The sequence below is a fragment of the Colossoma macropomum genome, unplaced genomic scaffold, assembly GCF_904425465.1.
Source record: "Colossoma macropomum unplaced genomic scaffold, Colossoma_macropomum, whole genome shotgun sequence".
Lineage (NCBI taxonomy): Eukaryota > Metazoa > Chordata > Actinopteri > Characiformes > Serrasalmidae > Colossoma > Colossoma macropomum.
In genome coordinates this window covers 8,972,196-9,093,700 of record NW_023494798.1, presented here as the reverse complement: position 1 = coordinate 9,093,700, position 121,505 = coordinate 8,972,196, and the positions used below count along the sequence as shown (strand labels likewise).

The window sequence follows — 121,505 nt, the reverse complement described above, 5'->3', positions numbered from 1 at the left end:
TTATGGGCGGATTGTCTGAGGTCAGACGACCTACAGATTGGTATCAGGGCTGATGCTGACGAGGTTTAGGTTGCAGCTGAAGTCATTCATTAGTTCCATTTATTTCCATTGTACTGCTTCCATTCTATCCCCACCACAGTTTCAGCCGGAACATCACGCAGGGAAATTAGTGCTTCATCTACATTAAAGTATCAGGGTGGATGTGTTTAGGCTGACATCATTATCCATAATGAGGAAATGAAAAAAATGAATAAACAACAATATGACAGATAGCTTAGTTTATGTTCCACCAGCTTCCAAATGATGCCACTTCCTGTGAGTCATTCAAATTCTTTGACAGTAACAGTGCTCACTCGTCTGAAGTATAAATGGTCAAACATTGTTCCTGAATCAAATTTTTCATTAGAAAATAGGACTAATTAGTTGCATTAAAACAGCTTTGATTAAACTGAAAATTCACATAATTAATATAAATATTAATATAATAATTTGATATATAACATTACATACATCGATCAGGCATAACATTATGACCATCTCCTTGTTTCTATGCTCATTGTCCATTTTATCAGCTCCACTTACTATATAGGTGCACTTTGTAGTTCTACAGTTACAGACTGTAGTCCATCTGTTTCTCTGCATACTTTGTTAGCCCCCTTTTACCCTGTTCTTTCAGTGGTCAGGACCCCCATGGACCCTCACAGAGCAGGTACTATTTGGGGATCAAGATCATTCTCAGCACTGCAGTAACACTGATGTGGTGGTGGTGTGTTAGTGTGTGTTGCGCTGGTGCGAGTGGATCAGACACAGCAGTGTTGCTGGAGGTTTTAAACACCTCAGTGTCACTGCTGGACTGAGAATAGTCCACCAACCAAAAATATCCAGCCAACAGCGTCCGATGGGCAGCGTCCTGTGACCACTGGTGAAGGACTAGAGGATGACCAACACAAACTGTGCAGCAGCAGATGAGCTATCATCTCTGACTTTACATCTACAAGGTGGACCAACAAGGTAATAGAGTGGACAGTGAGTGGACACAGTGTTTAAAAACTCCAGCAGCACTGCTGTGTCTGATCCACTCGTAAGTGCACCTATACAGTAAGTGGAGCTGATAAAATTTGTTGTCCTAATGTAATGGACACAAATTGTCCTGTTTTGGTAAACAGACCCGTCTACAGACTCAACACTTTTAGTTATTTAGTACCAAATTCAACACTTCTTGCACTTTATCAACAGACTCAGATGTCCTCTTTCTTTTATTGTGTTACAGTCAGTACTTTAACCATTTCAACATTTTCTCTAAATTAACAACTAACTGTCTTTTTCTCTACAGATCAATACATTATGCCCCTTTTCCTCTTTGTCACTCAGAGTGGACGGTAGAGTCAGATTTCTCTGCCTTTGTCCGTCTCTGACTCACTGGAAAAGCTGGGAAGTTCAGACACAGTGCAGGGATCCGATGCCCCCTGGTGTTGGAAGTGGCTCTTTCACACCAGGCATGTCAAACTGGGGACCTTCCGAGCCAAAGTGCTGTGGAGATCAGCGTTTACCCATCTTACGCTCTGAATTCAGTTCATGAAGTCCTTGCTGATTAGCTGATGAGCTGAATCAGATGTGTTTAATGAGGCAGTGAACTGCAGTCTGCAGAGCTTTGGCCTGCAAGGACTGGAGCCTGACACATGCTGTATGTGAAGCACAAGAAGCTGAACACATTCTGTGGAACAGCAGTGTGAGAACCAAACACACACACACACACACACACTGTGTCACAAGTAAACTGACCTTACTATGACACAACAAGCCTAGACTTGGGAAACATTAGTCGCACATACGCATTGATATACTTTCATTACGTGATCATCATGAGGAAACAGTTCTACCGCAGCGCACTCAGCGAAACAGTATCACTGACTGACATTCAGACCTCAAACGACCAGCACTAAGCTGGTTTGTGCTGGTCTAGTGCTGGTTTAGCTGGCCACCCAGCATGGTCATGCTGGTTGACCAGCATACTAGCATCCAGAACACAATCATTATCAAGACAAAAAACCATGTATCTCCATTTTTGTCACTTTTCATTTCTCTATATCATTTGAACTCAGCTGTGGTCACACAGTGTGGAAATGCTCCAAAATTACTTGGAATAAAACCTTTTCACATTAATTTACATTGAAAGTTAAGCGTTTTTTGCTCTTCCTGTAAAGTCACAATTTTGGAAATTTTCTCTGGGCAGCAATAATATGCTGGTTTTGCTGGTGATGAGGCATGCTGGTCTATTTACAGACCAGCTGGTCGTTTGGCTGAGCTAGTCAGCTTAAATAAAGAGCCAGTTTACTTCACCTTGTCATTTTTACTGTCTTGCCACAATACAGCGCTTTTTTACGCACATGGTTCATGAAGGCGGTGAGTTAACAGCCATTGAGCTTTTAGCAGAAGTGAACAGTGTTGTGCAAAATTATGGTTTTAGTTGTATATGAGCTGATTTGCATGTTATATGCTATATAATAGACTTCATTCTGTCTGCCTGTTAAAACGCGTATGTGATCTAAACTGGTTTATGCCAGCCTAGTGCTGGTCTGGTGCTGGTTTAGCTGCTCACCCACCATGGTCATGCTGGTTAACCAACATACCACCATCCAAAACACAACATATCGTTGTTGGTGGAAGAAAACCTCTCCATCATCTCCAAAATAACAACTTTACAGGAAAAGTATTTTTCGGTTGTTTGTTTTCGTCCATTCATCATGAAATTCACAAAGAATGTAAAGATCAACAGGTATTTTCAAGTTATGTCAAAAACTCAAAAACGTCAAAAACGAAGATACGAGGTTTTCTTCCGACAACAGCGATTACATAATTACATTTGTGTTGTTACACTTGTGTTATTACATGAGAGAGAATAGGCTGTTACAACTAATAAAATATGCTTGGGTAATTACATGAGGCAAAACTGAAGTTAATACACATGTGTAACTACATAAGGTGAACTTCTGTAATCCATCTGTAACAGTGACTAAATCATTAGTAGTTACGTTGTTGTTGCACATGTTGTTCACATGTAACTACACAGTTATTAGAGACACTTAATATAAAGTGGGACCTGAAACAGTTCAATTATTTGTTGTAAGTCCTTACAGATCCAAACTGCTCTGAGCAATCCAACAATACAAGAAGCCTCTTGCATCTTTTGTACAGTGATAGGAAACATGGTAGCTCTCAGAGAGCTCAGATTCTATGCACTAATATACACAGATCAGGCATAACATTATGACCACCTCCTTGTTTCTACGCTCATTGTCCATTTTATCAGCTCCACTTACTATATAGGTGCACTTTGTAGTTCTACAGTTACAGACTGTAGTCCATCTGTTTCTCTGCATACTTTGTTAGCCCCCTTTTACCCTGTTCTTCAGTGGTCAGGACCCCCATGGACCCTCACAGAGCAGGTACTATTTGGGTTGTGGATCATTCTCAGCACTGCAGTGACACTGATGTGGTGGTGGTGTTAGTGTGTGCTGCGCTGGTCTGAGTGGATCAGACACAGCAGTGCTGCTGGAGTTTTTAAACACCTCAGTGTCACTGCTGGACTGAGAATAGTCCACCAACCAAAAATATCCAGCCAACGGTGTCCTGTGGGCAGCGTCCTGTGACCACTGACGAAGGACTAGAGGATGACCAACACAAACTGTGCAGCAGCAGATGAGCTATCGTCTCTGACTTTACATCTACAAGGTGGACTGACAAGATAGGAGTGTCTAATAGAGTGGACAGTGAGTGGACACAGTGTTTAAAAACTCCAGAAGTGCTGAGAATGATCCACCACCCAAACTGTACCTGCTCTGTGAGGGTCCATGGGGGTCCTGACCACTGAAGAACAGGGTAAAAGGGGGCTAACAAAGTATCCAGAGAAACAGATGGACTACAGTCTGTAACTGTAGAACTACAAAGTGCACCTATATAGTAAGTGGAGCTGATAAAATGGACAATGAGCATAGAAACAAGGCGGTGGTCATAATGTTATGCCTGATCGGTGCACATTGAAAACTTAATAATATAAAATACTTATATTTAATCATTCTGTATAAAAATAGGTACTAAATTGGCCCTAGGTATGAGTGTGTGTGGGATTGTATATGTCTGTCTGTCTGCCCTGTGATGGACCGGCGGCCTGTCCAGGGTGTTTCCTGCCTTCTGACCAGTGGCCGCTGGGATGGGCTCCACACCCGCTGCGACCCAGAAGGATAAGCGGTTAAGAAAATGTGGAAAGACACTTTATACAAACACTGCAGCCACAAGAGCACTATGAGCACCACACTTTCCCAACTTCAAATGGTTGAAGTTGTGTGAATGTTCTGAAGTAGGAAGCTCTCAGTCTGTGAAGCTGTCATGAACACAGCTACAGCACTCACTGTGCACTTAAACCTGCATTACAATACATGCTGAGCGCAAGCGGAGCAACAGGAAACGCGTGCGAGTGAAGAACAGTACGTGCTGCATTGTGTATAAAAACCACAGTGACAACAGAAACTCAGCTTTCTTTCTCATTACACCAACATTATCCCATTGTTAGTGCACACTTTGCAGTGTGGTTGGCTGGGAGGTCTCTAACCGCATTCTCTTTTAGTATCATTCCACTTTATGCACCTGTAACCTAGCAACAGTTGCTGGTCTATACAAAACAAGTACCAAGCACTGTAACAAATGACCCTGCTAAAAATAATAATAAAAAACAGCACAGACCAGCATGCGTATCACACTGGTCTAAGCTGGTTTAAGCTGGTTTATGCTTGTCTGATACTGGTTTAGCTGGTCACCCACTAAGTTATGCGGGTTGACCAGCATACCAGCATCCAAAACACAACATGTGTGATCAGCCTTATAACTGTCGTGTCACTGGTGTTACAGCGTAACAAAAAATCTCTTATTTTGATATAAAAGTCACACTGATGACATCACTTGACTTCCTTTTACCTGTTTTCTGAGGATCTATGAAGAAAAGCACGTGGTGAGTCCACTGTGTCTTTCAGTTATCAGAGATTTTCTCATTTAGCTCATGATTTCATATGAAGCTTTTAGCTGAAGTCACTGGTGTGACCTACTTTGTTCTTAGATAATTGTAAGAAATAGAATACAAATTGATTAATTTACATATTTTAGTGGATTTTCCATGATTGACAACATGGGGTTTGATGCTCTGTAGCAGCCAGTTTGTCCCATTTCATCCCTCGCCCCTACCACTTAGCCCTCTGTTTTGCGCGTTCATGTCTAGGGGTAGGGTGTCCCAATTCTTGTTGAGATAGAGGGGTGGCTGTCCGAGGAGGTTTTTCAGAGACTCCAAACAGAGTGTTATGAGAAAAAAAGAAAAACCGGCAAGACGGCTGAACAAGAGACCAAAAAAACCCGCAAATGTGAGAATTTTCTCTGTTAAAAAATTACGATAATCACTGTTTTATCTTAGTTTAATGTCGTTTCAGTGTATTATGGTCGTTTTCTTCATAACAAGCATAAAAAAAATCTGAGCTGAAAATACTGAGCTAAAATCCAGCCTCTTTATCGGATTTCTAGGTCGGAGTATGGTGTTTACCCGACCATTTGAATAATCTGAATACTGCAGAAATCCGATTATGAACGGATTATTGAGTGCATGTATACGCACTCATGGTCATGTTGGTTAACCAACATACCACCATCCAAAACACAACATATGCTGGTTTTGCTGTTGATCGTCCTAACTTTCACTGCTGCCGATCAGCATCTAAAACACAACATACGCTGTTTTGCTGGCCACCCACTCTTGCTGGCCTATGCTGGTTTTTCTAGTAGGGTGGAGATTGATTTGACTGGCAGCTGCCACCACCTCTGTCCTAGGCTGATGTTCTGAATTGTCCTACCTTGTTAAAATGTCCCACCGTAGCACATGTTTATAGGTAGATGCCAACATAAACCTGCAACACAGTCCATTTTGTTGGCCTAAATCACTGAATGGGAAAATAGCAGCAATGCAATGTAAAGGCAGGATAGTTTGATAGCCTAAGTCTTCTTATCAGGGGGTAAATAGTAACCTGTACAACAGACTTGAAGTAGGGCTGAATTAGCATAATGAACATTTGAAGCACCAAGTAACTACGTTATAGTAATGACAGATCCATGTGTGGTAGGACCACTTATTGGGTAAGACAAATGATCAGCCTTATAACTTCCTTTACTGCTTACCAGCTGTCAAAACACAAGCTATGCTGGTTTTTCTAGTAGGGAAGCAGGGATGTGCAATAGTTACTCTATTGTAGGTTTTCCAAAAAATGCACAAAACTGTCTAAATATTACAACATAGGTTTTCACACTTGGATATGATGGATAAGCTTTACCGATTAAAGAAATGTGAACAAACAGTGATGGAAGCAGATTTTTAGTAACAATGTTGCCATTTAACACTATATCACAGACTAGTCTATGAAGATGCAGCATCTGTCAGTAGAAAATACTTTACTGACCTGCAACAGCAGCAACATTAAATTACAGGGTGATTCAAAAAGATTCATCCGATTTCAATGTGCCATATTTTTACAACCGTGAGACGTCTAGGAACCAATCACAATCCAATTGAAAGAGGGGGTCATAGAGTTTCTGACTGTCAGTGGAAGATGGCTCCCTTCAGTCTGTGAGGAGATGCGACCCCTGAGCAGAAAGCGTTCTGCATCCTCCACTACAATAAGAGTGAATCCGTCATAACTGTGCAGCGTGATTTTCGTGGGCAGTGAACTTTCAACAGCTCAGAGCGTTCGTCGTTGGTTCTACAACACTGGATGATCTCCGAAATCGCACTGAAAGAGCCGTGAGTGCAGCGACACCCGACATGCTCAATCCAGTATGGGATGAATTTGACTATGGCGTTGATGTTGTCTGTACAGCTGGAGGAGGTTCATGAGCACTTTGCTGCTGTGGGAACAAAACCCCGTATCTCAAAAATGGTAACTTTACAGGAGAAGGAAAAAACCTACTTTACTTTTAATGTAAGTCAATGGAACCAGACTTTTTTTACAAGTCATTTTGGGCCATTTTATATGGTCCAATCATCATGAAATTTATAAATAATGTAAAGAGCAATAAGTATTTTTAGATTTATGTCAAAACCTGAAAAATGACAAAAATGGAGATATGAGGTTTTCTTCTGACAGCAGCGACTTGTAAAATTACATAATAAACTTTATGCTCATTTAAACCATTTACAGTTTACTGCATTGTTCTGTAATGATTTACAAGTGAAATCAATCATTTTGAAATCAGATGAATATTTTTGAATCACGCTGTATAGCTGAATAAAGATTACAAAAAGTAGACAAAATGCAAGACAGTACATTGTGTAAAATTGGCTTTGGCAGGCTTTCATAGGTTCACACGAAGAACAATGCTGCAATATGGAGATTACATCAAAGACACTTGCAGCTCTTTTCATTCAAACAACTTGTGGTCAAAAATGTGTGAAACACAGCAGCACTAGTTCCAGCAAGAATCGACGTGAGTGTGATGTGGAGTCTGAATGGTGAGGTGAGTGTTGTGGACAGATGTAGGTCAGACTGCAGGAGACACTCCAAGACCAAGAATCTCCTCCTTCACCTGACACCCCAGCAGAGCATTTGCAGCCTGAATGCATTCAGACAGGTTCTCCACTAAAACACATTAAACACGAATCACAACCATTACTATGAGCTTCAGTTTATCAGCTGCAGCTACCATATAGACGCACTTTCTAGATGTAGGGCTGTGGTCAAGACCACCTTTGTTGAGTCCAAGACAATCCAAGACCATGACTAGTCAAGGTCGAGTCAAGAGCCCAAAGTGGGCCGAGAGCTGGTTAAGATTGAGCCCGAATGAAAATGAAACCAAGTCAAGACCAAAAACCAAAAAGATCTTGAAGACCAAGCTTAAATGTATCTTTATCTCTATGTAGTACAAAATAATGGAAGAATTTTCTTTCCGCAAAGCAAATCTATATCTACAAAACTCTATCGATGTATAACTCATCATCTATACTAGGAACTCAGTATCACTGCTGGCTGGAGTCCGCTAACCAAAAATATCCAGCCAATAGACGTCCTATGTTTAGAAATTGGAGGCCTAGCCTGATGAAACTGGTCCAAGGATGATATGTCTCTATACATCTACAAAGTTGCTTCTCAAGTTTGGATTCTAACAGGAATAATGACTAAAATATTCTATAGTATGTTTGATGATGTTTTTCTGACCTTTCTGAGAACAGATCCAGGATGCGGCTTTCATGGCGATGAACTTCCACTCTTCCTGTTCAGCAGGCTTTAAGCCATGAAGCCAGATCAGAGCAAGAAGAGTGGCCCACACTGCACTGTCCACCTGCACACCACCATCAAAAACACATATTTATCATTTCAACTCATCAGCCATGATCACTAAACAAGACAAGCACAAATATCACATGACAAGTGAAATCACACACAAAGACTATGTATTCATAACTCAATGTGACATTAGCCACGTTTACATGCAGCCTAATAATCCATTAATAATCCGACTAATAGCTCAATTGGAATAGAATGTCCATGTATACACTTCAATCTGAATACTCTAGTCCGATTGAGGCCATTTGGAATACAGTTTCTATCCGATTGATCGAGGTGGGTAATCCTGTAAATAATCTGTTAAATAGAAGAATAATATCTTTGTAAACGCCTGTATCTGATTACATTCCCTATCATAAAGATAAAGTATGTTCTGTGTCGCGTCATAGTGAAAGTTTATACCGTTCAACATGGCGGAGCAGAAACTGGAGAGCAGCCGAAGTTTATGCTCTGATCTTCAAAAGACAGCGGTGGGACAGACGTCCATCTTATGTGTCTCAGAACACGACGTCTTCCTCTCGGCCTTCTTTAATAAGGACATGTGAAGGACGTTTTCCTCAGTCTGACATCATTTTAAAGTGATTAAAAACACAAATGCTGCTCATTGCTGCTCGTGATGTTCGCTGTTATGGTAACGTTTACTCTAAGTGGTTCTCTATGCATGCGTGTCATTTTGGATCGGATTACTTGTAGTGAGCATGTAAACAGAGATTTTCATCAGAGTGTTGAGCAGAGTGAGCAAATAAACACCTCAGTCTTAATCTGTAATCAGAATGTATTCAATCAGATTGGCAAAAATTTTTGCATGTAAACACAAACATTGTCTCCGACAGACCTGTGCAGGCATCTGCTCAGTCACTTCCTCATCTGTCTTGCCAAACACTTCAAGAAGTTTACTTTCCATATCCCAGTTTCCTGCAGCTTTCTGAAGTGAGACAAGCTCCAAGTAGGGATCCTTCTGGGCAGGGCTTGAGGCAGATCCACCTATTAAATACATTCATGCAATGATCTGTAGAGATGTATGAAAAAAAATCATAATAATATTTCCTACAAACAACTCAATATATAAAACAAAACAAAATCTGTAAAAAACTTGTTGAACAAAACCGCCGCTAAAACTATCAGTCGCAAATGCACCCAATACTGCTGTGAGCAATGCTACTCTTAGTAATGTAGGCCTGTGATATGCATTAAGAACTTTGTTAGTCATAAGAGCCAACATTACGGGGAAACTTCACGCATCCTTGGAGAATTTTTTCCCACTCTTATTATTCTCATCACTGTGCAAGTGATAACATGACAGAGGGTTAGGAACACAATCCACTAGACTGAGTGCACTTCAACCTTTCCCTCAAAATGAAACAAACAGGCACTAAAAATGCATTTTAACAGATAAATAACCATAAATATTATTGTAAAATTAATAATACTTAGCTGTCTTTCTATTTATATTGATTTTGAGTACTGAAAACAGCTGATTGTAAACATGCAACTCAATTTGAAATTAAACATCAAGCCCGTCTTGCTGCGTATCAGTTTTAGCGCTCAGCATGAATCTAAGAGGACAGAAAATCAATAAAAATATGGCCGCCTTATGCTGATTGTTTTTTTTATTCAATTATAAGCAATAACATGAACCACCATCAAAACTCTAGATTTCTGAAAAAGCATCCAAGGTGATTTATTGAAAGCAAAAATGTACAAAATTTTGCAGGCGCAAGATATCAAAATTCTGATAGCATTTATATGTCAAATAATGGCATTTTTGAGTAGCCCAGGGTCTTTATAATTGTATATTATAATGCATAATTATAATACTTTATTAACTGTATTTTTGACTAAAATACCAAAAAATCATGCATATATCCAGGTTAGACTGGCTAAATTTACTCCAAGTGTTGACCCAACACACGATAGGTGTAAATCAGATCTCGCCACTCTCTCACACGTTTATGCTCAAAATTAACCATGTTTTGGCATCAATACTTGTTTTTCTCTCAGATGTTGATGTTGCATACAGTTTCCCCGTGATGTTGGCTCTTATGACTAACAAAGTTCTTAAATTCTTAATTATTACTACTGATTTTATTATTGTTTATTTACTGTGAAATAGACATATTAATTGAAATTATTTGATATTTATTTGTTTATTTGTTTATTTATTTATTTTACTTTCTTTCTTCTGCCCTGTATCATCTTAAACAATAAAAATGACCTTAATTTAAAAAAAAAAAAAGTAAATAGGATGCAAGATGCAGGTACCGGTAATAAGTTATCAATCAATTCAGTTGGTGGGAGTGGTCTGTGCTCTTGAGAACGCTGATCTAAGCGTTTGGAGGCTAGGTGGAGGCAAATCACAGCAATCGAATGACCCGAATGACCTGAAGAGAAGAAAAGGAAGAAAAAAGGCTGGTGACCACTGACCAATTATTATCAGAGTTTACACAGCCAAAAATAAACATGCATCACTAATGAAAGATAGTTGACACTTTTTGTGTTGTGTTTTTCTCAGGTTTTTTCTTTTTTTAGTTGGATGTTTCAGTGTTGTATTGCATGGCAATTATTAAGTGTAAGTGTGTGTGTTTAACTTACCCTATGAACATCAAATCCATATCATATTGTGAAGAAAAAGAAGACTTAGTTAGAGAAAGTATGATACACATTAGCTTTCATAAACATAAAGCCATAAACAAAAGTTTTAGTTTTGTCTTAACTTAATTTCATAAATAAATTTACACAATTAACAACAGAAAAAACGTACTTGCGCATCTGTAATCAAAATCGTCAAATGATCTGTCACTCTCTAAAAGTAATGCGCACAATAGAAATTCATAATCATAGTGGAAACACTTTGGCACATATTAGATAATCTTGCATGGGAATTAAGGCTGTGTTCACACAGCAGGTAAAAATGGCCCAAATCTGATCTTTTTCTCCATGTGTGACACAGATGTGTGTCTGTGTGTCAGTGTGAACTGATAAACACACTGAATCTGACATTTTCAACTTCGATTTGAGATGCTTTCATATGTGGTACTGAAATCCGATACGAATCTGATCTGCAGCAGTGTGACTCAGTCTGAACAGCCAGATCGGAATTCATGCGACTTTTACGTCAAATCCTGTTTGCCATAATTTTGAGCTGCTGAGATTCATAAACACTTGGGGTGATGTTTCTGTACAAAAAAAAAAAGAAAAATAGAAAAGACTCATCCAAAACCCTCCGTTTTGAAGAGAAAAGAACAGTTAAAAGTCTGAAAGCAAAGTTCAAAGATTCCGAGGACATGAACCAAAGAAGTGACCGCACCCGGTTTACGGCGAGCTCGAACACATTCTGGGTGATGAGCCCACCTGTCAGTCAGTGAAGGTTCTTGATGCTGGTGAAGATGAAGCTGATCCTCCGGGAGCGACTGGCGTTCGTTGGTAGTCACAATTGTTTACCTGAAGCAACGTGACGCATTGTTCTTTTGTGCATGCGGGCCAGTTTAGGAGCTGATCTGTTCAGACTGATGTCGCATACAGATCACATTTAAAAGAACAGCCAAACAAAAAAATCTGAAACTCAGATTTGGGCCACTTTTACCTGCTGTGTGAAAGTAGCTTTAGAGACATGTAAGTGGCAAAAACGCACTCAAAGTCTCCTCCGAATGTACTGGAACGGCAAGGCCGATTTTGCTATACATGAAGCCATTTGGGTTTAAGATCACAAGATTCCACATTTTTCCCCCGATAAGTCCGTTGTTTCGTTGCCAGTGTGGATTTCTCTGTTAAATAACTTCTGAATTCATTCTGCTGCTACAGGCATACGTTACATTACCAATAAAGATTAATATATTGGCTTGTATGTTTTGGATCATAATCAGATTCTTCCTTTCTCCACACTTACCATCATTTTGGTAGATGTCTCATAAATTCAGAATAAAATGCCAATAAAATTCCGTTACAGAACTTGTGGCTTATATCTGAATTTCTCTTCACACTCTAGCCAGTTGCACCAGCTGAACCTAAGTTTGATCGTAGCCTAGTTTGAATGTGAACTGCCACTATGTTCAAGTTTATGAACTACTAGAATTTAACTGGTTGCACCAAGTAACATAGCTTCAACATAGCTTTAAGCTATAACTTAAAATTTACACATACCCTACAGTCGGTGTGAGTTCTGCCGTGAAAAATCTGTCAAAAAGTGCTACTTTGTGTCTGGCACAGAGATATTTTGCTACAGGGTTGCTCCAAAACCTGATGGGCGAAACTATTCAAGTGCACAAGTCAACTGCTACAATAAGAGCAGCTCCATCAGTGCTCAGGTTGTGTGTGACGCTGACCTTATTACCTTATTACTGATGGGCTGCAGAGTGAAAGCGTCATTCTGTGCAACAGTGTTTTGATCTACAATCACTTTGCGCACTACTAGTTAAGATGTACTGTACGTGTCTGTGGTGCAACTGAAATTCTATGTGACGCTAGTTTCAAGCTAACCACTCTCAACCAGAGAGCTTGTGGAGAGGAGAGTTTCCACTCTGTAATGTTTTCCAGGTTTCTCAAACGCTAGAGGGCGCTCCTGAGCGAGTCCAAAATGAATGAGTTAAGATGGAGCATTTGAACAAAATCATAGTTTATGAATGCTTAAATGCTTTTAATGTAAAAGAATGAAATTTCCTCAACACGTAATAGCATAATATATTTTTAAGAGTTTTTGAACTCAAGTTGACGTCAGTGAGTGCAAACAGCCAATGAGCTGCTCCGCTCACCAACCAACTAGCGCTCACTAGCAGTGATGTTAGCATCCTGCTGCCCAAAATCTGTTTGCTATATGAAAAAGAAAACATGCAGGTGAGATTTCTTTGCTTTTGCAGTGAAACACATTGTTCTACTTTCTAAAATTAAAGAGAAGTTCTGGACGAGCGATTAAAAACTATTTTAACGTTTAGCTCCATTTACTCCCATTCATTCAGGACTCCCTCGCTGGCTCCTTCTGGTGTTTCATGTTTTTGATATGATGGGGGAAATAGGAAGTGGCCAGGCTCCTCATAAACCGGCTCTACTCAACATAAGGTTTAGGATGGACTTTACACCCCAACTTATGGTTGAACGTACGTTCAGCTGGTGCAACTGGCTGCAGATTCTTATGAGTGGTCTGCACCTTGTAGTCTGGCCTCAATATTTCTTCTATAAGCTGTTACTGTTCTCCTTGGCTGACCTGTTTGATGGTTGTTAATACATCAGTGGTTTCTTTCTTTTTAAAGACTTTCCAAATTATTGTATTGGCTCTGCCCAATGCTTGAACAATGGCTCTGTTGAATTTCTCACCTTTCTCAGCTTCAAAATACCTTGCTTTTCTCCCATACACAGCTCTCTGGTCTTGATGTGAGTTTATTTTTTTATTTTACCAATGAATGCAGTCTTCACAGGCAAAACCCAGAGATCAGGATAAGTGTAGACATTTAGAGTTTTTCACTGTTTAAACAATGAATTTAACAGGGCACACCTGGGCAACAAGAACCGTGTCAGTTATGCGTGCCAATAATTTTGCTCAAACAAAAGGTACCAAGTTGTTCAACACATCTAGATGAAAATTTCAGGATATAAAAGCTGAAATTCTGATCTGATGTCCCATATTTATCTTTTGATCTCAAACCCAAATGTCTTTGGTGTATTACAAAAACAAAATAATTGGCATTGCTGTTCCAATACATTCAGATGAGACTGTAAATATAAAATAAAATACCATCAGGAGATCTAAATAAAACCACAAAAACAAATGCAGATAATACATTTAATAAAAAAAAATCATTTCATTAACTCAGCAATGCAACTTAGCGCAAAGTGGCTCCACCCTAATGACTGACAGAAGGTAGACTGTGAAAATCAAAGTGCCCAGAAAATAATTATCTAGAATTTTGTCAAGAAAAAGCAAGGTCAGTTAGAGATAGTAAGATACACCTAAGTGCCTGCTTAAGCTTGTACTTTGGGAACAAAACAAACATAAAGCCAGAAAAAGTTTTTATTTTCATAATTAATTTATATTTCATGTCATAAAACATTTTTTTTATTTTCATAAATAAATTAAACATCCAACAGTAGTAATCAACCCTACCTGAAAAAGCCTGGCTGAGAACTAAAAGAAAGCAGAGTAGAGACATTCAGAAACATATCATCAAAGCTGCTTACTGTGACATCTAATGGCAAAATGACAAATTCAATTGACATTTTGGTAAAAAAAAACCAGTATATATATACACAGTACTGTGCGAAAGTCTTAGATACCTAAGTATATTATTTAAAACACAATCCTGTTCGTGATAGTCAACTTTTGGGGCAGTCGTGGGCTGGAGGTTAGGGAACCAGCCTTGTGACTGGAAGGTTGCAGTTTCAATCCCCTGAGCCGACAGTAACGTGACTGAGGTGCCCTTGAGCAAGACACCTAACCCCCAACTGCTCCCCAGGCGCTGTGGATGGGGCTGCCCACCGCTCTGGGCAAGGGTGCTCACTGCCCCCTAGTGTGTGTGTTCACTAGTGTGTATGTGGTGTTTCACTGCACAGATGGGTTAAATGCGAGGTGAAATTTCCCGGTTGTGGGACTAATAAGGGTCACTGAACTAATATGTCATTAGCATAGTTGGAAACAACGTAAATAGAGTCAAAGTAAGTACTGTAAGAAAAGTAGTTGATATCTTGTGAGCTAGTCTGAAGAACAAAGAACAAAGTTTGGCTCCAGCCTCATGTAAAGCACTATGTAAGGTTTTGTTTCGTGAAAATTAAAATAAGTACTATTACTGAGTCACGAGAAAATAATAAATAATTACAATAAAGATATACTATATTAGTAGATAATTCACACACATGATCAAGTTTTTATTTGAATACTCCTTCAATGTGTTTGCAAACACCAGATTCATCAGGGAAGGGGTCAGAAGCACATCCTGCATGTTGCGTCCAGTTACACATTTCGACCAGAGAGGTCTCCATATCCCCAAATCTTACATAGTGGAGCTTTAATATAAGATAGGATTCAAAGAATGTTACAGGAAGAGGTTTGGAACTGGTTAAATAAACACAATGACATAAAAAATGTCTGCATACTAATTAATGTTATTTGTGTTTATTGTAATATGAGTGTTTCTCTGAGCAAATAGATGCTGACTAAATAATCAGCATTCAATATGTAATTTTCTCACATGCCTTAAAACTTTTGCACAGTACTATCCAATTAAAGCTCACAATGAGATCCACCTAATGCCACAAAAACAATGAGTGTGTTTACATGCGCTCAATAATCCGATAACTGCAGAAAATCAGATTTTGTCAGTAATCCGATCAACATGTTTACATGCACTTGAGTAATCAGATAATGGGAAACTCTGGGTCCACATGAGACAGACAGTAATCAGATTTCTGCTTTGCAACCAGCCAATAAACTCACAGAAGAAGACGCGACGTAACCGTAACGGAAAACTCAAACTTCATACTGTGGCTTCTTAAAAACATCACACCACTTTACCTGGAAATATGAACATACATCATCGAGAAGATGAAGAATATTTAACTCCTTCATTTCGTGTTTGGTTTCAGTGCCGCTCCAACAGTGTTTTGCTGCACCTCACGACATCCATCGTCTGATCTCGCGCACACAAGAGAAATCCGAGTATGAGTTGCTGATTAGCTCTGATCACTGAGCTAAAATCCAGCCTCTTTATCAGATTTCTTAATCTGATTTCTAGACCAGAGTATGATGTTTACATGATCATTTGAATAATCGGGTAACTGCAGAAATCCGATCATGTTCGGATTATTGAGTGCATGTATACACATTCAATGTTTTTTTAAACAAATCAAAGCCAAAGTGCTTTTTTTGGTTGTGGGGGTTTATATTTTCAGTCACAAACAAAAGTGCTTGCACAATATCATATAATCTGACCTGCAGAAGTCTATGTTTTTTTTTGTTTTGTTTTGTTTTTTTTACAGTGTCAACATTTTCCCTCCGTTTTATTAACCTACATGTGTTCAACTGTGTAGATTGGTGGTTGTGAGTGTGTGTTTGTGGTCTGTGAGCCACTTTGAGAACTCAGTTAATGAAATCTGCTCAAATAGCAAGACAACCGACCAAAACGTGTGATGTCAGAAAGCCATCTGATTGTCTGACCACTCAATCAGAGATCTTTTGGGCAGTTAATCGAACATTTCTTCGCACCCCCCATACACTGCATGACAACCAATGAGGCTGAAATTTATTCCGATCCTGAAATAAAGTTGGCTGCAACCAAGTCGGGCTTAAAAACAGGCTAAAATTACACGCGTATGCATGGCTTTACCCCACATGAGGTGGCAGCTCTCAGTGTTCACATACAACCATGAACAAATGTTGCCTTTTTTCTTCTGTTTTGTTACTGTGTTCACCTGTGTAGAGCAGTGGCTGTGAGTGTGTGTTTGTGGTTTGTGAGCCACTTTGAGAAATCGGTTTGGGAAATCTGCTCAAACTGCAAAACAACTTACCAAAGTTTGTGATGTCAGAAATCTATCTGTTTGTCCAACTGCTCAATTGGAGCTCATTTGAGATATAACGTTTCTTTGAAAGATATCAATTTGAAATCATGCGTAGGAAAACAATATAACAAAGACGAAATAACACAAATAACTGAAAAATAACACACACAGTTCCTCTGCCAGAAAGGCTTGATATGTATTAAACTTATAATTAATCATTTTTATTTATAATAATAATCATATAAAAAATCTCCACAACTCACATGGCATTCGACTCTCATCACCCCGACTGTTGTATCCCATCCTAAGAAGGAAAGAAGGAGGACAGTTAGGCTGTTGACCCCTATCTGATAAGTACTGAGACACACAGTGTGCACTGCCAAAATAAACAAGCATCACAAATGAAAGACGCCTGGCACTTTGTCTAATGTATGCACCTTCTTTTTACATGAACTTGTTTCCAGGCGTCTATGTTGCTCCTCAGGGAGTCTCAGAGAGAAGTGGGCCGGGGAGGCAAGGCCCAAGTCGCTGCTGTCGGGAGAAAACCTTGTATCTCCACTTTTGACGTTTTTCAGTTTTTGTCCTTTACATTGTGTGTAAATTTCATGATGAATGGACCAAAAGAAATGACCCAAAATGACTTGGAAAAAAGTCTGGTTCCACTGACTTACATTAAAGGTAAAGTAGGTTTTGGCCTTCTCCTGTAAAGTTACCATTATGATGATACGAGGTTTTCTTCCGACAACAGCGAAGTACAACACTTCCAGCTTCCTTTCCAAAGAAGTACATATTCCTCTCTTGCACTGTGATGCATAGATCTTTTAGTACTGTGCTGAACTATGGCTCCTTCCGCTTATGAAGTTTAAGTGTAGGTTTTAGACTTACCTAATGCTCCTACAGGCCATTCGATATCCTAGAGGGACACAGTTAGAGAGTTAGTTATAGAAAATGAGAAATACTTGAAGTGCTACAGCTGATTCTATAAACCTTGTTGTTTTGGAACAGAAACAAAAACATACACCAATAATGTCTTATGTCACCTTAGCTAAATGAGTATAAGCAAATTACATAGACAATTTAATATCAATTTTATCTTTGGTGTACTACATGATCATTCAGAACCAGAAAACCATTTATTTGTGGATAAATAATTAATGTCATAATCAATAACATCAATGCCAACAAAAACAGAAAATATTTATGAACATAAAATGGCAGCTAAGACCTTAAATGTGAATCAGAATTTGTAGACTTGAATTTTCATGATTTTTTCCCATTGTTTATCATTTAGATCATTATTCCTTTAGTTGAGTAGTAAGTATAAACAGGCAAACGCTTGAGGTTCAGAGAGGCAATCCTGGCAAACTTATGAGTCTTAAAGCTTCAAATAATTCAGGCTACTGCAGAACTGCTGAGACTGCTGAGCATCTCATATCCTGTCATGTTCGTTAAGTTTTGTCCAGATGTTTTTTTCCTCATCAGTTTTTGTCACATTTCCTCCGTTGCTGAAGACAGGGTTCGTGCGCTTTTTTAACAGTGGAATTCTATGACTTTTCCATGACATGGCAAATATTTAGCAAAGTGCTGGGCGACACATCATATATACTGTGTACTGGCATACCATTTCCTGTTTTAGTGATATTTTTAGTGAATTTTGTGCACTTTACTCATGGTATGCAGTCCTTGATGGTTTACATTTAACTCATTTGCTTCAAAACCATAAAAATAAGGAAACTAAGAGAGCACGAGTTCATTAACTTTACTAATGTTAAACTTCAGTATAACCTGATAGCATGATACTGTGATATGTTTGAAAATATCATGACATTGAATTTTATCAGTAACTGCCCAGCACTAATTTAACACACAGACAGGGAAAAAAGACCTATAATAGTAATAACAATTCTAAATATTAATTTAATATTTAAATGTTGTTAACTGGGCGGCATGGTGGCGCAGTGGGTAGCGCTGTTGCCTCACAGCAAGAATGCCTGGGTTCGATTCCCGGCTGGGCGACCAGCGTAATTTCTGTGTGGAGTTTGCATGTTCTCCCCGTGTCTGCGTGGGTTTCCTCCCACAGTCCAAAAACATGCAGTCAGGCTGATTGGACACGCTAAATTGCCCCTAGGTGTGACTGTGTATGTCTGCCCTGCGATGGACTGGCGACCTGTTCAGGGTCTATCCTGCTTTCTGCCCAATGACAGCTGGGATAGGCTCCAGCACCCCACCGTGACCCAGAAGGATAAGCGGTTTAGATGATGGATGGATGGATGTTGTTAACTATTAAGTATATAAACGTAATGACTGCAAGTGAAACTGAAATCTGACCCATGTACGGATAACTGCACCAGGTTTAAGACTCTGACCTCAGAGAACGGATTTGTCATTTTTCTCAATAAATGAATCTTCCATAATTTCAGAACCTATAGATTTTGCTCTGACTCCTCCATCACCCCAAAGTCTCACATACAAACATATCCATTGGTGTCATTTGTAAAGAGAGGTTTAACGTCTTGTCATAACACATAAATGTTTAACCTCCTCCTATCCAGGAGGAGTTATAGAAGCATTCAGACCAGAACCAGGTTCTTTCCCTCCACCATCACCCTGCTGAACTCCACACCACTCCACTAATCTTGTAATATTGTATGTTGCATACAGTATTTATTTATTATTTATTATCCCTTGCATTTCCATACAACAGACTGTTCACTGTATATAGAATACAACACATAACTGCTTACTCTAACAGTACGTAACATACTGTATATATTGTATTTATAGTATTATGCATATATATACATGTATATGTCATTAACAGATATATTCATAGATATATTAGTAATTGTGTATGTCTGTTTTGCACTATTGCAACTATTTGCACTTCTGGTCGATGCTAACTGCATTTCGTTGCGTTGTTCTTGTACTGAGCAAAGACAATAAAGAGAGCTCCATCAAAAAGGCTGCTGAATGCCAACCAGTGGAAACATTCCCTCAGTGGGACCTATACCATATACAACCCCATTTCCAAAAAAGTTGGGACACTATACAAAATGTAAATAAAAACAAAATGCAATGATGTGCAAATCATTTAAACCCTTTAAATAGTAGAAAGACAACAAATCAAAACTGAAAAATTGTATTGTTTTTTGAAAAATATTTGCCCACTAACGTTTGATGCCAGCAACACAAAAAAGTTGAGGCAGGCCAACAAAAGGCTGGTAAAGTTGTGTAATGCTAAAAAAACACCTGGTGGTTGATTGGAAACAGGTCAGTAACATGATTGAGTATAAAAGAGCATCTCAGAGAGGCTGAGTCTTTCAGAAGTAAAGATGAGGAGCGGTTCACCACTCTGTGAAAGACCGCACCATCAAATAGTGCAACAATTCAAGAATAACGTTTCTCAACGTAAAATAGCAAAGAACCTTTGCTTCTCATCATCTACGGTACATAATATCATTAAAAGATTCAGAGAATCTGGAGAAATCTCTGTATGCAAGGGACAAGACCAAAAACCAGTATTTGCTGGCCGTGATCTTTGGGCCCTCAGGCGGCACTGCTTTAAAAACAGACATGATTCTGTAGTGGAAATCACTGCAGGGTCTCAGAAACACTTCTGAAAAACACTGTCTGTGAACACAGTTCATCACTGCATCCACAAATACTAATTAAAACTCTAAAACGCAAAGAAGAAATCATAAATAAACAGGATCCAGAAAGCCAGTATTCATGATGGTGTAGGGGGGCATTAGTGCACATGGTATGGGTGACGTGCACATCTGTGAAGGCACCATTAATGCTGAATGATATATACATGTTTTGCTAAACTGACCTGCCTGCAGTCCAGATCTGTCACCACTGATAACATTTGGCACATTATGAAATGAAAAATACAACAAATGTGACCCTGAACTGATGAGCAGCTGAAATCCTGTATCAAATAAGGACAGGAAAACATTTCACTTTCTAAACTACAGCAGTGTCTCCTCAGTTCCCAAATGCTTACAGAGTGTTGTTAAAAGAAGAGCTGATGAAACACAGTGGTAAACAGGCCCCCGTCCCAAACTTTTTGGAACATCTTGCTGGCTTCAAATTTAAAATGGTAATGGTAATAATTTTTCAAAAAACAATAAAATTTCTCAGTTTGAATATTTGATAAGTTGTCTTTGTATTCTGCACATTCTGCACAGCGTCCCAACTTTTTTGGAAATGGGGTTATACTTTCATCCCTAATTGCTCGTTAGCAGCTCAACACAGTCACAACATTTCACTCACAGAGAGCCAGCAATGCCCGAGTGAAGACAGAGCTATGCAGAGAAATATTTTATGACTATGTGAATCAAAAATCCAAGTTGAGATGAATTCCACTGGCAGAACAAAACCAGGCTTCTCTGGTGTTGTAGTGCTATAATATACCTTTTCTGCCCAAAGTTATGCTGTTGTCAACAAATCAATAGATCTGTTGTCATACATGGACATCACTGCCCTCCGGCATTATATATTTAAGACTGAATCGCTTTGTTACACTGACCCACTGTTTATTTGCTTTGACAGTTGCACAGCTGGCACACACCAAAGTAGTGGTTTTCATACTAGGTCACTCAGATCATGGACTTATAAAGTAATTGGTACTCTGTGGTATTCCATTCAATTAGAGGTCATCATGGGCTGCTCTTTGAGGGGCTTTGATCTTCATCCACTTTCACAAGGTTTTATAGGATCAATGTGGCATCATCCACAAACTTGATTGTCTCAGTTCTATGAGCCACTGATCAGCAATAGGCTATGCAGCCCTCTGGTGGTCAGAAGGCATAAAACATAACTCTCATTATGAAAGTAACTGTGACTCTCTGAATGCTGGAATATCACACAGATGCTGGATGATGTGACTGCAAGAATTTTCTGATAAGATCTGGGAGACCACCAAGACTGTCACCATCAGACAAACAGTACTTTAAATTTAAATCTTTGAAAAAGAAAGTCAAGCTCCACTCTTGCTTCAAATCTGTAAAAAATCCACCACTGTTTCTGAACATCTTTTTACTGTGAGAAGACTCAACTCTATGTGTCTGAAAGGATGTGCAGCGGTCAATAAACTGTAATTGAGGAAAGGAAAGTCGAGAAAAAAGGAAGAACATTTGCAAATCAAACAGGAGCTACAGGTGTTCTCAGAAGAATGCACTGTCCAGACTTCAACATCACTGAATGCATCACTGAGAACAATTCTCCGGAAAAGAATTGAAGCAGTAATTAAGATAAAGCGTGGACACATTAAATACTGAAAACTTACTGTAAAAATAGTGATAATATATTTATTTGTTAAAGCTTGTGGGTAATTTTCTGTCAGTATGTTTACTAGGGGTGGGAATCTCTGGGCACCTCACGATTCGATTACAATTCAGAAGGCTGCGATGCGATTATAAAACGATTATTGATGCATCTTTTTTTCTATACAGGATTTCTGTTTTCTCACTGTGTGAGGACTTGGTAGTTTTAAAGCAAAGTATTTGTAATGATCCATAATGCATTTACATCCAATATCTTTTATTAATAAAACAAATGGAAGTGATGTGGCAAGTGAACTAGAAGGCTCTCATTCACTGCCTTTGGAGCACAAGAGACGCTGCTGCCACTCATCTGTGATAAAATGCGGTGACATAAGATCCAGTGGTAATGGATGACCACGCAGCACGTTACAGCCGTCCTACCCATTTTCTTTTCTCACCTGGCTAGTAGTAAATGAAAAAGGAAAAGAGAAAGACAGACGGACATTTGGAGACGAACGGACTAATTCGCATTTATAAGCAACGTAGTTGGTTTCCTTGTACGTTAAATCTGCAACGAGAGACTGTTGAACACTAAAAAGTTGAGAAGAAGTCGCTTCTCTTTCGAATTTTCCCGTTCCACCTTAAATGGTGCCGCATTTACATTTGGCGCCTCAGTCATAATTTAAGGTGGAACAGGAAAGTTCAGCATGAAGCTAGCGAATGAGAAGCGACTATTCAACTTTTGAGAAAAAAGTTTTATGGTGGAGATGGGAGGAAAGCGGCTACAGCTAAAGCTTAAAGCAGGGTAGAGTAAGTCTGCGTTTTCGTTTATATCGTTTAGTCTATACAACATTATCACATACTGACACATACTGGGCATTAAATGTTTTGGCTGCCAAGGTGGTTTGATTTTTTAACAAAATGGCTCTTCTTAACAGTTGTGTTGTGGCTCCTGATCTAACCTGGCTTTAATGCAGAGGGAGCCGGTCGGATTTCTCACTCATCCAGTTGTGTTATAGTTATGTGCCGCCACAGACTGTCCGGACGCTGCACTTACCCACTTCCAAGTTCCACCCTTTGCGTTCTGTCAACATTACGTTAGAAATTAAATATTTAGAAAAACGATTTTTGTGAATCGATTCAGAATCATTTATGTCCGCATCGCGATGCATCTAAGAATCGAGTTTTTCCCGCACCCCTAAAGTTTACCTTTCCTTGATACTGAAAAATGAATTAAAATGAATGAAAGCCACTGTGGTACAATGACACACATAAATAATCACACAGAGCAATACTCACCTTTTAATTCACGTGCCACTGGCACCGTCCTTCTCATCAGTGGTCCTTTCACAGGCTGTCCGCTGCCCTTGTGGACAGCAAGGAAGGCAGTGAAAGTGCTGTTCACTCCCGCCTGCACACTGAGCTCCACCACCTTTTCTCTTAAGCTCTTGTCCTTCGTTTCCCTCTCCTCCGTTTCCAGAGATCGGATCAAGGATCGAGCGGCCAGCCTGTGAACTCCCAGCCTTCACAGAGTATCAACAATGACAAAGCCAGCTTTTATTTTACTTCCAGATTGCTGTAATTAGTTTTACCTGAGATAAAATAACTGCTGTTACACAAAAAAGTGAATTAAAGTACACAACAGGGACGAGGGAAGTTTTCAGGATTGTTTAACTGTAACTGCTAAAAACAGAAAAAGATCTGAACTTGCATAATTTGAACATAGCGAAGTCCTATGTTTGCTTTTTTCATAGTGGAGTTTGCATTTTTATGTTATATTTATACATTTTTCAGAACTTGCAGTAGAAGTGCACTGTTTAAGTTCATTACAGCAGGCGGAATCACTTTCCTCGATAACTGTTAGCTGTTTTGGAGGGAGCGTTGCTAAAACAAAGCAAAGGGGGGATGTGTGTGCAGAGCTTATGTCATTTCTACACCAAAAAGAAGTATAATACCGGTTTTTAAACAAAAAAAAATGTACATTCATTTATTTCAACGGTTATTTATCTTGGTGTGCATTCGAGTGTTGAATCTCGGTGTGACACAATCGGTTATCATGCCACAGATCCTCAATCTGACTTGACGGCACTTCACTCTTTTTTATTTAGTTAGTCAAGAAGAAAGAACAAGGAAATCAGGCTGTGCATCAGCAGTTTGATGTCAGTTATGTGTGTATAGCTGTTTCTCACCAGCTTATCTCACGTCATGCATGTCCTGTTTGGTGTAAATTATCAAAGAACCTCAAATGGAAAAAGGCAAATAGTTTTGTATGAAGTCTCTGTTTACCGTTTTTGTAATTTAATATACTTCAAGCACATATATATCCACTTCAAATATGTTTTTTGTCTTTGTACTTAGACATATGAAGAAAAAAGCATATACTCATAAGAATAATTAAAAAAAGGTTTAATAACTACATTTATAGCACAAAAAAAAAAATATATATATATATATATGTTCAGCCACCACAAATTAATTACATTACTACTTTGTTGATTTAAGTAATTTAAAGTGATTTAAATTTGCAGCACTGTGGTTCAGTTTTGGGCCATTCCTCTTGGCACACTGTCTTCAATTCATAATTCTCTGTTAGACCTGGATTTTTAAAATTCTCCATAAATTTTCAATGAAATTCAAGTCATGAGGTTGCCTAGGCCATGGAGGCAGCTTAACCAGTTTTGGCTGTACAATTGAGCTGCAGCCTTGATAAAGTATTAGTCTTCTCCCCTTTTCTTGGCCAACTGTCACATATGAGCCTGCCATACCTTCACTATGCCACAAGAGGTCCTCCCAGTGAGTATTCTAACCTCAGCACCATGACAACTTGTAAGTGAACGCACCTGTTCCTCATCCTGGTTTCTCTCCTCCCTATTTAAGGACTGTCAAACGTTTCGGTCTTTGCGTGGTCTCACCTGTGTTTGCTATATTATCATATATTTTATTTTTGTTTTAAGATTTACAGACTTTCTGGCAGTTCGGTGGTTATGTTTGAGCTATAAACTGGCAAAACCGATTAGATGAAATTCTTTCTTAGACTGTACTGGTGCATCGGTTCATTCATGTTGCCTTTGATCATTTGTAATGCTCCAGTATCGTCTCTAGACAAGCAGCCCCATATCATGATGAGCCCACCCCCTTTCTTCCTGTGGATATGGTGTTCCTGGGATCACATGCGCAACTGTTTTCACCAAATATGATTAACTGAATTATTGCTAGAGAGTTCTTTTTTGTTTTGTCTGACTAGAGAGCGGGCAGCAGGGTGGGTAGATGGCACAGGGGGTGGCGCTGTCACCTCAAAGCAAGAAGGGCCTGGGTTCGATTCCCCAGCCGGGCGTCCAGGGTCCTTCCTGTGTGGAGTTTGCTTGTTATCCCTGTGTCCGCGTGGGTTTCCTCCCACAGTCCAAAGACATGCAGTCAGGCCAAATGGACATGCTAAATTGCCCCTAGGTGTGAATGTATATGTCTGTCTGCCCTGCAATGGACTGGTGACTATTCTGCCTTCTGCCCAATGACCACTGGGATAGGCTCCAGCTCCAACCGTGACCCGGAAGGATAAGTGGCTTAGAAGGTGTGTGTGACTAGAGAGCATTTTTCCAAAACAGGTCTTCATTACCTGGATCAGGTGTCTTCGATAAGAGTTGGAGTTACACCCTGCATGATCTACCAGCTGGTGTCCATATTTTAAATGTACATTTCTGTGCTTCTTTTTAGAAGATGACTTTAGCCTGGGGTGTAAGAGCACAGATGTGGTGCAGTTCATTGCTTACTGGTCTCTGTTTAACTGAGTTTCAAACATATCTTTGTATATCGCTGCTGTCTGAATAAAACCTTGTATCTCCAAAATGGTAACTTTACAGGAGAAGGACAAATATACTTTACCTTTAATGTAAATCAAGGGAACCAGACTTTTTTCCCAAATAATTTTAGGCCATTTCTGTTGGTCTATTCTTCATGACATTTACACACAATATAAAGGGCAACAGGGACACGACAAACATGGAGATACAAGGTTTTGTTCCGACGGCAGAGTAAAGCTTATGAATGCATACTTTTTTGTTCACATTTCTAAATACAAAGTCAATGGACGCGTGTCAACTGGAATATATGCACAAGAAGTGTATTAAATAACAAACAAAATGTGTCCCTTTACTGTATATATATGGTGTAATAAGGGGAGTAAGTAGAAAAAGCACAGAATGACGCATTTGTTGTTATTTGCAGGTATTTACACACACTGTTTGTGGCATGCGATGTGGTTAAAAAACAAGAATTCCTATATAAAAAGACTTCCGCATTGTGTGTGTGTGTGTGTGTGTGTGTGTGTGTGTGTGTGTGTTATTTACCCAGTGTCCTCAGCAGGTTTAAGGCAGAAGTTAAGCTGGTTTGTCACTGGTTGCTCCGCCAAACTGTAGTGCACGGTGACACTTCCTTCATCGGTACCAGAGCTCTGAGAAAATTAAACAGAAGATTTTTTTTTCACATACAGTGGTGCTAGAAAGTTTGTGAACCTTTTTAGAAAGATCTGAATTTCAACATAAATCTGACCTAAAACGTAATGAAGTCATAACAGATGAAAACCCAACAAAACTAACAAATATTTATGTTTCCATTCATTTATTGAACAAAGTGATCCATCTTACAGATACTGAGAAAAATAAACAGCACTAGATCTGCAGGCAGAGCTTTCTCACCTCTCCCGTGAGCTGAGCGTACAGCAGTGCCCTCTGACCCTGAAAGAGAACATTGAGGGGAGGAGACAAAGCAGTGACGGACACGCCCTCTGGAAGGGTCCATTTCACAGAGATGTCAACAACAGAGGGCTGCAGGGCGAGGCTGAGGGACTGCATCACCTGCAGAAAAGAGGAGACGGATCAGAATTACAGAGAAAGAAGGACAGATGATCTTCACTCTGCGCTTGGCTTTGTTTATATTCTACTAACAGTGTAAGCACACAGAGCCATGCCCAGTCTTACTTTGAGCTGCAGTCGGTCATTGCTTGTGATGAACTGGGCAAAGCCACGTCCTTCTTTAGCCATTCCAGTGATCAGCGCAGTGCTGGCTCCCTGACCAATGCCAAAGGTGAAGCACCTGGAAGTGAACAAGTCCAACATTAGTCCATCTCAGCAGTCAGTGGTGGCATTTACTGAATTACTGTACTGGGCTGTTTCTGTTTATTTGTAATACGTTTATATGTGTATCCACTTCTTTTTATTTCAAATCGCCACATCAGGGAAACACAATGTATTACCCACAAGTTTCGAAATGCACATGACAATTTGATTGGTCAGGTTTATATTACTTATCATTCATAAACAGGTTTGGTTTCATCTGCTTCTATGGATACTACCTCTGGTTATCACTGTGCTCAAGTCTCTAGGAGTCAGTCACATGCATGCAAAATGATCAGGTGAAAATAGGTGTTGAAAATATGACCCGTGTGAATGTTGATTATGATAAATAAAAAGTACTGAGTCACTACTGACAGTACGACTGTACCGAAAAGTTAATGTCAACATGAATCTGGCTCCCTGTGTATACAGCATACCCCTTTTTTGTCTTAAAACTACACCACTGCACTGTGGTGTCATGTGTGCATGAGTGAATAAACTGACCTGTGGGATCTAGAGTGGGTTCTGACCAGATCCAGGATGTTGTTGGTGTTCCAGACTTCTCCATCAGTGAAAACAAAAACCTTGTAAAAAAGAAAGAAACTTCATGTGGTGAACAGACAACAAGCCTCCAACAAACACAAGCCAATCTTCCCAGCCTCCACCCTTTTTCTTGGGGATCAAGATCATTCTCAGCACTGCAGTAACACTGACATGGTGGTGGTGTGTTAGTGTGTGTTGTGCTAGTACGAGTGGATCAGACACAACAGTGCTGCTGGAGTTTTTAAACACCTCAGTGTCACTGCTGGACTGAGAATAGTCCACCAACCAAGAATATCCAGCCAACAGCATCCTGTGGGCAGCGTCCTGTGACCACTGATGAAGGACCAGAGGATGACCAACACAAACTGTGCAGCAGCAGATGAGCTATCGTCTCTGACTTTACATCTACAAGGTGGACTGACAAGGTAGGAGTGTCTAATAGAGTGGACAGTGAGTGGACACAGTGTTTAAAAACTCCAGCAGCACCACTATGTCTGATCCACTTGTACCAGCACAACACACACTAACACACCACCACCACGTCAGTGTTACTGCAGTGCTGAGAATGATCCACCACCTAAATAGTACCTGCTCTGTGAGGGTCTATGGGGTCCTGACCACTGAAGAACAGGGTAAAAGGGGGCTAACAAAGTATGCAGAGAAACAGATGGACTACAGTCTGTAACTGTAGAACTACAAAGTGCACCTATATAGTAAGTGGAGCTGATAAAATGGACAATGAGCGTAGAAACAAGGAGGTGGTCATAATGTTATGCCTGATAGGTGTATGTCTGTGTGTCTGCCCTGCGAAGGACCGGTGACCTTTCCAGGGTGTTTCCTGCCTTCTGCCCAACTACCACTGGGATAGGCTCCCATGACCCAGAAGGATAAGCGGGTTTAGAAAATGTGAGTGTGTGTGTTTGTGTGTAGATTTTCGTGATGATACAACATTCAATTAGTTAACATAATTAAAAGAAGGGGGTGTAGCAGGAGCCCGTTTACAACTTTGAGTTCCCACAGAACAACAAACACCGCACACACATACATTAGTCTCGGGTCTTGTGGTGTTTTTTGTAGTCTAGACTCTTCAGTGTTTTAAATGTGATGAGATAATAAAGAGTACAGGGAATAGTTCTAGGACTCTTCCAGCACTTTTTATTTAGCATAACCAGTGGTGGACGAAGTACACAAATCATGTACTTGAGTTAAAGTAGACATATCCAATGTAAATTATTACTCCAGTAAAAGTAGAAGTTCCTCCCTTTAGACCTCCACTTGAGTAAAAGTACAAAAGTATTTGCCTTCAAATGTACTTAAGTATCAAAAGTAAAAGTACTAAAAGATTAATTAACTTAATGCAACGTAGTTACAAGTTTAAGTTTAATAAAAGCTTTAAACTCAGGTTCACAAATGAGTTTCCTTCACTAAACTGCATCTGTAGGTCTCTGTTCATAAACATAAACTAGCCACAACTAATTTACAATAAAATGAAAAAGTGTTTGTATAAATTCATAAATTTTACACTGCTGCACTGATGTTGAACCGTGTGCTGCATTGGGTCGGTATGACCAACAGGTCAAAACAAGCTCAAAACAAAGTGCGCGCTGTGCCCTGATTGGTGTTTTTGCTTCGCACTTCTTTCGTTTTGACATGTTACGTTTTTATACACACATAAACCAAAAGGAACGACAGATTTCTCATAATGTAGTGGAGTAAAAAGTGAGATATTTGACTTTGAAATGTAGTGGAGTGAAAGTAAAAAGTCGCCCAAAATGGAAAAACTTCAGTAAAGTACAGATACACGAAAAACTACTTAAGTACAGTAATGAATTATATTTACTTTGTTACTGTCCACCACTGAGCGTAACTTTTCCAGGCCTGGAAAAACAAATTTTTATGTTCCATGACTTTTCCAGGATTCTTTATCTTCTTGGAGTGAGGAGCACCGTACCTGTCTGGGGTGATCTGGAAGGTAATCCTGACCATAGATGTGCTGCAGTGGTTTCAGAATCTCTGTCCCACCCATGTCCGCCTCCATAGCCTCCACTTTCTTCATCGCCTCCTCCATCGTCTGCTGAGTGTATTCCACACTCTTACTGGAACGAACACAAAGAGTTAAATAAGAAAAGGAATTAGTAACAATGTCCTGAACCAAACAGATAATGAAAGCAGCTCAGAGGTGACCCCATGCAAGAACAGTCAAATTGAGGTTCTTTTCAGGAACACAATGACCACAGAGCACTTACGGAAAAAAGGACCGGAAGTCGGAGCCAAAGCCGTAGATGTTGAAGTAGCAGCCCAGTGGAAGACTCTTCAGCAGCAGGAGAAGAGTTTCCTGCAGAATGGCACGAGACATTACGTTTCAAGACACAAATACGATACAAAGTCGATATCTAGCATCTAGAATTCCTCTTCAATAAAATGTTTTACATGAATGCAAAGCTTTACCTGGGCACTTTTGATCGAGGACCCCCTCATACTGCCTGACTGATCCATTAGGAAAATAAACTCTCCACGTTTCCCAAAAGAAGATGCCACCTCTGGAGGGAATTCTGGGTACAGACTAACCATGACCACCGAGTCGCTCATCAGAGAACCTGCAAAAGGGAGAGTTTTTGAAGGCTCTGTATTGATCAGGTATCTATTTGGGCATAAAGCATGAACAAGTAATTATATTTATCTGTCAATCCGTTTTCCTTTGTTTTCTTTTAACATGTAATGTTCACATTAAAGTCCATGTCCTAAACCAGCCCTGATATGTTGTCTGACTTCTGCGGAGTCCAGCTGGTGTAAATAAAAATAATGCATGGACTTAGTAAGGCGTGGGAATGAGATGATTAAGTCGTGGCCATGACTTAGTAAGGTAGGGGAACAAGATCACGGCTTACTAAGTCGTGGCCATGTATCAGGATCTCATTCCCACGCCTTACTTACTCATTATTTTTATTTATACAGGATGTCACCAGTGGGGCTCCATAGGCTTCAGAACATTCTGTAGGAGAGCAGCTTTCTTCCTCCACCCACGGTCGTGCTTGAAAAACTGATAAAGCCGTTCAGCAGCCTTCCAGACGTGGAATGGCTTCCCTAGCGAAACACGAACGGAAGCTTACACGAGTTTTACTTCACATGGTTAAGCTTTAGTTAGTTAGTCCTGACAGAACAATCTGATTGGTTAGTAATTGTTCTGGTTTTTTCACAACTGTATCACTCTGCCAGTTGCTAAGTAACTGCTTGGCACCTAACTGTTAGTATGTAGGAAAATCAATACATTGGGTCATTTCTATAAAATTTGAGATGCAGCCCATTTGGTCAGATTCTGAGGCCTCTGGCTCGTACCTGCGACCAAATCACATTTGTGATGTTATTCGCGATAATAACACTGTTACTGATACACTCATTGGTCTCTTCCGAGCATCTCTCATTTATTGTCTTTTGTTGAAACCACTGTCAATGTCCAAAACTAGGCAGGCGTACAGCCCGTCAGAGTAAAGTGGGTGGGCTTATGTCCTCCACTCACCCATACTCAAATGACTATAAATCAATTACATATTCTAGGGGTTGTGATTTTTGGGGGTTTATTTTGTTCTATGGGAGAACATGTATTTATCTGAGCCAAAAAATCTCTAAAGTTTATAATTAAAGTATTTTTAACAAACGAAATATCGAAGATTGGATTGAATCTTTAACTGTTAATCTGCTGATGTGCGTGCAAACAACATATTAACATGAGCACAGAGCACATTCAGATACTCCTTATTTTTTGCTATATCGAAAAATGTATCACATCAACGCACCACTGTCTCAAATGAAATAAAAATATTACATTTGTGTATCAATGCATCCCCAGGATATACTGAGAGATAAGGAAACCTAAGTTTTTTTTTTACACATGCACTTGTTTAACTTAAATTTTAGGCTCATTATGCAGTCATTATATTTTTCAACATTAACTTGTTAAAATGTAAACAGTCATTCAGAGTGGTTTCACGTGAAATATGTTGTTCTAGGAAAACAGAATTGTCAGAATGAAAAGTGAAAATTGTTCACAATGGTGATAGGAACCAGACGTCTGAAGAGTTTAATGCCTAAAACTGACTCACAGAAAGTTATTTTATAAAGAAGAGACACTGTTTTACAATAGTTTTCAGAAGATTTGGACCTAAAATGTATATATTTTTAAATACATTCATTATGAAGAGGTACATGCGGGAAGTTGTAAGGAATACAATCACCAAAGAAATCCAATTTTCCATTATTTTACCACTATCAACGTTATATACAAAAACTCAAAAGACCATATTGCATAGACCCTAGCTTTCAATCACCACCATTATATAGTGATGTATATAGTATATAGTGTACTATTTCATGCCAAACACTTTTGAATGAGACCTTAGTGATTAAATTTTGCAGATGTGTAAAAAATGGTGGAATTCCTCTTTAAGACTAAGTGTAATACCAAAAAATTGTGATAATACTGCTGAACTTCTATGAAACGAGCATGTCATGCAGATAAATAAAGTGTGGAAAAACATCCCTTAAAAATGAGGGAGTTGTATGCCACCTTAAAATGTGATTTGCTTTTCACTTTGAGCATTTATAGTTTTGACACTGAAATATATTTAAGGGTTAAAATGTGCTGAAGCCTGTTGAACTTGTGTCCCGGAGAGAGACTCACCTGCATTCAGATAATGGGAGAGAAAATCAGTCACATCTGCTAACCTGAACAATGTGAGTGTTAGGCCAGCAGTTCCTAACTGCCTAACTGTGGCCCTTGAGTATCATGCTGCACATTAATCACTCACCTTTGCCTGAGTCTGAGCTGTGTCAAGGTAAGTCAGTGGCTCCAGAGAGCAGCTGGACTCCACTTTGGAAATGGGGGTGGGAGAGATGATGTGGACACTAAGGGACAAAGTATAAGGTACCATACTTGCAGGAACAGCTGTTACCTCGGGCACATTACTTGCATCTGAGAGAGAGAGAGATAAAGCAACTGCATTAAACATCCAGCAAAGAGAACTGGAAAACGAGAAAGACTAGAATGGTCTCCTTCATTTTAACATGACAAAAAACTGGTCACGGCCCTGAAGGTCACAAATGGCCACAATTATAACCATTACTGTCCATAACGATTATTATTAGCTTGCCGATGTTGCTGGGTGCATATCGTGGGTTGAGCACTGCTGGCAGACAGAAGCGCAGGCCATCATCCGCCTGCACAGCCAGCTCAATGACGTAGATGAGAGTCACAGCAGCGCTTTCTTTAGGAGGCAGGTTCCCCACAGCCAGCCGGAAAACATCTGGGCTCGCATCGCTCTCCTCCAATAGAAATGCCTGTTGCCCCGAACTTATCGCATCATCATAGTCCTCATGTGCCTGAGAAAGAGAGGGCAAAGCGCATCATCAGTCTGCAGAACCAACCTGCAGTGTCTAGGGAGAATGGAAAGCCAGCTAATTTATTCATTAATCAAATTCACTTACTGAATTATTCAGTTACTTAATTATTATAAAAATACTATGAACAAATTGAACCTTAAGCAGGTTTATGTGGTTTAAATTAACATACAATGTGGAACTGTGTGCATCATGAAGGCCTATGGACATTTAAACATATATGTAAAATTATACAACAGTTAGTTCCGGCCATACAAGCTGATTGGTTAGATTGGTAGGCGTTCTAACCATGCAGATATTTCGGCATAACATCACGTTTTTTTTTACGAACGCTGTATCACTCCGCTGAGATGCCGTTGCTCAGCAACGACTTTGACAGCTGTAGGAGACGCTCAAGCCGTTTGACATTTTTTACTTCTTACTTTGCCACAAACAGAAAATGGATACTTTTAAGATCACGTTTGACCGACAACCGATTTGGTCAGACTCTGAAGATGAGGCGACACTAAATTCCCAAACTGTCATCACCACTGAGCAGCTTTTCAGTCGGCAGCTGAGACAGAAGAACAGCTAAACAACCTGGAATCAGCCAGAAATGAACCCAACACCATTCGCCAAACTAAATGGGCTGTAAGATGCTTTACAGACTGGCTGGAACAAAACAACATTAATATTGATCTGGCAAAAACTGACAAAACTGAGCTAAACTTGAAATTGCGGCAGTTTTATGGCTCAGTCTGATTTGGTCAGACTCTGAAGATCAGACTACACGTTTGGCAAATGGTCTTTGGTTCATTTCTGGCTGATTCCAGGTTGTTTAGCTGTTCTTCTGTCACAGCTGCCGACTGAAAAGCTGCTCAGTGGTGATGACAGTTTGGGAATTTAGTGTAAGGAGCTGGAGAATGAACTGCCGGCTTGTGCAGCGAGTGGGCGGAGTTCGTTACTCTGATGTAGCAACAAGCTGCTTGTTAAGGAACTATAATTTGGTAAAGGAACTGCGAACATTAAAACATTAAATACCATGTGATGTTATTTCACGATAACACACTCCTGACCAAAACATGTCCTCCTCTTCATTCTACTTTCTACAAAGTCTCTTTAGTTCCTTTACTTTCCTGTGAAGAAAATTTCCCAAACCACTACAACCTCTTCCCCTTTTTTGTTCCATCTGTTGACACATTCACCTTCTGTTTCTCCTGCACCTCGGCCACCACCTCCTGGTCGGCGATCTTGGCACTGAAATGACAGAGAGCTGCTTCTGCAGGTAACGGGAACACAAACAGGGCCTCCACTGGAAGCTCCTCCTCATTCACATACTGCAGGGTAGACGTTACCGTGGCAACATGCCCCTTCACCTGCACCTCCACCTCCACACTCTTCAGAGGAACTTAAACAAAAAAAGAGAAAGAATGTGAAAGGGTGATGCAGCTTTCTCAGTTGCGGAAAGTACCAAACCACACATGCCGCTTTCCCACCACGACCACCTGCAAGTATGAGAATACAGGAAATCTGGGTACCACAACCTACTTTACTCTGACCAACATGAGGGGCCAGTTTATTAGGTACAGACATATTGTGTTTAGGTACAAGAACTTTGTTTGTTTGTATGATGCAATGTGTCTGTGTGCATATATACACACACACACATATATATATATATATATGTATGTAATGTTTAGCTCAGTTTTGTCATATATATATATATATATATATATATATATATATATATATATATATATATATATATACATACATGACAAAACTGAGCTAAACCTGACGGTCAGAACGAAACCTTGTATCTTCATTTTTTGATTGATTTTTGATTGATTGATTTTCAGTTTTTGACATATTTTGAAAATGCCTGTTGTCCTTTACATTGTATGTAAATTTCATGACAAATGAACCAAAAGAAACGACAAAGAATGACTTGTAAAAAAAGTCTGTTTCCATTGACTTACATTAAAAGCAAAGTAGGTTTCTTCCTTCTCCTGTAAACTTACCATTTTGGAGATACAAGGTTTTCTTCCGACAATATATACCTACATCTATATATATATATATATATATATATATATATATATATATATATATATATATATGTGTGTGTGTGTGTGTGTGTGTGTGTGTGTGTGTGTGTGTGTATGTATATTTGCGTGTGTGTGTGTAAGTAATATATTAATGGATTAAGTCATGTGAACCTGCACAAGTTCAATTATATACACATTATGAATGGGAATAGTGAGCATAATAAGGTCTAACAGTAATTTTATGCAAAGGAAAATAAAAAAATGAATACCTTGTTTTCTTTTCTCGGTTATTAGGCCACAGCAGTTCATGTTTACGTGAGCCTGTTGAGCAACAGAGCTGTTTTAATGCATGTCACAATGAAACATGTTGACAGACATCACTGGGTTAAGTAATAACATTCAGCAGCAACTTTTACCTTTGGGATTAATTCAGTTGTGACCGTGATTACAGTGCCAGCAAATAGTCAGCGGCATTTCCAGTGACACTTCAAATGCTTTGGAGAGTTTAAACAGGGGAATTCAACTAAAACTGGCATCACATTAGTTGCTTGCAAAGGTCCACATAAAGGGTTTACTTTAAATGATTAGTTCTAATAATTAGTCCAGGCAACTAACAATAAGACACATCAAATATATTTGATGAACTGTTTTATTTTGAACAGATTTTTATATTCTAATTAGCACCTTCAGTTCGTGCTGGCGTCCAAATCACAGCCGATGTTATTGTGTGATAACAAACTGCGTCTCATGTTCTATTGCTTAACTGTCACACCTCCATGATGCCCACTGTCACAGTATTGCGCTGCGATATCACAATGAATGAATTATCACAATGTCACACCCCTAATTATGCTATTTTTTACTCTCTTGTGCTTTCAGGTCTTGTCAAGCTTTCAAGTTGTGTAAAGAAATCTCACAGAAGTGAAAGGCCAAACAACTTGCACACAAACTTTCAAGTGGTCATTTTTATTCCTTCTGCTTCCAGACATCCAGCTGGGTCATAGCAAAAGCTACTGAGTAGACATTTGCTGTATTTCCCACAACATCGCCTCCATCTGCTGTGATTTAAACTGTAACATCAGGTGAAAAATATGTTTTCAGGGAAAGTCATTTAGTTTAGAGCAAGGCTGTCCAAAGTCTTCAGCATATGGTCAGATTTTAACTGACCCCTGGATTCTGTTTTACAGTGTATTATAAGCGGCCCGCCAGCCAGTACGCTGCGGTCCTTCCTTTCACCTGATGGTGGCGGCTGACCAGACCTGCAGCTTCATTTACTGTACTACATTTAGTCAAGACTACAGACACAAAGCTCAAACTAAAAACTGAAAACTGCTGATTTTGGCGAGATGGAAAACTTCTTATCAGAGCAAATTCAGTAGATCAGTAAATATTAACCCTTTAAGGTCAAACAAAAACACAGCTATGCTATTTGATATGTAAAGAACATTACCTAATAAAACCAAACATTCATAGATTTTTGTTTAGTTTGTTTCACAAATTATATTAACTGTTTAATTATCTATTATAAGCACTTATCGATCCAAACTGCTCTGAATGAACAATCAAACAATAAAATAAGCCTTGTGCATCTTTTATACAGTGATAGGAAACATGGGTGCATCTTTTATACAGTGATAGGAAACACGGGTTCGTACAGAAAGCCTTGATTCTATGCACTAATATTTTGAAAACTTAATATTTTAAAACATTTGTCAATAATATTTCGTCCCCCGGGTATTTTGACATGGTACGATCTGGCCCTCTTTGAAAAAAGTTTGAACACCACTGGTTTAGAGCTTTCATGTTGACTGTAGACTTCGGTCACTATGCACACAGCAAAAATCTAGTTCAAGTACAATATTAGTTTAAGGTGCAGACAAAGTAATTAACATTGGTTTATAACAAGTACATATCATCATATTCAGAACAGCATAACATGGTTATTTCACACAGATAATGCATAAAAAACAAGACAGACTGAGTTTAGATTTGATTATATTCTACACAAAGGCTTGGCAGCCCAAGTATAAAACAGCAGCTGTATCACTGTCACTGTACTGTCACCAAGTAAGATAGTCATACACTTTTATAATAAAGTAAGTAATAAAAGTGGCTTTTTTACCTGAGTTTTTTTGCAGTGAAAGTTTTTACCTCTGGCTTTTTGTGGTCAAGAACATTTAGCAGTTAAGCCACTATGCCTTCCTTTCGCTGGTGTAAGGTAAGGGGGAGGTGCTGCTAGGACTGGTGCTCACAAAGCAATTCTGAGTTCAAGAGCTGATCTCAGTTCAGACTGCACTGTGTTTATGATGGTAAAGTGGGTGAAGAAACCTAAAACCTTATTCAAGTCTTGTTATACCAGTGAAATAATAACAGAAAGTGAAACTACTTGTCCTAAATAAAAATCTCAAGCACTGAAGTCCCCATGGAACCGCACAGACCAGTTTTTAAAGCAGTTTCTTTTGACCTTGAGTAAGTGGTATGCAGCTGAGAATGTGTTTTCAGTCAGGTGATAGGAGTGCTGTTCATTTTTCAATGCTTTTTTGACTTTTTTAGCTGTACGAGTGACACCACATTTCTCTTTTGTACACAGCCAAAGGGTAACAGAGATAACTGCCTAACCCAGGGTTTCAGTCATGTGATTTCTCTGTTGTGGCCACCATATTTGGGACCGTATTTCCGGCTTTGAACGTAACTAGAGGCAAAATATGGCTAAAATTACTCTCCTTACTTTGGAAAAGAAAAAACGTTACCTCGTAACGAGTCGATAAAATAGTCTGTGATCCTTATATAGTTTCCTTTGAACTCCTGATCCCACTTACACTGGCAGAAAAGCTACCAAATTATTGTTTTCCTGACATTTATATTTATCTCCCTATAGAGTCTCTCAAAACATTTAACAGCACAGAAGCCCACCGGCTCTTCACGTCAGGGGGGGTAAATGACCCCGTGATGTTCATAAAGTTGAAAAAACTGTCATCATAGGAGGGTAACGACATCAGCTAATTAACACAGATGTGAACAACTCTACTAATGTTAACAGCCGAGAGATGAACAGTCGTCCCCCTAACGGAGCTGCAGACAGCCGGTATAACTTTACTCTCTGTTTCTGGAGATTTAAATGAGGTTTGAATGGAGAAACATAAACGTTAAATATCAGACTGAACGTTGTGGGTCTGAAAACGACGTCGTGTTTCGACAGACGTGATTCTGTAAGTTTTCTAGTGCAGTTCGTTCAGAGTTCAGCTCCAGTCCTGAAACCACTGCACTGCATAACTGTGGTTTCCTGGTTAAAATACCTGATATTATTAGCTATTTAATCCCTTCTTGAGCTGAACGAGGTGTGAACAGGAGAGAGAAACACTGAATTGTACAGTGCAGCGGCTCCAAGCCTGGAGTGAAAACACTGAATTAAAGGTCTGTGTGTCTCTCGTCTCTTGGCTTCTGTCGTGTCTTGCAGGTGAATCCTTCACAAAGCCCTGCATAATGAAGGCATCGCGCAGCACAGTCACTCCCTGATTCCGTTGCCAAAATGGCGGCGACTATACAGTGATGTCATGTGAAATGTGAGAACAGTCCAGCCAAATTTTATGGTTCAATTTTAGAGAGGAAAACACTGTTTGTTTTGCTAAATGGTTGACTAAATGCCGGTTCCTATAACAGTGAAATATACATTTAATGTGATGAATTTACTTTCACAGACTGTTTAATCAACCAATAAATACTTGAAATGAAGGCATTTTCTGCCGTTCTTCCATGACAGCTACTCTTCATTTTATCAATGACAATTTATGTTCAGCTTCTGAAAATACATTCTCCTTTAACGTCTTAATCACCAGGGTATGTTTTGCTTGTTCCATCTGAATTTACATGACCAAATCGTAAGGCAAATTATTCAGTAACTGCATGAAATAAATATACATTTTTATTTTATTTATTTTTTTTGTAAAAGTTCCCCTCAGAACATGTGTTTTATGATCACACATATTAATATATGCCTACAATTTACTGCTGAAAGCCAAAAATCTTAGACGCTCTTTGTATTATTTTATAAAAATAATTTTTACAGAGCAGATCACTGAAGAGACGCCATCTGTTTATAGTTTATAGCCCAGATTTGTGGAAAAATGGGTCGACTGATTTCAGCTTCTTTTATTATAAGAGTTTAAAATTACATCACCCATCTATTTGACTGGAAAGAAGACAGTTACAGCTCTCATACAGCTCTCCCCACCTTTTGAGTGTAGCTTATGAAATATGAAAGTTGTGAAGAATATGACGAAGCGCGTTTTGGAACCACCGGTGGTCTCAAGGAGTTGAAAAGGTTAGGTCTATTCTCCTACCTTTTTCTCCCCCTCCACTCCTCTTGTTCTCCTCTCCTTGTCCTCCTCGAACCACTCCTCTTTCTCCTCTCTTTCACTTTGCTGTTAAAGCTGAAAGAACAAAACACTCAAATTGAGCATGTTGCCAGAAACTGTGCTTTTTGGCTGACGGATGCAAATATATGTAAGTTTCACAGTCATTAAAGTCTTACAATCAATCAGAAAAGTTTGCTCACTTAAAAACGTCAACAGTCAATGAATTAAACTTCTTTATTTCTCTTACAGAGAGATAATGCCATTCCTGTGGAAAGGTTGTTGAGAACATGGAAACATTAAAGAAACACCTGAATCAGTTCATTAACTTAGAGATTCAATGAGGTGTAGATATTTTCTAAAACTAGTTATCTAGCTAGCTAGGTATCAGTTGTTACCTTTTAAAATGAGCTTACTGGCTGATAAACGTAACTATAAACACCAAAAAACGCCAAAAAACTACTAATGACACTGAGACAATGTATTCAAAGGATCCTACTGATGTTTAATGAAGTAAGAGACCAAACAAGCACTTCCTATCAGTTGTGTGGAGAAATACAGCACGCTAGGGCTGCGAGTCGATTCCAGGCAGGACTGGGAGTCGATTGCAAAAAGAATCGGTTGCTTGATTCAAGGCATTTGGGAATTGGGAGTCAACTCCAAAGCTTTCCACACTGTGACACTCAGGTAGTGATGAACGACTCAGGGTTTTTAGAGTCGACTCCTCGAGTCCACTGAATTTTAACCAGCGCCAAAGCCTATAATAAAGGGGTACAGCAGATATTTAACTATTCTAAACGTAGTTAAGCCAATTTCTGAGTAGCTAAGGTTTACATGATGAAAATTTGTAATTAAACCAAGCAATATCATGTAGGTTACCACAAGATTACAGCTTGTGTTAAGCTGAGAAAAAAACATTAATGTAGTTAATTCTTTGAGAAAGTACCATTATCAAATTATTTTCCAATTCTCTGAAATGGTGTTTTCATTCTGCAGCAACTGGATGTTATTGTGTTCTTCTCTTCATGAAGCTAGTTGATTATGTGTTTATCAGCTTCCTATTAGACTTGACTCCTGCACCGTTTAAGGCTGAATGGGAAAATTTCGAACAAGAATAGGAAGCTGATTTCAGCCTTGTAGTTTAAAGGCTGGTAGTATTTTTGATAAGGAGATTTAGGCTATCAAAATATCTTACCTCGAGCTGTATGTACTATCTATAAAAATGCACTATGGTAGGACATTTGGACAAGGTAGCATAATTAGTTAGAATCATATATATACGTACCTAGATGCTGCGTTGTATCCAGTCAGACACGTCAACAGCGCCGCCATTTTAGGGCGGTCAACATCGCTGCTGGACTGCATTCAGTACCATTACAGAGCGGCAGTTTAAGAAAGATACTGTCCAAAATTACACTATTTCAAGAATATTACACTCAGAAAGTGGGATAGGATTATATAACAGAGGGAACGCAGTGATCCACACTCACGTTTGTGTGATGCAGATTGTTTGTGTGATGTTTATGTGTAGATATGGTCGTGTGGTTAATGAGGCACAGAGAACCTGATGTGGTTTATTTAATAGCCTATTGAGGGGATCTTAACTATATCTAGTAGTTATTTATTTACAATGATAGTTAAAGCTTTGTAGTTAGGTAAATTATAGCATTCCTTAATCTGTGTAGATATTCACAATAGATTAATGTTGGCACCTTCTTACACAAACCTGAAGTCAGCTTCTTATTTGCCAGCATCTTGTTCGAATTTTCCTGTTCCACCTTAAATGGTGCAGCTTCAGGGACCAAAAAGTGACTGCTGCACCATTTAAAGTGGAACGGGAAAACTCTAAGAAGCTGGTGAATAGGAATTAATTGGAAACATATTACTATGTTAGATGTTGCTATGTAATGGCAATGCTGTATGGTTTTTGTCTTGTACTTGACTTTCAGTGCGAACACAATTAAAGAGATACAAGAGAGATACAAGTTTTTGAGGTTTTGTTCAGACAGTTGCTATCGTCAGATCCAAAAGACAGTCAGTACTATTGTTCATCCCAACTTATTGTGGCTTTTACTTGTTTCGCGAGGCTGACACATGTCGCTGAGTGGAGTGATACTTAAAGAGGCTTTAGAATAGCGATAAGAGGCTTCTCAGCGCATCGTGTTGCAAATCGGGAACTAACTGTGGTAGAATTTTCTGGGGTAACGAGAAACAGAGCTGAGTTTCTGCCATCTCTAGTGGTTTAAACACACAACATACATTTCCTGTTTCTCACGGTGCAGATTTAGATGCAGAATTTTACATTTGCAGGCTCCCTGACAGGTGCACTGCATAATACAGCTAAACATGCTCTGTGGCCTGTATACAAAGGCCAGGCAGTTAGCCAGTATTAGCAAGAGCTGATGCTAGAACAGTTTTCAATGCTTCACCCTATCACATAATCTCATAACACTCTACCTTAAGGGTTGCAAAATAAGTAGTTATGCTGTTAATGTCATTAACAACTCATTGTTTATATATTAATAGTGTTCATTAGCCATTAGTTATTAGTTATGTACTTTATTAGTAATTAGTAGCTGACTACACTGTTCAGTGATAGTTTAGCTTGTTGTTAGTTCATAGCTTATTTACTCATTGTGCACTAACTGCAATTTATTACACAGCACTAGGGGGAGCAAGTCGAGGCGTTTTTGCTACTGAATGATCCACAGATGTGGGATTTTGGTTTCATTTTCAGTTTTGCTTGTGAAATGTGTAGCAGTTCTACTTCCACATTTGAGTGCATTTACAACATATTTATATTTATTTATATTTATTGTTGCCTGACAATGGTGGCGCTGTTGCCTCACAGCAAGAAGGGCCTGGGTTCAATTCCCAGGCCGGATGAGCAGGGTCCTTTCTGTGTGGAGATTGCATGTTCTCCCTGTGTCTGTGTTGGTTTCCTCCCACAGTCCAAAGAATGCAGACAGGCTAATTGGACACGCTAATGAATGTGTATGTCTGTGTATCTGCCCTGTGATGGACTGGCAACCTGTCCAGGGTGTTTCCTGCCTTCTGCCCTGTGACTGCTTGGATAGGCTCCAGCCCCCCCCCCGCCGGATAAAGTGGCTTAGATTGTGTGTGTGTGTGTGTGTGTGTGTGTCTGTGTGTGTGTTCTTGTATTGCTATACTTGTGAGGACCCCATGTCCTCGCTATGATAGGACTACATGAAATTTTTGCTCAAGTGAGGACATTTTGCTGGTCCTTACTTGAGCATGTGTTGTTTTCACCCCAGTTACTTTTTTATTTGAAAACTAAAAGAGCAGAAAAGTTGCCTTTTGGATACTGAGGTTAGGGTTAGGTTTACGTGTAGTATTATTTAGTAACAGTAGCACAAAAATCAATAGAAACCTTTTGACATCCTCATATGTATAGACAAACGTGTGTGTGTGTGTGTGTGGTGTGTACCAAATATTTGGTAGATGGATGTACTTTATTGATCTGCAATAGCAGCAAAATAAAACATTGACTGCACAGCACAAAAACAGCATATACTCTTTTTAATCTGTTGCACAGATTACAAAGTGTGGTACAAATAGCAAAAGCAGAAAGCTTTGGCTCAATTAGATTCGCATGGCTACTAAGTGAAATGCGAGCAGTCATGCTGTCAACATCAACAAAGAAACCTGCAGCTTTTTATAATTTGGTGAAGCAATTATGGATACATTTTATTTGAAACAACCAGTTCCAGCAAGAATGGATCTTTGTGTGGTTATGAGTCCAGGAATGGAGAGGTAAGTGTGGTGGACAGCCATACGTCAGAATGCAGGAGGAGCTCAAAGTCCAAGACTCTCTTCCTTCACCTGACAACCCAGCAAAGCATTTCCAGCCTGGACGCATTCAGACAGGTTCCCCACTGAAACACATCATCATGAAACACGAATCACAACCATTACACTGAGTTCTCCAGTTTAATACACATACCTACCTTGCACTTAGATAATCATATCAGGGTGCCAGAATTCGAATACTGAAAATCAATGACATCAATCAGATATTCATTACATTCCAATACAAGAAGTCCGAGAAAGTCCGCAGGCTGTAAAGTCCAGTAATTCTGGTCAAATTCGTGAGTAATAATGATGCATTCCACCAGACAAGCTCTCTCTGCTTACCACTAGTGAGCATTCAATGCTGTTTCTGTTATGGAAATTGAGATTTGGAGCACAAACCATATCAAACATATCTAAGCCACCTGTCCAGGATTTCCCTGGATTGTCCAGGTTTTTGGTTGTCTGTCCAGGAAATTCATAATGTGAAAATGTGAGAAGAAACGGCCCAAAATGACTTGGAAAAACGTCTGACGTCCATTGATTTAAAAGTAAAGTAGGTTTTTTCCTTCTCCTGTACAGTTACTATTTTGGAGATACGAGGTTTTCTTCTGACAACAGCGCTATGTTAACATTTCTTTTGACATTTCATTTGTTCAGTCAAATCATCTGTATATAAAGAATAGTTTGATTAGTTCAGATTACCCTCAATGTTCGGACAAACGTTTGGGAAAAGTGCACTGCTGTTGACATGTATAGACATTTGGCAGTATTTTTTACTGATCAAGTGTCCAGGGTTGAGGTGACAACACTAGGCAGCAAACAGTTTGAAATACTGTTTGCTTTTTCAACAGTTAAAAACAAATGCCTGGAAATAAAATGTTTGACCTTTAAAATCTCTGGCTTATTACATACCAAGACTTATTGTTCAGTAACGACAGGGACCTAATAAAACGTACCTAATAAAATGGCTAGCAAGCGTGGCTGCAAGGGAGGTATCTAATAAACTGGCATCTCTGTATATAATCATGTGATTCCAGTAAACTTCACCAGACAGAAATAAGACCCAGCACACATGTGACGTGAATTGTGGCTAAAACAGTGTTTCTTCTCAGGTTTGCTTAGTTTGCTGTTTTATGTTGAATGTAAGAGGAATAATGATTGAAATATTCTACACTGTGTTTGTTGGTGATGTTCTGTGTGACCTTTCTGAGAACGGATCCAGGATGTGGCCTTCAAGGCAATGAACTTCCACTCTTCCTGTTTATCTGCGCTGAAGCCGTGGAGCCAAATCAGAGCCAGAACAGTGGCCCACACTGCACTGTCCACCTGCACACAACCATTAAAAAATACATAGAATTCCACATGATTAAAACATTTGCTTGTATAAATATCCCATATGCCGTTCATCATTGGTCAGTTTCTAACCTCAAGAGCACTGTTGGCCAGTTATTATTTAGGCAGTGGACTATGAATGTATCAAGCACTGTGGTTTTTACACGTCAGCGTAACTGGTAGGTGAGGAGTGATCCTGGACCCAGAAATGTCCAGGCAAGAGTGACTTACTCTGACCACAGATAAAGAGCTACACGTTTAACTCAATGAAGCTAATTGCCTATAGTAGGACGCAGCGTCTAGCTACAAACCAAGCTGTAATAAACCTTTATAACAAGCACCAATAACAAATTTAGAAAAGCTGAAATAACCTACTCACTGGAAGTTTTGTCTGGGACTCGGGGCAGCAGGACAGCAGTGACTTTACATAAGGAAAAGCATCATAAATAGCTGATAAATACATATAGTTAAATCTGATTGGTACTGTGGCAGATTTCACATCATCTGCACCAAATAAAGCTCCTCCTAGTTCAAATCATACAGAAGAAAACAGCAAAAAAAGTCATTTAAAAAATCTTTTGAAAGAAGAAAGCAACATCATTCCTTCTCCTCTATGTGTAGCTCCTTGGGATCTACATGTTTTGCACATATACCAGCCCATATTTTCCCCCTACACCACATCCCTCAGTCCACCCTTCCATGGTTTTCAGATACCCCACTTATGGCGCACTTATAAGCAAGTTTCTATTACAGTGACGCATGGTGGAGGCAGCATCATGCTAAGGGGACATTTTTCAGCAGCAGAATGGGGGGGGGAAACACAGATTACAGCATCATGCTAAGGGAATACTTTTCAGCAACAGGGACTGAGAGGTTTGTCAGAATGGAGGGAAAAATCACGAGCATGATGAAAAATCAGTGAAGCATGGTGGTGGCAGCATCATGCTAAGGGAAAATTTTTCAGCAACACAGACCAAGAAGTTTGTCAGAACAGAGGGAAAAATCACAGATGACAGCAGACAGTACCTTAGAAAGAAAACTCTATGGAAAAAACTGCTAAGGAATACTCGGGTTGGTTTTAAAGTTCACCTTCCAGCACATGAATGATCTCAAATACACAGCTAAGGCAACAAAATAGTGGTTCCGGTCTGAGAATGTCATTAAGTGGCCCAGCTAGAGCTCAGAGCTTTCAGGACAGACCTGAAAACTACTACAGCACTGCAGTATCCCCATTCAACCTGACAGAGCTTGATAGGTTCTGCAGAAAGAAATAGTAGAAGATCCCCAAATCCAGTGTAGCATCATTATTCAAGAATACTTGAAACAGCAATTACTGTGAAGGGTGCTTAGAGAAAACACTGATTAAAGGGTCTGAATACTTGTGTAAATGTATTTTGTTTTTATTTTTTTTAATTTGAATAAACTTTTTGAAAACCTGTTTCTTTTTTTCTTTTTTTGAGATAAAAAAATGAATTAATTTTATAGTAAGACTGTAACATAGCAAGATGGGGACAGTGAAGGGTTCTGAATACAAAATATATAAAAATATATAAAAGCTACATTATCATAACTCAGCATGACAAACCTGGGCCGGCATCTGCTTGTCCAGATTCTGCTCTGCCTTGCCAAACAGATCCAGAAGTCGAGTCTCCAACTCCCAGAACCCTGCAGCTTTCTGGAGAGAGAGCAGCTCCAAGTAGGGGTCCTTCTGGGCTGGTGGGACTGATGCAAAAGTATGTTCAAAAGTATTTATTTTAATTACAAAATCATATGCAGTACTGTGTAAAAACCAGACACTTCCCATATTAGTTACATTTCTTGTGTTCAGCCTGACTGCTGGTAGTAGACAACGGATGGGTAAGTAGTATCAACAGCAGAAAGGTAAGTGCTTTTTATGATATAGACAACATCTCCTTAGTTTCTACCATTCCCCTCTCTCTCTGCTGTCCTAATACAAAAGCCTCTGCTAGCTGTGTTGGTAGAGGGCACAGAAACTCTACTTGAAGCTGCTCCTGAAAACTACAGATTTATGGATAGAGCAAGACAGGCAGACGATGAGGAGGAGTGGCCTGCATTTATAATAGTGACTTTAACTGCAAAAGTTACATAAATAGATGCACAGAATGGTAATTTCTAATCAGACTGGCCCTCATTCATCAAAGTTGCATACAGTCAAATACAGCTGTAGGTAGAGGACACTCCTCTTTGTGTTCCTGTTTAAAGAAATCCTTACCTGGTGGATATTTGCTTGGGAAAAGTAAACCATCACAAAAGTCATCTTCAGGTGGACTTTCCCTGGATCATTTTCAAGTAGTGGGAGAAACAAGAGGAGGAGGCTGATGAGCACTGTATGCTGAGTACTGAGAAACAACACAATAGCTATGGCCAAAATAAACCCCTGTAACTGGCTGCTGAATGGTCTGTGTGCTTGGTTAACTGAACTTAAACTTTACTGAAAGACAGTTAGTAGTGCATTTTGGTCATTTCAGGGGTTAATTATTCTAGTCCAGCTCGCATCTTCAGTTTTGACCTATGTTTGACCCCTTTTGCCAGAAATTATGGATTCTTCTGTCAGTCATAAACACTTTAGTTCATGGTAATTCTCCTGCCAGAGTATATAAAAACATTCATATATAAACAGCATATAAAAACAGCCATATATAAACAGCGTATAAAAACAGCCATATATAAACAGTGTATAAAAACAGCCATATATAAACAGTATATAAAAACAGCCATATATAAACAGCGTATAAAAACAGCCATATATAAACAGCGTATAAAAACAGCCATATATAAACAGTATATAAAAACAGCCGTATATAAACAGCATATAAAAACAGCCGTATATAAACAGCATATAAAAACAGCCATATATAAACAGCATATAAAAACAGCCATATATAAACAGTATATAAAGACAACTGGTGGGCTGTAGTGCAAAAAATCTCAGAAACGGATCTATATTGTCAATTTTTTAGAGCACTAACAACAATGCCAGGTTAAAACTGAAGCAGACAGCAGGTCAGACCACTTGTTTATATATATATTTGAAAGACTTTCACAGTGAAACACTGCATCCCTCACACTCAGAAAAGGCATGAAGACATAAATTAAGCATGTAAATGAAAAAAAAAAAAAAAGAACCTCTTAAAGGTGCAGTGTGTAAGATTTAGTGCCATCTATTGGTGAGGTTGCAGATTGAACTGAATACCCCTTGCTCACCACTCCCCTTCCAAGTGTTTAGTAGAACCTATGGTGGCTGTTGGGTGCATAACATCTACAACAAAATCACTGATTATTGGTACATTATCAATGATATTTTTGTTGATACCATTAAATCTGTGGGTGTTATTCAATATATTTTCCATTTTTTATGGATTTTTACAGATATACTTTATAGGCTGTGTTACTTTGATGTGGTTGGATGTTTTCAGTGTTGTAATGAATTGCATGTAATATACAAAGCTGTGTGTAAAAGTTTGCTTTTTAAACTTACCCTAGAACATCTTGGTATTTACCTCCTACACAGACAAAGAAAAGCAATTGAGAGAAATAACTTATTTTGGGGGGAAATATATGAAGCCACAAAAAGCCACTGTCTACCCTGGTGTCTGGGAGGAGCACAAATTGATTTCCCAATGTCTAAAATACATTAATAAATATGCACAGAATGGTAATTTCTAATCAGACTGGCCCTCATTCATCAAAGTTGCATACAGTCAAATACAGCTGTAGGTAGAGGACACTCCTCTTTGTGTTCCTGTTTAAAAAGAAATCCTTACCTGGTGGAAATTTGCTTGGGAAAAGTATACCATCACAATAGCCATCTTCAGGTGGACTTTCCCTGGATCATTTTCAAGTAGTGGGAGAAACAAGAGGAGGAGGCTGATGAGCACTGTATGCTGAGTACTGAGAAACAACACAATAGCTATGGCCAAAATAAACCCCTGTAACTGGCTGCTGAATGGTCTGTGTGCTTGGTTAACTGAACTTAAACTTTACTGAAAAACAGTTAGTAGTGCATTTTGGTCATTTCAGGGGTTGATTATTCTAGTCCAGCTCGCATCTTCAGTTTTGACCTATGTTTGACCCCTTTTGCCAGAAATTATGGATTCTTCTGTCAGTCATAAACACTTTAGTTCATGGTAATTCTCCTGCCAGAGTATATAAAAACATTCATATATAAACAGCATATAAAAACATTCATATATAAACAGCATATAAAGACAGCCATAAATAAACAGCGTATAAAAACAGCCATATATAAACAGCGTATAAAAACAGCCATATATAAACAGCGTATAAAAACAGCCGTATATAAACAGCGTATAAAAACAGCCGTATATAAACAGCGTATAAAAACAGCCGTATATAAACAGCGTATAAAAACAGCCGTATATAAACAGCGTATAAAAACAGCCGTATATAAACAGCGTATAAAAACAGCCGTATATAAACAGCGTATAAAAACAGCCGTATATAAACAGCGTATAAAAACAGCCGTATATAAACAGCGTATAAAAACAGCCGTATATAAACAGCGTATAAAAACAGCCGTATATAAACAGCATATAAAAACAGCCGTATATAAACAGTATATAAAAACAGCCGTATATAAACAGCATATAAAAACAGCCGTATATAAACAGTATATAAAGACAGCCATATTTAAACAGCATATAAAAACAGCCATATATAAACAGCATGTAAAAACAGCCATATATAAACAGCATATAAAAACAGCCATATATAAACAGCATATAAAAACAGCCATATATAAACAGCATATAAAAACAGCCATATATAAACAGTATATAAAAACAGCCGTATATAAAAACAGCTGGTGGGCTGTAGTGCAAAAAATCTCAGAAACGGATCTATATTGTCAATTTTTTAGAGCACTAACAACAATGCCAGGTTAAAACTGAAGCAGACAGCAGGTCAGACCACTTGTTTATATATATATTTGAAAGACTTTCACAGTGAAACACTGCATCCCTCACACTCAGAAAAGGCATGAAGACATAAATTAAGCATGTAAATGAAACCTCTTAAAGGTGCAGTGTGTAAGATTTAGTGCCATCTATTGGTGAGGTTGCAGATTGAACTGAATACCCCTTGCTCACCACTCCCCTTCCAAGTGTTTAGTAGAACCTATGGTGGCTGTTGGGTGCATAACATCTACAACAAAATCACTGATTATTGGTACATTATCAATGATATTTTTGTTGATACCACTAAATCTGTGGGTGTTATTCAATATATTTTCCATTTTTTATGGATTTTTACAGATATACTTTATAGGCTGTGTTACTTTGATGTGGTTGGATGTTTTCAGTGTTGTAATGAATTGCATGTAATATACAAAGCTGTGTGTAAAAGTTTGCTTTTTAAACTTACCCTAGAACATCTTGGTATTTACCTCCTACACAGACAAAGAAAAGCAATTGAGAGAAATAACTTATTTTGGGGGGAAATATATGAAGCCACAAAAAGCCACTGTCTACCCTGGTGTCTGGGAGGAGCACAAATTGATTTCCCAATGTCTAAAATACATTAATAAATATGCACAGAATGGTAATTTCTAATCAGACTGGCCCTCATTCATCAAAGTTGCATACAGTCAAATACAGCTGTAGGTAGAGGACACTCCTCTTTGTGTTCCTGTTTAAAGAAATCCTTACCTGGTGGAGAGTCACTCCCACAACATATATAATCCGGATAGTCATCTTCAGTTGGACTTTAGTGGGAGAAACAAGAGGAGGAGGCTGATGAGCACTGTATGCTGAGTACTGAGAAAGAATACAAGAGCTATGGCCAAAATAAACCCCTGTAACTGGCTGCTGAATGGTCTGTGTGCTTGGCCGTGAAATTAACTTAAACCTTCTGAAAAACAGTTAGTAGTGCATTTTGGTCATTTCAGGGGTTGATTATTCTAGTCTAGCTTGCGTCTTCATTTTGACTTATGTTTAACCCCTTTTCCCAGCAATTATGGATTCTTCTGTCAGTCATAAACACTTTAGTTCACTGTAATTCTCCTGCCAGAGTACATAAAAACAGCCATATATAACCAGTATATAAAAACAGCTGGTGGGCTGTAGTGCAAAAAAGTCTCAGAAACGGATCTATATTGTCAATTTTTACAGCACTAACAAAAATGCCAGGTTAAAACTGAGGCAGACAGCAGGTCAGACCACTTGTTTTTATATATATTTGAGTGACCGGGTATAGTTTCACAGTGAAACAATGCATCCCTCACAAAAAAATACATACATTAAGCCTGTAAATAAAAAAAAAGTTTTAAAAGTGCAGTGTGTAAGGTTTAGTGCCATCTACTGGTGAGGTTGCAGATTAAACTGAATACCCCTACCTCACCACTCCCCCCTTCCAAGTGTGTAGTAGAGACTATGACATGTTTGAATCCTGATCAGGCCACAGCCCAACAAAATCACTGCTTATTGGCAAATTTTGAATGATATGTTTGTTAATAACGCTAAATCTGTGGATCATCAATAATGGCTGATATTCTCAGCCAACCAATGTACTGGCTGGATTTTAGTGGAGGATACAGAAGATTTTTCTCTTTTGAGCTGAAGGAAACCTACATGATTTTTTACAGATGAAACAGTAAAAGTATGGAATGTTTTGTATATGAATACGAAACATTCGTATGTACTGTAATTTGTACTGTAATTTAACAGAATTTCCATTAAAGGAGTGATGGGATTGTCTGTTAATCTTACAGATATTTTCTGTATTTCCAGTATTTTCTTCAGTGTATTTTCCATTTTTTACAGTTCTTTAACAGTGCACCTGATAGGCTGGGTTACTTTGATTGATTGGATGTTTTCAGTGTTGTACCAAACTGCATGTAATGCTTTATATAACGCTTTAAACCGTGTGTAAAAGTGTGCATTTTAAACTTACCCTAGACCAGTTTCATAGTCACTTCCTGCACAGAAAAAGAAAAGTAATTAAGAGAAATAACTCATTTTGGGGGTGGGCAATATATGAAGCCAAATAACGGTATTTTCTAATCAGACTGGCCCTCATTCATCAAAGTTGCATACAGTCAAGTACAACTGTATTTAGAGGACACTCCTCTCTGTGTTCCTGTTTAAAAAAAATCCTTACCTGCTAGTGATGCCCATTCATCTGGGGGTAATGCACCACGCCAGGGCTCAGTTTGACTTCCCCTGGGTCATTTTCAAGAAGTGGGAGGAACAAGAGGAGGAGGCTGATGAGCACTGTATGCTGAGTACTGAGAAAGAATACAAGAGCTACGGCCAAAAGAAACCCCTATAACTGGCTGCTGAATGATCTGGGTGGTTGGCCATTAAATTAACTTAACTTAAATTAAATTAACTGAATACCCCTCCCTCACCCATCACTTCCAAGTGTGTAGTAGAGACTTTGGTGGCTGTTGGGTACATAGCATATAGACTGGTGCTCTAAATTACCTGTCCAGCAGCAAACAGGCAACTTTGACATCATTTTGAAAACAATTGTCCCTCATCAGCAATTTTCATCTAAGAAAGTCCAATGTTTATCCTTGTTTTCTGCTGTCACTAAATGGTTACCAGCACCGGCACCAACCACTGATTCTTCCTTTCTACGTCTTCCAAACGGTGCTATAGCTTGCTGGTGCGGGAGCTGAGGCTCCTGTAACACCTGCCAGACGGGAGGAGGGTAAAAAGTCCATGGTTAGGATGAGAAATGTCCTTGATGATGTTCCTCGCCCTGCCCAGGCAGCGCTTATGTTAAATGTTCTCAACGGATGGTAACTGGGCACCTGTGACGCGTTGGGCAGTTTTCATCACCCACTGGAGCTCTTTGTGGTCAGATGTGGAGTAGTTGCCGAACCACACTGAGATGCAGTTTGTGCTTATACACTAATAAAAACCATTCCATCTCTCCTAATAGACCCCCTAAATCTTACACACTGCACCTTTAATACCTGCCCTGATGAATTTTCAAAAAGAGAAGCAGAAGGAGGCTGATGACCCCTGTCTAAAGTGCTGAGACACAGGAAGGACACAGTAACTATGGTAATTAAATCTACACATAGGTTTCCTACAGGTTTCCTAGGTTTTGCTTTGGCGGTGCACCAAAGTATATCAATACCCATCTATGTATTTTTCAACCGTTTACATTTTTTTTCATCAATCCATTTTGGAAAATGTGCTTTGAATTCGACCACTACATGAACATAGCTCAGGTCGGGGGGGGGACAGTAATGAGAAAGAGCATCACTCGCAGGATGTTAGCCGGTACTGAGAAATATTTTGAGAAGAAGCTGCCAAAAGAGGAGGAGGAGGAGGAAGAGGAGTAGAGTCTCGTACCTCAGGTACTCTGATGTGTGCAGATTGATGGTGTCAGAGGAGCACTTTGAGATTATGACCCTTAAACTTAAACCTTACTGAAGCGCAGTCAGAAGAAACAGCTACACCTTTGAGAAGTGCAGTTTGGTCATTTCAGGGGTTGATTATTCATGTTTATGTTTTGCCCGTAAACTATACATGAAAGCAGTTCAGGTGTGTGACAGGCAGCTAGATACACTGGCTAATTTTGACTAACAGTTAGCTTTACTAATAAATATTGTATTTTTCTTGTTTTCACTGTACCACTGAAGACAGGGTTACTCTTAATTTCCTTAGTTTCTCTTAATTTCCGTATCAGTTTTCTTCATAGAAAATGTTTTGTTCTGCTCTGTTATTTTGATTTGGTTGATTGTTTTCAGTGTTGTACTCTATACAATGCTTTAAACAATGTGTGGATTTTAAACTTACCGTCTAGCCATTTGGAATCCACCTCCTACACAGACAAAGAACATTTATTAAGAAAATTAACTCATTTTGGGGGAAAAATGCATAAACCCACAAAACCATTTCATGTGCTCTTCTGAAAAGAGAGATAAGAGTTAGTAATACAGTATCAGATGTAACCCGACTGCTACTGCTGCCCACATCACCTGCCAATTTTGTGGAGGGGCTCAAATCATACAAAGACCCAAAGAAGGTTGATTTAACTGTTAACTATGTTTTATACATGAACTCAACACTTAAGGGAATCTACCCTGGTGTCTGGGAGGAGCACAGATGGCTTTCCCAATGACTAAAATACAGGAATTTTAGCTGTGCCAACCCCCACCCTGAGAAGCTATTGGAGGAGCCTGTTAACCTGTTAACTATCTGCTGATCTGGCCAACGTAGGGCTTACTTAGTATGGCTTTGAACCTTGTATTTCATATATGTGGTTGGTATAGTGTAGTGCAGAGGTCTTTAATTAAAAATCAGTAAGGTCCAGTTAAAGAAAATTTCCTCAAACAAAGGTCCAGAACATCATAATGTCTAACTTGCATCATGATTCAGTGCCATATACTGTTTACTGAAGTAGCCTAGTAGGTATATCAACATCTTATACAGTCAACAACTGAATGTCAAATCAAATAAAGTACAGTTCAGTCATATTTCAACAATATTTATTGTCAGTTTTCTCTTTTTAGATCACACCATGTGAAATAATCTGACTCACTTTCTTCTCCGACTACTGTTTCAGAGCAGCCAGATAACTCTCCATAGTTTATCGATTATAGGTCCAGGCCCACATAGGACAGCGTCTGGGTCTGGAATTGGACCGCAGTCCACCTATTTGTGACCTCTAATGTAGTGGGTAACACCTCTGCCTTCTGAGCTTTGGACTGGGGTTCAATGCCCTGCCTGGGTAAACACCCTACATTATACTAATAAGAGTCCTTGGGCAAGACTCCTGACACTACCTTCACCTACAGGAAAATGATCAAAGTGTAAATCGCTCTGGATAAGTGTGTCTGCCAAATGCAGTAAATGTAAATATATGTGAAAGTATTGACTACAAACTTTTTTCTCTCTCAATACTGGGCAGCATGTGAATTTAGAGTTCTGAAGTTTTGAAATAATAAAACAGTTAAACATACCACATGCTTGTGCCACTGGCACTGTCCTCCTCACCAGTGGTCCTCTCACTGGCTGTCCGCTGCCCTTGTGGACGGCGAGGAAAGCAGTGAAAGCGCTGCTCACTCCCGCCTGCACACTGAGCTCCACCACCTTTTCTCTTAAGCTTTCATCTTTCTTTTCCCTCTGCTCCATTTCCAGAGATCGGATCAAGGAACGAGCGGCCAGCCTATGAATCCCCAGCCTTCATAGAGTATCAACAATGACATTGTCAGCTTTTACTTCCAGCGTACTGACATTGTTAATAAAAGAGGTAAAATTACTGCTGTTATGCAAAAAACCATTATTAGTATGCAGCGCCCTCTATAAACTGCAAGGGCAAGTACACTGTGTTTATGTTACCCTGTGTCCCCAGAAGGTTTAAGGCAGAAGCTGAGCTGGTTTGTCATTGGTTGCTCTGCCAGACCATAGTGCACAGTGACACTTCCTTCATCGTTCTCAGAGCTCTACGTTAGACAGACAAAAATTGATTTTGTTATTACATAATAACTTAATCAGCTATATTATTTTATACCTCTGGTCAACTATTAGAAGTAGTTAATGTAAATGCTTATTCACATTATCTACTCATATAAGATTTTTATTTATTTTTACCATTTTCCACATTTTAAAACAAATGAAAACTTCTGTACAGGGAACACACTTAAATATGGCATTTTCTGCTAATTTTAGGGGATAATTTCTATGTATTTGCTGCAGTTAATAGCAAATATTGGGAAAACAAAACATATAATAAAAATTGCCCCATGACCTTTACACATTTATTTTGTTAAATTAAGTAAACTAAAGTAAATGAAGTGAAATAAAGAGTAACTGTGTATCTCTGTACAGGATGTGTACTTATTCTCACTTTTGGAAATGACTGTATAAAAGCCTTATGCCTAATTTTTGAGATCAGGCATTTCAGCAACACCCATTGCTATAAGTGTACTTCTATTTTATGAGTGTACAAAAACAAACAAATAGCCATGCAATCTCAACAGACAAACACTGACAGTATAATGCAGGGGTCTTTAATTAAAAAGTCAATAAGGTCCAGTTAGAGAAAATTTCCTCAAGCGAAGGTCCGGAATATCATAATGTCTAACTCCATTATGATTCAGTGCCATATACTGTTTACTGAAGTAGCCTAGTAGGTATATCAACATCTTATACAGTCAACAACTGAATGTCAAATCAAATAAAGTACAATTCAGTTATATGTCAACAACATTTAATGTCAGTTTTCTCTTTTTAGAGTGTGCCATGTGAAATAACTTCCCTCTGACTCACTTTCTGCTGTTTCTCGCCTCGTCCCTCCCCTGTGCGTGCGTCACTCACTCGAGTCTCAGTGCTCATCGTAATGCACAGATCTGATTGGCTGAGTAGCGTCACGTGTGATATTTCCATTGCATGCGTTTGGTCTGTGAGTTTCCCGGGGCGCTAAAGCTACCATAAAGGCTATTAAAGTTGCATTGATTAAAATAGGACCACCCCGCCGAAATTAAATAATTCTCCATAGTTTAACGGTTATAGGTTCAGGTCCACATAGTACAGCGTCTTGGTCCAGACTCGGGCCGCGGTCTGCCTATTAGTAACCTCTGGTATTATGGGTCGTACTGAATAGCTCAGAGACTTTAAACGCAAAATTTATGCCCTGCTAGATCTGCCCCGGTTAACTGTAGCAGCAACAACAGTAAAGCCACGAAGTGGTAGACCACGCAAACGTAGAGAGAGCGGCTGCCAAAGGTCACAGCAAACTTCTTGCAAAACAGAATTCGCACACAGGGTTGCACAAAGCCAAAAGCACCTTTGTAAGCTTACAAACTTGCATACTTTCTGCACTTTTGCACTGGCTATTGCGGATGCTCCACTAAAACAGGTGACACTATGACATTTTCCATGACTGGTGGAAAACGATTCCATCACAGTTCTAACTACGGTGACCAGTTAGAAGCTGGCAAATAGAAAGCTAACATCTGCCTTGTGCCTGTGTGAACCTAAATATAAGATAACCTGTATGTTTTGGTGCTTACTACTAGTTAGTACTACTGAATAATAGAATTAACATCTTATATTTAGGAGGCATTTATTTTTTATTTAATAAAAGCTCATTTCGCAGTGAAATATTGGTGTCTCGATAATGCTATGGGGTTGTTTTTCAGGGTTTGGGCTTGATCCCTTAGTTCCAGTGATGGGTACTGTTAATGCTACAGCGTACAAAGGCATTTTAGACAATTATATGCTTCCAACTTCCTGGCAACAGTTTGGGGAAGGACTGTGCCATTGTGCACAGAAAAACTGCACCCCTGTTTATGCATAATGCATCCATATACGCTGTTACCTGCGCCTCCTTGTACATTCATTATTGCACTGCCAACATTCCTAAAACATTTCTAAACAAAACATTGCTAAACATTCCTAAAATAAGAACAGAAAGGCTCCTAGCTGGCTACAAAAAGAGTTTGCAAACTGCCAAAGAGGTGTTTCTCAGTACTGGCCTAGTAGGATGTTCAAACTTTCGGATCTGTCATGATTACTATTTTATTTTTAATGTTTAATAATTATAACATAACTGTGCATCGATTTTAGCAGAAAATGTTATGTTTAAAATTAAAATTACTTATGTGTTTACATCTTTTCACTTCAAAAATCATAGTCTACATATTATATATTGACAGAGTTCTCTCACCTCTCCTGTGACCTGAGCGTACAGAAGTGCCCTCTGACCCTGAAGGATAACATTGAGGGGAGGAGACAAAGCAGTGACGGACACGCCCTCTGGAAGGGTCCATTGCACAGAGATGTCAACAACAGAGGGCTGCAGGGCGAGGCTGAGGGACTGCATCACCTGCAGAAAAGAGGAGACGGATCAGAATTATAGAGAAAGAAGGACAGATGATCTTCACTCTGCACTTGTCTTTGTTTATATTCTACTAACAGTGTAAGCACACAGAGCCACGCCCAGTCTTACTTTGAGCTGCAGTCGGTCATCGCTTGTGATGAACTGGGCAATGCCGCGTCCTTCTGTAGCCATTCCAGTGATCAGTGCAGTGCTGGCTCCCTGACCAATGCCGAAGGTGAAGCACCTAAAAAAAATGAACCAACATGACCATCTCCACAAAACAACAGACTGTGGTGTCATGTGTGCTTGAGTGAATAAACTGACCTGTGGGATCTAGAGTGAGTTCTGACCAGGTCCAGGATCTCTTTGGTGTTGAAGACCTCTCCGTCAGTGAAAACAAACACCTTGTAAAAGAGAAAGAAAAACTTTGTGGTGAGCAAAAAAAAAAAGACCTCTAACCCTCCTCCTCTTTTGGAGATCAAGACGTAAAATATACTTAAACTCAGACAAATAATGCAGTTCTGTGTTGTTCTTGGAGTGAGGAGCACCGTACCTGTCTGGGATGATCTGGAAGGCATTCTTGACCATAGATGTGCCGCAGTGGTTTCAGAATCTCTGTCCCACCCATATCCGCGTTCATAGCCTCCACTTTCTTCATCGCCTCCTCCATCGTCTGCTGAGTGTATTCCACACTCTTACTGGAACAAAAAAGAATTAAATGAACTCATGCATCTGTGAGTTAAAGCTTTTTTCAGTTATCAAACTAAGGCCCAATCCCATTTCACCTCTTGCCCCTACCACTCAGCCCTTAGCCCTCTGTTTTGCGCATTCACGTCTAGGGGTAGGGTGTCCCAATTCTTGTTGAGATAGAGGGGTGGGGCGAAGTGTTAGGGCTACATGACCCTCCAAACAGAGGTTTTTCAGAGACTCCAAACAGAGTGATATGAGAAAAAAAGAAAAACTGGCAAGACGGCTGAACAAGAGACCAAAGAAACCCACAAATGTGAGAATTTTGTCCATTAAAAATTACAATAACCACTGTATTATCTTAGTTTAATGTTGTTTCAGTGTATTTTGGTCGTTTTTCTTCATAACAAGCATAAAAAATTGCTAATAGTATGCCAATGTCTCGGTAGCTAGCTAGCTAACTTTCCCGTTACACCTTAAATAGTCCAGCAGTTCTGACGCCTGAAGCACCAGAATGTAGCTGCTGCACCATTTAAGGTGGAACAGGAACATTCGAACAAGAAGCTGGAGAATATCTGACTTCAGCTTCATATCTCTGAAGAATTAGGGGTGGGTGATAATAAATAATTGCCCCCCTCTTTGAAGGCATATGATGCCCTAAATGTAACTAAAGCCCAGCAGTGAGGAGCTGAACTTTACTCTGACTCTGCGGTCGTCTACAGAGCAGCACTGGTAGCTGTTAATGAAGTTAACAGTTCCAAGGGGTTAGGGTAACACTCGAAAACAAGGGGTAGGGGTATAAAGAAGAAATGGGACTGGGCCTAAATCTGCTAGTGCACTAATCATGATCATGATGACCTAAGTGACCACAGAGCACTCACTAGAAAAAGGACTTGAAGTCAGAACCAAAGCCGTAGATGTTGAAGTAGCAGCCCAGGGGAAGACTCTTCAGCAGCAGGAGAAGAGTTTCCTGCAGAATGACACGAGGAGAAACTAACATGTTAATAACAACAAGGGAAAAATTATTATGTGCTGTTGAAGAATGTGGGGTTCCAGCAGGTCTTCATTAATCTCCCTTATTTACATGTATCTTCAATGATTGTAAATATATGCAGGTAAGGGAGAAGGTAATACCTGCTCTGTGGTGGTCCCCTTTGGGGGTCTGACCACTGAAGAACAGGGTAAAAGGGGGCTAACAAAGTATCCAGAGAAACAGATGGACTACAGTCTGTAACTGTAGAACTACAAAGTGCACCTATATAGTAAGTGGAGCTGATAAAATGGACAATGATTGTAGAAACGAGGTGTACATAATGAAATGGCCAGCCAGCATATATTTAAAACAATGTTTTAGGCCAGATCTTATCCTTTTATATTTTACAACTATTGTCAAACAAAGTCTCAGACACCAGGCAATGTCATTTATCATTTAAAGGAAAACAAACTAATTTCCTAAAATTCATTATTGAATCACTGAGATGTAAACAGAGTCAGTCAGAGAGGTTCGGTTTGAAATGCACCATTCTCGATAAACTTACAGTGTTAAAAATGCAGCAGCATCCTAACAAAAACGGAACAGAGAGATCAGATCACTCCCGTTTTAAAAGAGCTGCACCGGCTGTCTGTATCATTCAGGATAGATTTTAAAGTTCTGCTGCTAGTTTTAAAGCTCAAAATGACCTTAAAGCTCCACTTACATCACAGAGTGTCTGTCTGTTTATGGTCCAGCACGTAATCTAAGATCTGCAGATACTGACCTTCTGCAACCACCTTCAGTAAAATACAGAAAATGTGGAGAGACTCTTTCAGTTATTCTGCTTCTCAACTGTGCTCAAGTCAAGCTCAGAGCTTACTTTTAATAAAAAGTGAAAAGTCTGAAAATGTGTCTCTTTAACTCAGCATTTCATTAAAACTCTTTGTCTCCTGGTTTTTATCTTCTAATTTGATTTTTATAATTTCATTTTCTTCTGATTCTAAATAAATACTTATAATTTCTTGTGTAACTGTTTATTGCCTGTCTGTAAAGCACTTTGAGAAGTGCTATATAAATAAAAATTATTATTATTATTATTATTATTATTATTATTATTATATAAATATATAAAATATAAAAATATAAAATCACAGTGGTGGTGATGGGGACCAGACATCTGAAGAGTTTAATGCATCTAAAAGCTCCCTAACAGAAAGTTATTAGATGGAATTGTTCTGAATATGTGTTTCTGAACTTAATAGTATTTTTAAAATCCATTCATGGTGGAAGGGTACATACATGGTGTTATGAGGCAAATTAGTCCCCAAAGAAACCTTCTTTTCTATTTTTGTTCCTTTATTTTTTGTACATTTACTACTGTTTAACCATTATCACCATTACATATTAAAAACTCAGAAGACACATGTAGGTTTACTGCTCGTTTTGCATGTTAAATAAAATAGCTTTATTTGTGCATTTCCTGTTTTCTATCACCCGCACTGTAAAGAAATCAGAGTTGGTAAGTTTCTCTATAGTGCACCATTTCACATTCAACCACTCTCAATGACTCCTCACATCTTGAAGATTTAATTATCTATTTTTAGTTAAAAAATCAGTTAAATTTCCTTTTAACATAAACAATTGTGAACAATTCTGGCCCAGTAGGTTTCTCTAGAATGGCAAAATTGGAAAAAAGTAAGTAAATTTCCATTAAATATTAACACATGCTTTAAAAGTAATGTAAAAACTTTACCCGGGCGCTCTTGATCGAGGACCCGCTCATACTGCCTGACTGATCCATTAGGAAAATAAACTCTCCACGTTTCCCAAAAGTATATGCCACCTCTGGAGGGAACTCTGGGTACAGACTAACCATGACGACGGAGTCGCCCATCAGAGAACCTGGAAAAGGAAGGCTCTGTAATGAAACATCCTGTTTCATTTTCATGTTTAAAGAAGATGGTAGATGAGAAAATTGTAGTTGTTTCAATAAACACTTGTTTAACTCTTTAAACTCTTGGCTTATTATGCAGATATTATGCAGATATTAATATTAAGATGTATTTTTGGTAACTATTATGCAGGGTTGGGATAGCTACTGAAAAATTTGTAGTTTGCTACTTTGTAGCTATTTTCCCAAAATGTGTAGCTGCTACAATTTAGCTACTTTTCCAGAAAAAGTAGTGGCTACTTTTTAGCTACTTTCAAAGCACGACTGTCAGAATGTTTGTGAATCTCCACCTGACTCACCAAACTGACAGTGTGAACAAGACACTGCATTTAATCATGAGCCAGAAAGAAACAAACATACAACTGAAAAGCTGCAAATATACAAAAAGATCACCAAAAAGTGAGTTTAAGTGTAACCAACAATCAAACTTACACAACAAAGGCGTGACATCCAACAAGAATTTAGACTGAAGGCAAAGTCAATCATTCAAGGTTTATTCTAACAAAAATCAACAAAAATAACCGAATACAAACCAAACAACTTTGTGCAAAGCACTGGCAACCGTTAAAACAAAACTGATCCAGTTTAAACATTTCAGTGAGATGTACAGACACAACACAGAGTCCTTTAAACTTCAGCAACACTTTAGCCTCAAAATTCTCATCAGTGACTCTGGCTCTGTGCAGTACTGTTAGTGATAGTCGGTTAGGAAAATGTTTTTCCCGCTTTAGCTAAGTCAGGGTTTGGCAACATGCGGCTCTTTTACTGCCCCGATGAGGCTCTACAGCAGAACTAGATTTTTAGATAGAATCACAAAGTCCTCCTTCGCTGTAAAATAAAGCTCTGCTGATCGTTATAACACACAGCTCTAACACAGTTTTCACAGTAAATGGTGTTAAACACTGGAGTTAATGTAGAACTGCTAATTCAGCTTTTAGCGCTGAAGATTGACGTGCAGACTGCTGGTCACAGAGCGATGCAGACAATCTCGCCTAGCTCGTAGCTAAAGAAACGGCAGAGAGAGATTTAAGACGAACAGCGATAATTTGGAGACGAATGGACTCATTTGCAGTCATAATCACTCCAGCTGGTTTCCTGATACGTTTAATATGCAATGAGAAACTCAAACACTAAGTCGCGAAGTTGAAGTCAGTTCCTCATTCACCAGCTTTTTTTTCAAATTTTCCCATTTCACCTTAAATGGCACAGCAGTACATTCTGGCCCCTCAGGCACCATTTAAGATGGAACAGGTAAATTCGAACAAGAAGCTGGTGAATGAGAAGTGACTTCAGCCTCATAAAAAGCTTAATGTTGAGAGACATTTTACAAGAAACTCTACTTTCACAGAAAAGTTTCCTGACTGTTTCCTGATATAAGAAAAAAAAAACATACTTTACTTTTAATGTAAGTCAATGGGACCAGAATTTTTTGAGTCATTTTGGGCTGATGAATTTTACCTGGTTTGGCGTTCGGAAGTCCTGCCTCTACTATGGCAGTGGGCTGATGGGCATCTTGGTAATAAAGCAACATCTCCACATCCCTGTCGAACTTGTGTCCTGGAGAGAGACTCACCTGCGTTCAGATAATTGGGGAGTCTGAAAACTCTGAAACGTCTGCTCACTCAAACAGGTCTTCCCTTTTTTTTCAGTGCACACTCACCTTTGCCTGAGTCTGAGCTGTGTTGAGGTAGATCAGTGGTTCCAGAGAGCAGCTGGACTCTACTTTAGAAACAGGGATGGGAGAGATGATGTGGACACTAAGGGACAGAGTATAAGACACCTTAATTGCAGGAACAGCTGTTACCTCGGGCACATTACTTGCATCTGAGAGAGAGAGAGATGAATGAAAACAACCACATTAAACATAAACCACAGAGAAATATGAGACTCTTCCATCGTAACATGACAAAAAACTGGTCATAAATGCCATAAATGATTATCAGCTTGCCGATGTTGCTGGGTGCATATCGTGGGTTGAGCACTGCTGGCAGACAGAAGCGCAGACCATCATCTGCCTGCACAGCCAGCTCAATGACGTAGATGAGAGTCACAGCAGCGTTTTCTTTAGGAGGCAGGTTCCCCACAGCCAGCCGAAAAATATCTGGGCTCGCATCGCTCTCCTCCAATAGAAATGCCTGCTGACCTGAACTTATCGCATCATCATAGTCCTCACGTGCCTGAGAAAGAGAGGGCAAAGCACATCATCAACCTGCAATGGAATCCCTGATGAAAATGTTAGTCAGGGGTTTAACAATGCATCATGAAACTGTGATATTGCAATGTAAGACAATGTGCATCGTGGAGAAGTGACATTGTATCTGTGAAGAATGGACAACCTATTAATTATGCCATTTAATGCAACTGCATTGTTTAAACACCAGCATTCGCAAATGAATAGCATCAGTCAACAACTCACTACAGTACTCCTTCTTAATCCCAGCTCTTTTGTCATTATTAAGCTGAAACAACATCATTGTAGTCATTTTTCTTGATTCAAATTTTGTTCAAATTTCCCAAGAATACTAAACCATGGACCCAGCATTGTGATTTGAATCGAATCATGGGATGAGTGTATCGTTACATCACCAATAAATAAGGAAATCAAATTCAGCTTCAGTTGGCCTTGTTTACTCAATTAATATACAAATATATTCATTTAAAGCATCACTGAAGTTATAAATTAGACCTCAACACTACCCAGCAGTCACTGGACAGAAGATCACAGGGCAGACACAGCATGCAAACAGGAAGAACCCTGGTTACCAGGCCAGGGAATCGAACCCAGGCCCTTCATGCAGTGAGGCGACAGCTCTACCCACTGCCACACTGTACCACCTATGAAAATGCATGATGATGCAAATTGTAAACCCCCCCTCATACTGCTGCACCCCTTCACCCACTACCCTGCATGCTGAACAGATGAGATGAGAAAGAGCAGAAATGAAAATAATCTCTCACTGTAACATTAAAAATCAGAAAGATTCTGTTTTTATGTAACCATGTCTGTGTGAGGGATGAGGCAACCAGGCAAGAGTGGTAGATGAGAAAGAAGAAAGAAGTTCTTTCTCTCTTTCTCTGCTCAGGTGCTTGCGCTGTGTGTTGTGCTGGTATGAGTGGATCAGACACAGTAGTGCTGCTGGAGTTTTTAAACACCTCAGTGCCACTGCTGGACTGAGAATAGTCCACCAACCAAAAATATCCAGCCAACAGCGTCCTGTGGGCAGCGTCCTGTGGGCAGCGTCCTGTGACCACCGATGAAGGACTAGAGGATGACCAACACAGACTGTGCAGCAGCAGATGAGCTATCGTCTCTGACTTTACATCTACAAGGTGGACTGACAAGGTAGGAGTGTCTAATAGAGTGGACAGTGAGTGGACACAGTGTTTAAAACCTCCAGCAGCACTGCTGTGTCTGATCCACTCGTACCAGCACAACACACACTAACACACCACCACCACGTCAGTGTTACTGCAGTGCTGAGAATGATCCACCACCCAAATAGTACCTGCTCTGTGAGGGTCCATAGGGGTCCTGGCCACTGAAGAACAGGGTAAAAGGGGGCTAACAAAGTATGCAGAGAAACAGATGGACTACAGTCTGTAACTGTAGAACTACAAAGTGCACCTATATAGTAAGTGGAGCTAATAAAATGGACAATGAGCGTAGAAACAAAGAGGTGGTCCTTATGTTATGCCTGACCGGTGTGTGTGTCTATATGTATTTCCATCAACCAAGGAGGAAGAGGCACCTGAAGGCCTACTCAGCTAGGCCAGTTCCAGTCTTTTGCCCTTTTGCTCTTGGATGTCATGCTCACCTTCTGTTTCTCCTGCACCTCGGCCACCACCTCCTGGTTGGCGATCTTGGCACTGAAGTGACAGAGAGCTGCTTCTGCAGGTAATGGAAACACAAACAGGGCCTCCAATGGAAGCTTCTCCTTATTCACGTACTGCAGGGTGGACGTTACCGTGGCAACATGCCCCTTCACCTGCACCTCCACCTCCACACTCTTCAGAGGAACTTGTGCAAGAGAAAGAGCAGAAATTAAGTTTAAGATGACAACGGAAAAAAACCCAGCTTTCTCCTTCAGTGCTGTGAAAAAGTGTTTACCCCCTCCCCAATTTGTCACATTTGAACATTAGACAAAGATAACTCAAGTAAACACAAAATGCTGTTATTAAATGATGATTTTGTTTTATTGAAGAAAAAATACTGTACAGCGTTACCCGGCCCTGTGTGAAAAAGTAATTACCCCTTAGCTACTAAATCAACCAGTTAACCAAATTCAATTGACTATTGGGTTCAATTTCACAGCCACACCCAGGCATGATCACTGCCAGACCTGTTGAATTTAAACATCACTTAAACAGAACCTGTCTGGCAATGTGAAGCAGCTAGAAGTTCTCAGAAAGCAACACTTGATGCCACGTTCTAAAGTGATTCAAATATAAATGCAAATCCAAGTCACTGAAATCTGCCAGTTGGAAAAAAGTTTCAAGGCCAATGCTGAGGCTCTGGGACTCCAAGGGACCACAGTGAGAACCGTTATCCACAAATGGAGAAAACATGGAACAGCGGTGAACCTTCCCAGGAGTGGCTAGCTTACCAAAATTTCACCAACAAATCAACCAGGAGGTCACAAAAGAACTCAGACGAACATTTAAAGAACTGCAGGCCTCACTTGCCTCAGTTAAGGTCAATGTACATGATTCCACAATAAGAAAGACACTGGGCAAAAAATGGCACCCATGTGGGAGTTACAAGGCACAAATCACTTCTGATCAAAACAAACACAAAGGTGGAACTTTCTGGAAGACATGGGTCCCGTTATGTTTGGCATAAAGCTAACACCGCATCCCATTCTAAAAACATCATACCAGCAGTGAGACATGGTGGTGGTAGTGTAATGGTCTGGGGATACTTTGTTTCTGCAGGACCTGGACAACTTGTTATAACTGATGGAACCATGAATTCTGCTATCCTGAATTCTCTATCAGAAAATCCTAAAGAAGAACATCTGTCTGCCGGTTTGTGACCTAAAGCTCAAGTACAGTTGCTATGTTGTTATGGAGCAGGTCAATGGACTAAAGCACACAAGCAAGTCCACCTCTGAATGGCTCAAAAGAAACAAAATTAAAGTCCTGACTTGAATCCCATTGAGATACTGGGGCAAGACCTTAAACAGGTGGAAACCCTACAGTGTCGCCGAATTAAAATAATTCTGCAAAGAAAAATGGGACAAAATTCCTCCACAGTGATGTAAAAGACTTCTCTGATTGCAGTTACTGCCAAAGGTGGCACAACCAGTTATTAGGTTTAAGGGGGCAGTTACTTTTTCACATAGATATTATAGGTTTTGTATAAGTCTTTATCTTCAATAAATGGAATGATCATTTAAAATCTGCATTTTGTGTGTACTTGTGTCCTCTTTATCTTGTATTAAAATGAGTTCTGTGATCTGAAACATTTAATGTGACAAATTAGCAGAAATAGAAGAAACTGGGGAGGGGGCACATACTTTCTCACAGCACCGAATGTGGAAAGTACCAAACCACACAGTCCTGTTTCAGATCTCTACCACCTACAAGTAAAACAATACAGGAAAGAGCCCTGCAACCTATTTTACTATGACCGTACATATGCCTGAGAAAGAGGACGTACATCAAAATGACTGAGATCGGTGGATGAATGTTATCATGTAAAGTCACGAGTTCAAGTAGGTATTCATCACAAATAAGAGTTGTAAACATAATAGGACCCAATGTCTTGTACAGAAAAATAAAATAGAAAATACCTTGCTGGCCTGTCTGGGTTATTAGGCCACAGCTGTTTGCATATATGGAAGCCTGCTGAGTAAGGAATCAGTTACAGCATGTTAGAAAAGGAATTCTAAAGGAATTCTGATATAGTTACCTTTACCCAACACTGATGATCTTTATGTGGCAGATAAATGTCAAATTATGCTTTACAGCAATTAACATGCATGAACTTGCTACCTAAAGTAATGATGCTGCGTAATATGTGATTCGAATAAGTAATTAGTGATGTACATTATTATAGTCAACAACAATATTATGATACATATAAAAGAGGAACGCTGCTAGGGTTAAAAAAAAAAAACAGTAACACTTTACAATAACAACAGTACTTAAGAGAGTAATAAGCATTACTAAATGGTAAGTAATGTTGCAATTACTCATTAACTAATGAGAGAAATAAGAACTAACTTTTAGATTTTATTCATTGGTTTATAATCATTACTAAATGGTTAAGTAACGTCTCAGTTGATCACAGTACTACAGTACTACATAACTTAGCATAGTAATGATTACTAGAATGCTGATTGTAAGTAATTTGTTAATGTGTTAGTGTAGCTCAATGATTGAGACAGTACAAATTAAGCACTAAATAAGAATTTGTTGAAGTCTAATAATGTCAAATAAAGTGTTAACTAATATTTTACCAAAAAAAAAACCTATTAGGACAACCATTAGAATTGAACCATCATGTAGCCATTAACTAAAATCTCATGATAACATTTAATAAATGATTTAAAATATTAATTAAGAATTGAAATAGTTGATAAAGATGGCAGATGGTCAGATGTAGAATTCAGTGGCTGCTATGTTTGCTCTCTATGTGCTAATACAAGTTAAGGCTTCTTGGCAAGGATGACGTTTGTGGACAGGCTCCATGGTGTGTATGCGTGTTTGTATGTATGTATGTATGTATGTATGATATATATATATATATATATATATATATATATATATATACTTATTACAATCTAAATTAATGTTAGTTCCTACTTCTCTCTTTAGTTAATGATTAAGTGCTACATTACTTCACCATTTAGTAATGCTTAGAACTCTCTTAAGTACCGTTAACAGATGAACTCTTATTGTAAAGTGTTACCAAAAAATCTTTTACCACAGAGACCTACAATAAGCCAATTTTTGGCTGATGGCTATCTAATCTGATAAAATAGCCTCAGTCTGTTTATACTCTTCTAAGAAGCTGCTCCATGAATCACTTCATAAGATGTAAGAAAGTAAACAAAGTGACACTCTTGCACTGACAAATTAAGATAACACCTTATATTAGTGATAAAGTATTAAAGTGTCTATTCTTACAGATGTTGCTTTTCTTCTGGTTTTTCTTCTTAGTTGAGAACATTTAGCCCCCATCTCTCCAGCAGCTGTGTCAGTCTGATCTGACTGCAGCTTTCTTTCCTTGCTGTAATGTAAGGGGGGGCGGTGCTTCTACCCTCACTACCAGAAACCATACAAATCAGTGGGAAGTTCAGTTGTTTGTGCTAAAAACTGCAGTAGTGTTGCAGTTTGCAGCAATATTACATTCATACTGCAGTACTACAAACTGAGAAAATGAGAGAAAAATGAGAGGAATGAGAGAAAACGTTACCCTTAAGAACAACACCCATTTACTGTAAAGCAAAATCATATCTGTGCATGTGTTTAAGCATGTAAGGGATGAGGACGATACATAAGCTGATGTACAGTAAGAAGAAATAAACTGAAACAGCAGACAATTTAGCTTTTATAGCACACAAAAGAAAATCTTGTAAAGGGGCTTGATGCCCCACCGTCAGGCCAGGGTGCCCTCCTATATGGGTAAAGAAGCCCCTGTATTTGTTAAACACTTCTACCGTGGACATTAATTCAAATACACTTCGGTTAAATTACTTAAACCCCTGCCTTGGATTTCAATTAACTAGCCACTTTATAAGACTGACAAACAGCCATATGGAAAAGTTTGGGTGCCCCTGGTCAGTTTACATGTTTTACTAAGTGAAAATAACACACACACACATTTTAATGCACAGTTAATGTTCATTTGCTGAATTTAACATTACTGAAATAACAAAAAACAACATAAAATGTGGCCGGTGCAAACCTGATGACGCATTTTATATTTCTTCAATTTGCTAAAGTCTACAAATAAATACAACCCCATTTCCAAAAACATTTGGACGCTGTGCAAAAAGTAAATAAATAACAAAATGCAATGATATGCAAAACAATTAAATCCCATATTTCATTAAAAATAGTACAAAGACAACAAATCAAATGTTGAAACTGAGAAATTTTATTATTTTTTAAAATATTTGCCCATTTTGAATTTGATGCCAAAAACACATTCCAACAATTCAAGAATAATGTTTTAGAATAAATAAATAAAATAAAGATATCAGTAACTAATCAAGTCTTAATCATGAGTCTGTAGCAGAAATGATTACCTTACTGGGAAGGAGACAAATTAGTAATTAATTAATAACAACAAATCAGTAGATCAGTAGAACAGGACTGACTCATAAGTAGTTGTTTGTTCTTATGCTACTTCTTTAAATGCATAAACACACTTATCAGTTCATTAGCAGTGTGATAAGCAGCATTTAGTACACAGTTAATGAGTACATAAGAAAAAACAGAAAAACAGTTTACGGTGTACTCAATTACTAATTACTAAGTACTTAATCAGTTACTAATGCTTAATAAGCAGTTAAGGAATAACATTTGTTGTGCATGCAAAGCATCTTATACAGATATTGAGTAATTACTAAATAATTAGTATGTAATAATTAGTAAATGAGTAACAAGCATATAACTATTAATAAATTTGTGAACCTTAATGTAAAGTGACTCCTACCATTTGAATAGAACTGAAAAACATTTTTAGAGAGTGTGCTGGAGCCAGAGAAACCTTGCTGACCATTAGAGAACTGCGCAGGACTGTTTGTTCAGTCCCTCTCCCACAAGGTTTCATCCCGCTCCCGCCGACTCCTACAGAAAATTGAAATTATTTGTCCTGCTCCTGCTAGCTACTGAAACATTTTGGCTCGTTCCCGCCCACACAGTTCTGTCAAGGCCAACTGACATTCAATATTTCACATAGTTTATTCACAAATACATTATTCTCTGCTGAAATAACATGGCAGTCATGGTCATCAGGCTCACTGTGAGTAACTTCACCAAATGCCGTTTATATCTAGTATAACAAAACAGGAATTAAACCATAGAGTGGTTATTTTGGGTATTTTGCTGGGCAGCTGTGGCCATCAGACTGAAAGCTATAAAAGCTATAAAGGCCATTTCTGTAAGCTAAAAGAATTTTCATGTTGTTCATGTGATTGGTTGTTCATTCTGTAGAGCATCAGACACAGCAGTGCTGCTGGGGTTTTTAAACACCTTGGTGTCACTGCTGGACTGAGAATAGTCCACCAACCAAAAACCACTGTGACAACTGATGAAGGACTAGAGGATGACCAACACAAACTGTGCAGCAGCAGATGAGCTATCGTCTCTGACTTTACATCTACAAGGTGGACTGACAAGGTAGGAGTGTCTAATAGAGTGGACAGTGAGTGGACACAGTGTTTAAAAACTCCAGCAGCACTGCTGTGTCTGATCCACTCGTACCAGCGCAACACACACTAACACACCACCACCACGTCAGTGTTACTGCAGTGCTGAGAATGATCCACCACCCAAATAGTACCTGCTCTGTGAGGGTCCATGGGGGTCCTGACCACTGAAGAACAGGGTAAAAGGGGGCTAACAAAGTATCAGAGAAACAGATGGACTACAGTCTGTAACTGTAGAACTACAAAGTGCACCTATATAGTAAGTGGAGCTGATAAAATGGACAATGAGCGTAGAAACAAGGAGGTGGTCATAATGTTATGATCGGTGTGTATATATATATATATATATATATATATATATATATATATATATATGTGTACTACTTGATGACCCTGGGGGTAAAGATAGTAAACCTCATTATAAAGGCTTACTTTTAGATTGGAAAGATTGTTGTAGTTTTGTAGTTGAGGGGCAACCACAAATGGTTTGGATAGAAATGCTAGATTTGAAAACGGCCTATAATTGGTGTGTTCAAGACAAGTTGTTCGAGAATTAGAGTGGCTGCTGTACACTAAAGGGTCAAGTACACAAATCTATTCTCAAGGAATTTGAGAATGACAATGGAGTCCATCCATCAACTCATTTCCACTGTGAATGATATCACATCTGTGTTACTAGTCTGTGTTACTGTGCTACTAGAGGCATTACGGTACTCTTTATATTATTTGTCAATTATCCTCTGTTTTCAAGCAGTAATATAATCTGGACAGGCAACTACAGCACTATAGATTTTAGCTCTACAGTTTTTAGTAGAAGGAGCAAGTCAAGACATTTTACTGAATGACCCACAGAGGTGGGGTTTCAGTTTCATTTTCACTTTCGCTTGTAAAATGTGTAGTAATGCTACTTCCACATTTAAGTATATTTACAACAAATTTATAATTATTGGCCTATATTGGCTGGCTCAGACAGCAAATTTTTGGTAGATGGATGTACTTTATTGACCTGCAACAGCAGCAAAATAATACTTTGACTGCACAGCACAAGAACAGCATATACAGACATAGCAAACATAGCAAAAGCAGAAAACTTTGGCTCAATTAGATGTGCATGACTTATAAGTGAAATGCATGCATAAAGTTTATTTTAAACAACTAGTTTCAACAAGAATGGATCTTTGTGTGATTACAAGTCCAGGAATGGAGAGGTAAGCGTGGTGGACAGCCATATGTCAGACTACAGGAAGAGCTTAAAGTCCAAGACTCTCTTCCTTCACCTGACAACCCAGTAAAGCATTTCCAGCCTGGACACACCTGGACAGATTCCCCACTGAAACACATCATCATAAAACACGAATTACAACCATTACACTGAGTTCTCCGGTTTAATACACATACCTGTAACATCCTTAGGTTTGCTTAGTTTGCTGTTTTATGTTGAATGTAAGAGGAATAATGATTGAAATATTCTACACTGTGTTTGTTGGTGATGTTCTGTGTCACCTTTCTGAGAACGGATCCAGGATGTGGCCTTCAGGGCAATGAACTTCCACTCTTCATGTTTATCTGCCCTGAAGCCGTGGAGCCAAATCAGAGCCAGAACAGTGGCCCACACTGCACTGTCCACCTGCACACAACCATTAAAAAATACATAGAATTCCACATGATTAAAACATTTGCTTGTATAATTATCCCATATCCCGTTCATCATTGGTCTTTCTCTCATCATCTTTCCTTCTCTCCCAGGTCCTGCACGGGTAGCTCCTTGGATCTACATATTTTGCAAATACAACCCCATTTTCAAAAAAGTTGGGACGCTGTGCAGAACGTAAATAAAAATAGAATGCAATGATATGCAAGTTATGTAAACCATACAACATATCGAATGTTGAAACTGAGAAAATATATTGTTTTTTTTTTAAATATATGCCCATTTTGAATTTGGTGCCAACACCACGTTTCAAAAGTTGGGACGGAGGCCTGTTTACCACTGTGTTTCATCACCAATCTTTTAACAACACTGTAAGCATTTGGGAACTGAGGAGACTCTGCTGTAGTTTTGGAAGTGCAATGTTTTCCCATTCTTGTTTGATATAGGATTTCAGCTGCTCAACAGTTCGGGGTCTCCTTAGTTGTATTTTTCATTTCATAATGCCCCACATTTTTCAGTGGTGACAGGTCTGGACTGCAGGCAGGTCAGTTTAACACCCGGACTCTTTTAATATGGAGCAATGCTGATATAATACGTGCAGAATGTGGTTTGACATTGTCTTGCTCAAATAAGCAAGACCTTCTCTGAAAAAGACGTTGTCTGGATGGCAGCATGTTGCCAAAACATGTATATATCATTCAGCATTAATGGTGCCTTCACAGATGTGCACGTCACCCATGCCATGTGCACTAATTCACCTCTGGACTATCATGAATACTGGCTTTTGAACTGAGCACTGATAACAAGCTGAGTGGTCTTTAGTCCGGAGGACACAGTGTCCATGATTTCCATAAAGAATTTCAAATGTTGATTCGTCGGACCACAGGACACTTTTCCACTTCCCCTCAGTCCATTTTAAATGAACTTGGGCCCAGAGATGGTGGCAGCATTTCTGGGTCCATTTTAAATATGGTTTCTTTTTTGTGTTTTAGAGTTTTAACTTGCATTTGTGGATGCAGAGACAAACTGTGTTCATAGACACTGGTTTTCAGAAGTGTTTCTGAGCCCATGCAGTGATTTCCACTACAGAATCATGTCTGTTTTTAAAGCAGTGCCGCCTGAGGGCCCAAAGATCACGGCCAGCAAATACTGGTTTTTGGTCTTGTCCCTTACATACAGAGATTTCTCCAGATTCTCTGAATCTTTTAATGATATTATGTACTGTAGATGATGAAAAGCAACAGTTCTTTGCTATTTTATGTTGAGAACATGTTATTCTTGAATTGTTGCACTATTTGCTCACGCAGTCTTTCACAGAGTGGTGAACCCCTCCTCATCTTTACTTCTGAAAGACTCAGCCTCTCTGAGATGCTCTTTTATACCCAATCGTGTTACTGACCTGTTGCCAATCAACCACCAGGTGTTTTTTTTAGCATTACACAACTTTACCAGCCTTTTGTTGCCCCCGTCCCAACTTTTTTGGAATGTGTTGTTGGCATCAAATTCAAAATGAACATAAATTTGTCTAAAAAAGAATAAAATTTCTCAGTTTCAACATCTGATATGTTGTCTTTGTACCATTTTTTTACGGTGAATTTATAAGCAAGTTTCTACTACAGTGAAGCATGGTGGTGGCAGCATCATGTTAAGGGGCCATTTTTTCAGCAACAGAGACAGAGAAGTTTGTCAGAATGGAGGAAAAAATCACAGATGACAGCAGACAGTACCTTAGAGAGAAAACTCTAAGGAAAAAACTGCTAAGGAATACTCAGGTTGGTTTTAAAGTTCACCTTCCAGCACATGAATGATCTCAAATACACAGCTAAGGCAACACAATAGTGGTTCTGGTCTGTCATTAAGTGGCCCAGCTAGAGCTCAGAGCTTTCAGGAAAGACCTGAAAACTACAACAGAACTACAGTATCCCCATTCAACCTGATAGAGCTTGAGAGGTTCTGCAGAAAGAAATAGTAGAAGATCCCCAAATCCAGTGTATTATCATTATTCAAGAATACTTGGAGGGTGCTTAGAGAAAACACTGATTAAAGGGTCTGAATACTTGTGCAAATATATTTTGTTTTAATTTTTTAATAAATTTGAATAAACTTAAAAACTGAAACCTGTTCGTTTTTCCGTTTTTTTGAGATTGATAAAAAATGTAATTCATTTTAGAGTAAGACTGTCTGAATACAAAATATATAAAAGCTACATTAACATAACTCAGCATGACAAACCTGGGCCGGCATCTGCTTGTCCAGATTCTTCTCTGCCTTGCCAAAGAGATCAAGAAGTCGAGTCTCCAAATTCCAGAACCCTGCAGCTTTCTGGAGAGAGAGCAGCTCCAAGTAGGGGTCCTTCTGGGCTGGTGGGACTGATGCAAAAGTATGTTCAAAAGTATTTATATTAATTACAAAATCATATGCAGTACTGTGTAAAAATCAGTCATATTACACCACCTGTAGTTGTAAAGTTAGTGTTTATTTAGTTCAGGTTTATGCATTACTTAATCAAAAAGGGGTCACACCACACAAACTAGTTTTAATACTGAGCTTAGTAGTTATAGTGTTTACACCTCCCCCTGAGCAGGTGTAAGTGATAGGGAAACCAATGGAAACTACATAGAAAGCCCCAAAAAACAAAAATATGACTTTTTTGGTTAATAAAGCTAAAATGCTAAATGCTATATGCTGTGATTTTACTTACATCACCCTGGTTTAGCTCCAAACATGAAGCTAACATCCTCAGCTCCAGCTCAGTGAGATGCTGCTAAAACATTCATTATGCTGCTGTTGTTTCGTTTAGCCAGAAACTCTTGTTAAAAAAGCTGCATATTTGTTTTTTGCAAGGAAATATTAAAGAATAAACAGATAGTATCAAAAAGTATTCAGTTTCATTCAGTTCAACATTGTTCTCTCCTATACTGAACATTTTTCTATGGAAAAGCTCAGCACAAGCTGCCATTGCCTTTCCATGACAGCAGGTTTAGATTGGTTCTGAACATAATATCATCATGTCAAAGCGACATACGCAACCCCTCATTTCTAACACCACCACTGTAAAGAAATCCAAATCGGTAAATTTGTCTACAATAAGGCTTTTTGTACCAAACCACCCTGCATGCCCGTCTTTACATCTTAACAACTGAATTAGCCAGAAATAAAAAAAAAAAATCAGTGGAATTCCTCATTAAGAGTTTTGATGTGGTAGCAATGATTTACACATGAATACTTTGTTTTACTACAGAGACAGAAGAGCAAGCTTGGATTGTCCCAAGGGTTTGGTGGGGCTTGATTCACTAGGGGGCCCCAGCTGGCAATTCTGAGAAAATCTAACAGCTGTTTTCACAGTGGGAACTTTACTATCAGCACAAAAAACTAAAAAGAACTAATCTCAAATTTGTCACATCCGATTGTTGCTATGGCCGATGAAAATCTGGACGCTCTCCATGCTTTCCTGAACGCCTGTTTTATTTCCCTCTCTAATCACTGCTTAGCAACCATCCAAATATCCTCCATTACTTCGGTCAAGCATTCAGGTTTTTTAGCAGTGAGCTAGTGTTTCTGTGAATGTACCTTTGGAAAAAAAAATACATCTTATAGTGGTGACGCGCATGTATGACTTACAGCCATCATGTGACCTGCTGTTGTATCATAAACATTCCCTGATTAGCCAAAAGAAGTAGCCAGTTAGTAGCCACTAAACTTTTTTGACCAGTGGCCTATAAATTAATGAGCACAATCAGCTTCCGGAAAAAAACCTGAATGAATTGCACAGCACAGGAGTCCATAATCATACTGACTCATTCATTAAAGTTGCATACTGAGTGTAAAATGAGTGTCACAATGTCTTCCCCCTTTGCCCAATTTGGAATAGCTCATTCCAGCACTCTGCACACTTGTAACTCATTCCTAGGACTGATGTATTCTCCCATTTATATCCTCACTTTGGCTTCCCTGTTTGTGAAGTCTCTGTTTTTGTTCAAAGACAACATATAAAATGTTGAAACTAAGAAATTTTGTCTTTTGAAAAATAAATACCCACTTTGAATTTGATGCTCGCAGCACATTTCAGAGGCATGTTTACCACTGTGTGGCATCACCTCTTCTTTTAACAACACTCTGTAAGCATTTCGGAACTGAGGAGACACTGCTGTAGGTTGGTAATGAAAGTTTCACAATTTTTCTTGATACAGAATTTCAGCTGCTCATCAGTTTGGGGTCTCCTTTGTCGTATTTTTCAAATCATAATGCGCCAAATGTTTTCAGTGGTGACAGGTCTGGACTGCAGGCAGGTCAGTTTAGCACTCTTTTAATACGGAGCAATGCTGCTGTAATACATGGAGAATGTGGTTTGACATTGTCTTGCTGAAATAATCGAGGCCTTCCCTGAAAAAGACGTCATCTGGATGGCAGCATATGTTGCCAAAACATGTAAATATCATTCAGCATTAATGGTGCCTTCACAGATGTGCACGTCACCCATGCCATGTGCACTAATGCCCCCCTATACCATCATGAATACTGACTTTTGAACTGTGCACTGATAACAAGCTGGATGGTCCCTCTCCTTGGCATCCATGATTTCCAAAGGAATTTCAAATTTTGATTTGTCAGATCACAGGACACTTTTCCACTTCGCCTCATTCCATCTTAAATGAACTTGGGCCCAGAGAAGGCGGTGGCGTTTCTGGATCCTGTTTATATATGGTTTCATGTTTGCGTTGTAGAGCTTTAACTTATTTGTGGATGCAGCGATGAACTGTTTTCACAGACAGTGGTTTTCGGAAGTGTTTCTGAGACCATGCAGTGCTATTTTACATTGAGAAACATGTTCTTGAATTGTTGCACTATTTGTCTGCACAGTCTTTCAGAGTGACAGACTCTTCCCCATCTTTACTATATCACTGTCCTGTTGCTAATTAACCTAATTAGTTGTGGAATACTTCTGCCAGGTGTGTTTTTTTAGCATTGCACAGCTTTATCAGTCTTTTACAACTGGTAAAGGAACTGGAATTGTATCAAACTCAAAATGGGACATTTCTCAGTTTCAACATTTGATATGTTGTCATTGTACTATTTTCAAGTAAATATAAAGTTGAATTGATTTGCCCATCATTGCATTCTGTTTTTATTTTCAATTTGCACAGCAACCTAACTTTTTTTGGAAATGAGGTTCTAATTAAAGGACACTCTCTGTGGGTTGCTGAAAAAAAAATTGTATCTTACCCCGCGATACTGATCCTTTTGGTTCATATTGATCTCGAACTCCTCTTGCCCTGGGAAATTTTCAAAAAGAGAAGCAGAGGGAGGCTTCAGAAGTGTTTGTTTTGTCCATAAACTATATATGAAAGCAATTCAGGTGTGTGACAAACAGCAAGATACATTGGCAAATTTATATATATATATATATATATATATATATATATATATATATATACATATATATATATATGCAGGGGCAAAATGAGAAAATAAATAAACATTTAACTGTAATGAATTATAGTATAATTATAGTAATTTTTTTTCATTTGTAATGATAGAGATTACTTATAGAGATACTTGATAGAGATTGTAATGATAGCATTTCATGTAATCGGCTTTTATTTTAGCACTGAGGGCATGGTTACCCAGAATTCTTTGAGGTACTTTGAGGTAATTACTTCTCATTTTCTTATCAGATCTCTTCACAGAAAATGTTTTTCTGTTGCAACATATTATCTCCATGTTAAAGTGTAGGTTTGAATACATTTAACATGTTTTTATTTTCTTCACCATGATGGTGTTTTATGTTCCAATTTACCAGTATAGCATGTCTTGCTGTTATAAAAGTAAACACCTTGTGTGTCACGACTCCTTTCGGCTCTGAGGTCTCTTTGGACTCCATCTCCCAGTACCCCCTGGGGGATCATGTGACTCCTGCCTCACTCTCGCGCTCCAATCAGTGCTCTAACTCTCCAGAGTACTGATCATGTTCACTTCGATTTTGAATCCATTTAACATGTTTTTTTGTTTCACCAGTACAGCTTGTCTTACTGTTATAAAAGTGAATAGCTGGTGACTTTAAGCTTATTAGCTGCTAACTGGTCTCTTAGTAGGCAGCCTTGTTAGGTTTACTTCTATTAGCAGTTTATCACATTTGAATTCTGGTGAGGCCACAGACCGAAAAATCACTATGAATCTGTGCATTATCAATGATATTTTTGTTGACACCGCTAAATCTGTGAAGCCAGCCGATGTACTGGCTGTGTTTTAGTGGAGGATACAGAAGACTTTTCTCTTTTGAGTTGAAGGAAACACACAATTGTTTTCGAATAAAACAGTGAAAGTATGGAAAGTTCTGAATATGAGGTGAAGAAATTGTCCTGTATTGACACAGAATATGTACTGTAATTTAACAGATTTTTTCTGTTAAAGGAGTGACAGGATTGATAATTTTATAGAAAATGTACCAGCATTTTCTTCAATATATCTTTCATTTTTTACGCATTTTTTACAGTGTAGTTTATAGGCTGTTTTATTTTGATTTGTTTGGATGTTTTCAGTGTTGGACTGAAACAAATATAATGCTCTATACAATGTATACAAAAGTATGCATTTTAAACTTACCCTCCAAGAGTTTGGTATTCAACTCCTGCACAAATAAAAAGAGAAATAACTTAAATAACTTATGGGGGGGGTTCTTGAATTGTTCTTGAATTGTTGCACTATTTATCTGCACAGTCCTTCAGAGTGACAGACTCTTCCTCATCTTTACTATATCACTGTCCTGTTGCTAATTAACCTAATTAGTTGTGGAATACTTCTGCCAGGTGTGTTTTTTTTAGCATTGCACAGCTTTATCAGTCTTTTACAACTGGTAAAGGAACTGGAATTGTATCAAACTCAAAATGGGACATTTCTCAGTTTCAACATTTGATATGTTGTCATTGTACTATTTTCAAGTAAATATAAAGTTGAATTGATTTGCCCATCATTGCATTCTGTTTTTAAGGTTCTAATTAAAGGACACTCTCTGTGGGTTGCTGAAAAAAAAAATTTGTATCTTACCCCGTGATACTGATCCTATTGATTCATATTGATCTCGAACTCCTCTTGCCCTGGGAAATTTTCAAAAAGAGAAGCAGAGGGAGGCTTCAGAAGTGTTTGTTTTGTCCATAAACTATACATGAAAGCAATTCAGGTGTGTGACAAACAGCAAGATACATCAGCAAATTTATATATATATATATATATATGCAGGGGCAAAATGAGAAAATAAATAAACATTTAACTGTAATGAATCTGTTTTTTTTTCATTTGTAATGATAGAGATTGCATTTCGTGTAATCGGCTTTTATTTTAGCACTGAGGGCATGGTTACCCAGAATTCTTTGAGGTACTTTGAGGTAATTACTTCTCATTTTCTTATCAGATCTCTTCACAGAAAATGTTTTTCTGTTGCAACATATTATCTCCATGTTAAAGTGTAGGTTTGAATACATTTAACATGTTTTTATTTTCTTCACCATGATGGTGTTTTATGTTCAAATTTACCAGTATAGCATGTCTTGCTGTTATAAAAGTAAACGCCTTGTGTGTCACGACTCCTTTCGGCTCTGAGGTCTCTTTGGACTCCATCTCCCAGTACCCCCTGGGGGATCACGTGACTCCTACTTCACTCTCACGCTCCAATCAGTGCTCTAACTCTCCAGAGTACTGATCATGTTCACTTCGACTTTGGATGGCGTTTTCATCAGTCAAGCCTCTCATTCTACTTTTACCCGTGAGCGTCTGCGTCAGTCTGCCGTGTTACATTGTGACTTTAAGCTTAGCAGTTGCTAACTGGTCTCTCAGTAGGCAGTCTTGTAAGGTTTTCCTCTATTGGCAAAGTATCACATGTTTGAATCCTGTTGAGGCCACAGCCCAAAAAATCACTATATTTTTGTTGATACCACAAAATCTGTGGGTTGTCAATAATGGCTGATATTATCAGTCAGTCAATGTATTAGTTGCATTCTAGTAAAGGAAACATACATGATTTTTGATGGATAAAATGGTATGGAATGTTTTGTATATGAAGTGAAGGAATTGTCCTGTATATACACAGAATATGTACTGTAATTTAACAGAATGTTCCATTAAAGAAGTTATGGAATTTTCAGTTAATTTTACAGAAAATGTACGGTATTTTCTTCTGTATATTTTCCATTTTTTTAAACAGTGTACTTTATAGTGTTACTTTGATTCGGTTGGATTTTTTCAGTGTTGTACTGAACTCTACGCAATTTTCTAAAATGAGAAGGAGTTGTGAAAAAATAGAATACAAATGGATTAAATTACATATTTTAGTGGATAAAAGACTGCAACCCCTCCACCTCGTCTGGTGGTCCACAGATCTGAGAACAGACTCAGATCATCAGCTTGCAGCCACGTTTCAACTAAAAATAAAAAGTCCAGCTCTTGAGATGTAAAAAAAGTCATTTAAAGTTATGGACTTATTTGATACTGACCTAACATTAGCCAAGGCCATTCTCACAGTTGAGACAGATTTACGCGATGCTTTTACGTGTTCTAGAGTCCGCAGGTTTTGGTATTCGACGGCTTTTCTCCTGCAAGCTGGCGTTCTCTGGATCACAGAGTAGTTGAGCTGTACTGATGATAGTCCAGGGTAAACAGGCACCAGGAGAGGTTTTGTGCACAAGAGTAGCTAAAGTCAGTGGGGAAAACTGTGGATAAAAATCTCCACCAGTCTTATAGGTGAGCAGATTGTATAGTGAGCAAAGCTATACATACATGCATCATCTAAACTGCTTATCCTTCTGGGTCGTGGTGCAAAGCTTCACAGTCATATTAAAATTGAGTTGCTGATACTGTAGGGAGCTGCTTGATAAGGCACACAACCACAAACACACCTAAAACAGATAGCGCTGAGGCAGGTAGAAACCGACAACATGTCATCTCCATGCTAAAGTGTAGCTTTGAATCCATTTAACATGTTTTTTTGTTTCACCAGTACAGCTTGTCTTACTGTTATAAACGTGAATAGCTGGTGACTTTAAGCTTATTAGCTGCTAACTGGTCTCTTAGTAGGCAGCCTTGTTAGGTTTACTTCTATTAGCAGTTTATCACATTTGAATTCTGGTGAGGCCACAGACCGAAAAATCACTGTGAATCTGTGCATTATCAATGATATTTTTGTTGACACCGCTAAATCTGTGAAGCCAGCCGATGTACTGGCTGTGTTTTAGTGGAGGATACAGAAGACTTTTCTCTTTTGAGTTGAAGGAAACACACAATTGTTTTCGAATAAAACAGTGAAAGTATGAAAAGTTCTGTATATGAGGTGAAGAAATTGTCCTGTATTGACACAGAATATGTACTGTAATTTAACAGATTTTTTCTGTTAAAGGAGTGACGGGATTGATCATTTTATGGAAAATGTACCAGCATTTTCTTCAATATATCTTTCATTTTTTACGCATTTTTTACAGGGTACTTTATAGGCTGTTTTATTTTGATTTGTTTGGATGTTTTCAGTGTTGGACTGAAATAAATGTAATGCTCTATACAATGTATACAAAAGTATGCATTTTAAACTTACCCTCGAAGAGATTGGTATTCAACTCCTGCACAAATTAAAAGAGAAATAACTTATTGGGGGATGGGGGATGGGGGCGGGGGATGGGGGCGGGGGGTTGGGGGGGGGATCACAGGACACTTTTCCACTTCGCCTCATTCCATCTTAAATGAACTTGGGCCCAGAGAAGGCGGTGGCGTTTCTGGATCCTGTTTATATATGGTCTCATCTTTGCATTGTAGAGCTTTAACTTATTTGTGGATGCAGCGATGAACTGTTTTCACAGACAGAGGTTTTTCGGAAGTGTTTCTGAGCCCATGCAGTGCTATTTTACATCGAGAAACATGTTCTTGAATTGTTGCACTATTTGTCTGCACAGTCTTTCAGAGTGACAGACTCTTCCCTCATCTTTACTATATCACTGTCCTGTTGCTAATTAACCTAATTAGTTGTGGAATACTTCCGCCAGGTGTGTTTTTTTAGCATTGCACAGCTTTATCAGTCTTTTACAACTGGTAAAGGAACTGGAATTGTATCAAACTCAAAATGGGACATTTCTCAGTTTCAACATTTGATATGTTGTCATTGTACTATTTTCAAGTAAATATAAAGTTTAATTGATTTGCCCATCATTGCATTCTGTTTTTATTTTCAATTTGCACAGCAACCTAACTTTTTTTGGAAATGAGGTTCTAATTAAAGGACACTCTCTGTGGGTTGCTGAAAAAAAAATTTGTATCTTACCCCATGATAATGATCCTACTGGTTCATATTGATCTCGAACTCCTCTTGCCCTGGGAAATTTTCAAAAAGAGAAGCAGAGGGAGGCTTCAGAAGTGTTTGTTTTGCCCATAAACTATACATGAAAGCAATTCAGGTGTGTGACAAACAGCAAGATACATCAGCAAATTTATATATATATATATATATATGCAGGGGCAAAATGAGAAAATAAATAAACATTTAACTGTAATGAATCTGTTTTTTTTTTTCATTTGTAATGATAGAGATTGCATTTCATGTAATCGGCTTTTATTTTAGCACTGAGGGCATGGTTACCCAGAATTCTTTGAGGTTCTTTGATGTAATAACTTCTCATTTTCTTATCAGATCTCTTCACAGAAAACGTTTTTCTGTTGCAACATATTATCTCCATGTTAAAGTGTAGGTTTGAATACATTTAACATGTTTTTATTTTCTTCACCATGATGGTGTTTTATGTTCAAATTTACCAGTATAGCATGTCTTGCTGTTATAAAAGTAAACACCTTGTGTGTCACGACTCCTTTCGGCTCTGAGGTCTCTTTGGACTCCATCTCCCAGTACCCCCTGGGGGATCACGTGATTCCTACCTCACTCTCGCGCTCCAATCAGTGCTCTAACTCTCCAGAGTACTGATCATGTTCACTTTGATTTTGGATGGCGTTTTCATCAGTCAAGGCTCTCATTCTACTTTTACCCGTGAGCGTCTGCGTCAGTCTGCCGTGTTACATTGTGACTTTAAGCTTAGCAGTTGCTAACTGGTCTCTCAGTAGGCAGTCAATTGTTTTCGAATAAAACAGTGAAAGTATGGAAAGTTCTGAATATGAGGTGAAGAAATTGTCCTGTATTGACACAGAATATGTACTGTAATTTAACAGATTTTTTTCTATTTTTACAGTGTACTTTATAGGCTGTTTTATTTTGATTTGTTTGGATGTTTTCAGTGTTGGACTGAAATAAATGTAATGCTCTGTACAATGTATACAAACGTATGCATTTTAAACTTACCCTCCAAGAGTTTGGTATTCAACTCCTGCACAAATAAGGAAAGGGTATTAGGAAAAATAGCCACAAAGAACAATATATTTCATGTACTCTTCTGGAAAGATGGAGAAAAGTTAGTAATATAGTATCAGATTTAACTGAACTGCTACCGCAGTCCCGATCACCTGCACATTTTGGGAGGATCAAAACATACAAAATATTTTATATTTTCACAAAATATTTTATATAACTTTAACTAAGTTTAATACATGAACTTACAATACTTAAGAGAATCTACCCTGGTGCCTTTATTCATCAAACTTGCATACAGTCAAATACAGCTGTATTTAGAGGACACTCCTCTCTGTGTTCCTGTTTAAAAAATCCTTACTTGGTAGTGATGCACAATCTTTTGGGGGTAATGCACCATACCAGTGCTCAGGTAGACTTCCCCTGGATCATTTTCAAGAAGTGGGAGAAACAAGAGGAGGAGGCTGATGAGCACTGTATACTGAGTACTGAGAAACAACACGACAGGTATGGACAAAATAAACCCTATAACTGGCTGCTCAATGGTACTGTCATTAGTATTGAATGGATTTGCATGTAGGCCTAATTTATCTTGTGACGTGTAAAGGTCTGAATTGTAAACTTACAATTTAAGAGGTCTGTTGCTACCTCCTGTACAGAAAAAAAAAAAACGTTATTAAAAGAATGCCATATGTAACTCCAGTGGACCCAGCTAAATTTTAGGGTAGAAAAACATAGAAAACAAACATGAACATATACCCACAAATGGTAACACTAGCGTGAAGTTTAATAAAGTAGCATTAGCTACGTTGAATTTGTACCCTATAGGTAGCAAGTCAATCGGCCTGTGTCTTTATATTTCATCATCTAAACTGTACATACTGCGCAGCCATTAATTACAAGTTATTCATTTTTTTGAGTATAGAAATAAAGTAGTATAGAAATAAACATATTTAACAGAAAATTACACAGCCGCCTCACCAAATAAATATATTATGAAATGTTTCAGTATTTTGTGTCCATCCTTTGCTTATATTACATTTCATTGATTTTTGGGAGACTTTCTCTTAGTTTTTCAACTAAATCTGTAGCGATATTTTTTCGCACCTCCAAAGCTCAGTTTTGGTTGTTTAGATATATATGGAATGAACATTGAGATTATCAACATCCATTTAATATATATCAATGTCCATTCATTATATATCAACATTTATTCAATATATATCAATGTTCATTCAATATTTCCTGTACTGTACTGTGAAAAATGTAGTTACATGCAATATGTGACTGCATTCCTGTGGATTTTGTCTGTTTCTTTATGCTGTGCAGCATGTGAGTTTTATAATAAAAAAATAATAAAACTAGAGTTATATTACCAACTTCTTGTCGCCTTGGTACTGGCACTGTCCTTCTCACCAGTGGTCCTTGTACCGGCTGTCCACTCCCCTTGTGGACGGCGAGAAAAGCAGTGAAAGAGCTGCTCACTCCTGCCTGCATGCTGAGCTCCACCACCTTTTCTCTTAAGTTCTCATTCTTCTTTTCTCTCTCCTCCATTTCCAGAGATTGGATCAAGGATCGAGCGGCCAGCCTGTGAATCCCCAGCCTTCACAAAGTATCAGCAATTAAAATGACAGTTTTTGGTCAAAAAGGCTTTGTCTTATATATCACTGCTGTCGGAAGAAAACCTTGTGTCTCCAATATCGTAACTTTACAGGAGAAAGAAAAAACTATTTTATTTTTAATGTAAGTCAGTGGAACCAGACTTTTTTTCATTTTGGTCCATTTCCTTTGGTGTGTGTGTGTGTGTGTGTGTGTGTGTGTGTGTGTGTGTGTTTGTTTATGTGTTACCCTGTGTCCTCAGCAGGTTTAAGGCAGAAGTTAAGCTGGTTTGTCACTGGTTGCTCTGCAAGACTATAATGCACAGTCACAGTTCCTTCATCATTCCCAGTGCTCTGAGAAAATTAGACAGAATAAAAAACTATTTTATTATTACACAATATTTATTTATTTATTTATTTATTTATTCATTCATTCATTCATTTATTATTTATTTTATTGTTTGTTTGGTTTGTATACCCCTGATCAATTTTCCACATCTATTTAAATTACAGACTCATACAAGTTTTTATTTTGACCATTTTCCACATTTTAAAATGTTTTGTTGATTTTATAAGTGAAAATATGTTAACACATTCCATACAGGCAACAACCTTAAATATGGAATTTTTGCACAATTTTAATTTATTTGCTGTGATTTACATACAATGCCACCCACAATTATAGGTACCCTTGGTAAACATGAGCAAAACAGACTGTAAAAACATTCTTTATTGCTGATCCTTTTTAACTTTCATTCAAAATGTTAAGAACAATGCAACCTTTATTTGAAGTGCAAAGATTAAAGGAAAAAAAAACTAAATCTTTAAATATTTTTTATTTTTAAAATCTGTGTGTGCCACAGTTGTTGGCACCCCTTCTTTGTACAGCCTCCCTTTGTAAAAATAAGAGCTCTAAGTTTTCTCCTATAATACTTAAAGACTGAAGAACACATGGTAAGAAATCTGAGACCACTCCTCCACACAGAACCTCTCCAGATCCTTCAGATTCCGAGGTCTACACTGGACTTTCCTCTTCAGCTCATCCCACAGGTTTCCTAAGTGGTTTAGGTCAGGGTCTGGGATGGCCATGGTAAAACCTTGATTCTGTGGTCAGTGAACCACTTTTGTGTTGATTTTGAGGCGTGTTTTGGATCATTATCCTGCTGGAAGTTTCAACCACAGCCCAGCTTAAGCTGCCTGGCTGAGGCAGTCAGGTTATGATTTTATTTCTGCTGGTACTTCCCTTTATCCAAACAAGTTGTTCAGGGCCTTTGGAAGAAAAACAGCCCAACAGTATCACAGATCCACCACCATAACTTCACAGTGGGGATGGGGTATTTTTCTGCATGGCTCTCTTTGTGTCTACGCCGAACTCACCTCTGGCGTTTGTTGTCAAAAAGTTTATTTTGGTCCTATCTGACCAAAGAACACTGTCCCAGTGAAAGTTACAGTAATGTCTGGCAAACTGTAGGTGCTTTAGTTTGTTGGTCCAGCACAGGTGCCACAGGACCACCAGGGAGCAGGTATTATTTGTGTTATGTGTCCGATCCACTCATACCAGCACAACACACACTTCCACATTAGTGTCACTGCAGTGCTGAGGATGACCCACCACCCAAATAAGACCTGCTCTGTGGTGGTCCTGCTGGGGTCCAAACCATAGAAAAACAGGGTAAAAGGGGGCTAACAAAGTATGCAGAGAAACAGATGGACTACAGTCTGTAACTGCAGAACTACAAAGTGCACCTATATAGTAAGTGGAGCTGATAAAATGGACAATGAGTGTAGAAACAAGGAGGTGGTCAAAATGAAGTGGCTGATCGCTTTGTAGTGATATTAATAGGCAGAGCTTTCTCACCTCTCCTGTGAGCTGGGCGTACAGCAGTGCCCTCTGACCCTGAAAGAGAACATTGAGGGGAGGAGACAAAGCAGTGACGGACACGCCCTCTGGAAGGGTCCATTTCACAGAGATGTCAACAACAGAGGGCTGCAGGGCGAGGCTGAGGGACTGCATCACCTGCAGAAAAGAGGAGACGGATCAGAATTATAGAGAAAGAAGGACAGATGATCTTCACTCTGCGCTTGTCTTTGTTTATATTCTACTAACAGTGTAAGCACACAGAGCCACGCCCAGTCTTACTTTGAGCTGCAGTCGGTCATTGCTTGTGATGAACTGGGCAAAGCCACGTCCTTCTCTGGCCATTCCAGTGATCAGTGCAGTGCTGGCTCCCTGACCAATGCCGAAGGTGAAGCACCTAAAAAAAAATGAACCAACATGACTATCTCCACAAAACAACAGACTGTGGTGTCATGTGTGCATGAGTGAATAAACTGACCTGTGGGATCTAGAGTGAGTTCTGACCAGGTCCAGGATGTCTTTGGTGTTGCAGACTCCTCCATCAGTGAAAACAAACACCTTGTAAGAGAGAATGAAAACTTTATATGGTGAGCACAAAAAAAACCTCCAACCCTCCTCCTCTTTTGGAGATCAAGACGTAAAATTCGGGTCATTCTACAGAAATGCCTGCTTTTCTATCTGTCCATAGGTGTCACTGGTGTTACTGATCCTCATTGGTGTTACACCTAGGAAAAATAACACCAGAGACATTTTTAATGAACAATGCATTTTACAAAATGGCTGCTACAGAGCATCAAACCACATGTTGTCAATCATGGAATATCTACTAAAATATGGAATTTAATCTATTTGTATTCTATTTTTTCACAGTTACCTCAGAATAAAGTCGGTCACACCAGTGACTTCAGCTAAAAGCTTCATATGAAATCATGAGCTAAATGGGAAAATCTCTGAAAGCTGAAAGACACAGTGGACTCACCATGTGCTTTTCTTCATAGATCCTCAGAAAACAGGTAAAAGGAAGTTGAGTGATGTCATCAGTGTGACTTTTATTTCAAAATAAGAGATTTTTTGTTACACAGTAACACCAGTGACACGACTCCTGGGGACCACAACTTTCATTATATATTTTATAATATTTATTTGCCATTTGTTTTCTTTATGTCATTTGATTTATACATTCCATAGTCGTGTATAGATTATTGTAGTTAAAATTGCAGAAAAATATGTTTTGTTTTTTTTTCTCAAAATATGGCCTCAGCCTTTACACATGACTGTGGGGATGAGCTCTTCTGTGGTGCTTGGAATTCTAGATAATTGATTTAAAAACCAATATTGCTAAATTGATGACTGAAGAAGATGTAATTGTTAAAGTAACATTGTTTTATTTTAAAAATGTAAATAAATTGCAACCCTAACATTTTTTCAGTGTAATATATCTGTAAACACTGGGGACACAAAAATGGACGTTTCTGTATAATGACCCATTTATTTAAGCTCAGATCATGCATTTCTGTGTTCTTCTTGGAATGAGGAGCACCGTACCTGTCTGGGATCATCTGGAAGGCAATCTTGACCATAGATGTGCTGCAGTGGTTTCAGAATCTCGGTACCACCCATGTCCGCCTCCATAGCCTCCACTTTCTTCATCGCCTCCTCCATCGTCTTCTGAGTGTATTCCACACTCTTACTGGAATGAAAACAAAGAATTGAATGAACTAATGAATCAGTGTGGTCAAGCCTCGTCAGTTATCAAAATAAATTTGTTAATGCCCTGTTCATGATCATGATGACCTATGTGATCACAGGGAACTCACAGGAAAAAGGACCGGAAGTCAGAGCCAAAGCCGTAGATGTTGAAGTAGCAGCCCAGTGGAAGACTCTTCAGCAGCAGGAGAAGAGTTTCCTGTTAAGAAACAAAGAGGTCAATAACAGCAACTTCAGCATCTCAAGGGAAGAAAATAGGCACTTAAGAAGAGTGGGTTTCCAGCAGTCGATCACTAATCTCACTTACCTACACATATCTATACTGACTGGCCACTATATTAGATATATCTACCTAATGTACACCGATCAGGCATAACATTACTTGTTTCTATGCTTATTGTCCATTTTATCAGCTCCACTTACTATATAGGTGCACTTTGTAGTTCTACAGTTACAGACTGTAGTCCATCTGTTTCTCTGCATACTTTGTTAGCCCCCTTTTACCCTGTTCTTCAGTGGTCAGGACCCCCATGGACCCTCACAGAGCAGATACTATTTGGGTGGTGGATCATTCTCAGCACTGCAGTAACACTGACGTGGTGGTGGTGTGTTAGTGTGTGTTGTGCTGGTGTGAGTGGATCAGACACAGCAGTGCTGCTGGAGTTTTTAAACACCTCAGTGTCACTGCTGGACTGAGAATAGTCCACCAACCAAAAATATCCAGCCAACAGCGTCCAGTGGCCACTGATGAAGGACTAGAGGATGACCAACACAAACTGTGCAGCAGCAGATGAGCTATCGTCTCTGACTCTACATCTACAAGATGGATCAATAAGACATATGTTTCTAAGAGAGACGTGGTGGTGGTGTGTTAGTGTGTGTTGTGCTGGTATGAGTGGATCAGACACAGCAGTGCTGCTGTGTCATTTTTTACATGTAACTATTTATAACTTATTAACAATTTATTAACTATTTACTAACTATTTAACTATTTATAAAAATATTTACTACTTAACTAATCAACATTGCAAAAAAGTACAGAAAACTGAGTTGGTAAATTTCTCTAGAATGCACTATTTCACATCAAACTACGCTGAATAACTTTGTTTACATCTCAATGACTGAATCATCTATAATTTTCCAGTTTTCCATTCCATTTGAGACTCTGAGGTTTCTCTAGATTGGCGATTTCTCAAGAATGACCCTTTAATTTTTTTTTTTTATGTTAAAAAATTTTATGTTTTATGTTTTTCATGTTTAATGCATGGTTTTAAAGTAATGGAAAGCTTTACCCGGGCGCTCCTGATGGAAGACCCGCTCATGCTACCAGACTGATCCATTACAAAAATGAACTCTCCACGTTTCCCAAACGAAGATGCCACCTCTGGAGGGAACTCTGGGTACAGACTAAGCATGGCCACCGAGTCGCCCATCAGAGAACCTGGAAAAGAGAATGTTTTTGAAGGCAGTCCATTAGGAGATTAATAGAGTATGTACAGTTGTGTCCCTATATTGCCTCTCTGTCTGCTCATTCTCCCTCCTCTCCTCTATAAGCACTGGCATCTTGGAGCTTCTTGAATGGAGGTATGGTGTGTGGATAATGGGGTAAAACCTGTATCAGATCAAACTAGTGCTTTCACTTACCTGGTTTTGTGTAAAAGAAAAAGGTTTTTGGTTTGCAGTCAAAACTAAACTTGTTAAATGGTTCAGATTTGTGCTGAACTGAAATATGGACGTAGGAGAAAAGGAAATTGGAGTCGTTTCACTAAGCACTTGTTAAACTCTTTAAAATCTAGGCTAAATCTGTAGATATCAATTTTAAGCTTTATTATTTCATAACTACTATATGATTTGTAAAACATTATGAAGTTAATTTGTGAATTATGCAGAGTTAGAAATTAAAGTTCAAAAAGACTAATTATAGACTAAATTATAATATTTTTTTCTTCTTTAGTATGAAGTATTTCCCAGTGAAACAGGATACTTGGGCAGGAAATAACTGTGGGCAGGACATATTTAATTGATTTGGTCACCGTAGATCATCACAGCTGTGATGTTATTGGCGATAACACACTTCTTGAGTGTTCTATTGCTTTTATACCACAGGTAAATAAATAAAGTAATAAATTAATAAACTGGGCCGTGAACGCGGCGTTTAATATGTTTTAATATTCACAGTTACTTCACCGAATTATAGTTCCTTAACAAGCAGCTTGTTTCTACGTCAGAGTAACGAGCTCCGCCCACTCACTGCACAGCTAGCAGTTCATTCTCCAGCTCCTTACACTAAATTCCGCAAACTGTCATCAGCACTGAGCAGCTTTTTTGGTTTTTATGGCTCAGTCTGATTTGGTCAGACTACTTGTTTGGCGAATGGTACTGGGTTCATTTCTGGCTGATTCCAGGTTGTTTAGCTGTTCTTCTGTCACAGCTGCCGACTGAAAAGCTGCTCAGTGGTGATGACAGTTTGGGAATTTAGTGTCGTCTCATCTTCAGAGTCTGACCAAATCGGCTGTCGGTCAAATGTGATCTTAAAAGTGTCCATTTTCTGTTTGTGGCAAAGTAGGTAGTAAAAACGTTCAAATGACTTGAGCGTCTCCTACAGCTGTCAATGTCATTGCTTAGCAACGGCATCTCAGCGGAGTGATACAGCGTTTGTGAAAAACCTGTGATGTTATGGTGAAATAACAGCACAGTTAGAACGCCTCTCAACCAATCAGCTTGCGTGGTCGGAACTAACTGTTGTATAGTATAGAATATAATACATGTTTTTTGCTTTTTTAAGATGTAGATGAGGCAAAGCGCTGGTTAGCAGGCTAGCATATTAGCATCCCCATTGTTCCTGCTTTCCTTACACTGTCACGACAAAGGCAACTTCAGGAAGTCTATTGTTAAAATCAACCTGTATATCAGTGTACCTACCTACAGAAAGACTCTGTGTGTGTGTGTGTGTGTGTGTGTGTGTGTGTGCGTGTGTGTGCACGTGTGTGCACGTTACTCCATCATCAGCCGACATGCCTTGTAGCCTCGCAGTGCGGCAGAAAACTTTAGAATACTGCCAGATACCTCACTGGTGCTAATATACTGCGTCAACATTTTCAGTGTAAACAAACTGAGATAACTAAAAAGCGATTATTTTACACCAGGTCCAAAACTGTCTGCTGACATTCATGTACATGCAGCCAGGAGCGAAGGTGACAAAGCTGTTTTCACTCAATGAAACATACTAAAATGATACGATTTTGGTTAGTACAATGTTTCCTGATCGCATTGGTGCACATTTTAAGGGCCCATATAACGGAAAACGGAATTTTCCACACTTTTTTTTAAATAAAAGAGTTTGATGTATATAAACATCACTAACATTTTAAAACCATTCACTCCTCAGTCCGTACAGTTCATATATGGAAGCTAAGCCCCAAAAACAGCCTGTGATGACACAAAAACCAACACATTTACATAGATGTGCTTATTCAGCCTGTGGCAGTTTAGCTTGCCAAAGGTAGCTTGCATGCTGAAGTTAGTTCAGACTAAACTGCTTTTTGCATGAGGCACAACACAAGTCAGCCCATCAGAACAAAGCTTATTTACATATATCAGTCTTAAAGGCACAGTAAGAAAAAAATGCTAAGGGATGAAGAGAGATTGGAAAATGGTTATGTAAAAATGTATTTTTTTGGACATAGAATGGCAAAAACTGTAGGATATGGGCCTATATATATATATATATATATATATATATATATATATATATATATATATATATATATATACATATATATATATATATTGTTACGACCCCTGGTCGTAATATACCTTTTATGTGCCTTCTGCTGGCATTTTGTGTTTTCCCTGTTGTGTACCCTTATGTGCAGGTACATGATTGGCCAGATGGGGGCGCACAAAGGTATAAGAGGTCGCTGAGCCACCGTCTTGACAGACGTTCAGGGCTCTTTCCCCTTTGACTCGACCTGGAAGAACACCTTGGGGAAAGTAGGGGACAGGTGCCATGTTGTTTTGGTTACCTTTTCTCCTGGTTAAGGTAGGGAGTTAGGGTAGCCTATATGTCTTTTGTTTCTTTTGATTTCAGTTGAGTTAAGAGTGAAATCATTAGTTGTTTTGTTTGTTATTTTGGTGAGTGCTCGTCCCTGAAGCCATCACCTCAACTTGTCTGAGCTTTGAAGAAGAAAAACCTGTCATTTTCTGGTTTAAATGGTGTCCGGTGTCTGTTCTGGCAGCTGGTCTGGGGAGAGAGCCCACTCTCACTCTCTGTTACAGCCTGACCCTAGACTGGGTCGTAACAATATATCTGCACTTACATCAACTAAAAGGATGAGCTAAAAACTCCTACCTGGTTTGGCGTTCGGAAGTCCTGCCTCCACTATGGCAGTGGGCTGATGGGCATCCTGGTAATAAAGCAATATCTCCACATCCCTGTCGAACTTGTGTCCTGGAGAGAGACTTACCTGCATCCAGAAAATTGGAGTGTCTTAACGCTCTGAATCATCTGCTAACCCAGATGGGTGTTTTTCCTTCCTTTTTTTCAGTGCACACTCACCTTTGCCTGAGTCTGAGCTGTGTTGAGGTAGATCAGTGGTTCCAGAGAGCAGCTGGACTCTACTTTAGAAATGGGGATGGGAGAGATGATGTGGACACTAAGGGACAGAGTATAAGACACCTTACTTGCAGGAACAGATGCCACCTCGGGCACATTACTTGCATCTGAGAGAGAGAGAGAGAGATGAATGAAAACAACCACATTAAACAGGACAAAGCAAAGAGGACTGGAAACAAAAAGATCAGAGTGGTCACTTCCATTGAAACACACAGAAAACTGGTCATAAGTATTATCAGTTTGCCGAAGTTGCTGGGTGCATATCGTGGGTTGAGCACTGCTGGCAGACAGAAGCGCAGACCATCATCCGCCTGCACAGCCAGCTCAATGACGTAGATGAGAGTCACAGCAGCACTTTCTTTAGGAGGCAGGTTCCCCACAGCCAGCCGGAAAATATCTGGGCTTGCATCGCTCTCCTCCAATAGAAATGCCCGTTGCCCCGAACTTATCGCATCATCATAGTCCTCACGTGCCTGACCAATGGAAAACGCAAAATGTATGATGTAAATATTAATATGAGAAAGCTAAGGTAGCAAGTAAGGCAAGGTAATCTGTAATCAATGCAGCTTCTGTGGGGCTTAGTACACAAACACTTACTTATGAATTTTAAATACCCCTAAAGACATAAATTAAAACACAACAGTCATTAAGGGTGTGAAGACTTATGAAAATCCATGATTCTGCAAATTGTAAACACCACCTTACTACCACCATTTCTAGTTCAGTGCGAGGTATTGCTACTTGTTCCAAGAGCTACTGAGCGTTATTATTCTGATTATTGTGATTTTTCCGGTTCAGACTCTGTTTTGTTGTTTTGACTTTTGCTGTTTTTTGCCTTTGCCCTTTGGACTTTGTTTGCCTTGTTATGTTTGTCTTTTTGTGTCTCTTATCTTTGTTGGATTCGACCTTTGCCTGTTCTCTGACCATGTTTTTGGATTACGACTCAAACATTAAAGCCTCACTCTCCTTTTTTAAACCGCGAGCGTCTGAGTTATTCTGCCTCGTTACAACTGGTTTATTTGCTCAGATTTGAGCGTTTATTCTCTCAGCTTGCGTCAGTGATGCTTCAGTGAGCCAGAATGAAACTGTGTGGTTGTGTGTAAAGCTGTTCATGCAACTTCCCACAACCTTTGTCTGCACTGGCTTCACACGGTCTCTTGCAGCTCTTACTGGCACCTGGCACACGCTGTCATCAGCATCTTTTTGTATGCTGGATCATGATCACTTCTTCCGGTTGTACCGAGAAAGCCTGTGTTTTCAACTGAATAATGTGAACTCTTCAATATTCCAGATAGCAAGAGTATTTTGGTCCACTGGCTTGGTATGGTTGGCATCCCATTGAATGTCACTACTCCACCCTCGGTCCACCCAGATTATTGTCCTGCATGCAAAATCTAGCAATCTCCAAAAAAAAAAAAACCTGATTTTAAATGTAGCCTTTCATTTTGGAAAATAAGCAAGAAAAGACTAATATTACAAACAACTGAGACAAAAATATATAAATGTCAGGAGGCAGAATAACGCAGACGCTCACGGTTAAAAAAAGAGAGTGAGTCTTTAATGTTTGAATCGTAATCCGAAGCCGTGGTCAAAAAACAGGCAATGGTCGAATCCAGCAAAGTCAAAAGACACAAAAAGACAAACATAACAAGGCAATCAAAGTCCAATGGGCAAAGATAAAAGTCAAAACAGAGTCAAAAACCGGAAGAATCACAATATAAAAACCCGCTCAGTGGCTCTTGAACAAGAAGCAATACCTCACAACGAACTAGACTAAAAGCCCGGGCCTTATACTAAACTAATTATGTCAGAACAGGTGTAACCAGTTAATACTCAGGCGACAGAGAGCAGTGATTGGAGCAAGAAGGAGGACTGAGGACCATGTGATCCCCGTGGGGATTCTGGGAATTGGAGTCCCTAGAGGCCTCTGAGCCTGAGGGATGTGTGACAATAAATCTAAAAAGATTTTGTTGAAAGTGTTTTTGCTGACAATGTGCTAAGTTGAAAGTATTTACTAAACTAATTTAAGGATAACAAAAGAAAGAAATGAAGGAAAAAATAAATAAATTAGACGATGAGTGATAAAAAAGTGTCATTATATCTCACACTCTGCTTAATCACCGCATGGGCCGCCCGTAAAATGCTGAGCAAAAACCCAGTGGGCTGCCAGCTTTGCTGCCAGTGGTCAAAACAGTGGCCCACTATCCTCTTGCTATCTGGGATGATAATACATTTTATACAAATATCACCTCTATGGCCATAACAACAAAGCAATATACAGACTTTTGTCATGTTAGCACCAGTCAAAGAATTTCACTCGCTCAGATTTGAGGTTTTATCCTCTAAACTTGATTCAGTGCAGCATCAGTGAGTGGTGGTTTAGCTCCTGTCTAAGCTAACATTAGACCCGGTGGCTAACAAGGATATTGATTAAGACTAGCTTAAGCTAACAGCTTCACAAACAAAAACACAGGTTATCTTTATTCTCTAAACCTGCATGACTGAGGCTTCACTGAGCCAAAATGAGACTGTGCGGGTGTGTGCAAAGCTGTTTAGGCCTTCTTGCTAAGCTAACACTAGCTTGTTGTGCTCATGTCTAACAGTGTGGCTGCTGAACCACACGTTTGCTGCTGCTGTAGGACATGAGGGCTGAGGCAACAGATGGAAAAGCATCAAGTTCTCTCTCATTCTCAGATCAAGTACACATGTTATCCTTCACGAAAGCCAGCTGACCCTGGTTTAGCATCAGCAGTGCAGGCTCAGGCCACTTCTCACAGCTCTCGTCAGTGCTTGTGGCTCCGGTGCTGGCCTCTTGCCACCTCCTGCAGCTCTCATCGCACATCCACTCATTAGCATATGTTAGTACATTGGTCTGTGATAGGTTCAAATTCATTTGTGACGTACAAAACTAAGGCTACGTTCACACAGCAGGTAAAAGTGGCCCAAATCTGATTTTCTCACCAAATCCGATTTTTTTGTTTGGCTGTTCACACTGTCTTTTAAACGTGATCTGTATGAGCTTGACGCTGCTTCACATGGCTCATCCAGAGGTAAACAATCACGACTGCCAACGAACGCCAGTCGCTCCTGGAGGATCAGCTTCATCTTCACCAGCATCACAGGAGCCATCATGAAGCTTCACTGACTGACAGGTGGGCTCATCACCCAGAATGTGTTCAAGCCATAAAAAGGGCGCGGACTTCTTTGCATCGCGTCCTCGGATTCTTTAAATGTTGCTTTCAGACTTTTCACTGTTCTTTGATGCTGCAGCCTCGTTCTCCTACAGCCACGTTTGGACATTTCTGAATACGGAGGGTTTTGGATGAGTCTCTAATCATTTTTTAACAGAAATATCACCTCAAATGTTTATGAGTCTCAGCAATGCGAAATGATGACGAATGTCGAGTTGGATTGACGTAAAAAACGCATGAATTCCGGTCTGGTTGTTCAGACTGAGCTGCATTGCCGCAGATCGGATACGGATCAGATTTCAGTACCACAAAAGTAAGCGTCTCAAATTGGAATTGAAAATGTCATATTCAGTGTGTTCATCTGTTCACACTGACACAAAGACACACATCTGTGTCACATATGAAGAAAAAAATCTATGCTATTCTAAGCTGCTATTTAACATTTTTTTCAGATGTACTGAGACAGCCTGTGTTTCAGTGAAAAAAATGTGAACGCTGAGCTATGCCAACACATCGGACACATATATTTATATAACAAAAATCTATATCACCATACCAGACTATACCCAAACATAACCATACCAGATAGTCTATTTAACCATACAAAACCTTTAAAGAGAAGTTAATTATTAAAACATAATTAATCTCTTAGACAAAAGAGAGGCTGATCAATGTCTTAGGAGAACAGTGGAGATTAAAATCAGCTCTCATTCTCATTGTACACTAACAGTCTGCTGAAAGAGTGTGATAGAGAGTAGAGCTGTATAAGAAAACCATGAGATCTTGCACTTTATTTATTGAAATATTATTCAGCTGAGACTGGGATGACATGAGTTAGGCACAAAAGATCGCCCACCTTCTGTTTCTCCTGCACCTCGGCCACCACCTCCTGGTCGGCGATCTTGGCACTGAAGTGACAGAGAGCTGCTTCTGCAGGTAACGGGAACACAAACAGGGCCTCCAATGGAAGTTCCTCCTCATTCACATACTGCAGGGTGGACGTTACCGTGGCAACATGCCCCTTCACCTGCACCTCCACCTCCACACTCTTCAGAGGAACTTGGGCAAAAGAAAAAAGCAGAAATAATGTAAGTAAAATAAAGTATATATATATCGCTGCTGTCGGGAAAAAACTTAGTATCTTCATTTTTGATGTTTTTCAGTTTTTGAAATAATTTGAAAACACCTGTGGTCCTTGAATGTTTCACATCACCAAACAAATTTAAATATTAGACAAAGATAACACAAGTAAACACAAAATGCAGTTTATAAATACATACATACATACATACATATCCTGCCTTCCGACCAATGACAGCTGGGATAGGCTCCAGCCCCCACCGCGACCCAGAAGGATAAGCAGTTTAGATGATGTATGTAGTTTATAAATGAAGGTCTTTATTATTAAGGGAAAAAGAAATCCACTTAAACATAAATTAACTGTGGTTTATCACATCTTTGGAAAGCTGAGTTCAATTTCCCTAGCCACACCCAGGCCTGATTACTGCCACACCTGTTCTCAATCAAGAAATCACTTAATTAGGACCTGCCTGACAAAGTGAAGTAGACCAAAAGATCCTCAAAAGCTAGACATCGTGCTGTGATCCAAAGAAATTCAGGAACAAATGAGAAACAAAGTAATTGAGATCTATCAGTCTGGAAAAGGTTATAAAGCCATTTCTAAAGCTTTGGGACTCCAGCGAACCACAGTGAGAGCCATTATCCACAAATGGCAAAAACATGGAACAGTGGTGAACCTTCCCAGGAGTGGCCGACCGACTAAAATTACCCCAAGCGCGCAGCGAAGACTCATCCAAGAGGTCACAAAAGACCCCACAACAACATCCAAAGAACTGCAGGCCTCACTTGCCTCAGTTAAGGTCAGTGTTCATGACTCCACCATAAGAAAGAGTCATGGCAGAGTTCCAAGACGAAAACCACGGCTGAGTAAAAAGAACATAAAGGCTCGTCTCAGTTTTGCCAGAAAAAATCTTGGTGATCCCCAAGACTTTTGGGAGAATACTCTGCAGACTGACGAGACAAAAGTTGAACTTTTTGGAAGGTGTATGTCCCATTACATCTGGCGTAGAAGTAACACAGCATTTCAGAAAAGGAACATCATACCAACAGTAAAATATGGTGGTGGTAGTGTGATGGTCTGGGGCTGTTTTGCTGCTTCAGGACCTGGAAGACTTGCTGTGGTAAATGGAACCATGAATTCTGCTGTCTGCCAAAAAATCCTGAAGGAGAATGTTCGGCCATGTGTTTGTGACCTCAAGCTGAAGCGCACTTGGGTTCTGCAGCAGGACCATGATCCAAAACACACCAGCAAGTCCACCTCTGAATGGCTTAAGAAAAACAAAATGAAGACTTTGGAGCGGCCTAGTCAAAGTCCTGACCTGAATCCGATTGAGATGCTGTGGCACGACCTTAAAAAGGCAGTTCATGCTTGAAAACCCTCCAATGTGGCTGAATTACAACAATTCTGCAAAGATGAGTGGCCAAAATTCCTCCACAGCGCTGTAAAAGACTCATTGCCAGTTATCACAAACGCTTGATTGCAGTTGTTGCTGCTAAGGGTGGCCCAACCAGTTATCAGGTTTAGGGGGCAATGACTTTTTCACACAGGGCCCTGTAGGTTTGGATTTCTTTTTCCCTTAATAATAAAGACCTTCATTTATAAAGTGCATTTTGTGTTTACTTGTGTTATCTTTGTCTAATATTTAAATTTGTTTGGTGATGCAAAAGAATAAGAAATCAGGAAGGGGCAAACACTTTTTCACACCACTGTATATAAATATAAGACAGAAAACAGAGGACAAAACAACTTTCTTATGTGTGGAAAGTACCAGACCACACATTCCTGTTTTTGACCACTACCACTTACAAGTAAAACAATCATGAAATCAGGGCACTGTAAACTACTTTACTGTGACAATATATACACAATATGTATGCATGAAAAAAGGACATAAATCAAAGTTACAAAATCTACAAAAGTTACAAAAGAAATCATGCAAATGTATTGCCTTGAAAAAAATAAGTAAAGCTGCTTAACAGGTTCAAGTTTAATCAACTTATATATACTGCAGCAAGTAAGGTTAACCAAAACAGCCCAGTGATTATTAATGGTTTCCACTGAGCTGGCAATACCTTACCTTGTCAATTTCTGCTTAATCTTAGATTCGTATGGTTAACGTGAATCAAATACTTTATTTGAGAGTTAAATCTTGGGAAAACTGCTAAGAATGCTGGGAAGCTTTTCGTGCACAAGACTCCTCAGTCTGTAGGACTTATCTAAATCAACTGATCTTAACTAGATTTACCTCGGTAACTAAGGATTATACAAGAAATAGTGTGTTACTAGACTTGCATTAGTAATTTTAACAAATTAGTAAACCTAAAACAACGATAGTTGTTGCAGTTATATTTTATAGTGTATCAACCTGCACAAGTTCAAGTAAGTATCCATCACAAATAGGAGTTATAAACGTAATAAGATCTTATTTGTTGTTGAAATAAAATGAGAATACCTTGCTGGCCTTTCTCAGTTATTAGTCCACAGCTGTTCGCTTTTAAGGGAGCCTGCTGAGCAAGAAAGCATGTCAGAAAGAAACAAAGACTAAATGAACTCTGATATAGATACATTTCTCCAACACTGATGTCATTAACTTGCTAGGTAAGGTTATGATGGTGGTGAACGATGGTTAACGATAACAATAATAATATAATGACCAGAAATTCTGCTATAGTTGAAAAAAAACTTAAGACAGAATTTGACTGAGCTGATCTATAGCAGAAGGTTCTTTTGTGGGCTTTGGTTAAGGAGGCTTTAATTAACATATTCATATTGTGTCATTTACAAAAATAACAAGGGTTCAAGTAAACAAAGATGAAATTACTACTCAGGTTTTACTCCATTCCTTTAATACATTTTAAGTGTAACATTTCAGAACAATGTTTTCAAGTAAAGTTGGTTTACGCTTTAATTAGCTGCTTTTAATCAAATCCTTTTAGTACTTAGCAGCGAAAGTCATTAAAACTGGTCAACAATAAATAAAATTTGATCAAGACTGTTCAGTATAAAACATCAGTAAACTGCCTACCAATTCACAGTGTATCACACACAAGCTTAAAGTATTTAAAAGGATTTTAAAGTACAAAGCATTGCGTTCTCATTTTGCATTTGGCTGAATTACCTTTTAAAATTTCAGTAAACTAAGTCATTCAGAATACAAACTATGTAAAGTAATTTAAAGTGTTATACTGTGAAATGGTACATCTCACAAATGTATCCATTCAGATACAGTGGTGATAGGAACCAAGGGTCATGATGTCTACAACACAAATAAAGCCATTTTATTTACTTTATGTACTCTTTTGAGTTTAATAGGTAATGTTGATGATGGTAAAATAGTGGTAAATCTGAAAAAAATTCCCATGCATGTACTCCTCCACCATGAATAGATTTTAAAATATGTCTTAGGACAGTAAACAATGCCTCAGACATTAGACCGCGTGTGTTTAAGCATTTAATGTAATAGCTTTTTGTAAGGGAGCTTTTAGAGGCATTAAACTCTTCAGATATTCGGTCATCTTTACCGCAACTGTGGACAAATCTGATGCTGTAAGTAAATTACTTAAATCTTAGAGTCTGTCGACGCCCTTTAAAAAGCTGCCCGTTGAATCACTCTACTGGTCACCACCATCTCACTGTTGCACTGTCACAAACGAAGATAAAAGACTAAGTTTATAATAAAGTAAATAAAGTGTCCATTCTTACATATGTTGGGTTTATTCTGGCTTTGCTTGGTTGAGAATTTTTAGCCCCCATCTCTCCAGCAGCTGTGTCAGTCTGATCTGACTGCAGCGTTCTTTCCTTGATGTAATGTGAGGGGGCGGTGCTGCTACACTCAATTCCAGTAACCATACAAATCACTGTGGGTATTCAGTCATGAATCTGAATCTTTTAATCATATTATGTACCGTAGACGATGAAAAGCAAAAGTTCTTTGCTGTTTTATGTTGAGAAACGTTATTGTTGCGCAGTCTTTCACAGAGTTTACATTCTGCACAGCGTCCCGACTTTTTTGGAAATGGGGTTGTACTTTTCACCTGGGAAAAGCACATTTAAGGTACACAATTGGACCTTAAAACCACTGTTGTACCTTTTGAGGGCACTTTTACATTGAATGAAAAGTATATCTGCACAGAACCTTTATTTCTAACAGTGCATGTACGTTTATTTAATCCTAATACAAAGGCTTTCTAATTTAGGTATTAGGATACTGTTTTTCACTGGAGAGATCACCAGGAATTAATTCCCCTAATAGTGCACACAAGAGAACCTTTAATGGTGTTTGTGTTAGGATATTAGTCTTGGTATTAATATTATCAGATCCAAAAGATAATTCGTGCTATCGTCCTCTACATTTTGGCAGCTGTTAGCTGTTGCAAAGGCTGGCACCTACTGCTAGGATGCAAGTGGAAGAATACATAAAGGGGTTTTAAAACTGGGGTTAGAGGCTTCTCAGCCAATCACGTTGGGAGCTGTGGTACAATTTTGGAGAGAAACAGAACCGAGTTTCTGTCATCTCTTGTGGTTTACACACACACGTCCTGTTTCTCGGGGAAACTAAAGAAGCTTAAGAAGAAACATAGTGATGGTTAAGTGCAGTGTGAAATGAGTTGTTACCACATGTACTTTCCACTATTCCATGCTGTTGCACTTATGAAAAAATAAAGGAAAATAACACCAGTGGTGGACAGTAATGAAGTAAATGTAATTCATTACTGTACTGAAGTAGTTTTTTGTGTATCTGTACTTTACTGAAGTATTTCCATTTTTGGTGACTTTTTACTTTCACTCCGCTACATTTCAAAGTCAAATATCTTACTTTTTACTCCACTACATTATGAGAAATCTGTCATTCCTTTTGGCTTACACTGTATTGCCAGAAGTATTCACTCACCCATCCAAATCATTGAATTCAGGTGTACCAATCACTTCCATGGCCACAGGTGTATAAACCAAGCACCTAGGCCTGCAGACTGCTTCTACAAACATTAGTGAAAGAATGGGTCGCTCTCAGGAGCTCAGTGTGAACTCCAGCGTGGTACCGTGATAGGATGCCACCTGTGCAACAAGTCCAGTCGTGAAATTTCCTCACTACTAAATATTCCACAGTCAACTGTCAGTGGTGTTATAACAAAGTGGAAGCGATTGGGAACGACAGCAACTCAACCACAAAGTGGTCGACCACGTAAAATGACAGAGTGGGGTCAGCGGATGCTGAGGTGCATAGGTCGACAACTTTCTGCAGAGTCAATCACTACAGACCTCCAAACTTCATGTGGCCTTCAGATTGGCTCAAGAACAGTGTAGAGAGCTTCATGGAATGGGTTTCCATGGCCGAGCAGCTGCATTCAAGCCTTACATCACCAAGCACAATGCAAAGCATCGAATGCAGTGGTGTAAAGCGCCACTGGACTCTAGAGCAGTGGAGACGTGTTCTCTGGATTGATGAATCACGCTTCTCCGTCTGGCAATCCGATTGATGAGTCTGGGTTTGGCGGTTGCCAGGAGAACGGTACTTGTCTGACTGCATTGTGCCAAGTGTAAAGTTTGATGGAGGGGGGATTATGGTGTGGGGTTGTTTTTCAGGAGTTGGGCTCGGCCCCTTAGTTCCAGTGAAAGGAACTCTTAATGCTTCAGCACCAAGAGATTTTGGACAATTTCATGCTCCCAACATTGTGGGAACAGTTTGGGGAGTTTGGCCCCTTCCTGTTCCAACATGACTGCGCACCAGTGCACAAAGCAAGGTCTATAAAGACATGGATGAGCGAGTTTGGTGTGGAAGAACTTGAACTTGTCCTGACCTCAACCCGATAGAACACCTCTGGGATGAATTAGAGCGGAGACTGCGAGCCAGGCCTTCTCATCCAGCATCAGTGTCTGACCTCACAAATGTGCTTCTGGAAGAATGGTCAAAAATTCCCTTAAACACTCCTTAACCTTGTGGAAAGCCTTCCCAGAAGAGTGGAAGCTGTTATAGCTGCAAAGGGTGGGCCGACATCATATTAAACCCTATGGATTAAGAGTGGAATGTCACTCAAGTTCATACAGACTATTGAGCTTCTGAAGTCTTGTATCAAGCAAGAGTGAGCAAAAATTACATGTGCAAAACTGCAACATTTAGTATACTCAGCTCCCAAGAGATTGAAAAGTGTAATCAAAAAAGTTTTGTCAGTTAAATAAAGAAAATGAAAAAAAAAAAAAATCACAGATTCTTGTTTATATTACATTTTACAAAAAGTTAACTTCCTAAAATGGTCTACCAGTTGCAGTGGCTCTTGAAAGGTGCTTAAGAGTAAGCTGTGTACACTGTGACTCATCAGTGTAAGAAACCGCTCATATAATCACTTCTACCACTTAAACAAACAGAGCACTGGTCTGTGAGCTCACATTGCCACTGACTGTGGGTAAATGGCGCCCCATAGTGGCTTGTTAATGTTATAACAAGGAAAGTCGCTGGCAGCGGATTCATATTGATATACCTACAGCATGTGTTGCTTTAATTTCAGCTGGGCAAACAAAAAGGTTCAAATTACAGAGGATCACCCCGATCAAGTCGTTATCGGGTAAATATTCTTGATGAAAATATCCCTATTTAAACCAGGCCCTGTAAAATGCAGTCATTATTGCATAATGTAAACCTTTGAAGCTGATGTTGCTAATAAGAACAAGTCAATAGTCACCCAAATCTTTTCTTTAACCCTCTACCGCACACATTATGAAAGCAATGAAAAAAAATATATTAAAAAAACTTTTCTTGAATAAAATCATTATTGATTTGTTTTTTTCAGACCTGATTATTAAATTCAAAAACATTAAAATAAATAAATAAATAATGTAACATGTGCAGGGGTCCTTTTGAAGTATGTTGCCTTGAGGCAACATTGTGCGACAATAAGAAGAAATAATATAGAACTGTGTTCCCTGAAGCGGTGGGACCTGGCTTGTGACTGGCTAAATCCATTCCACCGTTGCACAATGTTGCTTCTAGGCAACAAACATATTTCTGCAAATTCTCATACCAAAAAAATTGATACTGAATGGTAAAAATAAGGTTTAGATGTGCCCACTAAGAAATAGTATGACTTTCGTTGTCTTTAAATATGTATAACGTTACTGTAATATGAGGAAAATGAGTTTGTTGCCCTGAGGCAACGTCGTGCAATAGAGGGTTAAATACATCCCCAAAACTTCACTCAGCTCCACTCAAGCCACAACCAGGTCTTCATTAATGTACTCATGTATTCATTCATAAATGTTTATGTGGTTTAGAACACAGTATAACTGATTGACAGCTATAAAAACACAACTTCTCCATGTAGCTGAACGCTGCGAGCATTCACTCTGCACAATGCAAACCGCAAACCTTTGCACAACGCAAATCGGACTTACTTGCAGAATCCGACTCCCACGCAAGCTTATGGACACTAGATTAGATTCATAATTTCTGTGGTTCCAAAAATTCAAGATTAACAGTTCTATATAGATAAGAACCACAAACGCTGCAGACGTAATGTGTAGCATCCACAAGCCTACAGGACATGAAGAGGGAATCTGGCACAACACCCATGTAGTTTAAAGCCCGGTCCCAAATGGCACATTAAGCCCTGTAGTCCTCTCCATAGTCCACACTTTAAAGACGTAAACAACATGCACATCTGTAGAGCTGGAAACCTCAAGGGTTCTAGGCTCAAACCTTTGTATTTCAGACTGTGTCTGCGATGTGCAGGCTCTTCATGTGTATCGTCATTGGTGTGCCAGTCATTAGTGTCGGTTGTGCTTGTTACTGATTTTAAGATCTAATTTGCTTATCTGCAGTATATGAATTCAGATTACAAGCAGACTGCAGCTCAATGACAAGTTGAATTAATAAACAAATGCATTATTACTCTCATCTGAATATCTCCTTCTCCACTATGTTGATTAAACAGATGTAAACAGAACCGTCCACTCATTCCTGCCTGCGTCTGAATTTTGAGTAAGAGGTCACTCTGTTGCAGTTCGTCAGGGCACCTAGAGGAAACTAGTGAGCACCATTCTGATTACCCCACTGAGCAATGGGATAGCTTTGCAGTCCTCGTGTGCGCATGTTGTGGATTTGGGACGAGGCTTTTAATGAATGCACAGCTACATGTTTATTAAAGTATTTTTAATTATAAAGTATTAATAAATATTTTCAGTACTCACAGTATATAAGTAAATATCTTTTTATAGCCCAGAGTGAGTCATACTTTGTCCTAAAAAAAAACATTGTCAAGTCTGTGTGACCTTAAAGGGGCATTCCATTGATTTTTCAAAGTTTCTCCCTGATTCAGCTGATTAGATTGTTAAGAGATCGTTAAGAGAGGTTCGATGTGAGATGCTCCGTTCTAAAGAAACGTACCGAGTCAGAATTGTTCGCAGTGGTGGTGATGGGGACCAGACGTCCAAAGCATTTAATAGCTCTAAAAGATTCTTCACAGAAAGCTATCAAATAAAATGGTTAAGAATGTGTTGCCTGATTTATGATAGTTTTCATATCAGATTTGGCATAAAATGTATTGCACAGAGACGTACATGCAGGGTGCTGTAAAATAAAGTAGAACCCAAAGAAAACTTTTTTCCAACTATTATCTACATTACTTATAAACAGTCAGAGGACAGGTGTAAGTAGTCGTATTGGAGAGCAAATAAAATGACTATACTTGCATTGTAGACATCACAAATCATGATTTCTATTGTCTCAACTGTAAAGAAAACTCAAGCTTAAACAAAAAAAAACAGTGGAACTCTCCATTTTGACTGGGTTGAAAGATTTGGGTGACTATTGACTTCTAGTGTATGTTAACAATGTTAACCTTATTGCTCCACTTTAAAACAAAAGAAGCAAATTCTGGACACCAAACATGGACCAAGCATGGTGAACTCAACAAACAAGCAAATAAAGACACTGAGTGGGCTTCTTTCCACTGTGGAGAAGTTGAAGGAACATGTAGTGTTTCACCGCCTCAATAAGAAGCTGGAACTTTGAAAAGCTTTCAAATATGAGATGCTTATAAGCCAGTTTGAGCCCCTTTTGAGCTGCTTTTGGAGGTGCGAACATGGTCAGTGACAAAACAGGAGGCAAACAATTCATGTCACCGGAGGAACTTCAAAAATATCAGAGTGTCAATAAAATAATGTCGCATTTTTACCGTTCAAAGAATCACATTGTGCAAAATATCATTAGTAATACGCATGATCAGATTAATTTACTGTCTGATCCTTCTCACAACTTTCTTTTCTTCAGCATGACATCCAGCACTTGGTAGCCTCCAAACAACACCAGCTAACTCTAGAAAATGTTCAGTTATATTATTTGCATTTATTGCATTGTGTTAAATTATAAAATCAAGCAAAACTGACAGGCTACAATGATTTTTGTATTATTTGTTTGCATGTTAAATGGTCTGATTGGATAAATCTTGTGGGCCCAAGAAGCTTTTATGGTCAGTTTTATGGAGCTTGTGGGCCCAAGAAGCTTTTATGGTCAGTGGGCCACAAGTTAGAAAAGGTTGGGAAACTCAGTTCTAAGCTATGTAGGGATTCTTTTAAACCATGACATACACACATTGAGAATGTGTGGAATGTGTGTTACACAGAATCTCTATAACGGTCACCAACAGTTTGCTTCTCTTCACAGGGGAACTGAAGGAAATAAAGCAGGACATCTCAAGTTTACGTTACGAGCTCTTGGAGGAGAAGTCTCATGAGACAGAGCAGTTTGCGGGGCTGATGAAGAGACTGGGGGAAGCACTGAACAGGCAACAGAACCATTAGTCAGGCCCAGTCAGGGGGGTCATGGCTGAATGCTGCAACTGGCAGGCCAGTTTGTGGGACTGAAACAGCAGAGGGTTTAGGAGTTGCACAGATTAGATCATCGGAAATGCTAAATCTTTGATAACAGGGACATGAGCTATTTTTATAGCTGTAAGTAACTGCAGAGAATCATTTACAGAGTCACAGAACGAAACCTCGATAACCTCAGTGTTTACGCTCTGTGGCTGTTCGAACCACTGAATTCATGAGTTTAAATTTTCGTTGAGTTGGGCTGAACAATTTTAGATTAGATTCAGATCACTGAATATATCCACTTATCCTGGATGGAAAGAGTCCTGAAAATCCCTATTTAAGTAAAAGTACTGTAGTGATTATTTAAGTAAAAGCATTAGTATTCCAGAAAGAGTAAATAAGTACTACTTGAGTAATTGAGTTACTGAATAGTACACATTTATACATCTTCCTGTGAACTGTGTGAGCGACAAGGTTTGCGTAAACCTACATGCATTTCATGGTTAGATGATTATATACGGCTTCCTCATTTACTGATTCCAATAAAGTAGTTTAGAGTCCCTGAAAGACTGTGCAGCGTTTGTTCATATTTAATTATGTCTAGTATTTGGCTTGGCCTTAAAAAACAGATGACTTGATTAAGAGTTAGATTACTCAATGAACAATGTAATTTTGATGACAGTCCTAGTGCCCATAAGCTCCTTGAACATCAGCTTACATTAACTCATTGGTATCAACCTCTACAGAGAGTAAATATTACATTCACAGCCTTCAAAGTGTATAAATTCAAATAAAACCTGTATAGCACATTTCTACCATTTAAATCAGGCATGTGACGTCTCTAAACTCACCAGGCTGAAGTGTTCTTGGGAGCTTCTCTCTTTTGATTGGCTTTCAGAACTTGCTTTATATTTAATCTTCTAATTGGTTCATGACCTGAAATGCTCTTAATTTATTTTTACTCGGTAATGCTATGAAAAATTAAAGTAGTGAAGTAAAAGTGCTTTGTTACACATGAAGTCAAGGAATAGTAAAAGTATAATTATTTAATCGTACCATAAAAAGTACCATTGCAGGGAAAAATGTACTCAAGTGCAGTAACGAGAGTAAATGTAATTCGTTACTTACACCTCTGAACTTAGCTTATCATGAATGTACTACACTCCATTCACACTCAAAATATAACTGCTAAATACATTTTTCATTTATACTGAAAATCATATCTTTGCTGAACCAGGTTCATATTCATGACTCTCTCTTTGATTGTGTTGCCCTCAGTGGTGGATGAAGTACACAAATCATGTACTTGAGTTAAAGTTGAGATACCCAAGATAAAATATTACTCCAGTAAAAGTAGAAGTTCCTCCCTTTAGACCTCCACTTGAGTAAAAGTACTAAAGTATGTGCCTTCAAATGTACTTAAGTATCAAAAGTAAAAGTACTAAAAGATTAATTATGACTCTAATGTCCTATTAGCATTTCTGTAACAAGACTCGCTTCATTAACTCATTTTAGGTGAAAATACTCCAGTGTCACTCTTGGTAAACCAGTCGTTTAATAGAATGTCATTAATTAGTGATGCTGATGTCTATTAAAATTATCATAAGCACAAAACACTGATAGCAAACTATTTCCATTAGGTAGAACTGAGTGGCTCTCAAATGCACACACACACACATCATCTAAACCGTTTATCCTTCTGGGTCACGGTGGGGTGCTGGAGCCTATCCCAGCTGTCATTGGTTGGAAGGCAGGATACACCCTGGACAGGTCGCCAGTCCGTCGCAGGGCAGACAGACAGACATACACATTCACACACTCACACCCAGGGGCAATTTCAGCATGACCAGTTGGCCTGACTGCATGTCTCTGGACTGTGGGAGGAAACTGGGGTACCCGGAGGAAACTGACGCAGACATGGGGAGAACAGGCAAACTCCACACAGAAATGACTCTGGTCATCTGGCTCTGAAATAACCTTTTGCAAACCAGCAGTTTAAGTTGAATAAAAACTTTAAACACAGGTTTAAAAATGAATTTTTCTGTACTAAAATGCATCTGTAGGTCTCTATTCATAAACATAAACTAGCCAAAACAATTTTACTATAAAATGAAAAAGTGTTTGTATAAATTCAGAAAAAAGAAACACGTCAGTCACAACTGCATATGTGTACATATTTCTATATTGTGGTCTATTTACACAAAGTTAGGTTAGTTCATCATTTATGTTGAATAGACTCTCCCAAAATTTTACACTGCTACACTGACATTGAACTGTATGCTTGCACTGGGTCGGTATGTCCAACAGGTTGCTGTTCCCTGATCTTGCTTTGTGCTTCTGTCTTTTTAACATGTTACGTTTTTATACACAAATAAACCAAAAGGAACGACAGATTTCTCATAATGTAGTGGAGTGAAAGTAAAAAGTCACCCAAAATGGAAATACTTCAGTAAAGTACAGATACACAAAAAACTACTTAAGTACAGTAACAAAGTACATTTACTTACAGTTACTGTCCACCACTGGTTGCCCTTATCATAAACCAGCCCTTAACATGTACCAACAGAGAGGAGCTCTCAGAGAGGAGTATGTTTAGCTGCATCAGTGTATCAAATGTTTATCAGGGTCCACAACAAACGCTGAAGTTGACCTTTACTTACGCTTCAGGACAGGAATTCTGAAAATAAACTTCTATGTTGCAAACTTTGGACATGTAGTTGTCATCCAAGTGTCTTTCCAGGACAGAAAACATGTATTACCAACAGCTATAAAGCTAAAATTCTGTTAATTCTACAATATGTCTGCATAATTCAATCACTGAGATTTTTACATGTCAAATGGTTTATTATAGAGAAACTTACTGACTGAATTTTTTTAAGGTGGAAATGAGAAACCACATAGCCATTTTATTTACTATCCAAAATGACCAGGGAACCTACACATGTAGTGTAGTTTTTGGATGCAATTTTGCCTTAAACTACCCACCATGTAGGGGAGAGCTGGGCACAACCTAACACATTTTGGGTTTTTGTTGAATAACTTTAAAAATATTTAATCTGGAATAATCATATTTTTATACAAGCAACATAAACATTCCTGCTACAAATAAACACTTGAAGTATGTTTCTAGCACCTACCATTCATGTACAATTCCACCAAAAATTACGGGAAGCGCAACGCTATGGTTAAGGGTAACAGACAGAGGCTTAGTTGTAACACTTGCTACAAAAGTGATGAATCAGTGCAAACAAAACTAATTCAATATATTTTCCAACCAAACTGCATTATATATAATCCATCTATAAGACAGACAGACAGCTCAACTGATACACACACACACACATCAAATTATATATGAAAACTGAATTGAGTGTCAAACAATGGCAAGTTGATTTTTTGTCCAGTGAAGGACAGCAAATGAAAAATAACACACATCAATAAAATATGGCACATTGTTTCTGAATAATCACAGCTTTGCCAACTATTAATGTCAATTTCATTAAAATACGTATTTAAAAGCAAAATGCTAACATCTGAAAGACACTAATAAAGTACCAAAAAAGCTCTGTTTTCAGATCACATTTAGAACAAACAGACAAAGTTTACTTTATGTGTCATTGTTTACTAAAGGTGTCTGAGTTGTAGTGCTATGTTACGTCTATCCCTGCAGTACACAGGCTGAACTTCAGCCTAGCTGGAACGTGCTGTGCTGTAGGAAACAAGATGGTGATTAATGTAATATAAGGTTGGATTTTGGGATTTACGCAGCTCAGATTTTGGGATTTACGCAGCTCAGCAACTGGAAAAAAACTGTGTTGAAAAAATTACTTACATGCCATAAAAGCACTTATTGGCACAGATTTCTTTAAAACGCTGACAAATCACTCTGAATTTTGGTGGGAGGCCATTGCCAGGAAATGTGGTAACGTAGCCAGAAACACATGCTGCTTGACCCTCTTTAACAATGTAAAAAGTCTGTGTTAAATTGTGCCTCCAATTAGATTGTTCCCCCGCTCCCCTACCCCTCTGCCATGAATGGATGTAAAAAGTAGTCATCCCAAAACTATCATAAAACAACTTTTGCGGTAGCAAATAAATAATTTCTTTCTGTGAGGAAGGTTTTAGAGTCAATAACCTTTCCGGTTCCTGGTTCCTATTAGTTCCCTCACACATCAAACCAGCCTGAACGGATTTACACCCACACTGAGGGTTTGCCGGCAACACATGGAACTTGTCAGGAGTAAGAACTGATGGAAAGATCTATTGCCATAGGAAAAATGTAGAAAAATGTTTGTAGATCATGAATCTGGTACTAATCATGGTTATGCCTGAGGCTGCCAACTTTCCTTGAACTTGATTGTTCTTGCACAGTTTGACTGGACCTTCTTTTTGTCATGGTAAAAAATGCTGTCCACTCAAGTCCTTTTTTCAATTTTGATAATTTTTTTTTTTGCTTCAAATGATAAAGATAAGCTGAAAGTAATTGAAACGACCACCATTGTCCTCTATTGGTAGTAATTGCAGCTGACCGCTGTGTTGAAAATGTTGTGACACCTTGCTATTTTGGAAACCTGTCCCAAGCCAAAAGCAAATCCAGTCGAGTGCTGGCATCAAAGTTTGACTTGCCTCCTAAACCTGGCAGATAACTCTCTGGCAGTAGGCTGTATTGGGAGCAATGGAGCAGGGACTGTGCTGAACTAAGACTCTCCAGAATCTGCTATAGAGGCATTTTCATACAACAATGCTGCCTCAACTCTCACATTCAATTTAACATCTTTCACAGTGTTCACCCAAATGTTACAGTTTTTGGTGCCACATCATGCTCTGATGCTTTAACCATCATTCAATGATCTTGAGGTCTGGACACTGGGGTGGTCAGTCTATTGTTCTGAGAACAGCATCATCTTCTTTTATTTCCATTTTGTTTTCTTTTTTGTCTATAACATTTTCTCAGTAAGGGCCTCTTGACAACTACACATCCTTTCAGACCCATAGCGCTGAGTCATCTTCTCACAGTGGAAGGATGGACAGAAACACCTGTGGATCTTTTCAGATCTGAAGCAAGAGTAGAGCTTGATTTTGCCCATCTCTCAAAAATGAAAGCACTGTTATCTGTGGTGACAATTTTGGTTTTCTACCAGCCCTTGTTTGGTTGTTAGAGTCCCATTTTGTCTAGATCTTTTGATAAATGCTGGTTTTGGAAACGCCTGTTTTTTTTTAATCTAATCTCTTATATCTAATGAAAAGTAAATAACTTAATGGCCATTTTGACTGAAAAGTAAATAAATGAAAATCTCTGACTTTTGCACTTTCCTGTAGATACATTTGTAGGTACACAATTATTGTCTGTAGTCCTGTTGACCACCCTCTACCCCAGGGCTTTTTAGTTCCGGCCCTGGAGGACCTTGTTCCCTGGACACTTCTTTGAGGAGTAGTACTGGAGAGCCCTGCTCCACCCCATGCAATATAAATAGACCACAGCTGACCAGATATTATTTGTATTATTTGGGTGGTAGAAAAAGATGAGCTACAGTCTATAACTGTAGATCTAGTGTTTGCATCCCTGTGTTTGAAAGCAAAGTGAACAAATCTCTGCACATTTTGGCAAATTGTGTATGTTCTGAAATACTGGTGACTAATGTGTGTGTATTACGTCTTTACATCTTCTCAATTTCTCATTTTCAAGTATGCATCTTTTACAATGTTTAACCAAATGTTCAACAGTTCTTGGCACCACATCATCCTCTCATGCTTTAACAACTAAAAACCTGTCAACTATACTTGCTTCTGTTGTTTATTTAGTGGCGATGGTGTTTAGATGTTGTGAAGAAAAACTCCGCCAATACTGAGTTGCCAGTAAAAAAGGTTTATTACATAGTAAAACAGTATCATATCAAGCACTATAAAGTACCTGAGAGAGGATCTGTGCCAATTCTACATGTCCCCTCCCGAACAGACTGACCAACAGCATATATATATATATGGTTCTTGTTGTTGAAACAGGAGACAGAACATATGGTTCTTTTTAAAATTATCTCATCTATTTGGACCTAAGAGAAGAAGGGAGAAAGTGAGAGGCCCTCTCCCAATGGGGAATTTGAACCAAGGGGCCCCCCAATTCACATTCCTAGGCCCTGCACAAACAGAGCACACAGAGAACTTCAGGCCCCAAATTCATGCTGAAAGTGTTTTTACCTTCTTCTATCAAAATGTTCCTTTTTAAATATACTTCACTTCATCATGTAAAGCAGTGGTTTTCAAACTCGTCCTCAGGGACCCTCAGACATTTCTGCTCCAACCCAACTCACAACATGTAGAGCAAAAACGTGGTCCATCTGGGGGTCCTTGAGATCTGCCACTGCTGCAAAGCACCATGCCTGTACAATTTAGCATAGACCTATGAAGTTGTGTCGTCAGTATAGTGGGCACTGAACTGACATCATTAGATTGGCAACTTCATCAAAAAACCCCACGCAAACCACCAAGCTTTGTCAAATGTGGATTAGAGCTCTGGCAGTAGTAGCCTATATTTGATTTTTGGTAAGTAATAGTGTCTAATAGTAGATTTTCATGTCACATCATTTCAGTGAACAGGAGTGATAGCCTGCTGGTAGCACAAATGTAGCATTATTCGTATTACGACCCCTTAATGACCTCATATTTCAGAAGACCAGAGACACTCAGAGGGAATATATACAGAGGAAAAGCTTATTAGGTCAGGAAACGTTTTGTTTACTACAGGGAGCAATATCAGCTATTTAAAAACCTAGTTTCCATAGAGACTTCAGCTTTGACCAGAATTTTCTAATATATGCATGATATTGACCACAGAATGACTCATGACTTCAGAGACTACATGGAGTGTTGCTTTCCTAAAAATAGATTTTGCCTACCCTCAAAGTTACCTCATCCATTATCTGCTTTTTTAATGCTTTGTCCAGGTGGTCAGCCTTGTCATTACCCTCGACACCAATACATAATGGTTTATCACATCCATACTCGTGGGCCTTTACAGTGACTGGTTCACTTCCATTAGCAGATTATGGGCTTCTTGCACAGGATTAAACCTGATCTCAGACAAAACTGCAATGCCAATCAGGTTTCACCACTAAAAAAACCTTTTTAGTCTAGGCTAATGACCAAATTAAAATAATAAATCCTTATATATTCATAGCCACCTAAACTCTTAAACCACAGGTAGTTCCAAAACGCACTTCTTCATATTATTCATTACTTTCATATTTCATAAGCTACATTCTAAAGGTGGGGGTCATATGAGAGCTGTAACTGTCTTTCTTCCAGTCAAATAGATGGGTAATGAAATTTTAAACCCTTATAATAAAAGAAGCTGAACTCACATTTTTTTTTGTCTACTGAAAACAGATGGTGTCTCTTCAGTGATCTGCTCTGTAAAAATTATTTTTATAAAAAAAAATACAAAGAGCATCGAAAGAATTTTGGCTTTCAGCAGTAAATTGTAAGCATATAGCAATATTTGTGATCATATATTTATAAATAAATATATCATTTATATAAATAAATAAAAAATTGCATTTATTTCACACAGTTACTGAATAACTTGCCTTATGATTTGGTCATGTAAATTCAGATGGACAAACCAAAATATACCCTGGAGAATAAGAGGTTAATCTAGGCATGTAAAACTGGCCCTATGAGCTGATAAGATCTTTCAAGCACAAAAGAATCAGAGCAGAGCACCATTCGGTTTGGTGTAAGCTCTTCAACTCATAGCCTAAGTATTACTTCCAACATTTGGGTTGTATTATACTTGGAGCCTCTCTAAGCCTGCCCTACCTCTTACCCGTTCACAGTCAAGAATGAGTAATATTTCCGGGAATGCTTCCAAGATGCTTTCACTCTTATGGGGTTTCTTTGCTTCCGAGCAATTCATCCCAGTGACATTAATGACCGTTTGTTTTTAAAAGTGGCCCTGAAAATAGATCCTCTTAGTCAGCTCCGTGTCAAACCACAGTACATCATATTGTACTGCCAGAACACGTGGGTGAACATATTGCAGGGATGCCAATGTCAGCCAGTTTCCTATACAGCAAGACACACCAGGTTATTTCTCATCAGTTAATTACCAAGTTCAGTGGTCATGAAACAACTCTTCTGGACACTCCAAAACCTGCTATATAACAGCTACACTTCCATGCCAGGAAGTTTACAATTGAATGCTAAAACTGAAAACTTGAAGAAATAACCAAGCATTTCTTCTGTCTTTCTTCTGTCTTCTCATTGGCTTCAATCTGAGATGTTCACAAGTTGGTTCATGAGTCCAAGTCTCAGTCTTGTAGTCTCATTATTAGCTGTATGCATTGCACCATTTACAAGTAAACCACAATTGCAGCCTGTCAGCCTCAAATAACGAGCTTAATATTGAGTCTGCAGACCACTGTGCATCAGTCCATTTCTGATGAGCTTGAGTTCAGAGAAGTCGGCGGCGTTTCTGGAATGTCAAGGTTGAAATACCTAAAAACCTTGCAATCCCTGGTTGAGGAACTGGTGCAAAGGGGCAAGCCTTGCTTATAAAAGACCAAGCCTTTGAGGATGATGCATCACATGTTCAAGATTACAATGTTTCTACTCTTAAATTGCAACTGTCTCAACCTTTTTGGAGTGTGTTGCCGGCGTCAGTTTCAGAATTAGCATATATTAACAAAAAACAATGAAGTTGATATAAATGAAACAGCAAATATCTTGTGTTTGTACTGTTTTCATTCAAATACAGGTGAATGTAAATTCATAAATCACTGCTTATTGATACAATTTAAGCACCAAACACCACTGAGTGCCTGTAGACAGCAGCAATGGAGCACTGAGTTGATCACAGAACTTTCTGATAGACATTCAACTGTAAAAGGCAGAAGTACCAAAAATGACAAACCATAAAACAAAAATGTATGAAGTGATAAATGAGGCAGAAAAAATATTCAAAAGATAAATGATTTTGTTTTCAAATCAGTTGATAATATACCACTTTAGTTTATGATTTACATGCATTTTCATCACCTTTCTTCTTTTCTCACAGATGATTTGTTATTTCCAACCTCTTACATTGGTGATAATTGATGAAACATGGTTTGTATTTTGTCAAACAAAAACCAGGTGGTTTTATGAAGTCCAATAGCTCCGTTTTCTATTCACACGCATTTTTATTGACTCTATTTTTAATTCATGTGCTAATGTTTTTTAGCCTCAGTGTTCCAGTCTCACTAAAACCACTTTGATACTGATTTATCACACTTTCACACTTTCGCCTTAAGTCTCTTTTATCTCATCCATCATAAAACACAGTGTCCTGCTTTTTCTTTGTCCTCTTCTCACGCAATGCACATCGTATTCCACCTCTAGCTGGTGTTTCCTGAGGAGTTTGACTTATTTCTGGTACAGGGTCTCTGTTAGAACTCTTGATTTATTTAGGAAAGCTTTTAATCTCGCTGCAGTGATGTAATAGCATCAGCAGTGATGAGGTAAAAGGACTCATATCCTGTAAGGGAAATAAAGTCATTCACATAAAATATAAAAATAAAAAATCCACAGGAAAATTTGATGCTTTCAAATGGAAGTGATGTGGCAAGTGAACTAGAAGGCTCTCATTCAGAGCTGCTGCTGCCACTCATCTGCGATAAAATGCGCTGTTACCCTGAAATAAGATCTAGTGGTAATGGGTGTCCACGCGTGTTACAGCCATCCTTCCCGTTTTCTTTAGTGATCTTATAACTTCAGTGTTCGTCTCGTTGTGGGGGGGAGGGGTTTGAATCTCGGCTCCAAAGTGTGCAGCATAGCGCGAAAGCCCTGGTTCTCAACGACTGAGAACAGACAGCAGACAGCAGCTCACATAACACCGAAGTCTGGCCTCGCCAGTAGCGAACGAAGAAACAGAGATTAAGACGAACATTTGGAGGACTTATTCGCATTTATAAGTAGCGCGGTTGGTTAAATCTGCTGAGAGACTGTCTTTCTCTAAAAAGTTGCGAAAATGAACTCGCTTCTCTTTCGAATTTTCCCGTTCCACCTTAAATGGTGCAGCAGTTACATTCGGCGCCTAAGGCAGAATTTAAGGTGGAACGGGAAAATTAGAATGAGAAACTGGTGAATGAGAAGCGACTTCAGCCTCGTAAAACAGCCGGACGCTGAGACATTTTACAAGAAACTCTTCTAGTTTTGAAGAAAAGTTTTCTGGCGGAGATGGGAAGGAAGGCGGCTGTAGCTGAAGCTTAAAGCAGAGCGAAGTAAATCTGCGCTCTCGTTTATATTTTTAGCCCATACTACGACATTAACACATACTGACACATACTGGACATAAAATGTTGTGGCTCCCGAGGTGGTTTGACTTTGTTGAAAGGCAAAATGGCTCTTCTGATCATTTGTGTTGTGACTCCTGACCTAACCTGGCTTTAATGCAGAGGGAGCCGGTCGGATTTCTCACTCATCCAGTAGTGTTTTGGTTATGTGCCGCCAGAGACTGTCCGGGCGCTGCACTTCCACACTTCCAGTTCCACCTTTTGCGTTCTGTCAACATTACGTTATAAATTAAATATTTAGAAAATCGATTTTTGACATTTATGAATCGATTCAGAATCGTTCACGTCCATATCGCGATGCATCTAAGAATCGAGTTTTTCCCGCACCCCTAGTAAGAACATTTTTTCTTGTTGTTATTTTATTATTATCTCACTATACTGGCAGATAATTTTGCTTGTTTTTAGAAATATGCTACATCAATATACCAGGTGAGGTACAGAATAACGTAAAAATGGAGTAAAGAGTAGCGAGGTTACTTTTTCTTTATTTGAGGTTACTTATAGGAAGCAATAAGTAATGTAATTCCTTTACACTGCTGTGTCTGATCCACTCAGACCAGCGCAACACACACTAACACACCACCACTACGTCAGTGTTACTGCAGTGCTGAGAATGATCCACCACCCAAACAGTACCTGCTCTGTGAGGGTCCATGGGGGTCCTGACCACTGAAGAACAGGGTAAAAGGGGGCTAACAAAGTATGCAGAGAAACAGATGGACTACAGTCTGTAACTGTAGAACTACAAAGTGCACCTATATAGTAAGTGGAGCTGATAAAATGGACAATGAGCGTAGAAACAAGGAGGTGGTCATAATGTTATGCCCGATCGGTGTATATACAATGATATAGTATATATACACACTAAAAAGTCAGCTGTCATAATGTGCTATCATTTCACCCCAGAGTGTGTTATAACACAACCTAATGTCAGCAAAAACCTGTCACTAGACATATGTGTTATGTTAACCTGACATTGAAGTTGACTCAAGCAGAATTTATGCCATCTGCCAACTCCTCTTGAATGGCTTATTATGATTATTTATATTTATTTATTTATTTGGGTATTTGTGTCTAATACGCTACCAAAGTGCAGAGTTCATGTTTTCCATTAGAAACACAGGCTTTCTCAGTTTATCCAAAAAAGTATGCTAAAAAATGTTATTGAGATGATTACAATGTGTCGATTGGAAACTTACAGCTACAGAAAGCACTTCATGTGTGAGATCAGGGCTGCCAACTTTGGTCAGGTATTAGCGTGAGGTTTTCAGGGGGCTAAAAACAGCACCATTCATACCATCCCACTCAACTGCAGCTCATCCTCAGAACTAATAACCTCCCACGCTTGCCAGCACTAGTTTGAGCAGCACCAGCTTAGTTTTAGAGGAAGAAGGGCCTGCTAATCTGCTCCTGGCCAGCTGCCTGTGGTCACGTCCCCTCCTGCCCAGCTGCCTGCGGCTGAAGGCCCAGCCACTTCCATATTTACAAGTGTCCTACAACATTTACAAGTACCCTGTTTTAAGGTCCTGTTGGTGAAGGACAAAGCCAAAGATTTTTTTAATCGATAAAGAGCTCTGGCTCCCGTGTGATAGGATCCCACCAACCCACAGGGGTAGAAAAGGAGGATGCAGGAAGTTGGAGGCTGACCTGCACCACAACCCTATAAGCCCCCCTGTTCTTGGCTCCTGTTCCGCCTCCCCCACAGTGCTGCCAAGTGCCAAACCTATATACAACCCCATTTCCAAAAAAGTTGGAATGCTGTTCAAAATATAAATAAAAACAGCAAGCAATGATATGAAAATCATGTAAACCATATTTTTAAAGGGAAATACTACAAAGACAACATATCAAATGTTGAAACTGAGAAATTTTACTGTTTTTGGAAAAAAATATATGCCCATTTTGAATTTGATGCCAACAACACGTTCCAAAAAAGTTGGGACGGGGGCCTGTTTACCACTGTGTTTCATCACCTCTTCTTTTAACAACACTCTGTAAGTATTTGGGAACTGAGGAGACACTGCTGTAGTTTTGAAAGTGAAATGTTTTCCTGTCCTTGTTTGATACAGAATTTAAGCTGCTCATCAGTTTGGGGTTTTCTTTGTTGTAGCAGGCAGGTCAGTTTAGTGCCTGGACTCTTTTAAAATGGAGTAATGCTGTTGTAATACATGCAGAATGTGGTTTTACATTGTCTTGCTGAAATAAACAAGGCCTTCCCTGAAAAAGACGTTGTCTGGATGGCAGCATGTTGCCAAAACATGTATATATCATTCAGCATTAATTTCCCCCTTACAGATGTGCACGTCACTCATGCCATGTGCACTAATGCCCCCTTATAACTTTATGAATACTGGATTTTGAACTGTGCACTGATTACAAGCTGAGTGGTCTTTAGCCCGGAGGACACAGTGTCCATGATTTCCAAAAAGAATTTAAAATGTTGATTCATCGGACCACAGGACAATTTTCCACTTCCTCTCAGTCCATTTTAAATGAGCTTGGGCCCAGAGAAGGTGGCAGCATTTCTGGATCCTCTTTGTATATGGCTTCTTCCTTGCATTTTAGTTTTAGCTTGCATTTGTGGATGCAGTGATGAACTGTGTTCACAGACAGTGTTTTTCAGAAGTGTTTCTGAGCCCATGCAGTGATTTCCACTACAGAATCATGTCTGTTTTTAAAGCAGTGCCGCCTGAGGGCCCAAAGATCACAGCCAGCAAATACTGGTTTTTAGCCTTGTCCTTTACATACAGAGATTTCTCCAGATTCTCTGAATCTTTTAATGTTATTATGTATCATAGATGATGAAAAGCTAAAGTTCTTTGCTGTTTTACATTGAGAAACATTATTCTTGAACTGTTGCACTATTTGATTGTGCAGTCTTTCACAGAGTGGTGAACCGCTCCTCATCTTTACTTCTGAAAGACTCAGCCTCTCTGAGATGCTCTTTTATACCCAATCATGTTATTGACTTGTTGCCAATCAACCACCAGGTGTTTTTTTAGCATTACACAACTTTACCAGCCTTTTGTTGCCCCCGTCCCAACTTTTTTGGAACGTGTTGTGGCATCATATTCAAAATGGGCAAATATTTTTCAATAAACAATAAAATTTCTCAGTTTCAACTTCTGATATGTTGTCTTAGTACTATTTTAAATGAAATATAGGGTTTAAATGATCTGCACATCATTGCATTTTGTTTTTATTTACATACACATTTTTTTTAATTACTTTTACATAATCTATAAGATGTGGAATACTGTATCAGGTGATATGAGCTTTCAGATATAATAACTGGCTGTCTGGGAGATGGTCGAATTCCCAGAAATTTGAAAAGCAGTCAACTGTGATCAGATAGTTCTTTCCGTTTAATGTAAATATGTCTTTACCAACCTTTGCCCGCAGCCTCAGTGGAATGTCCTGTAGGCATAGTGTCTCTTTCCTTGAGTCAACAGTCTTACACAGCGCAATATTTCATCTACAAAAATATCCAGAAATATTTGGACAGTGGCACAATTTTTGTAACGTTGCCTTATGAATTTTAAATGAAGTAGTCAAAATGTGATTAAAATGTAGACTTTCAGCTTTCATTCAAGGGGCTTAACACAAGTATTAATGTCACAGCCATTTTTTACATAGTCAGTCCTTTTGCAGAAGTTCAAATGTAATTGGACAAGCTAGTATAATTATAAATACAAGAAATATGTTTAATACTTGGATGCAAATCCTTTGCAGTCAATGACCGACTGAATTCTGGACCTTATGACCATCACCAAATGCTGAGTTTCTGAATGTTCTGCAGGCTTTCCTCTGATATGAGCAGATACTGAATCACGTTTATTGTCGA

The 121,505-nt window shown here is 38.9% G+C and overlaps 3 protein-coding genes across 3 annotated transcripts; all 3 read right to left on the bottom strand.

The window, feature by feature from the left end:
• Window positions 1–7,460: 7,460 nt before the first annotated feature.
• Window positions 7,461–35,507, bottom strand: LOC118818549 (von Willebrand factor A domain-containing protein 5A-like). Its single transcript, XM_036585794.1, has 16 exons — window positions 35,462–35,507; window positions 34,350–34,552; window positions 32,892–33,147; window positions 32,577–32,740; window positions 30,792–30,855; window positions 30,220–30,368; window positions 30,018–30,106; window positions 29,723–29,867; window positions 27,733–27,812; window positions 27,094–27,208; window positions 26,812–26,970; window positions 26,464–26,567; window positions 23,420–23,643; window positions 9,208–9,356; window positions 8,244–8,367; window positions 7,461–7,667 (listed from the first exon to the last, which is right to left on the bottom strand). Exons 1-16 carry the CDS (start codon window positions 35,499–35,501, stop codon window positions 7,570–7,572), a joined length of 2,163 nt encoding a protein of 720 aa, XP_036441687.1. The 5' UTR covers window positions 35,502–35,507; the 3' UTR covers window positions 7,461–7,569.
• Window positions 35,508–43,111: 7,604 nt separating this feature from the next.
• On the bottom strand, window positions 43,112–68,314 carry LOC118818132 (von Willebrand factor A domain-containing protein 5A-like). The gene is made up of 25 exons (XM_036585280.1): window positions 68,251–68,314; window positions 66,912–66,966; window positions 64,935–65,137; window positions 63,068–63,296; window positions 62,780–62,943; window positions 62,578–62,692; window positions 60,922–61,070; window positions 59,077–59,165; window positions 58,062–58,206; window positions 57,833–57,912; window positions 57,638–57,752; window positions 57,356–57,514; window positions 55,027–55,130; window positions 54,648–54,868; window positions 53,482–53,506; window positions 51,827–51,888; window positions 51,620–51,644; window positions 50,377–50,432; window positions 50,093–50,117; window positions 48,475–48,536; window positions 48,189–48,213; window positions 46,923–46,984; window positions 46,275–46,411; window positions 44,560–44,683; window positions 43,112–43,440 (listed from the first exon to the last, which is right to left on the bottom strand). Exons 1-25 carry the CDS (start codon window positions 68,302–68,304, stop codon window positions 43,361–43,363), a joined length of 2,565 nt encoding a protein of 854 aa, XP_036441173.1. The 5' UTR covers window positions 68,305–68,314; the 3' UTR covers window positions 43,112–43,360.
• A 3,084-nt stretch (window positions 68,315–71,398) lies between these two features.
• On the bottom strand, window positions 71,399–101,289 carry LOC118818133 (von Willebrand factor A domain-containing protein 5A-like). The gene is made up of 21 exons (XM_036585281.1): window positions 101,232–101,289; window positions 99,982–100,036; window positions 97,305–97,507; window positions 93,502–93,730; window positions 93,201–93,364; window positions 92,994–93,108; window positions 89,935–90,083; window positions 88,753–88,841; window positions 88,481–88,625; window positions 87,414–87,493; window positions 87,218–87,332; window positions 86,936–87,094; window positions 85,328–85,431; window positions 84,856–85,082; window positions 83,474–83,498; window positions 82,448–82,497; window positions 81,728–81,752; window positions 79,195–79,244; window positions 74,383–74,519; window positions 72,003–72,126; window positions 71,399–71,829 (listed from the first exon to the last, which is right to left on the bottom strand). Exons 1-21 carry the CDS (start codon window positions 101,280–101,282, stop codon window positions 71,750–71,752), a joined length of 2,376 nt encoding a protein of 791 aa, XP_036441174.1. The 5' UTR covers window positions 101,283–101,289; the 3' UTR covers window positions 71,399–71,749.
• Window positions 101,290–121,505: the final 20,216 nt, after the last annotated feature.

Bases quoted from the DNA above. Each gene is read 5' to 3' on its own strand.
- LOC118818549 (XM_036585794.1), bottom strand. From the start codon at position 35,501: ATGAACTGCTGTGGCCTAATAACCGAGAAAAGAAAACAAG. The intron at 30,369-30,791 runs GTGGAGGAAGAA...TCCCTTTTGCAG, and splicing joins TTTTTCAAGCACGACCGTGG to GTTCTCTGATGAGCGACTCG. The intron at 26,568-26,811 runs GTGAGAAAGCTC...TAATTTTCTCAG, and splicing joins ACGCTCAGCTCACGGGAGAG to AGCTCTGGTACCGATGAAGG.
- LOC118818132 (XM_036585280.1), bottom strand. From the start codon at position 68,304: ATGGGGGCTAAATGTTCTCAACTAAGAAGAAAAACCAGAAGAAAAGCA. The intron at 50,433-51,619 runs GTAAGTTTAAAA...CTCCCACTAAAG, and splicing joins GACTATGAAACTGGTCTAGG to TCCAACTGAAGATGACTATC. The intron at 48,214-48,474 runs GTAAGGATTTCT...TTGTCTGTGTAG, and splicing joins CCCAAGCAAATTTCCACCAG to GAGGTAAATACCAAGATGTT.
- LOC118818133 (XM_036585281.1), bottom strand. From the start codon at position 101,282: ATGGGGGCTAAAAATTCTCAACCAAGCAAAGCCAGAATAAACCCAACA. The intron at 87,494-88,480 runs GTACGGTGCTCC...CTCTCTTACAAG, and splicing joins TTCCAGATGATCCCAGACAG to GTGTTTGTTTTCACTGATGG. The intron at 87,095-87,217 runs GTAAGACTGGGC...TCTTTTCTGCAG, and splicing joins ATGACCGACTGCAGCTCAAA to GTGATGCAGTCCCTCAGCCT.